The 144,179-nt window shown below is 40.6% G+C and overlaps 4 protein-coding genes across 6 annotated transcripts; 1 reads left to right on the top strand and 3 right to left on the bottom strand.

The window, feature by feature from the left end:
* The first annotated feature begins 33,900 nt into the window (after positions 1–33,900).
* On the top strand, positions 33,901–92,356 carry LOC128368061 (trinucleotide repeat-containing gene 6C protein-like). Of its 2 annotated transcripts, XM_053328794.1 has the most exons (22): positions 33,901–34,648; positions 48,285–48,385; positions 48,727–48,748; positions 58,909–59,316; positions 68,021–70,522; positions 71,690–71,893; positions 72,623–72,789; positions 72,917–72,994; positions 73,198–73,255; positions 73,515–73,657; positions 73,899–74,045; positions 75,112–75,258; positions 75,980–76,099; positions 76,933–77,016; positions 79,481–79,760; positions 80,338–80,502; positions 82,231–82,422; positions 82,930–83,079; positions 83,983–84,198; positions 84,991–85,064; positions 85,371–85,510; positions 86,139–92,356. In XM_053328794.1, exons 2-22 carry the CDS (start codon positions 48,323–48,325, stop codon positions 86,479–86,481), a joined length of 5,703 nt encoding a protein of 1,900 aa, XP_053184769.1. In that variant the 5' UTR covers positions 33,901–34,648; positions 48,285–48,322; the 3' UTR covers positions 86,482–92,356. The 2 variants fall into 2 exon arrangements, with proteins under 2 accessions (XP_053184769.1, XP_053184777.1); XM_053328802.1 differs by lacking the exon at positions 58,909–59,316.
* Positions 92,357–93,888: 1,532 nt separating this feature from the next.
* On the bottom strand, positions 93,889–98,545 carry cd7al (cd7 antigen-like). The gene is made up of 5 exons (XM_053328814.1): positions 98,458–98,545; positions 97,764–98,117; positions 95,714–96,085; positions 94,788–94,888; positions 93,889–94,358 (listed from the first exon to the last, which is right to left on the bottom strand). Exons 1-5 carry the CDS (start codon positions 98,516–98,518, stop codon positions 94,140–94,142), a joined length of 1,107 nt encoding a protein of 368 aa, XP_053184789.1. The 5' UTR covers positions 98,519–98,545; the 3' UTR covers positions 93,889–94,139.
* Positions 98,546–104,255: 5,710 nt separating this feature from the next.
* znf207b (zinc finger protein 207, b) lies at positions 104,256–113,911 on the bottom strand. 2 transcript variants are annotated; one of them, XM_053334660.1, is made up of 11 exons: positions 113,768–113,911; positions 113,073–113,199; positions 112,842–112,980; positions 109,850–110,035; positions 109,246–109,321; positions 109,072–109,133; positions 108,048–108,187; positions 107,638–107,736; positions 105,761–106,009; positions 105,190–105,346; positions 104,256–105,040 (listed from the first exon to the last, which is right to left on the bottom strand). In XM_053334660.1, the coding sequence occupies exons 1-11, from the start codon at positions 113,806–113,808 to the stop codon at positions 104,889–104,891; spliced, it is 1,428 nt and encodes a 475-aa protein (XP_053190635.1). In that variant the 5' UTR covers positions 113,809–113,911; the 3' UTR covers positions 104,256–104,888. The 2 variants fall into 2 exon arrangements, with proteins under 2 accessions (XP_053190635.1, XP_053190636.1); XM_053334661.1 differs by lacking the exon at positions 107,638–107,736.
* Positions 113,912–119,143: 5,232 nt separating this feature from the next.
* rhbdl3 (rhomboid, veinlet-like 3 (Drosophila)) lies at positions 119,144–138,899 on the bottom strand. The gene is made up of 7 exons (XM_053332428.1): positions 138,815–138,899; positions 132,226–132,450; positions 131,509–131,657; positions 126,063–126,175; positions 121,644–121,744; positions 120,878–120,938; positions 119,144–119,955 (listed from the first exon to the last, which is right to left on the bottom strand). The coding sequence occupies exons 2-7, from the start codon at positions 132,448–132,450 to the stop codon at positions 119,684–119,686; spliced, it is 921 nt and encodes a 306-aa protein (XP_053188403.1). The 5' UTR covers positions 138,815–138,899; the 3' UTR covers positions 119,144–119,683.
* Positions 138,900–144,179: the final 5,280 nt, after the last annotated feature.

The raw sequence follows: 144,179 nt of genomic DNA, 5'->3' as shown, positions 1-144,179 counted from the left end.
ACAAAAAATGCAAAAATATGAAGTAACTTTCAGGATCCACTAAAACAAGTAAAGCCTGGGCTCATTACCTTCTATATACTACAGATACCTGGAAAAATATATTGACTATGTGCAACAGCCAAAACTAAGGGATACAATTAACAAGAAGACAGTTTTTCATCTTCCAGGAGATGAAGCCCCACCTCAGCTTGGTCTCCTGGAGGATGAAAATCCAGATCACAGACATCAAATTACAACACAACGACACAAAATTAAATGAGGATGGTAATTTTTGTTATTTGTATATAGGCCTACATATGTACTGTAGAAATGGTCTACTTCTCTTTATTGTGTGTATCCGTGTGACTTCTTCTTCTGTACTCTGTCTCTAAAAATGTCTGATTCTGTCTGAGTAACTGAATTCTCAGGCTCCTGGTATTGTTCCATTTCAGACTTGTCAATTCCAATATTCCTCCATGGGGCACTGATTACAGCATACCAGAAACAGCTGCATATTACTCTACAAGCTCCAAAATATGTCTTGCCACAAGGACAACATGATTGCTAATGGAAAGACTTCATGGCATTTCAGCAGAAGCATAAAATGGCTTTTAAAATACCACACCTCCACTTTATCCATTAGAGAAAGCTCTCCTTCTCTAGTTGTCCTATTTCACATGGTATTTCGAGATTCACCTCTAAAGAAAATGCCAAGAAGACAAAAAACTCAAAGCACGAATATTGTATGCTTAAGCAGCTGGCGATAATGATGTGGCATTGAGTCACTAATGGATTTTTGAAAAAAGCTCTTCTCTGCCAAGAAACAGCTTGACCCCTCTTGGTTGTGCTTTTTATCATTAGAGGAAGGAAACAGCCAAAGTGCGTGGTGCATTCTTTCACATTTCCTCAGTATGACTACAATGTCTGTGTTATTAGTTGGATTAGACCAAGAATTCTGAGAAAAAACAGTTTCTAGGTAACATCGAGAATTATTAAAATATAAAAATACAGTGTCTAGTGGTTGTTACACATTGTGATGACGTGAGGTCTTTCTAAATCACAAGAAGAGTTTCTTGTGTTTTAGATTTTTCTAAATGTACTTCATATATTTTCAGTGGCATTAATGGGTTAGGCCACAAATGCCTTGAGAAAGAAATTGCTTGGCACTCTCCTCACAGCCTTTCTTCTAGGAAGACAAAACTTCATAACTCAGTCGAATCGGAACACACACACACACACACACACACACACACACTCCTGGAATCAGCATGACTTACACATCACAGTGGATAGTGTATTTCTGATGTCTTTTTCTGTTAAATGTCCATGAATATATTTTGTAATACTAAATAAACATCTTTTTATGATATAACTTCTAAAAGTTTTTGCCTCATAATCTATAGGGGGACACTGAGTAAGAGTTTGCCATGGGCACCAAGACATCAAGGATAGTTACAGATTATTTTATTGTCATTTGCTTTTTCAATTGATGGAAAATTCTGAAAATGGCAGTCTCATCATCTTTTTAAGATGGTCATTGTGAGGAATTTTTAATTAAAAATAGATGCAGTTTCAAAAGTGCAAGTTGCACTGAAAAATACAGACACAAGCCTAGACATGCACACAGTCTCTTTTCCTCTCCTTCTGTCTTTCTCTCTTTTTTCCCGCACACACACACGCACGCACACACACGCACACACACATAAAGGGTACATCCTGTCCTGAGGTTTGTGAAGGAACCAGGACAATAGCACTGATTAATAAAATTGGATGCTGACTGTGACGAGCTCACAAGAATCCTTGACTAAATGCATTCTCTTCTTCTATCACTGCCTTGTCACGTTTTTATTAGCCTCACTTTTTACACTGAAGTTGGAAGCTAAGACTAGTAATGACAAAAAGTGGATAGTTGGCAAGTGAGTGTTAATGGCAGTTTGCAGACAGACATTTCAGTGTTGTTTTCAGAAAAATATACTATAAGAAAAAAAAGGAGGAAAATTACTGCAAATCTGCTCCCAGTAAAGCAGAAACTTTCAATATGTTTCTGTATTTCTGTCTAAAATAAGACTTTAGTTTCAAACTTTATTTTGTCATGGTGCCATCATATCGTAATTGCTGAGATGAGAGACTTAGACTTGTGGTATTTAATGTCAGGCAGCCTGTTGTTTATGTCCCCTGTGGATGATTCCTACCTGTTTTAATTAAAGCCTCTCTTATAATTGGTGTCACAAATGCGGCAAACACACTATTTATGTGAGCAATCAGCAAAAGGAGTTTAATACAACAACCACTTGATTTAGTGAAAAGATCATAATGCACACGGGAGCCATTTTTTGTTTTCATTATGAAGATAATACCATTTTAGAAGTGATGATCATGTATATTAGTCATCTTAGAAATCTGGGCTGCTGTATTACAGCCTTTTGTATGTTTTGAGGGTATAATGCTACATGCTTAGGAATAATCATTTTCCTTTATTGTCAAAGAATTTAACAGTGCTTACATTGAATATACAAAAACTATTTTAAAAATTGTATAAAAGGGTGCGCAGGTGGTCGAGTGGTTAGCGCGCATACCATATACACAGCTGACCCCGGTTCGAATCCCGATCGGAGGTCCTTCGCTGCATGTCACACCCCCCTCTCTCTCCCATGTTTCCTGTCTATCTACTGATAAATAAAGGTGTCTATGCCAACAAAATCTTTAAAAAATTAATAATGTAAAATTGCAGAAGACAATTAAGAAAAAAACCCCATTTCATTTGGCACAGTCAGCAGACAATTTGTGTTTTCGCATAAATTTTCTATTCATTTTATATTCCCATAAGTGTTTTCTGAACTCACTCTGAGAAATTTTAGATGTGTGGTAACATAAAAGCTTTTGCTCCTTATATACTTACATCCTTAAATACAGGGTATTTTTCTGAGGAAAATATGTTAAATACTGGAACAGAGGATTTGTATGCATGTGACACCAGTAGCTATAGACCTATTAACAGTTGTTTGTTTTTTTTTGGTTTTTTTGGAGAGACAGAGTGAAATAATACTCTTGTTACAACACATAACTTTGCAGAGTTTATAAAATCAGTTACTGTCACTGTGTTGAATGGAAGCAGCTTGGTTCCTTTATCCTACAATATGATGCTGACTGAAAAACAGCTTCACGTCCCATTATCAGTTCCCTGATTCGTACTGTTATGACAAAAACCACACAAAGAGGATCAAAAGTGTGTGTGTGTCCGTCTGTCTCTCTGTGTTTGTGTTTGTGTTTGTGTTTGTGTTTGTGTTTGTATTGGGTGTGAGGGTGTGTGGGCACCAAAGCCCTCTCAGGTCTATGGTCTGTGAAATTGGGTTGCCCCATAAGGACCTAATCATCACACCACCTCAGTTGTGTAAACAATCACACACATGCTCACTCATAGGCACTCTCACACACACACATAAATACAGATGTGCATACTCATACAAATGAATGCTCAACATACACAAATACCCAAAGAAGGAAGCATGATATTTCCACTATCCCTCCTTATTACACACTTATTTTCAGTTCATCATGGCAGTGATAAAAAGACACTGGGCGCGGGAAGGAGTCTCCCTAATGCGCTTTCGCCTCAGCGGGGTGCCCTGTGTTCCTGCCGGCATCCCCTACCTGCTCCCCATCCCTCTGCTCCTCTTCCCCTTAGGCCCGGTTAGATACATCCACACTAATTGGATTAGCTGTGACAGTAATGCACTACTGGGTGTCGGTAGCACAAACACACACTAATAAATTGCGCAAGAGAGAATTAGCACTTTCACTATCATTTACGAGATTAAAGGAGATTATGAGTGGCAGAATTAAGTAAGTGTGAGAGCCCCTTGACGAGAGGAGGAGAAGGTTTCTGACCTTGGAGCTGTGGACTGCCACCATGCCTGGACAGTCAGACACAGTAATTAGCCTGCAGACTTAGTAGCACACCAGCAGACAGGCTAATAATAGTGTCATTGCTATTAATAATGAGAGTGATAACGGTGCTCGTAATTATGACAGTCATAATCATAATGATGTAAATCATGTTCCGAGTTAGCACTTTAATCGTTGTGTGTGTGTGTGTGTGTGTGTGTGTGTGTGTGTGTGTGTGTGTGTGTGTGTGTGTTTGTGTGTGAGTAACATCAAGGTGATAGATTATTTTGAGGGTGTGTTTATGATTTAATGTCTGTGTGTATCCATTGGATTATCATTTATGTAACACTATTTTGTTAGAAGAGTTATTGTTATCTGTCTTGGCTTTGTTTGGCGATCTATTGCTCACTGTTACTCATGTTTATTTATATGAAAATTTGTCCTTTTCTCTTGCTCTCATTCTTTTTTAAACTCTTTTTTCCGCACACACACTCACACACAGAAAGCTCAATGTGGTTCTCACAAGGGAACAAAAAGAAAAGGGAAAAAAAGAAACAAGCAGGTGCACTTACATGGAAACTGCATGATGGCTTCACACATGATGGGTTCACACTGGCTTCACACCTCACACTCATTGCAGTCCCTCATCAAGCCCTCATCAACTCGCTCATTCTTTTCATCAGGCATCAGTAGCACTTTGTTCCTAGTCCTTCCACAGAGGTTAGAGAACATGCTGTTCCTGACTCCACTACATTATTTTGCTCACATCCAGTTAATTTTTACTGGTGCCAGCCGACCTTTTCCTTATGCCTCTCCTCCTTGCTTCCCCTTGACCTTTTGCTGGTCGCTCTGTCTGCTTTGTCCTTTTGTTTTGCCCCAAGGTAATATCTCACATTCGAGCTTGGTGATTTATTTACTGCCTTCCTTAGCACTGACCACAAGCACATGCACACACACACATAAACACACAAAAGTGCATTTTGTTTCTTTCTGTCAGTCTATGTTCCTTCCATTGCCTTTGTCTCAAAGGGACATACACAGAAACAGACATATATATGTCTATGTGTGTTGGACAGAATAACTGTTGTGTGATTAGAAGAACAAAAATAAACTCAGAGAAAACCTTGGGTTCATCACTGCAGACAGCAAGATTAGTTTGTAAGATTAATTCCCTTACATTCACATAACCACAAAATTAATACAACTTCTTCCATAGAGGAGTAGATAGGAGTACATAATCCTGCAGAACAGACTTGAGGTAAAGGGAATTTTATAAATGTTAGGATTTAATGTGGAACAGCATTCTAAATAAGTGACTCCTCCTATTTCACCTTGTTCAACTCTATTTCCCCTTTTAATCTGGTGACTCACACCTCTGTTTTGACTGACTGACAGTCAGCCTTAGGAGCATATAATTGAGGTTTATTGCAGCACATTTGGGGACCTCTGTTCATTTGCCGGAGGCTCTTTCTCTCTGCTGCTCTGTGTTGAGCTGAATTCATTACCAGGCACAGGCTTGGTAAATTTGCTGTAGGTGGCAGCATCTCTCATACTGTAGTTATTGCTCTGCCAAAGTAGAAGTTTGCCTCAGGGGCAAAGTTAAATTTAAGACTTGATTTACTTTGATTTCTGAGAGCAGATTTGCTCTGCTGTTGACCCAGGCCCACTGCGCTATCATATCTCACATTAAATATCAATCCTCCGTTGAGGGACTGTACGAAGGCTACAGTGTAGCATGGTACAAAACTTTACTTTGATAAATACCTAGCTGCCAAAACCAATCCTTAAATCTCCTGCTTATATTATGCAACAAGTCTAAATTTACCAAATAAATTCGGGAGCTGGAGTAAAGCATCATGAACACACTGAAAATCATCTTCTTTGGCTAAAATCTACATGGATTAAATCCATTTTATTTATTATTTACAGTTTTTGTATTACCTTATAATTCCTGCTCAACTACTCCAAAATACATGAGTTGAACGATTTAAACATGGAGACAATCAAGAAACTCCTTCAGGCATCTTGGTCAGCAAAGATCATGAGGATCAAGCATGAAAACATTTTTGTATTGTTTCTTTAATTCACCATCTCTTATACAGTGACAATAGAATCAAATAGAAATTAAATATTATTTTGGGGGCAAATCATCTGAAGAACTCACAAAAAAGGCACTGATACATTTGTTCGAGCATTCAGATAATCGTCTCAATCAGGCTGTGTGACCAAGCAGAATGTCTGCATTATCAGTACTACAATACCCATAAGCCCTAGGGTTTACACTGTCAGCCAACCAATTAACTCCAAATGCTCCTGTCAACCAATTATGCTGAAATAATGATACTTTGGAATCCCCCAACCACCAGCACACACACACACATCCAGACACATAAACACACACATTCACACAGATGCCACCTTACTTCATCAGCTTGCCAGCTACTTTGTATGTGTGTGTATGTGTGTGTACTGGTGATGATGATGAAATAGCCATCTGCCACGGGCAGGCGTGTGTGAATCCCAAATGAAGACGAGTGGCTGGCTTCAAACAGCAGCAGCCTGTAAATTGTAAATGAACGGGGAGCATTTCTGCCTCTGGGCAACCCAACTTATACCTACCTACCTAACCTCACACATTCCCTCAGATAAAGAAACGCTGGTCAATTACTCCCTTTTCTTCAATTTAATCCCTTCTCTCCCCTTTTTCTACCTCCTTTCCATTTCTCATTTTTTTCTCTCTCTCCCTTTGAAGATGATACCATCGGAAGTGGGTCAGCAGAGAGCAATGTCAGCTGTTTGCTGATATTTGTAGAGTGCGATGTGCAGTGTGTGTACATTTAATGTGTGTGTGTGTGGGTTGGAGAAAGAGAGAGGGACATTGATTTACATTGTGTTTGATGTGAGGAAGCCTAGCGCTGTGTTCATTAAGGTGCTCTCTTAGGGTCGTGCACACTCATGATCAAATGATGTGTTGATAACAGCCCAGCCCTCACAGTTGATAGCAATTTAAGCTCTTACTGACAATTTGTGTCTATTAGAGGTACTCCATAAAACTGAAGATCTACAACTGAAGTCAAATTGAACATTTTTTCCCATTACAAATGAAACCTTTGATTTCAATGAAATTGTTCCCTTAAAGATAGTTGAATAGATTTTTTTTCCCTCCACTGGCAGAAAATGATACAGTTGAAGCACCGTGCTAAAGTTCCACCTCTTACTATGAATTACATTTTGGCATGAAAAGCAATCTCACAATGAAATATAATTGTAATTGCTTGTATTTTAAATCCATTTATGAAACCCTAATGTCGCTGATGTAATCACCTATATTTAGTCATACTGAACAATGAACATCACGTAGCGTTCTTGTCCCTCTCTTGTGAAGCTGGATTTCAAGTGGCAAAGTGAGTAACCATGCCAACAATCCATATGGATCCAATAAACTTTACCTTGGTTTTAAATCCACTGCTTAGATCTGAGAATGTGTCAAGCAAAGTCGAGCAAATGCATTTGAGACCACAAATGTTTGTGTGAGACTGCACAGCTACAGCGTGACAGCAAAGGTGGGATCTCTCCCTTCAGAGCTTATCAGTGTCAATCACAGTCAGGCTGCTGTGTAGGTCCCATTATGGCTGTCATATCTATGTGTGCACTTCTGCATTCATATGTGTGTACATACAGTATGTGAGGTAACATTGTTATAGGAGTGTATATATGTGTGTTTAGTATATGCAGTTTGTTTTCACATCAGGCTGTATATGCATCCTGTTTTGCTTGTCAGTACAGTTATGTGTGTGTGTGTGTGTGTGTGTGTGTGTGTGTGTGTGTGTGTGTGTGTGTGTGTGTGTGTGTGTGTGTGTGTGTGTGTGTGTGTGCACATGCATGGGTGTAGACAAGCCCCACATGAGACCTCTCAGACACAAAGGGGGTAATATATGTATAGAAGGGCCTCTGTGTCCCAGTCTTATGGAAATACAGTCTAGCTCACTGTCTCCATGTTCCCTGGTAATGCCTGCTGCTAAACCCCAAATGGACCGTTATGTGTCTGCAGAGTGGGAGGGTCAAGAGACCTCCAGTGGAAATTGGTATGGGGGTAGGGACACATTAATTCAACTTAGGTCCAGTGATACACACTCAAATAGGATATGCTCATTCCATGGAGCGCACACAAATACACACACACACCTAGGAGATGCATATATCTACCACAAAAGGCTAAAATGCTCACGTTCAAATAGTGTGGACACATGCGCCATATGCATGCATGATTAACTGCACTGGATTTAAATGTATACACACAGGCACACACACATATACACACACTCCAAAGCCCGTGATGATGGACCTAACTCAGTCCCATAATCTACACTGGCCACATGCTTAGGAGATCAATGCAGTGATTACACCAGAATGGCTATAGCTCTGTCTAGAACCCCCCCGCCCAGACCCCCCCACACCCCCTTCGCTCTGCACTCCTCTCCTGTGCGACCTTATCTCCCAGGCTTAATCAAATTGCCAGTTAGAGTTAGAGGCTGCTGCTGAAGGTTGTGGATGGAAGATAGCCTGGGAGTGAGAGAGAGAGACACAGAGAGATAGAGATAGACAGAGAGAGAGAGAGAGAGAGAGAGAGAGAGAGAGAGAGAGAGAGAGAGAGAGAGAGAGAGAGAGAGAGAGAGAGAGAGAGAGAGAGAGAGAGAGAGAGAGGAATAATGAACACAACCGTGCAGCTCTGCTCCGCCTCAGAAAGGGAAAGGTGTTATAATAGATGTGGACAGACGTTCTCTGTCAGCAGCCTGCGCTCAATTCAGCCTTTCATCTCTTGCATTAACACCCTCTCTCCTTCCCTCCATCGCTCCCTCCCTCCCTTGCTCCCTCCTTTCCTCCCTCCTCCTCTGACAGTCCTCTGTAACCTCTTGCTATCTTTGGTCGTCAACCTCTCTCGCTCCCTCTTCCCATCTCTTTCTATCTTTGTCTTTTTTTCTGCTGCAGTCTGACACAACACCTCCTTTTTATTTGGTTTTCTTCCCACACGTTCTTCATCTCCTCTTCCTCTTTTTTCCTTTTTCCCCTCTTCCCCTCTACCACTTTATTTTCCTGCTCTTTCTCTCTCTGCAGCAGTCTCTCACTCAGATCTACATATCTTCAGCAGTAATTGACATTTTCCATTTGCCAGCCTCTTTTCCTATCGGCTGCCAGCCAGCGTCACCAAGGCAACTACGATAGGCTCCTGTGCATGGCGAGAGAGACAAGGAGAGGAAGGGGGGGCTTTGTCTGCCTTTGCACTGGCTTCTCCTTTCCTCTGACACACACACACACACACACACATATCCTTTGACCTGACAGGACCCTTGGCAGCCCACTTAGGAAATAGTTAATAAGCAAAAAATAATCATGAAGGTGGCGTGCAATAGGGGCATTTAAGCTAATTTAAGGAATTAATGGGCATTTTATGAAAGCCCCAGGGCAGAAAGGGTTGGCGAGAATGGTCGTGTGCTCTACACACACACTTATGGTCTTTCAATATGTTGTGTCCATATGGATTATGATACAGAGAGCTATTAAATATAATAAGCATTTCATGTCTGTGTTGGAAACATAAAAGTAATATAGCCAGTACATTCCCATGGACAGATGGTATATCAGACAATTTATCTTTGATCTGTCTGTGGCTCTGTCTTTTCTCAGTTCTCATGTGTGTGTATCTGTCTCTCTCGCTCTCTCTCTCTCTCTTTCGCTCACTCTCTCTCTCTCTTTTGCCTAAAATATGTAAAGCAACTAATGTTCTCAATCAGTTAATTTGTGATTTTAATTACCCCAGTGCATCTGAAAGGCAACTTTGTCAGTCAAATAGTCAGGCAGTGCTTTAGTCCGCCTCAGTTATTTCAGAGCAAAGACTATGATGCATGGGTATCATTTTGAAGTTGATGTAGATGAGGAACTTTCACTTACTATGATTTGTTTCTGTAGTTATTGTATTCAGGGGATTCTGCTGTTGTGTCTGCATTACACGTTTTCATATTGGCTGAGCTTTGGTAGGTCACCTTCAATCAAAATAGCCCTTGCTGTCTGTTGAAGGGGTGAATGTTGGCAAATGAGTTAAGATTTAAAAAGTTTGGGTGACAAAGGAATAAAAGTGGAATCAAAAGTTTGCCTTAATTGATGACAAAATTGTCCGTTACAACACTGCAAAAATAAAAATAAAAAATCTGCCCTTTCTGTCTCTTTTTCTAATGATCTGCCAGCCGTTAGTGCCATCTAGTTTTCGACTGGCACTGAATGTGAAGGCAGATAACCCAGAGTAAAGATGAAGATCAATATGAGCAGTGTGGTCTTGTACGTGGTTTTTTTGTGTGTGCGTGTGACTGTGTGTGCTGTCACCTCTCAGTGTGTCCTGGTCCCCAGTAATGAGAGAGCAGAGTGGGAGGGGATCTGTCACCATTGTCGTCGTTCAATAGTTTTTCATTTCTTTTACTCATTATTTTGAATTCCTTCTGTTTTGTGGGTGTGTGTATGTGTTGGCACTTTTTTAAAATATGTTCTATGAAGTAGTTTAATGAAAATGAGGTCATGTTAAAAAATGGATTTATTGTCTGATCTGATGTTGTAATATCTCATCCATTCATAAAAGTTGCATAGTTCATATGCTATTTTTTTCTCTTCCTAGTTTACTTCTTCAGTGTACAGCCCACTACACAAAGTTTAAAAATTCATAATACAAAGAGTAATAACTGGCATTGTGTGTTGTCTGAAGTGAGTCTGAAGTGACCTGTAGTTTAACCTATTGAGAAACTGCTTTTAGCAAGAAAGGGGATTTTGTAGTTGCTGTACCACAATTGGCAACTGGATCACATTTTTGCAGCAGGTCTGACTTGCTTTGTCGTCGTCCATTTTACAAGTACAAAGTCTCCACCACATTGCCAAACCGCACTTTTTGTAGCGATTAATTTTCAAACTCCACTTTTAACTCTGCAGTGGTATGTGCTGCTCCCAGTAAAGCATGCCTTCCAGTCTGAGTCAGACAGCCGGTCCTCCTGGTTAGTTGCCTTCCCCCACCTACTCATGATTTCCATATGTTACCAGGCTAACTGCATGCTGCTAGTGACCGCGATGGAACCATTACTCTTGTTTTTGTGTAAACAAACTCTGTCCATACTGTATAAATTACTGGGATGAAGTGTAGCTTACTTTTAGCTGTGTGTTTGATGGCACATTTTCCCCTCCTGCCTTATCATATTCATCAAACAACCAGGCAGAGACTGATCAGTAGTACTGGAAACTTGATGCTACTGGTGGCAGAGACAGTAGACACAGCTTATTCCAGGGCAGCCTATATAAACTCAGGTGTACTCTGCAAAGACCAACTGCTAATTTCATTAAATGACTGCTTCAATGTATGTTCATTTAGAGAGAAATTTCTTGCAGTGACAGATTGATTTTTCAAGTTTTGAAATCAGGTACATTTCAATTGTCTGCCAATTAACTAACTAATGGTATTGCTAACTAGTTAATCCAAGTTTATAGTATAGCAATGTATGAACATGTTTGTGGCTCCTATGCTATATAGAAAATTACTAGATGTCAAAAAGTTTCATGTTCAAATTCAGTAATGTGTTTCCTATACTGTACATGTAGACTCATTCATCATTAAATAGGATATATAATGTGCAGTGAAATTTCTAGAAACTAGGAACTACTGCCTGAATAATAATAGAGTCTCAACCATTATTGAGACTTGAATTGGATTATTACACAACACTTAACTTGGAATTTTGAACATCTGTGACACACACATCCAGGAATTTTCATCTCCATTACAGTGAGCAACTAGTTGGGGTTCTCTTGCCTTTAGTGGGCTGATATGGAGAAGCAAGACCTGGTGTGGGTGTCAGGATTGAACAAGCAGATAATCAGGGGGACCGGATACATTTCTTGTAGTGAGGGTTGCTGTATGGACTGGGTTTAATACCACAACCAGCTTGGATCCCAGTCCTGATTAGGCAGGGGATGTATGAGATATGTCTGGATTCTTCAATAAAACAACATGCAAATGAAATGACACATACATGCACACTCACACACACATCAAATCTATATCAGACACATCTCACACATATCCAGACTTTTTTGCTGTTGAAAATGCATCTATTTGGTCTTAATGTAAAGCAATGTCATAAATAGGTCGTTGGCATGGTGAAGGCAGAGCTAAGAATGACTTTTCCCTCTTCTATTCTGTGTAATAAGACGCTCAGTCAGCAGCCGTAGAAGCGTGCCAGTTTTTAGCATCTGCAGGGCACAGAGAAAAGACTCAAGTTGCTCCATTACTTTGTTTGTCTGCATGTCTGTTTTCACACACACACACACACACACACACACACACATACACACACTTTCTCATCTCTCTCCTATTTTCCCTCTTCAAGGCTGAGTCTTTCTCCCTTAATGAGCATTATTTCAATTAAAGTGTCACCTGTCAGTCAGACAGCTCCAGGTGATGTTTTGTAATGTTGAGCCATCATCAGAGATCCCCTAACCAAACTGCCAGCGGAATTCATTTCAATCAACTGTGTCGAGTGTGGTTGAACCCAGGGACTTAGACAATCCCCCAGCCTCCACAGATACGCACACCTCCTGTACTGGCTTACCTCCACCACTACCAACACCACCCCCTCCTCCCCTCTTCCCTCTCTAACCCACTCTCTCCACCCCTCCCACGTCTCCTCACTTTAATTAGCTCCGTATTAAATTAAAAGCTATATGTTGGCGTTAATTGATTTATCTTGAGACAGGGTCTATAATTACAGGTTCTCAATGGAGAGATCTACGCTGTGACGCTAGAGGCTTCCCTAACTTCATTGTCTGGCTGTGCATGTATGTGTGTGAGTGTGTGAGAGTATGTGCACGTGTGGGCACATTATGTGTTTGTGTGTGATCACCACCATAAGCATAATAAGCATTGTTTGAGCCAGTCAGAGGTTAGCGAGCAGACACCACTCAATGAGCAAGGGAATAAAAGATGATGCAAATAGATGTCGTCTCGCAATAATGAAACACAATTACAGCTTTATTAGAAGATGTAATTGCTTTGTTAGAGCATCCCAATTTGTCCTTGTTGTGCGCCGTTTACTCTTGCCATTATACAATGCACATGCTCATCCATACTTGACCTGCTATGTAATATGTGACACCCCCCCCCCCCCCCCTTCAGTTATTATTCTGCAAGTATTGAGAGTTGTCTTTATTGTCTTCATGTAGAGAAGTGGGCTTTCGGTGGTGATGGGTGGTTTGCTGTGAAGTACAATAAGGGAGCTCTAGGGTTTGGCTATAACACTAGCAATTGGTATTCTGTGGAGTAACACACGCACACACAGCCGTAAGTGTAGAGAGAGACAGACAGACAGATACATGCACACGCTTACTTTTTTCTCTATCTCTCTACCCAAACTCCTCTCGCCTGGCTCATCCAAATGGGGGAGAAAATTAACCTGCTGCACTTCAGTGTTCCTCTCCCCTCCTATTCTTCCCTCCAGTCACTGTATGCATCCAAATCAGGGCCAGCAGAGTGCAGAGTGCTTTCTGTCTGTCAGATGTAACATCACAGCCTGGCCGACTGGCTGGCATCAGGCCTGGAGGTGTGAAATGAGCCCACTGGGGGCTATAGTCTGGCTTGAGCACTAGTCAAACAGCTCCGGACATCATGAGAGAGGGAGAGAGAGAAGCTGGGTGGGGGCAGAGTGAGAGCAGTGAGGTAGAGGAGAATGGGGGAAAAAAAGATTGTGAGTGAGAGAGAACAAAGGAGAAAGAAAAAGATGGAGATCAACTCATCTGGAGAATGAGAGAGAGAGGAAAAGAAGGAAGGAAGATGGATAGAGAGAGGATGAGAGATGTAGAGAGACATGGCTCATCTGCTTCTGCTCTCTGGCTGCTGCAAGATTGCAGGATTTCCTAGATCAGCCAACTGTGGAAGTGAATTTTTCCCCTGCTTGTCTCCTCTCTCTCCCTCTCTTCCGCCACCTCTCACTCGCACTTTCTCCCTCATCTTCTCTGTCCCTCCCGTCTCTTCCCTGTCACTAAGCAATAGATTAAATTCCTATTTCCTTTCCAGTGCTTTTGTGATATAAGATTATACTCCCTTATTCTCTGTCTGTGGTACCTGTCTGTCTTCTAATACCTACATGCCTTTCCATCGTCACAATGTCCCAGGTTTTAATAGTTAAAGCCTTTTGGAAATCAAAAAGATAAGGTAGATGCATGGCAGGCTGGAGTTATATCCAGTTGTGTTGTACAATACAAAGGTGGGTAATCTATTACCTCTAGTCTGTCATCAGCAAAATGAGATGGGTCCTAAGGATGGCAATGGGTTGGTTAGGCAATCAGCTCACTGTCCATGAGACACTTTAGGACAGAGCTTTCTTGACAAGAACTGGCCAGATTGATGTGAAGTTTGGTTATGATGGGTAAAGCATAGAGTTTATCTCCATATTTTCACAAGCTGATTATTTTGGCAAATACAGTTACACATTTATGACTTTTTAAACATGCATTTTTCCTACTTTGACAATCTAAAGTGTCAGTTACAATAAAGATGGCAAAATTGGTTTTCTGATACAGATAAAACATGTTTCAGCAAATGTTAGCCTTGAAGAGGTAAAGAGAGTCTGACATACATTCACTCATCCATCCATCCAACTGAGGCTGATATGGCAATACTGTTAACTGACAAAGCTATTCGTTCCACAGATGTATTTGGAGGCTGTTCTTATTCACAGGATGTCAAAGACCAAGTGTTGACAAAGCATCAGTATTTGATGACCTGGGATGAGAACGTATTGGTATTTGAGATATGGATTTTCCATGTGTCTGGGACAAAGGTTTCTCAGCAGTAGGTAGTTACATGTTTTTACATCCTTTCTGAACTCAGTACCATTTCTGCGTGAAATCCATCAGCTAAGCCCCATTAGGAGGTGCAGCCAAGGTAATAAAAGTCTCTCCAAAACTCTCTCTAGCTTTTTCCACTGAGAGTGTGTGCTTCAGACAAGAATGACAATAACCAGATTTTTCTCACTGAATGTTGAAGTGGCCTGGACAAAGAGAAAAAAATACTGCAAGTTTTGTCCATGGAAGGGCAGTTTTCTGCTTCCTAACAAGTTAGAATCAGTAAGTCACAGCTCAGCACCCAGGACCACGTACTCCAGGTCTACGGTCATTGGGCATCATGCAAGAATATTTTGATCATAAAATCTTTAATTTATTCATTTAATTCATGAGGTTTACTTGTATACGAGTGGTCCAAGGCAGATTAAACAAACTCTGTTAAAGACCGTGTAAAGTTAATTCAGACATTTTCTTCTAAACACATTAAATAGGTCATAAATGTACTTCTAAAAAAGGTGTAAAATCATTTCAACCATTTAGAATTTGAATTGTGGAGCTAGACTTCACAAACTGTGTTTCAAGATTTCTGTGTTCAGGATTTAGTTGGCATGTCATACTCAGAACACATATTTATTCTTACTTTACACAGACTTTAACTGTCCGAACTTTTGTGATGTTGAGTAGAAGAGGCAGCTTTTAAAGTGAGATACTTTCAAAGCAACTACTGTAATGGATAACTTCTGTCTATCTAAAAACCTGTTCAGTAAACTGGCAAGCAATTATGATGATTATAATATGGTGGAAAGAATATCAATTTTGTTTGTTTTAGTTATACATTTTAGCTGATTTTTGTATTATATCTAAACTTGTAAGTACAAGAAAGAAGACGAATGCCTCTGATTTTCTTAAATCATGCTTCTTAAGAATAAATCTGCTCGTATGAGTGGTTCTTGCACAAGGCCCTTTGCCTTATACTTTTAAGGGCAACAGCAGGAGCATTTCAAACTGCCAACATACCTGGAAACCAGAGGAAACTCTCTTGGACATGGTGAGAACCTTCAAACATTTGATTAGAACCCAGGATCTTCTTGTCGTAAGGTTACGGGAGGTGACTATTGACATTGCCTGTCATCACCATGCCCCCTGGTAGCCCAGCAGAACTGTATACATCAGTAATAACATAAAAAACACTATTGCTTTCAATTTCATGAAAAATGATTGTCTGTACTGTAATGGCAAGTACCCCAAGGGCCTGCTGAGTAAAGCTGTAAGCTAGTGACAAGTGGTTAGCCTCAGCCATTCCATATCTGGCTAGCTGTCAAAAACCAATGCCCAGCTCCCCATCTAGATTACAGTTTGCCAGCCTGCCTCCATCCATCTCTCTCTTCCTGTGGACAGATGGACAGCAGATTAGGCCTGCTTTCACACCAGTATGCTATACCCCATCCTGCGCTAAGTGACCTATGATTAATTGCACATTATTAACTTAACCGAGATTGTTCTCCAGATACGTAGGCGTCGATAATGTCTGATTCCTCTTTAATAGGCCACTTCTGACAGTATTCATAATGTGCCATTTGCTCTGATCCCTCCCTAATGTATTCCCACTTTGTGAAAATTCCACTAATTTAGGGGTGAGGGAAATAGACCAAAGGGAACAACGAATCAGGAATGGGATGATTCTCCGATTGGTTAGTTTGCCTACAGGCACAGGCTGATGCCTTTGGGGATGGAGGAAAAAAGCAAAGTTTGTTCATGTATGAAAACCACATTTTTTCTAGGAAAAAAGATAGACAGAGATCAGTTATCATTTAGTTTTACAGGATACAGTCTTACCAGATATTACATAATGTATCTATAGATTCCTGCTCTAAATCGTAGTTTGTTTTTCTGAATAAGGATTTTTAATGACATAGGATAATATTCACACATCCAGTGATGCAGAACAGGTGAAAACAGGAGCTATGATTTAAATAGGACATGTCCAGCATGTTACAGTACTTCTAATTAAAGCATTGATTGTACTTATTAAATCCTTTCCCTAATTGTAGCATGCATACTAATCATAGCAGCTGTATCAACCTACAGTACCCTACTTGTATAAAAATGTATGAAATTGACAAGTTTTCTGCTGTTAGCTTCTCACCTTCTCTGTGACCAACCTCCCTCTTCCTATTCATCAACCCAACCACTTCCACTATCTCCCAATTGATGTGCATGCTACTGTCAAACACACTGCAGTGAAACACTCCAGCCAACCATCTTCTTCTCTATTTTTGCTAATCTTCCTTTTCTCCTATCTGTTGTGGTCATGAACCCATACACTCTATATCTCCAGATGAGGTGCCCACAGAAGGCAGAGTTCATTTAATATCTGGTAGAACACCCAAGCCCCCACATACAACAGACACACATACACAAATACACACATACACGCACACACAAGACTCACATACTGTATTTGCTTCCATGTCTGTCCACTGGTACCTTGCTATTCCTCTTCTTTCTCTGTCAGGTGTGTTTGAGTTTGTGTGTATGATTTTGTGTGCACATGTGCATGTATGTGTGTTGTGAAAAGCATCAGGGTTTATCTACTGTGTCTGTGTGATGTGGCACAAACAAAGGCAGCATTCACCGGGCCCAGCCTGTGCTGCAGCAGGACTGTAAACACTGTGCCACTACAAAGGGAAAACCTTCACCGACTGCCTGCCTGTGTAAATCCCAATGCTTTCACCAATTAATACTAGGGAAAAAACTCACCACTTGTGTGCCGTCTGCTGGTGTTTATCAGTAGAAAGAGACTGTCAGAGAGAGAGAGAGAGAGAGAGAGAGAGAGAGAGAGAGAGAGAGAGAGAGAGAGAGAGAGAGAGAGAGAGAGAAAACATATTGCTTAGTCATATAGCAACTGTGGTACAATATGCTGAAGCTGATGTTTATGACTGTTTAGATAGCCATAACCACAGCAGGCGGTGATGGTAATAATGCTGTGTTGACATTAGCCCAGGTGGGAATATGTCAGCGTTGCATCGCCACTGCATAATTGCCACTTCTATTGTTGTGTAATTAATGCTTAATCAGGAAGCTTGCTTCAATCAGTGGTGGGGTCGTTAAAAGAGGTGTTGCACACACTATAAACAAATGTTACCTTTACGAATGCAAATTGAGCTGTTTTTTTTTTCTTCTTGTGTCCTCTTTTTGTCCTTGTGCCACCAAGCATAAGGAGTGAGCGTACTGAGGCATCCATCTTGAGCTGGATGTGGGTGCTGAAGGATTGAACACGGACAAGGTTTCTCTAACGCTACTTTGCACTGCTGCTGAGTTGCTATTTTGTCTCTTTGTTATACCTTTTTTCCTTTCAAGGCACCTCCAATGTGGTTAATAATGTGCTCTGGGTTGTTATTTGAAGATGGATCCCCCATACCACCATGCTGTCACACGCCAACCTATGGTGGGAGGGCGATAGAAGCAAGGAGGGACAGATTGGGTGGAGTGGGTGGAGGTGGGGGTGGGAGGGTGCAGTCATTGGAGAAAGAATTGTGTGTGTGCGTGTGTGCGTGTGTGTGTGCTTTTGTGTGTGCACGCGTGTGTGTTTGTGTGTGTGTGTGTGTGTGTGTGTGTGTGTAGGGGGTAGAGCATAGTTGGGGGAGGAGAGGCAGAGAGAAGAGGAGAGCATGCAGCGTGCAGCTGGAAGAGGCAAAGATGAGCGGAGGCGTGAAATTGGCACTGCACCGTCCACCACGCACAGCCCCCTCTCAGTCTTAACCTACCGTCCGTTTGCCCCCTCCACTTCTCTCCACCAAGGAAACGACTATGTCTGCACCAACTTCAGTACTGTGTATGTACATTCTTGTGTGTCTGTATCCAGCACCACTATACACACACACACACACACACACACACACACACACACACACACACACACACACACACATATATATGTATATATATATATATATATATATATATATATATATATATAAAAAGTGGGACTCATTTCAGCCCTGGAGTTTCATGCCTCAGACCGGCCCACTTTATATGGATGTGGATTATGTATGTATATCCTGTGACTGAGGGCGAGCAAAGTAGTCAGAACTATCAACAGACTCATCTTCATCTGTCTCATTCCTAACTTGTGGTTCAGGGTTCTGCTGCTGAGCTGCCGCCTCTGTAATCAGTCCCTGAATAGACTCTGCTCTCCCTTTCACACTTCCTCCAGTTTCCCTAGACTCACCTGCACCTGTATCACAATAAAAAACAATAATCTGTAAGTCTATTTGACATGGTAAACACATTTTGACTGAACCAATTAAGATTTTTTCAATGGCAAAATATGCAGTCAATTCCATATTACTTCCATCCTATTCACTTTCAATTGTGTGCTTTGTTTACTATCTTACTTTTAATGATACAAAGTATATCGGGCCACTACTATCATTTGGGCATAGAAAGTGGTTATATTGGAACTGATGCTTGCTTGTTCACACACTAGCTCACCTGTTCCTTCCATGACAGCAGCTATCCCCTCCTCACCACTGGCTCCTGGCTCTGCCTCTGACACTAAATCACATTTTATACTTTGTTATATTAATTCTAATAAGATTCACTCAATGAGCAATCCTACCTGCCCACTCTGGACCTCATGCAATGTACGCGGGTGACACTGACGCCACAAGATACTGAGAAAACTACATAATACATATGTCAACTTTTTGTAATCCATGATGTATTTATGTCACTTTCTTGCTGTGCATTTCTCAGTTATGGTCACTCTTGTGGTCTAGTTCTTTCTTATCACTTCCAATTTTGCAACTTAAATCAACTCCTATTGCAGTATTCTACAATACTTAGTGCCTTCGCACTAAACAGTGCGAAGGCCCTTTATATCTGTAGAGATTATTATTATTATTTGTCTCGCATTTTTGACAGCCTAAACGTGCCCCAAAACTCACCAAAATTTGCAATCATGCCCGACCCGGCGAAAAATATTATATTTTAAGGATCACCAAAATGAACATCGTAAAATGGCTCAATAGCGCCCCCTAGAAAATTTTTAAAAAATTGAGCCCCTCGACAGACGAAATTCGGTACACATTCCTGGAGTGGCCCAGCCAGTCTCTGGACCTTAATCTGTGGAGGGAGCTGAAACTTTGAGTTGCTAAGCAACAGCCTCAAAACCTTCAGGATTTGGAGAGTATCTGTAAAGAGGAGTGGACCAAAATCCCTCCTGAGATGTGCTACAAGAAAAGTCTGACCTGTTTATATACATATACATATATACATATTACATAGTGTATATGTCTTTGTAAGGGGATAAACTTACAAAATCAAGGGATCAAATAATTATTTCCTCCACCGTATATATATGCATATATATATGTATATATATGCATATATATATATAGCATATCTATAGCATACACACCAGTCCACACGAACTTCACCCCACCTTCCCTGCCCCTCCTATGGAGTGGTCGTAACTCACCTTAATTGTATTTGGTAGGTGGTGCTCAGACGTAGAGTGCACGGTGAAATGTGGTTGAGACCGTGAGAGAGCAGTAATGGGAGTGAGGGCAAGGTACTGGAAGGAGGGAAACGATAGACCTATCAGCCCCTGAAAACAGACATTATGCATTTAGGATGGCCACACACACACAGACTCACCCTTGACAAGCATGAAAAAACACCTATGAATATACGCAAATGCAGACATATGAGCGTTAAAAATCTACTGTATGTACTCTCTCAAAGTCATGCGCATGAGCTGTCCCAGTCTGGACTACACGGAATTCTGGATGCATAATGAAAGTGCTAATAACACATTAACATTTACACTCTTTACATGTACGACTTCAGACATATGCACAGACACAGTCACACTTGGAAACGTGTGTGTACATGCGCACACACTTACACCTTTTCCCCTCCCAGACAGCGTTGTTAATCAGTGTCATAGTAAATCAGAGACCTAGGGTGTGATGGTGGCAGGGGGCATAATAAGCTCATCTGGCCGTTGAGAAGGTTTTCTAAGCTGCTGTGTTGACTGGTCTCAGGTAATTAAAGCAGCAGCCACAACTGTGCTGTCCAGTCAGTCCCCTATTAGTCCTCCATTGTCACTCCATTAGCAACTAACCTGGACAATCTGTATTTGAGTTGACACATACCAAAGAAAGCCAGTATGAAGCTAATCAACTGCACTGGGAGTCTATTTGAAGAACCATTATGTGGTATTTATCTGAGCATGTCCAAGGGAGGAAGATAAAAAAAAGGATGACATGCAACTAGTTAAAAGATATAAATCCATCTTGATAATCCTGAGAGAAAATGCAAAGGAAACAATGCTTTAACTGCCCATCATCCACCCTTTGTTGAAGTGAACAAATTGTACATTTTAGGAACACTATTGTTAACATAATAAAGACATGTAAATCATGAAGGAGGAAATCAGGGGATTTATTTTTTAATATTAAAGGTTGAATATGTAGAATATTTATTAAAAGCTATATTTTTTTTTTAAAAATAATACAGCCACGGGGCGTTTTGAGGGGTACAGAATGAAAGTATTGCTTTTCCATAAAAAAAAATATTTAGTCTGAATGAATATTTTTAAAATTTTTTGACGGGTTCGACAATGACGCTCTGACACGTTCTGTGTACATTGTACCAGCCAATTGCGGGTTGCCAGGGTTGTCTGTTGTTCCGGTGCAGCTACTGTAGGCTGGCACTGGGTGAAATGGAGATGTAAGCAAACACGGCCGTGTTGGACTTACTAAAACCAGCGTTTTTTGCTCTCAAGTACAACTTTTCATCACAAAACTTCGAAGGTAAGACAGAATATCTGTTAGTCGCTGTAAATAAGCGGTTGTTTACCTTTGTATGCTGCTGGTTCACTGAGTTTTTAGCGCAATAATAGTGGTACTGTTGAACTCGCCAGGGTCTTAGCTTTCATATGAAATGCTATTTGTTTGTGTACCATGAAGTATCAAAACGGTAGCAATGGAAATGTGGAGAGTGGGTTGACTTTCTGACGCTATTCGGATTTTGATATTTGATCATTAACCTCTTAACGCACGCTGTTCCGTTCACGGGACGGGACGGATGTTAGGAGATAGCCACACGTTCTTCTGAATGTTTTAAACACCAACCCTTAAACATATATATTCATGCCGTACATTATTGGAAAGCTTAGATTGTTCTGATTCATTCAAGACCACTCACGACTTATATGGTTGCTCACAGCCGTAATAGTATTAGTGATTAGCTTGGCTAGCCACTCAGCTAAGTGAGAAAAGCTATAATGCCTACATACCTTCAAAGTCTTCCCTTTATCCACAACGATCATCTTATGACACAGGACTTTCTGTACAGCTCGCCAAGTATCCATTCTTGTGAAATATGAAATCCGTTTCCATAAAACCGAAATACTTTCCTCAATATGTCCATGTATTTAGTCCAACACGTAATGTAATAACACAAATAACAAACCATATACGGTCCGTTTACGTCATTTCCTGACCTGCGCGTCCATCTCAGACTACACGTGACTAGATGTTTACGAGCGTGAGCCTCTTCTGCTTCTGACGACACCACACACAAGCCAATCGGTGTTTAGAATTAGGCAGTACATGCAGAGACATTGCTGCTACTCCCACTGGCGTTACAATGTAATGTACCTCGGTGGTTTCAAGCAGAGACACAGCGAGGGTATGTTCGCTTCCTGTTTTCAAAATAAAAGCACCAACTCTATCGTTATGGTTTTCTTAATAATAAAAGGCAACGGGTGTTTTATTTTGTGAAAATGACCGGAAGTGCGTTACTCTAACTTGAGTGGCTCCGAATTCGCAGGAACAAAACTTTAAGCAGATGTTATTTGGACAAATTAGCGTCACATTGTGGATCTAAAGGGCTACTTTCTCGCCTAAAAAGGTTAGACATGTGGATAAAGTGAGAGTTAAAATAAAATCCGGCACCGGACCTGGCAACCCGACTGCTGGAATTACTTTTTGGTTGTTGCGACTACGATCTCACATTAGATGGCGTTGTTCTGCTCATTCTACATATTCTACCTTTAAAGCTACATAAATATTTTTTTTTTCTTTTTTTCATTTTGATTTGATGCCCTGCACATTTACGGTATAATTCTGTTTCTCATAAACCTGGTTTGATTATTTAGAACAGAGCTATAAGCACATTAAAATTACTTTGATTACTTTAATTTGCTTTAAATGACCAGAAATCTGTCTCTTCCAGTATGATTCTGTATACAAAGGACATTGTTAACATGATCCAGCTATAATAACTGACATGCTATAATTACCTGTCAATGTTAAGTAACAGTTGATTTTGCATCTCATATATGGTATCCATGTGTTTTTCTCCTCCCTCTCTCTTGCCAGAATTTTTTTTAGCTGTACTTACTGCAAAAGGAAATAGTTGTCTGTAACTTGCAGTAGTCAGCCAACAAGAAACACAACAGCTAAATCCAGTTTAAAGTCTGCTTTAATGATCAAATAAAGGTCCTTTTTCCTTTTTTTAAATACGGTGAAAAATGGGTAAAACCAAATAGGATGGGACTTTATAATAGAACAACTTGTGAAGACAATATTACTCATGGCAATTTTCATTGGCACTTTCACGGATTTACAGTACTAAGCCCAGTATTCAAATAAAACTAACCTCAACCAGAATTTCTTTTAGCTCCTATTCATTAACATACTGCCAATGGACCAACTTTAGAAAGTGTTTGATAACATTGTCATTTCAAGTCTTTAGTTATGTTAGATTGAACCTTGTAGAAAGTTTAAGCAAATTTGGAATTTAGCTCATTGAAAAATTTGTCTTGGTCAGTCTTTCTCATATTTTCTCTTTATTGGTTCACCAGCTTCCCCTGAGCCAAAGTTTTACTTATTTTTTAAATTAAAGATTTAAGATGGGTGCGTTATATGTGCAGATATTCATATTGTCATCTAAAAACAGTGGAATAGTACAATTCTCTCAAATACACTTCTTAAAAGTTTGGAAACCTGTATATATTTGTTATAAATGTTATATATTTATGGGTCTGACCATGAATGTGTGTATAAATACTGTGTATTCATGTGTAATGAAATGAGTTTAACCATCACTTAGTGGGATGTTGGGGGGGGGGGGGGGGGGACAAAGTGTTTAGTGGTGCTTTGATCAGACAAGGACTAGTATTGAGAAGCCAATTGATTTTCACTGCAGCCTTCAGCAGCCATAAAGAAAAAGAACAAACAACCTCTACATTATTATTTCTTCCTCCTCCTCTTCCATCCTTCCCTCAATGGTCAAGAGAAGGAAGGTAATTCCAGCCAGGTCCTACTTCACACTTTCAATTTGTCTTTTGCTGCTTCTACCCCTGCCCTCCCTCATTCTCTCCATTTCTTTCTCCACTGCCCCCCTCCCCCCCTCAATGTCTCCTTCTCTCCATCTATCTTTTTGTCTCTTCCTGTCACTTGCCTGCTCTCTCTCCTTTCTCCCTGTCTCTCCCTCTCCTTCTCTCATTCCCTCTCTCCTGGTGCAAGGTGATGGAGGCTGGTGTGTGTGGGTCTCAGAGAGCACGCCTCAGGGATTATACAGCCCACTCGCATGAAAGATTCATGATGCTTGGGAGTGTGTGTGCATGTGTGTCCCTCACGCTCAGGCACTGACTGGAAAAAGGGAACAGGGAGAGACAGAGAAAAAAGGAAAGAAGGTGGGGGGATGGAGGGTACAGAGTGTGAGACAAATTGACGGTGCACAGCAGGGCTAACTCTCCAGGCTGCGATTAGACTACTGGCTTCTTTGCACACGCTTGCAGACACCATCTTAGTTAGGCCCGCCTTAAAGAAATTACCAATGACAAAAGTTTTGAACATATATGTGCATATCATCTGTGTACAGTGACATTTTTCAGATAAACTGAAGCTAATCTGACATCCATTGACAAAGCATGTATTTTGTCATAGATAGTAGAGTTCCTCATGGATCCAAATATTCCACACTATCCAGAAAAGACCTGTGGAAAATGTGTCTGAATCTGATATATATACATTAATTTTCAGGAGAGAGCTGATCCAAAATGGACCTGGCACAGTAAGACCTGAACGAATAGGCCAGAATAAAATTAGATCCGATTCACAATTTCATATAATAATATTTGTGAGTATTTGTGAATTCAGAAATTGTCATTTAATAGCATAAATCTTAAAAGTGGCCGATTTTCTCATATATTTTGTCCTGCAATGACTGTGATGTACCACATAAGTCACACAGTACTGAGTACACTCAAATTCATTCAGGTCCCTTTGAGTATTCAACATATTAACCAAAAGACAACTGTGTCACTAAAACACAAACCTACCCAACCCAATTAGACAGAGTACAATTTGGACCTGGTTCAACTTGGATCCCAGTGCTTTATGACTTAAGGACTCCTGACAACGTCTGGTTTTTACAGGACAGCAATAATATGCATCTGCCACGCAGTGCAAACATACATGAACATTTAGCAGCCATTCAGACAAAAAATAGCACCGTGATAAAAACAATTGCAATGGGCTACATTTTTGTGGGCATGTTTCTGCAGGTAATGGTGAGATTTAATCCAGAAGTTCAGTTTGAGTGATACATTCATGAATTTGGAATTACACCATTCAATTTACAAAGTAATCTACCAGAAATTTGTGATTGCGTTCACTGACATGAATGGGAAACCTTTGTTTTTGATGCAGTGATGTTGTTGGTCTGAACGCAGCCTACCACACACTGCTTAGTGTCTCTTAGCAGTACATGGCTTCTTCTGCCATCAATTACTGTTCCCCAGATTTGTTCATCCTTGCTGCAGACGAATTGTTGGCGATGTACAAGAGGTGACCATGTCTAATGACGAGGTAGTTATCTTATCTTGTATGATAATACAACATAGAAAACTGAACTTTTGAAAAAGGTTTGTTGCAAATAAAAGAAGCAGAACCCTAAAAGTTGTCAGTTAACCAGATTGGCACACTCAAAACTATCACTTTTCCCCCTGTCCTCTCTCTCCTTGTGTAACTCCCCTCTTGCCAGGTTCATGCCAAGAAAGACCGGCTGGCACAATGAGTAGCTTTTGCTGTGGGCTTCTCAGCCAGAGGAAGTGTGTCATTGCCAAGTGTCTATTGGTGTAGGACAACTCTATTCATGTGCCTTCACCTTGGCTGTCGGTCTGTGAAAAGAGGGAGGGGAGGAAGAGTGGTGGTGGTTGTGGTTGTGTTTGTGTGTAATGCGTAAGTGTTTATCTAAACCTCACTGAGTGCTCTAATAGCCCCTTGCAGGCCCGTTCCCCCTGCCTCTCTCCAGCATCTTCAAACATATTGCATTATGGTCGCTTTTGATTGCATTTCAGATTAGAGAGCGGCAGTGGAGAGGGAGCAAAAGAGTCAGATAGACAGGGATAGTGAGAAAGAGAAATGGTGGCAGAGAGAAAGAGATGGATGAGGATGAGAGATGTAAAACGCAGGAAGAGAGAGAGAGGAAGGGCAGATGAAGGAGAGAGACAGACTGCTAGGGAGAATGAGAGAAAGAGTTTAAATCAGAGACAGAAAGAGAGAGAAAAGGGGAAACAGGAAAAAACATAGGGAAAGAGCCTCTGGGGGAGCGTATTATATGGCCGTTACCCCCCTCTGGTGCTGCAGCGAATGGGAGAGGCTGAGTACCCACTATTCCAATGACCTTGGAGGTCAGTTGGAGGAAAGCAGCATTAATCAAACTGACGCCCAGGCTGAGGCGGATGATAGCAGGCAGCAATGTTCACAACAACAACCCCCCCTGTACACACGAACACACACATACACACAAAAACACACACACACACACACCACACACACACCACCACCACCCCTCCATCCCTCATATACACATCTCCCTCCCGCTACATTTATTTGTATTCCTTGGTTTTATATATGTATATGCTGTCTTTCTCTTTCTGCTGTCTATCTTTTTATACCATCCTCTTTTCTATTTTCTCTTTCTTTCTGTCCTTCTCTCGCCTTCCTCCTCTCTGTATGCCCTAAACCCTTTCTGGATCCCCTGCTACAAACAGTGAATTAACCCATCTCCCCCTGTGTTAATGGACTTCTAAATATCAGTCCTTGCCTGTGGATATGCCACCAACATTTACATTGGATATGGGATTGAGTTAGCTGCCTTCTGGCCAGTTGCAGACGCCTAGATATTGATTTGCTTGTTTTGCTCTCTGCGTTGGCGCATATTTTGTGGGAATGGCTGGCTTTGTTTCAAATTACTATGTGTGTATATAATGAATGTGGAGAGGTATGTGAAAAATGACATGCAGTGCCATACCTCAGATATTGGCCTATTCATGTGGCCTTTACCATGGCCTTTTATCTAATGTCAAACATACATGTAAATACAGAAGCAATCATTATTTTTGCAACATTACACAGCGGTGTCCTACTACGGCCACTGTGGGGAAAAAAGTCATAATTCTGAGATTACAAAGTTCTCTTCTATAACCTACAGTCAGATGTAAGTGTAAAAGTAGAAAGTAGTCTAGTCGTTTTGAAACTTTTTACATTAAAGGGGATGTATCAAGCTTTTTGTGATATTCTGTTATTTGTATGCTGTATTAATGTCTAATATCTATGTTCAACATGGTCAAAGTTTAAAAATTTGAGGTTAACATATTTAGAAAGGGTTCTTTCAACTTAAAAGCCCAGGCTTCAGTCTGCGCTGAATGTTTGGTATGTCTTGTTTTTGTTGTCCACTCTCAGAGTTTGGCTCAAATATGTATGGATGTATTTGAGAAGTTTGTATTTCGAGTAAAGAACGTGAAAAAGTATTGAATCCTGTTACTACTGTTTGGTGGTATGATGACATACCCTCACATGTGGACAAATTCAGTGTGAGCTTCTGGAAGCTAACCAATCAGAATGGAGAGGGCTAATTGAGAGGGGGGCCTTAAAGAGACACACGCTAAAACAACCTATTTCAGACAGAAGCTGAACTGCGAGGTTGCATAAAGAAGCAATATCAGTTAAATAAAGAGTTTTTTAAACTGTAAATCATGCAAAGATATTCCAATAGAGCCACAAGATAAAAATGTAGACCTGGAAATGTATATAGTATGTGCCCTTTAAGAGCAGAGTTTTTGATCATATGTGGGTTTTGGGCTGCCACAGTCACTGCATCCACCTCCCTTACAGTTTTTACAGTTGGAGATACACAGTAGGACTTCACGTCCCTACCTACTGACAGTAGGCTATGTAATGCCAGCCAGCCAGTGAAAAATAAAGTCAACAAGCAAGTGTGTACATGTGGTGTTTCTGTGTGTCAGTCAATACAAACCAATCAATACACCCAGGCCCTCACTTGATATGGTGTGTGTCTTGGAGTTAGTGTGAACGTGTGTATGTGCGTGTGTGTGTGAGAGAGAGAGAGTGAGAGTGTGTTTGAACTGGGGGTGGTTATGGGGGGCTGAGTTAATCTGTGACCGCTCGTCTGCGCTGATGATAGTATTGATCTGGTGAAGATCATCTGAAGGTCAGGATTTGTTGTCTCTGTTTGGACCGCCTTGATCTTAATATACTGTCTGTCCTTTCACTGCTGGTAAAGAACATGTTAGACTATTTACTTTCTAATAGAAACATCAAATATCACAGTGATGGACCTATAAAGATCAACGCAGCAGACGGAAAAATAAATCTCTGGGTTTAGGTTTTACAAATATGAGTTAAAAGAGATGGAGGACAATGTGTGTGTATCAGTGTTTTGAGTGATCAGCAGATGAAACAATTCATATGTTATAATAATCAGTTCTGAATAAGCCACAAAAGCGGATCCTGTGATGTTAGCATTTTTTGATTGACAGTTCTGCTACCTTCCGTCTCTGTGGGTCATTATCATCATTCTGAAATGATGAAACAGAAACTAGGCTTGTTAGCACTTAATTATTCATTTGAATCCATAAAGGCAATCAATTAAGCTTAAGTGTGCAATAAATCTGATTAACCAGTCAGTTCCCAAAACACCATAAAATCCACGCAGGTCTTATACCCTGGTAATGAGTTTGCAAGTAGGGAGGGGGAAGGGGCTAATAAGTGAGGGTGCTCACCCACAAACACACACACACACACACACACACACACACACACACACACACACACACACACACACACACACACACACACACACACACACAAACCCTGGTATACAAACCGCTACTGTGGTTGCTGCTTTTTTTTCTGGGTGATAATTTGACGTATTAGCTATTGGGGATGAAAGATAAGCAGGGCTTAATGTATGCTAATATTATGGTCTGCCGCTTGTAACAAAATAAAGCAAGGTCATCAGGAAAAGGCACACTTGTAATTAATAGATGAATTCATTACAAAAACAATGACTCAGTTCAGAAACACCCATTAACGAGATAAGGCATTTGAAACGAAAATAGAAACGTTAACGTTAATGTGTTGACAATGAGTGTGACTATATTCAACCTTGCATTGCTGTTAATGCAGCGTGTGTGCATTTGATTTGGCGAATCCAATGGCCTCTTTTCTGCCACCGCTGTATCATTCCTCATTATTCTCTGACACACTGGCTTGCTGCCTTTCCCCTTTCCTCCTTCTATTCTAGCATTCCTCTCTTCCTCCCTCCCTTCCCTCCCTCCCTCCCTCCCTCCCTCCCTTCTTTCCCTCCCTCTCTCCTAGCCTTCCTCTATTCCTCTCTCTCTCTCTCACTCGCTGGCCTTTACCTGCTTGCTTGTCTCAGGGGAAATTACCACAGCTCAGAAACGCTGTCCTACTGCACTGCAACGCTCTGCTCTGGTCTGCCTCCCTCCACCCATACAGCACACACACATAAACACACACACATATTGTAGAGATGCACCCACACACACTCATGCACACTGCCCCACCACATATGCACATACACACACACAAACACACACAGCAGCTGCATAACCCTTCCTCACCCTAGCATTGCCCCTTTACCACTCTTTTTCTATTTGCTTTTGTACCTCCCCCATAGCATATTATGTACAACAGAGAGGCACAGCAGTATAGGGAGGATTAGAGACATTTTGTTGCCAAGGTCTGCACTGCATTTCTGTGCAGGAAATGGTCTAATAGTAATCTTTGTATCTGTTTGCCTTTATGAACAACGTTTGTAACAGCCACTGCATCCATCTGTCTATGTGCATGCATGTCTGTTTTTGTGTATGGAAATGTGTATAGTATAACATATTATGTGTTGGACCATCTCTGTTCAGAGTAGTTCACCCTATAGTCTTAAAGAAAGTTAACAAAAAGGATCCCTCCTCTCATGGACCACCATGCCTTTAGCTACTTGCAGTCTCTCTTATCTCTCATTGCAATGCTGCAGACCTTAGAGATGAGCAATGAGCAACTCAGCAGGGTTTTACCACTCTACACACTATTATTCAATGGATAGGCACTTCAATCACATTGCTAATCAGAGTGAGAAAAACTCATAATGAATGTTTCAGCTCAACCACACAGCTTCTACTTGCAAATTTTCCTTGAAGTAGTAGGACTGTGAGAGCTGCGGCGCAACATTCGTCTTTTATGGGCAGTTAGGAGAAGGTTTCATTTGGCTCCTTCCTCTGTCAAAATTATCATCATGACGGTCCTTTTGCATATGTCAAGTCATGCCTTTGGAAATGTCACTTTGAGCGAAGCAGCAGTAGCTCGCTGTCTGCATTTTGATTACTCACATGCATAAAGTCCAGACTGTGGAGGAGCATTGTGTATTCATAATCAATACAAAAATACTGACACCACCGACTCATCAGTCGCTCTGCATCACACAGCAAACTATAAATGTCTTCTTCTTGAATGTAGTGTCCGGGGAATAAGCTTTAACATCAAGATCTGCTTTTGAGCTCAGTGCTGTTATGAAATGTTTGGTTACCCCTCAGATCATGTTTGTTTGTTTATTTCCGCAGGATTAAATGTTAACATGATGCATGTGGAATGGGGCTTTGTATTTTAGACTAAGGCACAAAATAGCTTTTAGTGCTAAAAATGTTTTTGATGATCATATAAATTTAGCTAGTCTGCCACAAACTGTGGAATATATTTTGACTTCTGAGGCAAAAGATATTGGCTGCTAAGATTCTTTTTATGTCATTTGTCTGCTGATGTGTCTGGCTTTTATGAATGTGTGATTATTAATGTTTCTGGATGAAGATACTATCTCTCATGGGAAACATGTTTAAATGATGAAACATAGCCACAGAGCACTTGGATACATATGCAGATGTAGCCACAGAACACATAGCCTAAGTGTGCATATGTGTATTTTTGATGTGAGTGTAAAGTGAGTGTGTGTGTGTGTATGGTATGCATAAGAGTCTTTGCTTTAGTGTATGCACATGCATTCTTGTGTGAATTTGTGCCTGCATGCGTGTGTGTCTGGCAGACTCCGGTGGCGGGCTTGAAATTAAAACCTTATGCAGAACGCGGCTCATGATTGGGCTGGAATTAAAACAAAAGGCAGAAGAGCACATTGAAAAATTGGAGAGAGGAGAGGAGAAAGAGAATGGCGAAAGCAGCCGAAGGAGGAGAAATGTATTGTCTGAGAGGGGAAGGAGTGAGCGATTGCCTCCACAGCAGTCCTACAGCTTGTGTCTGGACTGTTTTATTATCAGAATGTCAGGCGGACCTTTCCCATTGGCTCACTTCTGTCAGCAGTCTGCTTAAATGTGAAAGCAATTAGGGAAATTGGTCGAGTCAAAGAAACATCTCAGAGACACCTAAAAGAATAGCTGTGATGAGATGGATAGTGGATGAGCACGAAGAAGCATGTGCACACACTCGTACATGTAAATACATGTGCGTGTCTGCATACACACACACACCCTCCTTGTCTTTTTTCTTCTCAACTACATTAGTGCGCACATACCTAAGTAGTTCTCTACTTTGATGGCTAAGATCATGTCAAAGCACTATCGTTAATTCAAGTCTCAGTTGTCCTTTGTGGTGCATAGATTTCCATCTCACTATAACTCATCTGAGTTTACAGGAAGGTGATTTAAGCTACAAGTAATGTAGATACTTTAGTTTACATGAGAATGTAATCAATCTCAAAGGTGATGTCTGGAGTAGGCACATTCAATTAACTCCGAGACTAAATGTTTACCAGGAACACAATTTATTTAGGTGGCATGAATGAACTGCAAATTCCTGCATACAGTTTAATAGTCTGTGAACTACACAGTGAACTACATATCCCTTAAGGCATTTTTCTGAAGGCATTCCCCCTCTGCTCTCACCTCTCTTAACCCTGAGTATGGAACATCTGCTTTCTCCATTCAGTTGGCGCTTGCTGTTTTAATAGCTTTGGGCATCTTGCCTTGAAAAGGGGAAAAAAAAACTTTTGGCCGGGGCCCCTGGCTTTCTCATTAGCAGTCTCTACCAGTGATGTATAGGAGCCCAGAGCTTTGCTGAGAGAGTTCTCACTGGTCAGCCTTTCCTTTTGTGGACCACAGCCTTGACCTGTTCCCACCACACAGTGTGTGTGTCTGTGTGTGTTTGTCTACGCATGGAGCGGTCATTTCCATGAGAAAGGAGTGCAGAGAATGGACAGGGGCCGCATTTTCTTTCTCTGAGGCGGCTGCAGACACGGTTCAGGGGCAGAAGGGCGACCTCATCCATCATGTTGTGAATAGCCTGGAATTATCAGCCCATGTTTCTGGACATCATGTGATCAAGAGATTCTTGAAAAAGGTCATCTTGGGTAGAGGAACTTGGCGTTGGCCCTTTAAGAAGCATTACAATCTGCTAAATAAAGTTCATGATGTAATTTCAAAACTGCTTTAATTACTCATATCTATTTCTGCACTCTTTCATTCAGTTTAGTCATGCGTCACATGACGGCATGGGCATCATATTTCCATATTAGAAAATATTAATATGTGACCAAATTACAAGGAGCCGGTGAGGACAGTAATTAAGTAGATTCACATAAGCACTGTACTTTTTTTGAGGTACCTCTTTATTTAAGTATTTCAGAGTTTTTTGTATTTGAAATGTTAAAATTTGCTTCACTTAACACAGCTAGAACACTGCAAAACTTTTTGGTTTACTTGGCTACTTGAAGGCAACACAACAAAAGCTGTGAACAAAACACTGACATATTGTCATCTTATAAAGCTGAAAGGGCAATTGTGCAACATTGGCATTCATTTAGAGTTGTGTTTTGCCACCTGACCAATGTTAGTCGCAAATTCACTCACTTTATAACTTTTTTGTTGTTGTCTGTTTAGCTTCTAAAGATTCCCTGGTTTGTTTCTAACATCTGTTGTTTTTAAAACTGTTCAATAGCTACAGGAAATAAGAATGATGACACCAAACAGAAAAAAATAAAATTGTGAGCTGTAAAACCACAACAATGCATTAAGAGATGCTAAAAAAGGGAACTGCAAAGATGTGTGATTATTCGCTGTGCATTCATCATTTTGAGTGTCATCTTTTGTATTGCAAGTGGTTTGATTAATGCCTGTCAGGAGGAAAAGTGTGTCTGCAACATTAAAATGACTGTATATTTACTTGGTATTTATGTCTGAGGATTCTCAGCCATCTAGGTTACAGCTATGAAAGGAGGGGTTGAATGAGTGCAGCTGGACTTGGCTAAGCATACTTGAAGATATTTCACCTCTTATCCAAGAGGCTTCTTTAGCTCTAACAGACTGTTGGGGAGTCCCTGGTATTTAACCTGTGAGGGGTCATTATCAAGGTCATTGATACCACTTGGTTCATTAGTGCCCCGGATTATTGTAACAACGGTCATTAAGAGTCTGTGTAATTAACTATGCTATATCTATTGCTTTTATCTACAATAGCCTACAGCAAGTGCATTTCGTACATGCTTTAGACGTTGTTCTCCTACCAATATCTTCCCCTAAAAATCTGTAACGGCGTCACAGACTGCATGCTTCGGCAACTGCCTTGGAAATACGCGCTGCCAGCCTGTCCGTCCTCTGTGGCAGGTTTGGGGTGTTCGGTGAACGGGGGAGGGCTGTGCGGAGGGAGGCGGGCGGAGTTAGAGTCCGGTGTTTTGGTTGGTCGGGAGTGACGTGTCTGGAGCCACTTCCTGGTCTGTCTGCTCTCTGGAGGAGGAGAGGGAGACTGCAGTGTTGTTAGTTTGAACAAAATGGCTGCGAGACCACTGTCAACGAGAGCTCACTGAACGCCTACCATGACTGTCCGCTCCGTTGTCTGGATCCACACAGAATGTAATCTCCCGGAGTCGTTTCTCACTTTGCATTCGCGGTAGCCAGCCCGTCGCTAGTCGTCCAGCTGGTGACCTAAACAACAACAACAACAAAAAAAAAAAAAAAATTCTTTTGCACTTTAAAACAAGTTGGCCGGCGATTTTTGACGAAAACTGCCTGATTTCTCCGGTTTGCTAAACCTCGCAACGGTCGACGACTTACAGTGTCAACCAGCTCAACGTTAGCTAACACAATTTAGCTGCTTTTTACAAGTCATTTTTTTTATTCCTATTCGTGTTTTGTTTTTGTTGTTAGCTGTGCTTCATCCCCCATCCCCGCCCCTCGCTATATCGTGACGTTTTAACAGACTATTTTTTGGCGAGTGTAATTTCACGGCATCTCTCTCTTTTTTTAAAAAAATGTTTTTGCTCAATGCATAAATTACCGTACTTGCTGTGTGTGTATCTGGCTGAGTAGCCGTTGTTTACCTCGGTATTTTGTCACCAAACTGCTTCAGCAGCAGTCGGCTTATCTGCCAAGTCTCACTTTGATTGCGACTGAATCTCTGCTCCATCTCTTAACGGGTAACTTTAGAAAAGACATCGGAGAATGATTTTTTTCCCCCCTACCATGCACCGACTCTTCATTGAAAGCCGCCAAAGCTGTGGTTAACGCAAGGTAAGTTTAAAAAAATGAACATATTTTCTTGTGATAAATTGATGGCTGTAAATGCTAAATAGTCTTAACAAATCAAAATTGCACTGGGAGGAGAGGAGAGTGGACATACGATAGTTTTTAATGTCAATGAAATGCGTAGAATAACAAACTATATAGCGACATCATTTTTCAGAGCTTTGGTAAATCTCAACCAGCTCAGTTACTTAACTACAACGTTAATACCCCAGCAAGCAATGTCAAGTTAGGGTACCACAACATTAAAACACCCATTAGTAGTCACCATCTGTGCTTATTTAATTTGCTACAATTTATGGATTTAAAATACGCATGTTTTTATTTCCACAAATATAAACCTGTTTTTTTTATATTGATGTGAGAGGGATCCGCCTCCCCCCTTCAAGTAAGGACCCGAATACCCAAAGGGTTTTCTTCAACGGGGATCCCCAGCAAAAAATAGGGACGATAATATGATGCAGGATCGACAAGACAATCCTACAGGAATGACTGAGCAGAGGTTTCACTCTTCTCAGTGTAATCTTAATATCTAAATTATGGGGAGCAACACAGATCTGTTTTCCATCAGATTCAGTAAAAATGTATTTTCTGATAGGCTGCTTTTCCGACATGAATAATGGGAGTTGATGAATATATTTGATATGTGTTTATTTGAAGGGGCTCGCCATGAAAATGTTGGGAACTTTTGTGTTATATCACAGCTCTTTTATGATTGGCTGAGTCGGACTGGAACACACTCTGCACATGTGAGTGTGTAATGTAATGATTTCTTTGACTGACTGAGAAAATTGCCTTGCCTTTCGAAATCTTTGTTATCAGACGGTAATAGGCTTGTTTGGATCACACAGTGCTATCTATAGGTTGTTCGTGGGCTGCTATTATATGACAGCAGGACTTGATACATTATGTTAAATATTTTGATTTGTGCTGGCACATTGCAGCTGCAGAGTTTTCTCATTGTGATGGAGGCGTCACATGGCGGACCCATTTTAACTCCCCTTTAGTGTTTGCAGCGTTCTGTAGCTGTATCACATAATGTATCTTGCACACTATTGTACATTCCACTACACTAATTCCAAGTACATTATTAAACATAGCTGTCCTGTCTCTCTTCCTTCTTTCCTCCTCCACCCCCCGGCTAAGCGAGAAAGCCGGGGATCCTGATTGAACTGTCGCCTTCCATTGCACCCCCCCCTTCCTGCATCCTGTCCCCAGGCGCTGGAGTATAGCTTTTAATGTCCTTGTGTCTTAATTGAAGTACATAATTTCCCGTTCAATTTCAAACCCCCTTTTCCTACACCCCCCCCGCCTCTGACATCTCTGTCACCACCGTCTTATCTCTATCGTCACACACCAGTGAGATGATGAAATGAAAAAATGCGTGCGAGAAGCAGTGGCACACGCACACGTGTACACTTGCAGTCGGAGCGGGGGGACTGTTTTGAGCGTTCAATTGTGTGTTTATGCCTGTTATGTGTATGCCATGTATTGGAATGTATGCGTGTTGCTGCAAATGTTGTGTGTTTGTGTCTGGTTCGGCCAGCGAATACACATGTGGAATACCATGGGAGTGTGTGGACATTAAACTCAGGGCCCTGGCAGTTGGTTAATGCACTGCAGTTGTTAATCAGGTCATAAGGTGCCTCCTGCAAGCCCTAGACACCCAGCTGATGAACAGACACACACACACACACACACACACACAGCCCTGTTCCTACTCAGGGTAAAGGATCCCTACCTTCTATATAAATGCCCAGTTTTCAAAAGGCTGATGAGTACACAGTAAGGGGGTCGCTGTGAAAAGATGTTGCAGGAACCCTCTGGTGTGTATGTAAAACTCGTGAATAGGAGAGAAGAAAGACCTAAAGGAGGAGGGGGTCTGGTAGTTTTTTAAGTCCCTCAGAGTCAGACATGCCCTTCCCAGACACAACAGATTTACTATAGATTCCCACACAGCCTCAGCAGGTGTCTCATCTAGAGGGCACTAGGGCAAATTCATGGTGTGTGTGGGTGTTAGGTCACCTGTACTGAGTTACCCCGAAGGCAGTTCATGTTATGTTAATCTAGACAATATCTAGTCTCATATCACAATATTGATGTATCAATATGTCTACGGAGTAGTAGAAAAGACTTTATTATTTTGGGCACAGGCATATGTAAATTATCCACAGGAATAACATGGATAACTTTCATGGTCTTTGGTGAACATGGATAGTCAATCAATTTGCATCCACATCTACGAATCTATAAATTAGCTCTATCCCGTGTCGTATAATTTGTTCTTTCCCAGTGCAAAAGCACCCAAAATGAGAAATTCAGTCTTTCACTGGGCCCCAGACTCAATGAATTATATTACTCCTTTTGCTATTTTGGCAGCACACTAGGAGGAAACCCATAACCCATGTTGGCTCTGGATCTAACCAGGCTGTAGGCTGTTGGATTCTGGACATTGTTTTGATTAGTGTATTGTAACAAAGCCATGAGGACAAACGCTGGCAGTAACTCCATCTGCAGTCCCTTATCACTGAAGGGGCAGGATCATTTGTTTAAAAGGAAACCAAAGGCTTGCTTTCCCTTGTCTGACCCTTTATAGACAAAACATGAGCATCAGTCGGTTCCTCAGGTTGCTGTCATCTGCCTGGTTTCCTCTACGGTAACAAGTGTAGTTACATTTGAAATGGGCTTGCTTACCCTTTGTCACTGCATCCTCCGTGTGGTTTGGGCACTTTCATTTCCATATAGAGGTTAGACATTTTTCCCTAGAATATAGAAATTCAAGTAAACAAAAAGTTTTTTCAGACTCATATCAGACATTTTGTGTTGGACCTGGTAAATCCCACTTAGTCTTTCCTTGGAAAAGTGGCTTGTGTTGCCTATCCCTTTTCCCCGTCATTGACCTTAGCCCAGGCCTGACCGTGGTAGTCACTGAGCCTGTGATTATGAGGCTTTTCAAACAACTGGCACAGTCCTGATAGATAACACGCTTAACACCACCACAGGGTGTTGCTCCAGTCGGGGGTCCCTGACTGTAGAATCAGCTGGATTCAATAGGAGGCTGCCAAAAGTCATTAACCTCCTTCCTTCCTTTATGGTTGGCTATTTTCAAGTTGAGGGGGGCAGGATAAAGTCTTGTCAGTCAGTTGAGTTTGTGGGGCCATTGTACTAAAAGAGGAGTGTCTGTGTATGTGTGTGTGTGTGAGAGCCAGTGAAGAGAGGGGGGTATATTTTGATCGTGTTGTTAACAGGAGATAGGCAAGAAGCCAAAGATAGTTACTGTATCCTTAGTTGAACAGGCATCATCCTAAAAACAAACATGATCAATCTGTCGTTCACAGAGTGCTGACTGAGACTTTTTAGTGAGTGATTTAAGATGTTTTTTGCTTTTCTGTGTTTTTTCTTGTCTGCTATGTTCTTTCTTGTGAAAAAATGCACCAGGAAAAACCTGTGATTGCTACTGATGTCAGTAAGTATGTTTACATGCAGCAATCGTGTATCAGACATAGTTTGGACTTTTAAAATGCTTGTAAACACCATAGTCCGATCTACATCAGACCTACATCAGACCTACTTCGGACCATAACGGACATCTCAAACTCAGATAAGAACACCTAGATAATTCGTTCATAGTCAGCATTTTAACGCCATGTATACTCAGCAATCGTATCTAAATTGGATTTTGCATTCTGCGCATGCTCGAGAATTTCCACTGGGGCTTTCACCTGGAAGTGAAAGATCCGTTGTTCTTTTTATATGCATTATTAGAAGGAAAATAATGCACGAAATGTACGCTACTGTAGCATCGTCCATCTCCTCGTACGCCATCCTTGTTTGAATGCTGTCAGATAGTTTGTTGTTGCTGTTAGGTAGAGGTCAACCGGAAGTGACTCTTTCTTGAGAGGGCTACAGCGCCACATAGCGTAACGGAGTCAGCCATGCTCCGGCCATTTATCCGATTCTCAGATAAGTGATCCGGTCTTATGCATGTCTTTATTTGATATGATCAGAAATTCGAATTTTTTTGCTGCATGTAAATGTACTGAATGACTCTTCATGGTTTACCCAACTATACCTCTGTCTTGACCACAAATCTCAGACTGTTTATCTGTGGTATGAGATAATGATTTAATGTTAAGATAATCATAATCTTATATTCTGGACTCTCAGCCCTAAATTTCACACTTCCTGATAGCAGAGACACTTGAATGAGAGTGTACGTTATAACATTAACTTTTCATAAGATGAAATAATAAATAGTTAATCAAAATTGGGTTCAGGCCTGTGCGATGGGAAACTACCAGGTATTGGTTTGTGACCAGGAGCGTTGCATTCAAAGACAAAACTTAGTATTAGAATTATGTCATACTTGGGGCTTTAGCATTATAGGAGGGTTAAAACAGATGAGCCCTGTGGGTGTTTGGAGGCGGGATTTGGGGGTCTGTTTAACCCCCTCCTGTCCTGCTTGTCCAGCGTGTGTGCCAGTGGAGAGGGCAGGGGCTTAGGGGGCCCACCAGGGGTAAGCCAGGTCAGAATTGAAGCAGGGGAATGGGGGGAAGGGAGGCTGAAACCTGGCGAGCTGCTGCCTGTGAGTCTTGGCAGGGGTCCAGGGGAATGTTCAATGTGCCGAGGTTTGGTGGGGGCCTCCTTTCCTCCCTCTGCTCTGTGTTGGCTAATTGGAGAGACATGGAGAGAAGGAGAGGGACATCACATGGAAGCTGACAGAGAATATGCAGGACGTCAAATCTACAATGTTCCCTTTTTCCAGCTCCAAACTAACATTAGACAGCCTTACTCATTATGTAACAGGACTAAGGCCCCACAGCACTTCCAAAGCCCTTGGTTAAAGCTATGTAAATAGCACTAGCATGCGTGGGCGCTACGGCTAGTAAGCTCAAGTCATTTGTTTGCTGTCTGGACTGTTATATCGCCACAATATCAACTTGAATACAGTCAATGAAGCTCAAGTGTCTGTGGTGTATTTTGATTGTTAGCATACATTTTCAAATATATTTGACTAAACAAAACAGCAGGAAATGACGAATAATTATTTTATCAGTGTTTGAGTTGAAACTTAGATAAGTTAAAAAAATATGATTTATTTTGGGAAGATAAAGTTTTAACAACAGAGTTAGGCAAAGCTTTATTCACATTTATTAAGGCACTGTGTTTGAGGATTCTAAAGATTTGTGTCAAGTAAGTTGACGTTAAGCCCAACATGTGAAACTGTACCTCCCTTAAATTTTTGATACCAAACTTTCTACATTATTTTGTAGTGTTCTCCATATTTTAAGAACACCGTCATGAGTTAAATCCATTTCGGGAGTAATTGTGAGCTTTGATCTCACAATGACAGGTATTCATGCTCGCTAAAGCTGTTGGTATTTCTAAATTTCCTCCATCATCCCTGCAGTATTATAAGAAGGGGCGTCACATTCTTTCTTTCTTTTTTTACATTTTCTCCTCTTCCTTTCTGGCTTGCACCAGAACAAGCTTTGTTTAAGCACAGCACTTATTTTCGGTTTGTCTCTCTCTCTCAGGGTCTACAATATTGCTTTCACTGTTGACAGCCAGTGAATAGTTGACTGACATTTGTTGTGTCAAAGTAACCTTGAGGGGAGTGCAGCCCAGCCGATTATCTCATTTGTCTTTGCCTGCATCATGTGTGTTTTGGTTTGTGTCCTTTGATTTAGTTTGCCACTGCACATTTTGACAGTTTGATGGTGGAAGCGAAGGTGCAGTGCCTTTGAAACAGCAGTAAATGACCATGTTCAGAGCCTGCTTGTGTCTAAAACCTCCTAGCCACCCAAATATAAATGAACAGATGCACAAATGGCATCAGTTGAACTCTGTCTGTTTCCTGAACTCAGGAAAGGGGTCATTACACCCCATCACTGTAGTAACCAAACCAACCAAATAATTATAAAGAACAGGCCTGCTGTATCACAGGGCAGCTGGGTGCAGTGTCAGTGCTGGGAGTTGGGGCAAGATAGATGCTGCAAACCAAAATGTCTTGAAACTGCATTTCAAATGGACGACCTCGGCAACATGTCCCGGGAAAAGAGATCTGACAAGTAAGAGGGAAAAAGGGCAAAACAGGATCCCTGAGCTATCAGATAGCCACCTCGCCTCTAAAACTGCTAACAGCTGCTTTCCGTAAATTTATTTCCAGCATTAGGAGACCCTAAAGAAGAGAGTGAGTGGAAGAGAGAGAGTCTGTGTTGTGCTGACTTTTGTCTCATTTGTGGTCCAACTGTAAATGAAGAGTAAATTCATCAAATTCAGTGCCCCTTTTATCGCTATTTTCCAAGATACACATGATACAGCCTCTACGGGTGTCTCAAACGGTTTACTCATCGTCCTTAACGTTTCCCAATACCCAACACCAGACGCCCACTGAACACACAGTGAAGGAGCAGACGCACAGACTCGCCGAAGATGTATCTGGATGCTTTGGACCACTCAACACTCTGGTGGATGGGTGATGTCCAGCGAGTTGGACATCACTTAGTGTTTATGCCATTATTTTGAACATGGCAGACACGTTCTCATTATACATTTAAACGGTTCACTGTGATGTGTTTCTGAACAGGCAGCGCAATAACAGGGTCGTGATTCAGTAATGATTAGCATTGCCTAGTTTGATCTGAGTTTCATGAACTGGCCACGTTGTGCTGGATGGACCTCATAAAGTTGATGTTGAATCGTGATAGTTCAAATCAGATGTGGCAATTCGTACGCACCTCATCATGCTGTATCTATCATGAACCGCACAGCTGGATCTCCTGCTCCTCATAGAAAATGAATAGGGTCCATCAGCTTGACGTGTCAATGGAAATAGCAGGCTAGCAGTGTGACCATGGGCGCCAATCATAATGCTTGAACGCTACGCGGGGAGTGTCTTGCCAAGAACAGCAGTGGGATCTTCAGTAAAACAGGCCTACTTGGTACTGTGCATTGTGCTGTTTTCCTATTTAATGAGCTGCCACTGTGTTAAAGTTTCATATCGACTTGGCAGAGGAAGCAGCCGGAGACACTGAGAGCTAAAAATCTGGAGGCAAACCTCAAAGCTGTTATTTATAGCGCAGCTCTGACTCTCTCACTTTCTGATTCTTTTTACTTTCTTTCTCCATTTCGCTTCCCCCGTCACCGCTGCTCTCCAGCCACCCGTTTGCCCTCAGCCAGTCTCTCGTCGACCGATCCCACCAACCAAGAATATTACTGCCACAGTTCATTGAGCAAGTCTAGTCTAGTAGCAATAAAATGTTGTTGTATATTTTCACAAGCTGCCCTCTCCACCTGCTGAAAGCAACGGTGGTATGCACAGAATGCTTACAAACCAAGCGGCCATTGAGACTGTTAGTGTGACCGAAGGACAGAAACACGCCAACAACATCGTTATTACTGCTTATCAACTGTGGAATTTACAGGCTTGTTTTCCTCCAGACATTCAGGTTGAGTAAACACAGATGAACACCCACACACATCGGTGTAGAGCGTTGAGGTCTGTAGCATTAACAGGTATTGAGGAACCATTCCCTCGGTAAAGGCTTTCCATGATAATGTCCCATGTAATGAGGCTCTGGAGAGCTCTGTGGCTTTTTTTAATGCCACAGGAATGGGCGGCTTGCTGAATGGTAATGGTGGTGGAGAGTGGATTTACCACATTCTGCAGCCACGACCTGACCATATTATTACTTTTCAGCTGAGAAAGTCTCCTCTCCATATTCTTCCTCTCCTCTGCGATCGGTGTTGTGTCTGTGGTTGGTCTGACAGCCGTTCACAACACGTGAAGCTGCAAGTTTTCCTTGTGGCTCTCTTTCTCTTTTTTAAGTTCTTTGTCTTCACACTGGTGCAGCTCTTTTTTTTTTTATCCCCCTTTTATTCTCTTTTTCACCCCCCACCCCACTTACTGCCATGTTTTTTCTCCCTGCATCTCAAGCTACTAGCGGTCAAGGTGCATAGATATTTCTTCCACCCCCGTTTTCCCCCCCTCCTTCTTGTCTGCCAGCCTCAATAGTGCTTAGTTCAGTTTTTTTTTTCTTTAACTCGTCCATTTCTCCAGTGAGGATTCTTTCTGTCTTCCTCGTCTTACAGCATAGTCTCTCTTCTCTCTCTCCGTGCCCTGTCTGCTTCTCCGGCGGCTGTCGTTCTTAATTGGTGTTGTTCTGTGTCTGCTTTCATCCTCCGCCTGTTTTTTCCCCTCCTCTCACCCCCCCACCCCCCACCCACCCGTCTCCCTTCTCTCCTTTGCCGCCCACCTCCCTTTCCTCTGCATCCCTGACGGAAAAAGACAGGCATCAGACAGACTTCCTCCCGCCTATGTACATCAAGCTTCCCTGTGTGTGTGTGTCTTGTGTGTTTTTATGTGGCTAGGTTTGTGTGTGTTGTGAGTCTCTAGCCCCTTCGTTCCTGTACAGTGCGTTCCCCTCGTCATACCTCCTTCACTATAGCTTAGCCCTATAGACCCATGATATGCAACAATGTCCTGCTTCACAGGAGGAGAGGAGGTTTGCCTGGCTGCACAATTTCTTCAGTTTTCCAAAAAGACCCAGTTTGCTGAATATGGGGATGTTTTCCTACTCATGTCTGTATTCAGAAGAAGTCAATGTAGGATCACTTGTTAGGACAGGCTTTTAAGGTGCAGGAAGGATAGGGTCTAGGCTCTCATGTCGTATTTTCTTTAGACTTGCTTTGAAAACGTGAGGAGATGGGGATCATTTTGGTTCTGAAGACCCTGCTTTGGCTGTGGGCCTATGCTAATATTCATTCCATTAGAGATGAAAAAAAAGTAGCAGGCAGGTTAACCGGTGCATCTGAGCTACATTATTAAACAACAGACTGCAAAAATCTGCCTCACATGTGTTTTTCTTTAATAGCGGCTTGAATTTTTTTTATCATATTTTTTTATTTTGTTCTTAACTTTATTTATTCTGTTATTGCTGAGCAGTGGGGGCAATGCTCAGTTGTGAAGGTGGCTGAGGGCAAGAGTTAAGTAATTACTGGTTTAGTTAGTGGTGATGTTCTGTTGGCTGAGGTGATCTCAGCCCCTTTAATGTGGGAGGAAATTGAATGACAGGCAGTGGCCTTGTGGGTCACTCACCTCAAAACAGGACATATTTTGCCTAATTGCAGTGTCATTCTGCCAGCGATGGTGAACCTGATGCTGGAAGGTAGACACTGCAGGGTGACTGCTGAGGAGATGCTGGTGTCAGCAGTACTGAGAGAGAGAGAGGGAGAGAGAGTGAGAGAGAGGCAGGTAAGGATATATGTGGGAGCAACAGAGGTCAGGAGGGAAGCTAACTTTGGCGTTGGCTACGTCAGCTTAAAAGACAACTGTGCCCTCTATGACATTGTACAGGATGACAACTGTTTTTCTACCACACAGCTTCCAACATTTAATAACAAAGATAAATCCTCAGACGTGTATTGACAAATAGGAAATAAGATATGGATAACTTTAGGTCAGCAACAATTAGTCAGTTAATCCATAAAATTAGCTATTTACACATGATTTTTCTTTTTTCGAGCAATAATTACAAATACTTTAGTAGCCGGCCTTTGTCTGCTGACAATTTGCAGCTCTTCTATGTCTAATGTGATATTTCATTAATTACATTTTAAAGAAGCTTTATAGTATGTTATAGGCATTTTTCATATTTTGTTAACATTTAATTAACTAAAAAAATCAAAAGCTAACTAGCTAATTTATCCCTATAGAAAATAACTGTAATAGTATTTGTTCTTCCGTGACCTGATTTCCCAGCCTTTGTTCGTTGTCATCTTCTGTAGCTTAGTAACTAGATAGGGTGGATCCTCTCTTATCTGAGGGTGGTGCTAAAAGGTGAGACTACCAGAATGACAGCTGATGAGGAAAGAAAAATCTAGCACACAGAGTTAATAACTAAAGCCAGTTTCTAACCACTCATATGTGGGTGGCTGTGGCTCAGAAAATAAAGCCGGTTGTCCACAAATTGCACAGTTGGTGCTTCAGTCCCTAGCTCTTACTGCGCAGTAACTTCCAATGGCAAATATATCCAGTTTCAGGGGCAGCATGAGTGTGCGCTACATGACACACCCACTCTACTACATGACACACCCACTTGGTTAGATTTAGGAAGAGGATGATTTGGGTTAGGGTTGTCGAGTGTAGTTGTGACCACGGTCTTGGAATCTATGAGACATACTGGTTTTGAGCTGCCCGTGGGAAGAATGAACATGTAAGAGTCTGTCTATTCTTGATTTGAAGCTCTGATTTTGCTGTCTACTTTCCTCTTTAGAGCACGCCAAATTACTTTTCTCTGACTCACTTTCTTCTCCGACTGTTTTCTCTCATCTTGTCTCATCTGTCCCCTGTGTGTGTGTGTGTGTGCATGTGTATCTCTGTTTGCCTCAAGTTGCAATGCTTATTGGAATGGAGAGATTTGATTGGATGAGTAGCATCATGTGAGATCATTTACATTACATGCAGTTGGTCTGTGAGTTTCCTGGACTGCTAAACCAGTGCTGTAAAGGCTAGGAAAGCTGTGCCAGCTAAAATATAAATTGTCCATCAAAATTGAATAATTCTCAATAATTTGTCGGCTATAGTCAAGATAGGAGTCTGGACCCGGACTGCAGTCTGCCTATCAGTGACCTTGGCACTACTCGAAACAATGCCCCAATAATGTAGGGTCTCATCATGCTCGTACAGCGTAGGAGTGAAAATCATCAGTAGCCCATTGATATTAATGATTGTGTGAAATTTTAGCAGTGGTGCTCATACTACACATACTGCATACAATTATCTGTGATCTCACAAACACACACACACATACACACCCACGTCCTCACGTAATTGGTGCTCCTATTTATTACCTGAGGGCTGCCTTCCCCCAGCTGCTGAGACAGCACAATAATACACACAGACTTGTGTGTCTATGAAAAATACTGTGTAAGTGTGTGTATGTGTATGTGAGAGAGACATTGTTAGCAGGCGTTGAGACTGAAAACAGCCCTGCATTATAACAATGCATTGGGTGTATTGCATTAGGTGAGACATATAACACTATCCAGGAAATCCAGTTTGAGTCACAGATCTATGAGTTTAAAGACTGATCAGACACCAAAACACTGCACAGAGGTTTATAATACCCAGAGACAGGATTATACAACTTTGGAAATGTTTAACAGCAATAATTTAGTTTCTTTTTGTTTTGATCATCATGAGGTAAACAGTAGAAATACAGCTTTCTCGTTACAAAGTGATCTACCAGGAAGGTGTGCTTGAATTTGAATGACCAAAGCTGATGTCATGTTGCGTTGGCACCCCTACTGTTTCACTGGACTGCCCCCCATTCAAAAGAGTGAGGGGGCTGTGTCTTTTTCATTTGGTGCTAAAGCCAATCTGAATGCAGCCTTGGGGAGCAATCAATGGAGGAACAGAAAAATGAGGAAGAGAAAATCCAGATGGAGTAGAAAGTAGTAATGTAGGGATATCTTCTTTCTTTCATTTTAGCCCTGCTGCCATGGCCACTAGTCTGGCAGTCTCCCCAGGGTTTGGCTATGGACTTACTGTTGACAACAGCGTTCAGTGTCTCTCTGCCCATCTGTATATCTGTCTTACCCTTGTCTACTTTCTCCCTTTTCCCTCTCTCCCTTACTGCCACGCAGACTTTACTCTAGCGTCTGACTCTCTGTGAGGCCTCTGCTGTCTCTTTGATTGACAGCTCTGTCTCTCTGCCAGTGGGCAGTACAGTAGGAGGGAAGCCTTTCATTAATCTCCCGTTACAAGCTTTATGATTCATTCATACATTTAGATTTTTATTCATATCCAGGCCCTGTGTAGGCACATTTAGCGTTTAGTTTGTCAGGGACAGTACGCATTCATCAATGTCAGGACTTAAACTAATGACTATTTTTATTATCAGTTCATCTGCCAATTTATTTTGAATTAATTGAATAAAGGTTTGGTCTTTAAAATGTCAGAAATCAGTCAAACCCACTACCCACCACCTACTACAATTATCTCTTTGCTTTATTTGTTTGATCCATGGTCCAGAATCCAAATACATTACATACACATTTAATTACGATAATATGGAACAGAAAAAAGCAGGGTGTTTTCACTTTTGAGAGGCTTAAACCAGAAAACGTTTGGCATCTTTTTAATTAAGCTTCTTCAGTAATCAGAATTGTCGGACCTCATATATATATATATATATATATATATATATATATATATACATATCAGCACTTAGCTACTTCTCTCATAGTCCATTATTATTAGCCAACATGATCAACTAACAGTGGTTTAAAAAAAGACTCCCTGAAGCAAATAACATGGTTAGGAGTCTTGCACACAATGTGAAGCTAGAAACAATGCAGACCACAGAATTTGTCCAAGTAATAACAGACTCCAACACATAATATTTGCAGTGATAGAGTTCCCTTCTTGTTTGGCCTCAGTAGAAAGGCTAGTTGACCTAATGCAGTCTTTTTTGCAGCGTTATATTAGTGATTACTTTTGATAAAGTTTGTGTTATCGAATTTGTGCAAATTTAACATATCATTTGAGCAGTGGTTCAATCTGTGAGAGAAAGTTATGTCCTTCCATTGAGGACAAAGCACAATGACTTATTGTACAACTCTGTGTGTGTGCGTACGTGTGTGTGTGTATGTGTGCAGTTTTCACAGGATGAGCAGCAAGGAAAAATAGGTCATTATTTTACACTGATATGGAGATGATTGATTTTACTTGCTACAATTTAGAGAGCAATATAATTGATTTGATACGACATAGTGCTGTATTATAGATTAGTGTCCATCGCACTTAGCAAAGACTAAACACACACACTTTTAGTCCTTACGGTCCAGCTCATGCCTCTAATAGTTTCCAGGAGCAGTCACTAAAGCTGAGCCAAAGGAAATACAGGCTGAAATGAAGCACTTAGTTTCTCTGGCCCTGGGGCTAGTTATGCAGCTAGTTTGACTCACGCCCACTGGAAACAGATCTCAGTAAAAAGGGCCTTGTGTCTTATTCTCTCAGTCTGTTGCATTTACGTTGTCTTCCTTTTTAGTCCTTTTAATTCATTGGCTTTTTATTTTCTTGCTGGTTCTTGCTGTCTTTAAACCACCCTTTTACACGGGGCTTCACTCTTATTGTTCACTCTCTGTGTCTTTATCTTGCTCTCTAACTCGCACATCTTTTTTTTGGTCAGATTAATTCAAGTCAATTGGTTTCATTGGCATGAAGGTTTTGAGAACAGTGTTTTCATTTTCCGTTTTTTCCTTTTTTTGTCCACTCGAGTCCCCCCTTTACATCTTCCTCTTTTCAGTTTTTGTCCATGAAGGAAAGTGTTGTGATTTATGTATGAATTGATGATTGTTGGTAGAAAAGTTTTTCTAGACACTTGGCTCTGACTTACACATGGATCAAAAGGAAGGGGCTGAAAGTTTATATGCTCCGTATATGTGTTATGTTAATTGCGATCGTGCCATACATGCGCAAAGTGTTTGAAGTACATGGATGTGCATACTCATAATATTAATGAAAAAGTAAAGGACACTGAGCATTTGAGCTGAAACTCAGCCTCTCGACTTCATGTTTTCACTAATTGCTCTTTTCTTTTCTTTTCTTGTTGGACAGCTGAGAGAAGCTAGCAACAGAAGAAAGAGAACCATTTGATGGAAGAAAAGAAAAAGAAAAAACTAGACGAAAAGACCAAGAAGGACGTCGCTCAGAAAAAGGTAAAGATGAAAACTATTGCACATGCTCACACGCTCATTAATGAAGCTGTTTAATCCCTCCTACTGAACAGCTTTCAACAGTTCATCAGTAGATTTGAAATCAGTAGATTTGGCTGATTGTGTAGGCAGCAAACCTTCAGTCAGTAAACAAGAATATTCTGTTCAATGCCGGCAGAAGAAAAATGAATAGACTGGATCCACTTTACCCAGTAATAATAGTCCTTTTCCTCGTATGTAAAGCTCCTCTAGGTTTAGTCATTACATTTTTTTATTATTGCACTAAAAGTCATCCTTGCTGTATTTAGTTCAAGCAAGTCCATTTCTCTCTGTCCCACTTGCAGGCTGCTGATCAGAAACCCAAAGGTGAGTGTCCTGATCAACCCAACTACAGTCTCTCATCTACCTCATTTTCAGAAACTACATGCCATCCACTCATATACATTAATCAGCTCTGATTAACGCACACTGACCCGTAAAGGCATACACGTACGTTATTCACCCATTATACACACATAACATTTAGCGTTTTTGTACACAGATGGACACACACAGTTTGCACATGCATGCACAATTGTGCCGTTTGACTTGCTGTGTCTCAAACACACGCACACGCACACACACACACACACACACACACACACACACACACAGAGCAGAGCAAATACAGTGAAGTCAAATGCAGAGTGACGCCCAGTACGCCTGCAGCACCAGGCAGTGAAGCGTGAGGGTGCCCAGACAGCACACTGTGTTGTGTGGGTAGAGGATGGGGGGATGGGGTGAAGGGGGAAGGGAGAGGAGCAGTGGAATAAAAGAATGGCATGAGTGCAGCTGAATTGCTGTGAGAGTGGAGCTGGAAGAAGATTGTCCTCACGTGCCCTTGTTGTTTTCTTGAGATGCTAAAATGTACTGTTTCTGTGTATTGCTGTTACATTAGTTATAGTTTCAAATGTTTAGAGTGTTGCCTCTGCTGCTATTAGTTGTCCCAGTGAAAAAGCTGTGATTTGCAGGTACATATATCTGCACTTTCTCATTTAAGAGAATGGAGGCAGGAGTCACCACTCTGGAGTGACTCCTGCCTTTAGAGTTAGTAATGATGCAATTAATGCAAAATTCTTGAAATAGCTTAAGTAGGGTAAAGACAGTATGTTGATCTGAGCAAGGTTGCTGCCTTTAAATCCTCAATATGTCTCTAGCCAACATGCCCCCCCCCCTCCAGTTTGAACATAAGCGTGGCCATCTGGGTATAACTGTTGGGCTTTAACAAAGGTCATCACAGCCTGTCCTAATGCTGACCTGCCTATTTAATTGCCCTCACTGTGTTTCACTGCCCTATATGGGAGCTTGACCTTTTACCTATAAGTAAGTTCCATAGATCCTACACAAAGCTAGCTTATCCTTAATATGAATTAGCATTTAACGCTACTCTTTTGCTCTTGAGTGATTTCATGGAAATGCAATTTTTGAGAGGAAGAATTTCTGATTCCCCAAGGCTGAATAAGAATTCAGTCTCAAAAGTGTTTGATGTCTCTTTGTAGTACTCAGATAGAGCGTGCTTGTCATAACTATTATTTAGAAAGGAACAAAGAACATATGCACATATTAGAAGAGAACAAGCATTTTGTGATGCACAGCTTAAGTCTTTTTTAAAAAACATTATTTACACATGGCAGATTCACTGTTTCCATGAGCACCCTGTTTCACACTCAAAGTTTACATTCATACCTGTGACCTTTTACCTTTTATAACCAGTCTTATCTGTTGGCCAGTGAACAGCTTTACTGGACTCTTTGGTGGTTAAATGACCTGCTTTAGGGCACCTCAGTGATGGTAACCTGGAAAGGGTCAACTCTGCTTTTTAGTTGTCCAGCTAGTCTGTTGTCTGACAAGTGGCTAGTGAGTGTCTTTGCTACATATGTGAGAAATGCATGTTGGACTAGACTAGGAGTTAGTCACACACTTAAATTGAGGCTTTTTATAGTGTCAGTAGATGAACAGTGTGGGGAGTGGAGCCCCTTTAAAGCATGAGTCCTCTAATTTTATTAAACTGAAAGCTTAATTGGACAAATTATATACTGAACATCAGCAGACACTTGGTATCTTGATGCTCTGACAGGCCTGTGCTACAGCCATCTTGAGCATATTGCTTGTTTTAAGAGGCCTGTATTTGGATTTGAGGTCAGGTGACTGACTTGGCCTGTCAAGCACATTCCTCGTTGCTGTTTTTGTGCGTTTGTTTGTGCATTGCTCTAAAATTTGGCCACAATATAAACCTCACATTCACATATTCATTTAATTTCAAATTCAATGTGCCGGATTATAGCCAAATCAATGAAAAGTGTATCACAGCCCTAATACTTTCTGACCGCACTGTACTGGCGTGTGTGACAGAGGAAATGTTGAAGGGCAGGGAGGGAATTTTGATAACTGCCTGCGAGAGAGGCCCACAGGCAGGGGCTCAACTATAGAGAAGGAGGTAGGAGGAAGAGGAAGGAAAGGGAGCAAAACTGAAGGAAGGAAAGAAAAGAAAGTAATGAAGCAGGGAGCACTTTAGACGAGTGCCAAAAATGACCATCGGGAGTCAATGATGGTGCTAATACAGAACGGGACTAATGACATGGGCATTAATTTTATGGTATGTTTAATGAGAGATAGAGAGAGAAACGGACATAGAATGAGAAACTGATTGTGTAAATGTAGTGAGTCCTCATGCAGACAAAGATAAAGAAAGTAGTGAGAAAGAGGTCTGTTTGGAGACTAATCGTTCAGTGAGCCATCAGGACCTCTGTGAGTTTACTTATAACCTCCCATCTGCAATATCTCTTAGAGGGAAGGTGGTATCAACTGGAATGAGCTGAGTTTTCATGCGTGACACTAAATAATAGAGGTGTGTGTGTGTATGTGTATGTGTGTGCAGGAAAGTAGGAAATCAGTATGCGGCAGTGATTTGTGTCTTTCCATCCATATCAGTGAATTCTGCCTTCCTTATACACTCTCAGAAATTCATAGACACATACACATGCACACCACCTCCCCCATCCTCACCGTCTTTTTCTGCTTTCCTCTCTGCAGGCCTCCTCGGTCCCAGGCATTTCAATTTGTTTGCGGTAATCGATCTAGGCCTGGCGCGTTCATATGTATGAAAATGAGATAAAGCTTCAGCGCAGTGGAATTAACTTCTCTGCCCCCCATTAGGCATGGAGCTTCATGAACGCAGGGTTCCAGGAGGCACTGTCCCACTGCCCCAGCCCACCTCCCTCCATACACACAGGCTGGACCTCTGATGCAGCCCCCCCCCCCCCCCCCCCCCAACCCCCACCAGCCCACCCTCATTCTCTCCTAGTCCCCATTACCTCAGAGGGATGCTGATTGTTCACCCCAGCACACGCACAGCTTCATCACTATATCAGCCACCACTACAATCACACTCAGTCAGCTTGACTGCTACACATACCTACCAACACACATACACACACACACACACACACACACACACACAGGAGTGAAACACAGAGTGTACATATATGTCAGGCTAAAGATAATGTATCTGTAGCCACAGTCGCATTAAAGGATGTGCACACTTCCCTCCCTACAGGGACTTGGATCCTTTCAATCTGTTCTCAGTGGCTGAAGCAAATGTGTATACTGTGCAATTACAGAAGAGCAAAAGCAATATTATGCGAGCCATGGTGGTTCATGGTGGCATGCAGGTACTCGCATAGAAAGATACACATAGAAAGTAGGAAGTTCCACAAATGCAATTCATGATAAAGGTGGCTACACACAGGCACAAAAAGCCACAGTAATACCTCAGTGCGTCTGTTGCATTCCCAAACGCCGATAATCAGAAAATCTGAAATCTCCATTTTTGCTGCTCATGCACTTTTCACTGCTGAAAGGTTAGAGAACAAATGTAATGCCTGTCACCATCTCGTCCCTAACTCTCCTCCTTTCCTACACTGTTTCCTGCGCCTGTTTCATTTCAACCGTCGCTACGGTCGGCCCCAGCAACTGCATCTGGGGAGAAACGTATTTACACGGTGTCACCACAGTGATAACAGCATTAAGTTTTCAAAGTGGCGAGAGATGCACATAAACACAAGTGTGTTGTATAATTCTGCATTGGATTAATTTGCAATTTCACATGCTATTAATTGCGTCAACACTTTGAAAGGGAATTTCATGAATTGCAATCTAATTAGAGGCTAATTTACTTTAACATTCAGGCTGCTTTTCTCTTCTGTTAACCACATTTATAAACAGTCAATGAATTAATAGTGAATAGCTTGTGAATTACGTCCTGTGGATTTATGACTGCAGAGCATAATTGTTTTTCCTCTACCCCCTGTGTACTAGCCCTGCATGCATGTCAAGTGCCGGAGGAGTGAAAGATGGAGGGAGAGAGCAGGGTCAGAGAGAAAGGAAACAAAGAGGGGCGCGCAAACTTAAACAACGCTTTCCTCTCAATGTATTCATGTTGTATGATCACTCACAAGCTGCCGACAAGAAAAGCCCATTCGATGCCTTTTTCCCTCTCCCGCATAATCTTCTCTTCCTCAAACATTGAACCGCTTCATGTCAAATATCGGGCAGATAAATATGATGTAGCTCAGCTGTTATGAATGACAGTTCAGTTTGTGCTTTGAGGCCAGGTTCTTTACGTCCATGTGTATATGATTCAGAGACTGCCTGTGTGTCTGCATAAGGGGCCCCTCTCACTCTTCCCTCAGGCCATTGTCAAACTGCAGATAGACTACAGAGAAGAGAACAGAAATGTCCAGAAACCATATTATTTTAGCAGTGTAGCTTGATTTGATCAGATTGCCTTTATTAATTGTATTCAGTATAATATTATAATGCCTTTTCATTGAAGTCATATAGTATAGACTCACGTTTGGGAATAGCTTCTTAAATTGCACATTTTAACCCCAAATGGGTCGTTCTCCAATTGCGATTATTCCCTATGCTCTAAAAACCCTGCGGCTCAGGCTGCGGAAGACCATGTTTCTTAAAGTTTAAGATACCTTGCATCATGCTACATATCTATGCAATTCAAAAGGCATTTAACCTCAGGCAGTTGTTGCCCTCAGGCACTGACCTCAGATGGAGGTGTAGTATGATCCTGTTAAAGCTACCCAGAGAGTGTGTTAGCTACTGTTAGGGCTAAAAAAAGTGCTCTTGTCATAATCCCAACATGCAGGAGAGACACAGCTGAGATGAACAACCACGACATGAGAGAGATAGAGAGAAAAAGGATAACTTGGCATGGAGAGGGGGTGGGGGCATTAATTAGATGAGAGGGTGGAGGAGGCGTGGCATGGGAAGAGGTCACAAGAGACAAAATGGAGGTACATTGGGCAGCTGACAGTCTCTATGGCAATGGGACATTATATAGGAAGGGTGAGGGGTGAGAAATTTTGCCTTTATTTTGTGTGTGAGTGAGTGAGGGAGTTTCTCTTTTTCTTTACTGATGCTGACAGATGGGACCTCATAGAGACACTCCCACTTGACCCTTGTGTGTATAAACACACACATAAACTTGACCCCTGTGACGAAAGTGTCCTCATGGTTACTATGTCAAAACAACCTCATCTTACTTCTGTGTGCCCCTGTTTACCAGAATGTTGGCACAAAAAGGATTGGCATTGCCGTCTTCCATCAAAATAATAATTTTTGGAGAATATAGTCACCAATTATGAGGATCACAGACTAAATGTACTGAGCTTTCAAATTTCTTGGCCAGAATGTTCAATAAAAAAAACTGGATTACTCTAGCTTGTTTAAAAAACCTTGTTTACACACTCTAAAAGAAAACACTGACAGACACAATCATGCATGCATGTAAACCCACATGACAAGCAGCAAAATGTTATACCCATGTAAACCCACTTTAAAATATGCTGTATTTTCCATACCTTCCCTACCTCTTACTGGCTTAGGGAAAGGCACCATTGTGTAGGGCATATAGGCCTGTGTGTTGTGTCCATCCCTCCCCCCTACTATAAACATGACTGCATAATAAAGTGGCTCTGCAGACAATAGACAGAAGAGATGTGGGAACCTGCACTGCCTGGCACTGTGCTAAGAAAACCCAATCACAATCTTACAATAATGGATAGATTCCCCTCTGCCTTGTATGTTTTTTTTTCTTTCTTCGTCTGTGCTCAGTTGCTCTCTTATTCTTAAAGCTATTGCTCTTTCTCTCACCCTCTCTCATTGTGTGTAATTAACCATTTAGTGTGAAGATGGGCTGTAATTAAAAGTTTGGTGCAAGGTTGCAGAGAGTGCCTCAGCTGGAGGGTTTAATGGAATTTACAGTGCACTTGTTACAAATGCTTATTTAATTGGCTCTCTTTTTCAGCTTCAATTAGAGGTACTGAGGCCACCACCACATAAATCTAAATTTGGTTTCTGCAACACTTGCACTGCTGTCTGTGTTTACCTCTTCCCACAGAAGGATTATTTTCAGCCCTATGTTTGCATTTTCCATGTTTTTATCTATGTGCCTTATACTTGTTTCTTATCAAGATTATATCCAAAAGTTAGCTATTTCTAAGGTTGACAGATAGGGTGTTCATGGTCAAAGAATCAGTTTTTATTTTTTTGTTTTTTGCTTTGTTTTGTTTTTGTACATTTTTTTTGATCTGCCAGTGTAAAAAAAAAAAAGACAAAGAAGATGATTCTTAATTATTTGATTTGTCACTAATATTTCCTTCACTGCCGTCATGAAGTCAAAACTTTCAGTAAAATGGTAAGTTTGTAGATTTCTTAAAAAAAAAAAAAAAAAGAAGCTAACTGTGACTAGGCAACAGCAAGTCACTTGGATACAATATTATCAAGGCAATGACCCAGTTCAGCTGAGGCGTACAGCACACCTCTAACCTTAACTATGTCAATTAGTCATAAAAAAGAAACAACATCCGCGGCCGTTTCTGTGAAGCTGCTATTCATCCAGCTGAGTTCAGATGCAATAAGCTTGCAACCTCACTCATTTACTATGTGCATTTCATTCCCTTTCACTGGCAGTCAGTGTAACCAGCACAGTGTTCCCTGTCCTCATTTAATCTTTTATAGACACACTCTCAGCTGAGGGATTTCCCCACTTTTCTCCATTTTCCTTTTCCCCTTTTTATGTAAACCCCACCCCTTGAAAAGCACTTTCAGATCCGTCATGGATTAAGAAAAGATCTCTCTTCCTCAAAATGAAAGACATGTCTCTGTACACGCATTTATATTTGTTCAGGGCAGAGGGGAGCTGTGTCTCTCACAGGCGATGTTTTTCTAACCTCTTACACATTCTAAATGCCATTTTTGCTGTCTAATTTCCAGACGTGTGCATACACTCCCTCCCGCTTAGGAGACCATTCATTCTCACTGTTATACTTGTTAAATACAGATTACAGCAAAGATGGTGAGACCATTACCCTGCTGGAGAGTGTTATAGCAAAAATTTCCTTATAAAATGAGAAAATGAGAGATCAATTTAGATTTTTTGAAAGCATAGAATAATGTAATTGAACAGGTTCATGACGTTGTGGTTTTAAACACATCACAATATACGTAGAGAATGAATCATTGTACAACATGAGCCAGTTGTCGCATGGATACACCCTTGTTACTACAACAACACACAAACAGAAGAACATTAAGTGTGTGTGAGTGAGAGAGAGAGAGTGAGGCGTACTTGAGCTTGGAAAGTTGTCTGTCTGTATCTCTCTTTTGAGTTCATGTGCTTCCTGTACATGCCTGGCAACTATGATAAACAGTGAGCTGGCTGAGTAACACCCTTATGGGTCTTTTTGACCAAATTGTCCAGGGAACTGAACTCAGGCATTTCCTTTAGCATGCATGTGTGTTTATGTAAGAACTGCAAAGATTTGGCAAACGTAATTTTTCTACCCAGTGAGATAAGAGGCTTTTTTTAGGACCGTGATGTTTGTTTGAATCAATGTCAGAAAGGAGACGTGCAGGGGTGGAGTGGGTTAATGAAAACAAGACGCTAACTCCAAAGCAGCAATCGTCTGCGACAGATTTGCGGTTAATTTTTCGCCTTCAGTACTTAACTGCACTGAAGATGTTAGTTTCAGTTTTGTTTCCATCACCGTGTTGCTTACAGACTAGTTGGAAAGTTGGCTACACAACTGTCATGTAAATTTCAAAAATATTTAATGTAGGCGATGTATTGATACTTGGAACCAACCATTGTGTGATATTCGTGTTAATGAATTTGGCACACAAATACGAACAGTCGCCAGGCTTGTGTTTCAACAGTCAGCGACATGAAGACATGAAGCGCTACAAACTGCAAACTCCAAAAAATGTTTCACAAGGTAGAAAAATTGGGTTGGGGTTGGGAAGAGAGATAAAGTTGATGGCGTTAAGGGGAGAAATTTGGAGTGGAGAGATGGAAGATTGGAAATGGGAGGCAAAATCAGAGACGAGGAGAATAGAGACAAAAACGAGATGAGGGATCAACATGGATATAACGGCCCAGAGGAAGAATAACAGAGCAAGCATAGAACAGCAGGTTGAGAGACAGGTAGGCAGGGGGAAAAAAAGGGCAGGGAGAAAGAGAGCAGTTGGGTTATGGAGCAACCCGCTGATGGAAAGGCAGAGGAGGGGGGGGGGGGGGCATCGCTGAGAGTCGGGAGGATGGAGAGGAAAGGGGGCAGGGAAGCATGTATTCATTGTCCTGCTGTCTGATTGGTCGAGGGAGAGTCAGGCGGGCTGAGCTGAATTTAATCAGAGATGTGCGTCACCAGCTGCAGTTCCAAGCCAACAGCCAGCCAGATACTGGGGGCGGGGACGGGGGGGGGGGGGTTGTGGAAGGGGCTGCAAACAACTGTAAAAGTGTCTTTTTTGTGTGTATATGGAGTGTGGAAAGTGTGTTTTTTTTTTATTGTCTAGAAAGATACAAAACTGTGTGTGTGTGTGTGTGTGTGCGCAAGTGGAGGTGTGTGTCTGTGAAGGACACCAACAGAAGAAAAGAAGGACTATTATGTTTTGCTTCCCTATATATATGTAGCTCTCTCCGTCTAGAGGAAACAGAGACACATTTTGAATTTGTCTCCCGTTTCCTCCTCATTGCTACTCTGTGTGTCAGGAGGTAGGGAGTCATCTGGATTAGTGGTGCGCTCACTGAGAGGGCCTCTGTTTTTAGCCATGCTTTTTGACAAGCTCTTGGCAGGCGCAGTGAATACCTCTGCGCTCTCAATTTACTTTAACCTCCACTGTGGCAGCATTGGCCTGTGTGTGCGTGTCACTGTGGTTAATTGCCAACACTGCAGTATAACACCGCTATGAGAGGAGTTCAGACTCACACACTCGGCAGACCGAAACTTTAATTAACAAATTATTTCTATCAAATTCACTCCCCATCTCTTGGTTTAAAAAACAAAAACATTGTCTTTCTCTGCCTCCCTCTCTGCTCCCTTGAGGGGAAGCAGTCTCAGCTGTCGTGTAGAACCTGTCTGTCAAGGGACTATAGAAAACAACATCATCAAGTATTCATCATGCATTTTACTCATGGACCAAGAAACTGTAATTCACAGCAGCACTTAGGTCACTAGCTATTGGCAGTCGGTATGAAAGCAGCTATTTCTGTGCAGCAGGTAGAAAACTCACACCAACATCCTCCTTAGTTTTCTCAATAAGAATTATTCAGTGTATAGGTCAGGACTGTTTTTCTCTTCAGTCTTGCAGCACCCTGGAGAGGAGACTTCAGCCAAGCCAATCTGTTTGGTTTCTAGCTATCCAGGTCCTGCTAATAATAACACCTTTCAGGGCAATGCTCAATTAGACGGCTGGCTGGTCACTGGAACCACAGGGAAAGGGTCAGGCTGGGGCCAGACCAGCAGGGAAAGGTGTATGTGTGTATTTGTGTGTGTGTGTGTGTTTGTGTGAAGAAAGCAGGAGAAGAGAGCGTAATGAAGAGGAAACGAGGTGTCTCCATGTGTTTGTGTGCGTCTGTGCTCAGTCAGCAGAAAGAAATATGACCTTTTCAGAAAGTGTGTCTGGGCCCGTAGCATATGTTCCCACTACAGGCAGCATGAGACGGTTAACTTAAAGGGGTAGTCGGTGCCAAGATACAGTGTGGAGACAAATAGATGCAGCTAAATGTCTTGATGTGCACCTGCTGAGCGCTGGTACAATAGACCAAATTGAATTTACAGAGATTGCATCAACACTTGTTGAATTTTAAACATGTCTGATCTGCTGTGACTTTGTATTCGATTGTTTGACATTATGGTTTTTTTGGGCAAATATTGCTTTTTACAAAGGATCGGACCACCATTCAGGGAAACATCACTGTTCGCTGACACACACTTTAATTTCGGGGGCTTCCATGTAAAGGATCATTTTATCTCCATCTCATTGTCTGTTGGCAGAACAACCCAGACAAATATGTCTGTTACATAAAGAACTAATACTGAGTTAACCCCGACATTAATACCTTGCTACCTGCATCTGTCTTTCTGTGTGCGTGTGTGTGTATGCCTGTGTGCCTGTGTATTGTATCCATCCAGTGCCAGAGCCTGCTCCCACTAAGCCCAGTCCCGGCCCACCCTACCACCTCCACCCTGCCAGCCCCACGCTGCCCCTCTCCTCCTCCTCTTCTTCTGGCAATGGCAAGCGTGCCTCCTCCAGTAGCCAGCTCCCGACTCAGACTCCCCCTCAGCAGCAGTGCCAGTCGTCCTCTGCCAGTGCTCGCTACCCGCCCAGAGAGGTGCCCCCGCGCTTCCGCCAGCAGGAGCACAAGCAGCTACTGAAGAGAGGCCAGCCACTGCCTGCAGGAGCTCTCAGCGCTCTCACCCTCTCCTCTTCCTCTTCCTCCTCCTGTTCGCCCTCATCGTCTTACTCTTCTTCTTCTTCTACGAGTACCAGCAGCACTACCCCAAACTCTGCTGTGTCCGCTGCAGGCAAACACTACCCAGGTTTGTGTGTAAAAACAAACAAAAAATGCCCTCAAATAGACGTCTGATATATAATTTATTTTATTTTGATGTTTTGGTGGTGGCAGTGTGTGAATTATTTCATCTTAAAACTTCTGTTTGATTTAGTTTTTTTGGTATTTGTGCATGTTTGCTATATTTGGAATTTCATTTTAACAAGCTTAGTGAATTGTCTTTTAAAATCTAATATTCTTATTCAACATCAACACAACTTGCTATTATTCAAATATTGATTATCCATTATCATGGCATTTTGATTAATTTAAGATATAAGGAATTAGAAAGGCTCCATCATTCAGCTTAGTTTGTATTCTGTTTGCCTTGGCACAGACATGTGGTATGCAAAGCAGTATTGGTTAATTTACTGCACTCTAGCTATAATTAATTATGATGATTATGGTCAGTGTCATTTAACAGCCCACTTTTACTTCCTGTCAGCATAAGACAAGATACAACTCCCAAATGATAGGTAATGATGGGTAGGCTGACTAACATAAAACCAAAGACTCGAGTATTTATTTTTTTAGGCCACTTGTGCTTTTCAAAGTTTCCTTTCTTTTGCCATCTGAAAGGATTTCTAATAGCTATATGCTGGTTCCCAAGGTAGGTCTGTACTGTTAGAGTGTGCAAGTCTGGATTGTGTTGCTCACAAAACTGACAATAATAACTCCAAATTATTTCAAAGTGAGAAGAACATGGTTGCATTTTTTTTTAGCATCTAAGTGCTCTTTTTTTTTCGCTCACAGGACCGCACACACACACACACACACACGCACACGCACACGCACACACACACACACATTCAAACTTCCATAGCCAGTGGTAGCCTTTTAATGAACTCACCGGTGGCCACCTAAAATATCTAATATTGAACCTGCCTTGAGGTGCTCATTGTGCACTGGATTGTGTGTGAATGCAAGTGTGTTGGTAATTTTATCTCACTGTTAGAGCTGTGTTTGGACAGCACCTTATTTTGTTATTTCCACATTCAAGATTTCCCGATTTTTATTATTATTTCTGCATTTTTATGTTTCATACATAAAAATGCGTTTTTTCTATCTGAATAGCAATCATAATATTCTGTTTGATAATGTACCCAAACAAAATGGCATCACTTCACATCCTCTTAACATAACACTAACATTGACGACAGATGAGAATAACTGTATTACACCACACAATGTTTTTATGTTTAAGTCTTTGAGGGAGAGCTAGCATGTGTGTCTGCTTGCATCTTTGAGCTTCTCTTCTCCGTGTCTCCTTTTTTCTTCTTCTTCCTTTTCATCAATGCTCCTTTGCTGTTCTGTGCTGCCTTTCATTACTGACTCAACATTTGCTTGGAGAACACCAGGCACTCGGTAAACAAATCTGCAGCAGCTGTGGTGCATGGCTGGCTAGTCTGCAAATTACAGTCCCCTGCATCACAGAGCCAGTGGGTCCTTGTATGCTCTCTCTAGTCTATATTGCTCTTGTACTTGGACCTATACCACCTATAACAGAAGCAGTGGGTATTTTTTGCAAGTTGTGCCTCATACTAGTACATATGCATACTGTTTCATGGGGGTATTTTAAATGTATTCCAACATAAACTTCAACAATTAAGATCTAATCTGTTAATCCTGCATTGATTCTACATTATCCTTTTACTGCTTATTAGCTCAGAAGCTAAGTTTTCCTTTTTCTATTATATTTCCTCTCTGAGTTCAGCTGTTAAGCGCAGGCTTTCCTCAGCTGTGGGCCAGGTTCTAAATTTGGCTACAGGCATAAGTCACTCAGAAGAAGTGATACCTCAAAGCCTTTAGGAGACTAAATTTAAAATAATTTAATTTCTCTGTGCCAAACCAGTTAAGATCCCTTGGTTCAATCCAATCCAATCCACTTTATTTATATAGCATGATTTTAACAAATACAAGGTTTCCAAAGTGCTGCACAACAAGACAAAACACAAATAATAGATAACATAATAGAAGCACAATAAAAAGATGAAGTACACAACAGAAAGATAAAAGCAGTAAAATAAAATAAATAAAATGCACAAGATAAAAATATGCATGTATACACATAATATCAACACTCTACATGGTGTGAAAAGTTGAGTGTATTAACCTATAATGTCCTAATTATTGTTCTAGTCCTGGTCTAGCAGTTGTTGTCCTGTTTGGCCTTTACTTCACCCTGATTTTCCCAGGGGCCCCTCAGTACAACACAGCCTGTGGCAGAGTAGCCATTGGCTAGGTTTCCTCCTCCTTCCTCTCTTGTTCTTGCCCCAAAGGCCTCTCATCTACAGCCTGTTCTCTCCGGTCTGCTCAGCTAATAGCCTGAAGCTAGTGGCCCTGAAGTTGCAATGATTCTGGTATACATAATTTAAAGAGTGGACATTGTAGATAAAGTTGAAGAAATAATCTTTAACTTCTACTGCATTTATCCCAGGACATAAGTGCTTTTATTATAGAATAAGCTTGACATATAACATATTGTAAAATTAACATAAATATATGTCATTGGTAAAATACCTGTAAACTTTTAACTGTTTTATCATTTACTGTGTTTTGGACTTACTCAACCATGTAAATTAATACATCAAATTAACTTAATCTTCAGGAACTATGTACACCACCTTCATCGTAGATATGAAAATGATATATAGATTTTCTAAATCTAATTTTGTCCAAATTCTATTATAATCATCATGGTGCTACAGACACAAAATTTCCTTTCTCAGAACTAGTAAGGGATGAACTCTGTTTTGAGGACACTTTTCTGAGGTCTCTGTAGGGCTACTGTGGCCCCAAGGGTTGTGAGAATGTGATGGCTCCATCACACAGATACTCAAACATTTTTGTAGCTATACACATGCAAACACAAATACATGAACCTAGATGTAGCGACTGTGTAGCAGTAAGAGCACACTACTCTGACCTAGTTGTGTCCTTTCAGATCTGTGTCTGCCTTGCATGCCAGCTGGCTCAGAGTTTAAAGGCGAATTTATGCATACATACACATATACATGCATACACATGTACAGTATATACTAAATATAATTAATATATATCAATTTTAATGGTATGTTAATATAATTTTGTTTCACTGACTCTTGATGCTTTGGCAATATTGCTGTTGGATATTCATGCGAAATAAAGAACATTTGAATTTATCAGACCAGGTCACTATATGTTTGCACAAAGTGTGTGTGATGTATAAAATTCCTACAGACCATCCACATACACCACTTCATCCTCAAATTCTGAAAGGCAAATCCTTCTAGATCCAAGGGCATTCATACCACTCCCATGTAACCTCCACTATCCAAACCCTATTTAATTGTCCCAAACACCAGACAGAAGACCCCCTGTCCCCTCTCCCTCCAACCCCCTCCGTAGCACCCACCACCATTCCCGTCTCCCCAGCTGACTGGGGACCATTAAGTAGTCTGGAGCAGCCAGCAGCTATCCAGACGGGCTCCCCAGTAGCAGGTGCTGGAGTGGGGGTCTCTTTAAGACTGTGGGAACTGCAGCCCAACAGCTGTTTGCTGGTCATCCAGACAGAGCGTGACGCCAGGGTGCTGTTAACACATTTGGCTCTTTCATTTAGACCCTTTTGATTTGCAGGTGAAGTGTTTGTGTTTTGAGCATATCTCTTTTTGACCAAATGCATGGTGTGAAAGTGGAACAGATTATTTTTAGTAAAAAATTGGTCTGCTAAATGAGGTAAAAATATAAGTGTACATTCAGGTGTATTTCTTAAAATACTATACTATTAAGATGTAAATGTAACTACCATTTAAATATATTGGTGTGTTTTTAAAATCATTGAATAATCACAAGACTACCTGGTCCTAATGAAGTCAGGGAGCTATAGATTGCCCCATGTGCTCAGGCTGTGACTCACACATACATACGCACACAAGTGAGACAACCCCCCAGTGGCTTCATTAATCCAGCTTCTGTCAGGGAAACCAAAGAAGTCACTATCGCTCTCCTATTTTCTCTACTCTCTCAGCAGAGGTAAACAGACATGAAGGATGAGCTTTTAAACCCTCCTGTGACCATTCCCTCAGTCTTTCTTTTTCTCCCTGCTTCCGGAAAAACAAGTGTATGCCGTCTTTGATCCAAGTGGGTGTAAAGCTCCCCCTCAAAGAGAAACAGAGAAGGTCTATTTGGGGACAAAATACTACTAAACATCCCCTCCTGCTCTGGCTTTGGTTTGTGTGAGCCCACAGTTTGCTCTGAGAAAACCATCTTAGTCTGAGCCTCACAGACGAACTCACACAAACTAAGGAATCCATTTATTGCCACACCATCTCTTCTATTCTGCTCATGCTTTCTCTCCCACCGTCTCCTGTTCTTTTCCCTTGCCACTGCGAGTGCCAACCCCTCCCCCCAGACTTTCCTCCATCTCTCCCTTCCACCCTCTCTCCCTATTTCTGTCACCCTGCCTTTCATTTGATTCAAAGGGGAGGGGAGGCATTTAATTCTTGGCTACCTGCCTGTTTCTGTGATGGCAGCTAGTCTCATTATCTGGAGCTCATCTCTTGCTTATTTCTGCTTCAACTCTGTCAAGCTAGAATCACACGACTTCACTATGTTGTTGCGTTATTTCTTGTTTTTTTTAGCGTTTTAGCACTGCTGGTGCACTCATCATTGGGACATGTTTGCTATTATTTTGTGTTAGTCCAGGTTTTATACAGAGTGCTGGCCCATGTAGGCACACGGACTTGCACATGCATGCACACAAACAGTCAGTCTTGTTTCCCTGTTAGAAGCATGGGGAGCCATAGAGGGCTTCTTTTGTTTTTGTTTTTGACCCTCTTCATTCACAAAGAGTAATCAGAGACTGTCCTCCTAATTGCAACCAGAATGAAAGCAGCACCGCATTACTGTCACATGATTGCAAATGGAGGATGGAAATAATTGTCCCCTTTTCTTTGTTTTTCATGTTCAGCCTGCGTTAGTATTCCCCCCTGCCAAATTACTGCTTTGCCAAGAATCAGCAAGACCTTTGGGTTGGAATGTCTGGGGAGGGAGTTAAGAGGAACAATTGAGGCACACTGAGGTGAAAGGAAACAGAGGCTGTTTAGCATTAGTCCACACATGCACACGTATGTATCTACATGGATAGATACAATAACATGAAAACCTATTCAGTATAATCTTATACAATAGTCTAACATTAAATTCTCCTTTTGTCAAACTGCATACAACATTCACTATACTGCACACCCTTACCGCACGTGATGTAGATCTGGGATACAGCTCAGGCACCCAGTAACAGCAGTGTCTTTGCATTGGAGTAGATTTTGTGGTTTGACTGGGTAGTTTGCTGCAGACATACTAAGAGGAGATCTACTGCTTCCCACTGATGTGGATTTGTTTTAGCACTCTGAGAGGCGCTGTTGCACCTTTTTTCCACTTATGGCAACAGACATTCCACTCTCTTTCATTTTTGTTTTATGTGGGAGTTTATTTTGTTTGAGATTTGGTTTGTTCGTAGTATATTTGACTGAAGTGATTAAAAAAAATGGCTGCTTTCTAGATTTTGATTATCTTACCGTGTAACCCATTTATGCTCTTCAAGAAACAAAATGTGCAAATGAGACTGTGAGACAAAAAGAGAGATGGGGAAAGGAAGATAGGCTGGGTGGGTGAGGGGTCGACTGAACAAAATTTTCCTGAGGCTGCAGCCTTCAAGCTTAATTTACTATAATTCAGATGCTGAAAGAGTGGGGACTAAGCAAAAAGGGATAAGCATCAGTTAGGGCTGGATGATTATGGCAAAAATCATAATCACGATTATTTTGATCAATATTGAAATCGCGACCGATTATTCATAGATTTGTAAACATAAGCATTTATTGAACCACCAGAACTCAATTTGAGAAAAAAAAATCCCCTGGCTGCTGAGCTTTTTTTGTTGTTGGTTTTTTTAATTTAAAAAAATTACAAAAAATTATTCTAACTTTCCTCAAAAACGAAATGGCAGTTTTACATCAGTAGTAAGGGATCACTTTTGCTGTGATGTTGTAGTATTTGTGTGTGTGTGTGCGTGTGCGTGTGCGTTTGCGTGCATGTGCGTGTACCGTCAGTCTGACGACCCTGTGTGATAAGGCTGCCTGGGGAGTGGAGATAAATAGGTTGAGGCGAAAATTGCATTCACATCCACTCTGTGGTGTCACAAACTGGCTCAACATATGTGACATGGAGGGGAGACAAGTCAGGTGCCAAAAGAAAATGTTTTATTGTAACTCAAACAACATATATACAAAAAGCATGAGGTGTGGAGTGTAGTGGTGTCAGTGGTGAATGTAGTGTGTGGATGAGTGAGATATTTGTGTGTGGCTGTTGAGTGTAAAAGGAAAACCGCCAAACGAACCCAGAACCTGTAGCAGCGTGGAGCCTAGGAGAGAGAGAGAGAGAGAGAGAATGAGACCAGGCTGGCATTTATCTCCTTTCTAGAGGCCTAGCCAGGTGTCAGCACCTTGCCTTAACGACCCTCCCTGACTACCAACTCCTGCAGGAAGTAATCAACTGCATGATAGAGAGCAGAAAGGGAGGGGTCGTAACAGTGGTGTGTTGCGCTGTATCTTAAAGCCACATATCTGGCAGTATTGAGTATGTTTCTTTGACCACACTCCTCAAACAAATGGACTTTTCCCTCATCTGACTGGATGGTTTTGACTGGGTTTTTATCTCATGATGGATAACTTGTAGCTATTATGGAAATCACTGTAATAATATGATAAACGCTAATGGCAGAGTAATAGAAGGTAAGGCAGCTTAATTACCAAACAAGGCAAATATTTTACAAACACAGCTTGGGTCTTTATAATTAAAGGTTAGTAAGCCAACGTTTCTGCACCCACTCAATTGGGTAACTGAAGTGAATTATTGTCTGTTAGCTTACGGCTGTTGGTTGAGAAGGACTGTTTGTGATGTACATGGTCTAACATTACACTTTGTCTATATTTAATGTGTAACAGCCTCCTTGTAAGCTTAGTGAACATGTGTATTTTCGTGAGGAATGTGGTGATTGCACAGTACTTTCCAACTTTTGCAGTGAAATATTTCATGTTTTACTACTAAACACTTTTGTTCTCTGTTGGAAAACTAGACTTTATCTATATATTTTTTTGTATTTCACATTAATTTTCAAGATGAGTTTCTCTCTTCCTATGGTTGGTCGGCCTGTGTGCTATTGAGATTCATAGCAGTAGTTCTCATTGGTTTTTTTAGACCATAACATGAGGATGGCCTAGTGGTTAGGATGTTTGCATGCTGGATCGATAGCTTCCTTGCTCTCACCCACTAGCATTAATAAGATCATTGATTAGCTGTCTCCAACTGATTTATTGCCCCTTTACAGCATCGAATCAGACTATTATTAGTTCTCCCTCTGAGGGGACGCTTTTGTGCCTAATGAAATTGCTTGTGTGTGATGTTGATTAGAGAATTGTTGAAGCTCATCTTTGGTTGTGTGTTGTGCTACTGAATTTGTAGATCAAGCTTAAAGTTTTGTAAGTAGTAGGATAAAACAACCAAATGTACATTAACACATACAATATTGTGTATATGCAAGTAATTCAAAAGCCAGCAGACACATACACATATTCACACAAGGTTAGAGGAAGTGTTTTGTGGTTTCGTTGTACGGTGCAGTTAGAGGAGGAGTAGGTCTGTTGGAGCATAGGGAGTGATGGATGAGAAGCCGTCTTGGTTTCATTCCAATAAATGAGCGGCGTTCCACTTGGGCTTCCCTTCACAGCCCCAGCGAGCAAAGCCACGATGGAGACAGATGGCCCTCTCACTGCTGGGTGTTAGAGGAGAGCAGAGGGGAGAGAGGGAGAAATTAAAGGGTGAGGAAAGAGGTGGGCCCAGAAAGGGAGAGAGAAAACATGGACAGAGAGAGAGAGATGATAATAATAGATAAGGGCAGCTAGAAAGTGAGGACGAAGTAAGGGGCAAAACAAGACCGCGAGAGAAGGGGAAAAGAGATGGAAGGAGAAGTGAAATAGGAAAAGTGAGGAGAAAGAGAGAAAAGAAGAATGGTTAAAGGAAGGAAAGCAAAGGCTCCATCTCCTTGTTTCTGTTTGGCTGACCAGGGCAAGGATATATGGATATGCCATAGCTGATATGACATGTAGCACGCTTGGCTGTGCATTCTGATTATGTGTTGGATTGTGGAACGTGCAAGTGTGACCATCTCATCCTGCCAAGTCTGATAGCTAGCATTAACCAACCAAGAAGATAAAATTGGTCCAGAGAACTAATGGGGGTTGTATTACATGATGTTCCTTAGTCTAACCTAATCTATTTTTTCTTCCCCCACCTCTCCCCGCTTTTCTTCCTTTTTATGTTGTCTCTTTTTCATCCTTTTTCTCTTCTGCGGTTGTTATTCCATCACTTCTTAATTTCAAGCCTTTCTCCATCTTCAGCCACTGATATCCTCTTGTTTATTTCTGACTGAGTCATCTTCACCCAGCTCCCTGTGTTTGGTTTGGTTTGATTTGATCAGTTTATTTAACATTGACCATACAGATAAACATTGTTGTACACAAATGTATATAAGACGTCAAGAGGAAGCTAATTTGCAGCCCCCCTCCCTGGTTATGATTTTAAATCTAGGTTCAAACTATTGTATTCCTCTGTTCACTGTTTGTCTCAACCTCTCTTCCCTCTCTTTTTCTCTATAGACATATCCCTCCAGAGTGGCCCTGGTGCCCAGTATGAGACCTGTCATTGGGGCACCTCTTTACCAGTTGACAGCCCCTCCAGTGCCAACAGCTGGGACAAAGTGATTATTGACGGAAGTGACACAGAAGCTTGGCCCTCCATCAGCCGCAGTAGTGACCCCAGCCACCCTGCAGCAACAGAATGCCCCTTGGGCTCAGCTAGTTCCGACCCAGACACCAGTGCTGTCACTACCACCAGTAGTAGTAGTTTTATGAGTATGGCCACAGGTGCCACAGGCCAGCAGGCCCACTACCCCTCTCTCAAATCTAACAATAACATGATGACGGGACCTGGGTCAGCCAACACATTAGCTGGTAACAGAGGCTGGGTCTCAGATGCGAAACAAGATGGTATGAATGGTGGCCGAGTAGGAGCACCCACTAACTGGGGCTCTCCCAACTTTAACTTGAACCTCAATCCTAATGCCAACCCATCAGCCTGGCCTGTTCTGGGCCATGAGGTTGGTGGAGGTGGTGGCATTGGCCCTAATGGGGTGTCCAACTCGTCATCCCTTCCACCAGGTGTTAATGGCAATGGAAACATGGGAAATGGGACCCTGGGAGGTGCAGATATGAGTGGAGGAGGTTGGGGTGGAATGATAAGTGCTAATGAAAATGATAAGCAGCACCCTTCAACCAACAAAAGCTTGTCCTTCAACATTGAACCTGCTAACCTTAATACTGACGGACCAAACCACACTAAGCAACAGCAGCAAGCTCAGGAGCCTATGAGCCCTAGACATGGGTTAACTGGCTGGGGAGGCCAGTCACCCACTGAATCATCCCAGCTCAATGGGGACACAACAGGCAGCTCTGTATGGGGTAGTGGAGAAAGTAAGGCAGCTGACTCCCCCAAGGACTCAGGCTGGGACTCAGCTCCCTCTGGAGGCCTCTCTGCTTGGGGCCGCCAAGGCAGTGGTGGTGGCGGTAGTAGTGGAAGTGGTGGCTGGGGTGACTGGGGAAAATGCTCTGGTGGTGGAGATGCATCTAAAGGCTGGGACTCAGTTGATGCTGGTAGTTCTGGTTCAGGCCAAGAGCAGCAACTTAGTTCATGGGGCCAGCAGTCTGGAACAGCCCCAGCAAGTGAGGGTAGTGGGGACAGCAACGAAGGTCAATCCCACCACAGAGACAGGTCTTCGAGCATGGATTATACCCCTGTGTTACCGCGACAGGACCTGGACCCAAGGGTGCTGAGTAACACAGGTTGGGGACAGACCCCCATCCGACAGCACACTGTATGGGAGATGGAAGAAGCCAACTCTGACGTGAAGAGCAAAAGCAGCTCAGACACCTTAGGAAGCTCCAGCTCTAATGGTGGACCATCATCAACAAATGGAGGTACCATAAATCCTAACATCGGCCCCAGTCAGAGGCCTGGGTCTGGAGGAAAAAGTGATAGTGAAGGATCATCATCCTCTGGCTGGGGAGCCCCTCCACCTCAGCCAATCCAGACTGGATCAGGATGGGGTGACCCCCCACAGTCACACAACAAAGCTCCAAATGGCACTACTAGTGGCTGGGGAGACCCTATGCCTACCAATGGTCCTAAAAGTGCAGGCACACCATCCTGGGGATCTGAGGATAAGTCACCCAACTGGGATGATGGCCTGACAAAAAGCCAGCCTACTAACTGGGGAGAGGGTCCCAAAAGCTCCCATGGTTGGGGCAACGGTAATGGGGGCTCCAACAGCTCCAGCACAAGGGACTGGGGAGAAGCAGATGTCAAGAACAATGGGTCCTCCAGCAGCATGTGGGAAGGAGAAGGGGGAAATGGAGGAAGTGGTGGTTGGAAGGAAAGCCCGAGAGGAGGTAATAGAGGAGGAAGCTGGGGCAAGCCTGCTTCTGCTGTCAGTAACAGTAGCTGGGGGGAGACCCCACGTGCCAATGGCCCAGTGCAGGGAGGCTGGGGCTCCTCCAAACCCCAGGAAAGCAGCAGCAGTAGCACAGGCAGTGGAGGAGGTGGCAGCATTGGTTCTTGGGGTGGTCCTGGTTCTGTGAAGCAGAATTCCTCTAGCTGGAGCAGTGCACACAAACAGGACCAGGGTAAGGAGTCCACTGGCTGGGAAGAGCCCTCCCCTCCCTCCATCCGCAGGAAGATGGAGATTGACGATGGAACGTCCACCTGGGGCGATCCGAATGCCTACAATAAGACTGTCAACATGTGGGATCGCAACAATCCCTCTGGTAACCCAAGCAACAGCGGCCCACCTCCCAGTAAGAATGGTGGAATGATTATGCCCAACAATAACAACAACAATCACTCTGTCGGTCCTGGCAGCAACAATCACTCTGTCGGCAACAACAATCACCATCACACTCACCACATGCACCACCATCCCCATCATGGCCATCATGGCCCCCCAGCTCACCTGCAGCATCATGGAAACAACAATGGGTCACCCAACAATGGAGCTTCACATCCTAGTGCGGGCCCCCAGGGTAGACCCCCCCTCACCAACTCAGGTAATACGAATGGCTGTGCTGTTTTGCTCAAAATGTTTATATGATATGGAATTTATATTTTAGAGTGAAAAAGCTATCATCTCTATAAAACAAAGCAAAACACACTGGAAAATGTAAAACTGTAGAATGTATCAATCAGATTAAATATTTTTTTATAAAACCTGATATTCTTTTTTAGATTGAGAGTTTTATCTGAAAGCATAATGCAGCTTTAGAGATGATCTTAATGAACTGAATGAAGTATGAAGATAGACAAAGCTTAAGTGGAGAGTTGATTTTACTCATCAACACATAAAGTGACTAAATTACCAATAAAAGCATTGTTGGCATGAATTGTTATTCCATTCAAGGATTATTTCTTGAAATCATTTTCTCACAGTGATTATTAAGTAGATTGTCTCAGAGGTACTGAGGGCCTCTCAGTGGTCATGCATACATAATTAAGACTGTACAGCAAGTTTAAGTTAGTACTGCAGTCAGTTCAAACAGGTCTTTGTGAAGACAAAGGCCATGCATATAGATATGGCAGTGCTTTAATGTCCAGCACTCTCCTCTCCTTTTGAATATGAATGAGACCATTGCCCCCTTCTGTCTGTAATTTGCAATACACTTAACATGGAGCAGTTGCTCTGAACACTATTACAACTGTGAATTAGTTATCTCTTCTGAAACCAGTATAAATGAAGAGAGGAGTAAACTAAGTTAGAGAAAGTACTGCGAAGAGAGAAGAGATGGGGTGGAAGAACTCGTACCGGTTGGCCAAAGCTGCCAACCTCCATCTCTGCCTTCCCCCTACATACTCAAATGTAGGGGGGGGGGGGGGTAAATCTGAGCAGAATTTTGCTTCAAATTCAACTTTGGTCAGTTTTGATTCATGAATTGGCACCTTTGACCAATATCAAGACATTTTACCAATGCTGACTGTTCAGGTGGCTGAGCTGGATAGTCAGTTAAAGGTAAGCTTGACAGCCAAAGCAGTTCACCAACTAGTCCTACAAGTAGTCACTACATCACCAAGCTACAACCACACCCATTGTGGATGGGAAAATGTTACTTTGTGGTGTGTTCGCCACCTTAAAAGGAGTGATTTATAATTTCAAGAATAAACATTGTTAGTGGTGAAGATTTTACTGCACTATGATTTATTTATATTCATCTGTCTTCCAGGTTGGGGAGAGCATTCCACTGTTCAGTCCAAATCGGAGCCTGCTTGGGGAGAGCCAGCAGCTCCACCATCAACTGTGGACAATGGCACTTCTGCCTGGGGCAAGCCCCAAGGGAGTGTAGGAGGATGGGGAGATGGTGGCCACGAGTCCTCTGGACCTTATGGCAGGGCCAATGGACCCTCAGGTCCTGCACCCTGCAAGCCAGGTAACACTCTTTGATGAATAATATATTTATACATGATGTCAACCATAGGAAATTAGCATAACCTGGCATTGAAATTGTCCCCCTTCTGCTTTATTTACTACCCTAGCAAAGTTCTACACAGATCTTACTTAAACTTATTAACTTTAATTAGTTTAAGATGTACCCGTCTATAAAATAATTTCACACAATCTAGTAATTGCCACTCATCGTAAACCCGACCGTTGTGTCAGTTTTTTGGTACACGTATATTGTGTGGCATTTGGCAGATTAGTGAAATGAAGAATTCAGCTTCAGCCTTTCAGAATGATTGTCCCCCTAGGTGTTAAAGGTTTGGGTTTTATGTGTGCACAAATGCACTTCAGTTGAGGAACAAAAGCAGCAAGTTTCTTCTGACTTGTACCATTTTGGCCAATTCTAAAGATTTTTGTCAGTGCTTTTGGAGCGTTGGTGGGATTAAGGCAATTGTACACCTCATTAAAGTTCAGTTCAGTGGTTCAGTACTCAGTAGAGTAGAGTTTAGTCATTTCTTAAAATGCTGGAAAAATGATAGAGGGAGTTGTAGGGGGTAATGTAGCATGTCAATGGCAACAGTGACACCAAGTGGTCAGGTTGGAAATGATCTGCTACTTACATATAACTGGCTTGTGTATACTGTAGAGATTATAAAACACTGTAGATAACCAACCAGATTTTTATTTGTTGATCTTAATTGTCTTACTTCATTCTCAGGCCCCAAACCTATGCAAGATGGCTGGGGAAATGGAGGAGAGGAGATGGGCATGTCTAACAACCAATGGGACACTGAGGATGGGGATATGTGGAACAGCCCTACCTCCCAGGAGAGCAGCTCTTCTTGCAATTCCTGGGGCAATGGACCCAAGAAGGGCCCAACCAAGGTCAGAATGCCCTTGATTTATGTTATAATCATGCTGGCAGATATTAACAGAGGAAATTATTGTCTTTTAACGACAAATGTAATTGTTGACAGATTACATTATAAATATCTTGCTTGTGTGTTGTCAGGTGAAGATGGTTAACAAGCCAGATGAGGCCTGGATCATGAGCCGTCTCATCAAACAGCTCACTGACATGGGCTTTCCGGTATGGAGCAATATTTTTAGAAAGAAAGTTCTAACACACATATATGGAACTGCTAAGCTTTCCTTTAAGGCAGATCTTCCTTACATGGACACACATAAATGCAGCCATCTAAACTTGAGAAACTATTACATTTTTGAATTTGGAAGACCATCTCCAACAATTAAACCATGGTTATTAAGAGATCTGTTATCTATGTATTATAGAGAGACCCTGCTGAGGAGGCTTTGAAGAGCAACAACATGAACCTTGACCAGGCCATGAGTAAGTTCAATAAACATATGTGTGGCATGTGTGTATAAAGATTGTTTGTAATAAATATTATTGCACAAATCTGCACTTTTTTTTTTTAATTTCAAGTAAATAAGTTTTTATTAACAATTGAACATTAATGCTATAACATTCTTCAGTGAATGCAAGCCATATATCAATTTGTTGAAGATATATTTAAAATGGATCAAACACTAAATTAAATATATTGAAACTATATAATATATAATAATTTATACCTTTCTTCTCCTAGGCGCCCTTTTGGAGAAGAAGACAGACCTGGACAAGCGTTGCATGGGCATGTCTGACTACAGCAATGGCCTGAACAAGCCCATGGTGTGTCGGCCCTCTGCGCTCTCCAAAGACCCCACCGACCGCAACACCTACCTTGATAAGGTAAGACATGACTGATTTTATGGTTCCCAATTTTTCTGGGCATTTGCCTTTTTTATATTTTTTACATTTGTTGTTAGTAGTACACATATTTTCATTAAACATATTTTCACACACACTGAATTGTTATTGTTTGTTATTTATAAAATCATGAATTATTTTCTGTCATCACCCTTAATCCTCCCCACCCTTCCTCTTTTCATTTTCTGCCCATTTTTTTCTCCATCACCAATTGATACTCCAGGATGGTGTTCTGTCAGATGACGCCCCCTCATCACCGTTTCTGCCTTCCCCCGGCCTGAAGCTCCCCCTCGCCAACAGTAGCCTTCCTGGGCAGGGTCTGGGACAGGGCAACCCGGGGCTGGCCATGCAAAACTTGAACAACAGACAGGTAATACATTTCTTACTCACAGTTCCACTCTGCACTGTTAATGAACTTAATTAGACATTTAAAAAATGAAAATGCTAGTGATGTATTGTTTTGTCCAACAGTTATTTTTTTCCTCACCTTTTTTTTCTAATGCAGCATGATGTGAGCGTTTGAGGACTGACACTCTCTCAGTTGCTTTATTAACAATTGAATATACTGACAGATTATACAGAAACACAGAAATCACAAATATTATGATGAATTAGTTAATCATTTTGTATCATGCAAGATCTAAATGTGTATGAAGCAGTGAATGCAACAAGAATAATCTGTATTCATTGTACACACACCTCATGTTCTACCAGATCTCCACTTTTCTAATGCTCACTTCTGTGTGTATGACCTTGCCTGAAGTGCCCATTGAAACCAGATAGTTATGTTCTATCAAATACCACCACTAGGGGCTGCCGTGGCCCAGAAAAACAACAGTATGTCCTTGAATCCCAAACAAAGGCACTGTAAGTGAGCCTTTTTTTTGCACTGAATAGAAAGACTTCTCCAACAACTTGCAATTCAGAAATGTGGATGAAGCTCCCTCTTAAGGCTAATTGTTTGGAACCCTTTGAAAATCCAAAATAGTCACAGTTTGATGATCTAACATCTAGCTGCTCTCATTCAATGTTCAGTATATGCTTTGTTGCATACAGGTGTAGTGTGAAGACCTTGAGGGTAAATGCTTTGAAAAATGTTTTTCGACATTGCTATGTGGGCTGGGAATATCATGGACACAGGCTAGGCTTTTGAGTGCACTTAAAGTTTTCTTTTTCATCCAATTCAAGTGCATTCATTCGTGTAGTGAATGAACCCTCTTTTTTCCACAAAGACTTGACAGGTGGATGCTCAACTCTTGACCTTTCTCTTAAGGTTTTCTGTAGCTGTTTGCTGGAATGGTTAAGGCTACACAATGGTCTTCCCATTTCAGTTGTTCAGCCTTTTGCTACACATTGATGTGTGAAATGGCTTCAGTAATTTGAATAAACAGGTTTTGTGAGAAGTTAAATTGTCCCTTTACGACTCCTGCTTACAGATACCCAGTGGAATGTTTGGCAGTAGTGGAGCAGCACAAACCCGGCCCATGCAGCAGCAGCAGCCTCCTCCTCAGCCACCAGTGCCACCTCTTAGCTCCTCCCAGCCTAGTCAACGTGCTCAAGTGCCTCAGTTTCTCTCCCCTCAGGTAGATAACTACACATATAACACACAATAATGTACATATCATATTTACAACATGCAGCTAAATTGTTTTACAACAAACAGGACCAGTTAATGCTAAGTGGGAATTTATTGGCAATTTGTGTTGGTTGTAATTTGGTGAATGTGGCTGTAATTTATACTTAAATCTGGAGATGCTGAAATATATTTAAAAAGAATATGATGACTCAGAATTGTGCCATTGACTTTAATTGCTTATAATAATTATTCTCACCCTTTTTTTACTCTTACCAACAATTCATAATCTGAATGATATGCTTGTCAAGAAGCCATAACCAGTATTTTTGTCTAAGTGTATCACACTCTTTATAGTATTCAGTAGAATATGTAATGGGTCAAAAGAAACTGAAGTATTTAACAATTACTGAATCAAGTGGCTCAGTTCTGTTAAACCTATTAATTATTTACTTAAGACCTTACCTTATACCTGAATCCTAATATTAAGTATTTTCTCTTGTGTGACTGGCAAACTTATCATCACAAGTTATTATTTGTAAACCCTGTGCTAGCTTCACTTTGAAAGACACAGCCCTACTCACAAACCCTTTCTCTCGTGTCTTTTCCTCCTTATATGCACATGGCAGTGACTCGTTTTGCCAGAAGTTGCTCTTTTTCACTTGTTTTGATTTGCAATGACTAATTTGTCATCTTTCCTTTCTGCTTCCCCATTCTCCCCTTCCCTCCAGGTCCAAGCACAGCTTTTGCAGTTTGCAGCAAAAAACATTGGTCTGAACCCTGCACTTTTAACCTCACCAATAAACCCTCAACAAATGACCCTGTTGTACCAACTTCAGCAACTGCAAATGGTGAGTCAGAGTCCTGCTCTCCCTCTGTATTTAAAGGGCAACTTGTACTTATAGACCTGAGGCAGGGATACTGTGTTGTGGAATTTTTGTAATGTCTTAATGTTAGTTTTTGATTTAGTTTCTGACATTGACTGACACAAATCCAATGAAGAAAGTGTCTATTTGACAACACAAGTGAAAGTTGAGCTGAAGCAGATTAGTTTTCTCTGAATGCTTAAACACTAACAGTGATTGTTGAAGCACTCAGTTTGTAATATTATAACACTCTTTTTGCAACGCTTTAAACACAACTTACTGCGTTACTCAGTTTGCAATTTAACAGCACACTTCTAGCAAAACTGTACATTGGTCTTTACATGCTACACTATTTTGCCAATTGCCACACTTTTTGAAAATCACTTAACTTACAAATCAGGCCTTGAGCACTATGCTGTGATTTGGATGAAATATAAATACATATAAATACTTAACACATTTGGATGTGTGTGTGTATGTGTGTTTACTACATGTATTATAAAACTTTATTGCAAACTGCTGCTCTGCACACAGAAAAAGCAAAGAGTTTTGCAAGAATAGTTTGCTTTTGCAAGAGATCTATGACGTTTTGCTGGTTTGGTGTAAGGTTTTATGGTTAGTGTGTAGAGTTTTGCAATGTAGCCTATAGTTTCCCAAGCAAAGCAAAGATAGTGCCCAAGCAATCAGAAATAACTGCAATGAAAGATTGCCATTCCAAAGATCTCTCAAGGTTGACCAGATGGAAACAGGTGTAATGTTCTCCTTCAGTAATGTATTTTTGTAATCATTGTATTGTACTTTTTGTTCCCTTCACTTAGGCGTACCAGCGTTTACAAATCCAGCAGCAGATGATGCAGGCGCAACGCAATGTTTCCGGCCCCATTAGACAACAAGAGCAGCAAGTGAGTCAACAAGATGCATCATTACACTCACAAAAAGTATGATAATGAAGGTTATGTATTTCATGAGACCACCCGTATGAGCACTCAATCACAACATTGTGATACAATTGAATCTCTCTCTCTCTGTCTGTAGAGTGTAGAGTGTGTGTATGTATATGTCTGTGTGTGTGTGTGTGTATATATATATATATGTGTGTGTGTGTGTGTGTGTATATATATGTGTGTGTACAGGTGAAATTTCAGGATAGTCTCAGTCCGTCCCTCTATGCGTGTCCAGGGGGAAAATTATATACATTTTAAAGTCAACATTCTGGTGCACAGCAAAATTAAGAGGTTATATCTTTATATTTTTTTGTGCTTTAGTAATTTAACTGCTGGTTGAACTACTGGTTGAACCTGTCATGACACACCCACAAAGCACAAGAAAGAAATTTTACCAATTAATTTAATGTTCCAATCAAACACTCACTCACTTACAGTATCTTTTTCTACATTGTGTTTTTTCAAATAACTAAATTAACTGTCTGCTAATCAATAAAAGACTCAACTTCTAGATGACTTAGAAGTGGATCAGGATCAGAGTTGATTTATTGTACAGGTAGAAATAAAGAAGATCTCTCATTAAGACTTTTTTAATCTGAATCAATCAAACGCGTTTTAAACAGCATGCAGGTGTTTCAGATTCAGAGGCTTGAGGCTGAGCTGCAGGGTTGAGTGGAGGTGTGTGGGGGAGTTTATTTGTGTGGCTGTGGCGGCACAAATTAGAATATGGCGGGCCGCCACAGTCTATATAATTAATGGGAAACACTCTAGGGGAGTACGGGAAGTATCGGTACCGATTTTTATAACCGATGTTTGTTTCTTTAGGCTTCAGTATTTCCGAGCCTGCATGAATGCAGCATGGAACGTTTACCAGGGCGCGCTTGATGACATATAACAACAACAAAAACACGCTAGACTCGTGGATAGCTAACCGTGGCTAAAAAGTTTATAGCGTCCACCGCCATGTACACGACCACACAAACCCCAGAAACAAGGTTTACCTCCTCGTTGTCATTTTCTCTGTTATGTTTTCGACGAGTCGCCTTTGTGACGTCACCCTCAGAGTCCGGTGGGTCCTATTCGGGTCCTACTCTGCTATGGAGACACAACAGCGGAGAGGACCGAGTGAGAGGACGTTCCTGTAAAGGTCCCGCCTCCTAAATTTTACAAGGAACTTCCTGAAGTTCCTGCAGTGGAAACGGGGCTTTTGTCTGTGGTTTGGAACAATTTCCAAGTGTGTCCTATGGACAGTAAATTTGCAATTTGCAATGACTGCAAAGCAGTATAATAAATATGGCAGTGCCATATTGGCACTTTTTTTCCATAACTTAAGTTGAAGTTGTTCTCTTATTTTGCACAGACACTGTTTACATTTGGAAAGCCATGTTGCATTTATGTATGCATCCAGTGGGGCATCACAAAATTAGACATTATAGGAGATATGTTATGTTGTTACCTTACATTTTTGGTGTAAAAAGCCTGCATATATCTGTATCTGGTGATATCGGTATCGTACATTAAGAGTTGGACAATATCGGATATTGGCAGAAAAGCCAATATCAAGCATCCCTACTGCACACATGTAGATTGTCCTTGATACAATTTCAAAAACAATGACAAAAGGTCATTGTTACATCAGGGGTTGCTCAAACTTTTATCTGCATGAGAATAGGTTACTTCTCGTTTAAGATGAGTCAACAACTCGAGTTTGTTCTACTTTCTGGACATTTCGATTGTTTTGTTGGCTAGTCATCAGTGGCTTGCTGCAAGATAAAGGCTGTTGAAAGAGGATATGTGCATATGAACATGTGGTTGGTGTTTCCACCATTTCTCTGAACCTCTCAGAATACCACATCATTTAAATAATAAGTTCTTCTTTCTTTTTTTTAAAAAAAATTGGAGAGGACAGGTAAACACACCAGCATAGCAACATTAGTAAAAATAACAAATGTCCTTCCAGTTTTGTTTGATTTGAGTCCAGAAAAAGCGCATCACCAGCCATCCAGGCATATGAGTCATGAATCGTGGATCAGATTTCGTTCGTCCTTTGTTGTGTCTACTCTCCTCTAATAACTTAAATTTCACAGCAATTGTGTGAGTAACATCAGTGGACACACGTTATCCTCTTAAGGACTGTACTTTCAATTTGCCCGGGATAAACAGAGCCAGATAGGGCACATGTGTTCACTTAGAGAGAACTCTGATAAATCTTAATTAAAGCTAGAGTAGTTTACATGAAACTATGTACAGAAACCAGGGTGGTCGCCTGTTGCTGCTGTCATAGAAATAATCATCAAAAAACAGTCAAAAATTAAATATGTAAATTACAAAACAGTGTTATCGAGTTCTTCTTTCTTAAGTAACTTACTTCTTAATTTTGATTTAATGTTTCTCTCATGACAATGCTTCTCTTCTCTCCCAGGTTGCACGTATAATGACCAACATGCAGCAGCAGATCCAGCAGCACCAGCGTCAGCTGTACCAGGCGCTGCTGATGAAGCAGCAGCAACTTCCCTCTCATTCCTCCTCCTCTTCCTCCTCCACTGGTCTGCATCCCACTGGTGGCCCAGCCGGAGGCCATGGCTCCGGCAAATCAACCCTGGACCCCTTCACAGGCCCACACCAGGCTCCGGGCCTTGCCGACACACTGCACACCAAAGAGCCGCCGTCTTCGCCCAACGCCTACAGCACCTACCCTCTCTGTGAGTCTGAGATGGGGAATACACTAAATACACACACACAGGAAGGAGTTGTTCAACCTGTTGTCTACAACTCTTCAAACAGCTCACTGTGGATGCTTTGTCTGGCTTCATTGCTACCTTACAATAAAAAGAAGAGTTAATGTAGAAAAAATGACTTGCATTGTTGGGGAAAGGGCCTCACAGCAGGTGTTTTGCCGCTGAGCAAACCTTGTGAAGCGGCAGTATTAAGATGTTTCATTTGTATTAGGCCTAACTTAATACAGCTCTGATACATTGTAAAGAGAGCCAATAGTAATAATTGCACTGGATTATTCTTCCTGTGGATCCCTCATGCCAAGGTAGATCATCTGAATCTAGTGCTAGAATGGTAGATGTGTTCTACTTAGGGCCCTCCGTCTTCTGACAGCATATCAATACCTGTTTTGTTTCCTAAACAAAGATCAATGAACAACTCATTTGTGCAGTTCAAGTGTGTCTTTTTCTTTTGAGATGGATTTTTGGTAGTGGATGGAAACACAAAAATCTTCCACCAGTGACTTGCATATAATAAATAAAGATTCTTGTGTTTTGTGTGCAGCTGGACTGAATCCAAACATGAATGTAAACTGCATGGAGGTTGGGGGTCTGTCCCTGAAAGAGCCCCCTCAGCCCCAGTCCCGCCTGTCCCAGTGGACACACTCCAACTCCATGGACAGCCTCTCTGGCAACTCCTCAAACATGGAGAACAACCTCAATAAGCACGGTATGTAACACACACACTAATGCATATACATATAGTATGCAAATAGCATTTTAAATAAAATGCAATGCCATCTTAAATAAATGTACACCTGACTCACACATTGGGAAATCCCCTTGCCATTTGTTGTATAGTACCAATTGGCAGCTAAAACTATTAAACAGGGATTTAAATTGTGAGAACAATTCTTTCAGTGGATGCAGGACTTCTTTTTGAGATAGTGAAAATGTGCAAGATGTGCAAGTATTTATCTTTTAATACAACTTGAAGTGGGTAAGTGTTGAAGTGGGTAATTTTTTCTCCCTTTAAAGCTGCAGTCTGTAGTTTTGAGAAAATAGTGGACTTAGCCAGAAGATTTGAATGAGTTTACAGGTCCCTCCTCCTTCCTCTCTGCTGCACTGCAGCTCTGCTTTCAAAGCCCCTCCCCACAGATGAACCTGCTGTGCACGCTACACATACGTGAAGGCTTGTCCCCACAGTAACCCGGGATTTCCACCGGGTCCATCAGAGGTGCGAAACGGCTGCGCCACGTATATGCTCCGTCCTCTGCCCAGCGTCAACGTTACACCGGGCGTGTTACGGCAGCGGAGCGGAGCATACTCTGGGAGAGATATCTGCCTTTTAAACAACTAAACGGCCCGATTTTGTTAACTTTCTCAAATTTAGTTGATTTGGTAGTTTTCTTTGATTTTTGTGCTTATACCATGTGTCAGTAGGCTACGTAGCTAGATGATGTCTTTGTCTGTTTTATTCGTGTTGCTGAAATACGATTGGGAGGCTGCACGGGTTGTTTTATTTTGAAAAACGGAAGTTTTGTTTATGCCGATTCTGTGTCTGACTTCCTGTCTGGTGCGATCTGCTCTGTTGAGCCTTGTCGCGATTTAGAAATGTCAAAAATAGAAAAATAAAACTTCTGGGGGAAGCCTGTTTGACCAGTAAGAGCACGCTCTGCATGGGGTAGGGGGACTGCCAGCAGAGTGTGTATAGCGTCATTGACCCTTCTCCGGGCTCTGATTGGTTGTTTTATTCGGGAGCGAATGGATTCTTGCAAATCATTTTACGACCACTGGGTGGACCCAGAGATAGTGAATTATGTCACAGCTTATCGGTATCTTATTCTACTGTCAGATCATAATGACACTTTTAGCAAATATAACACAAAAATAGTTACAGACCGCAGCTTTAAGGTTGTGAAACATGATTAAAATCCAGCCTGACTTGTTTGCAGACATGCATCTTTCATTGCAACGTTAGAGGTGTCATCATCTTTTTCTCTGTGCATTTGTCTGTTGTCACACATTCTGAGTGCAAGCACAGTCTCAGCTAAGCAGCCTCACATGTGTTAGTCACACCACATTTGTAGGCTCCTACACACCTCAAACTTCACTCAAAACACTATTTTATTTACCCTGCTTTATTCACTGTTTAAACAACAAACACTTGTCTTAAAGTGTCATCTAACTTCCTCTCCATGTGTGATTAAAAGATGTATTTATGTCATTAGAAGTCACGCAAAGCATCAGAAGATAAATTCTGTTGTACTTTAGACATCACAATGACACAAATCAATATTCATAGAGTTTGTTTCTCCTTTTACAATGGTTTAAGGGAGCTATACAAAAGGAGAAACTGTACATTGTTTTTTTTAACTTGAGTAGTTTGCACATATTATGCTCCTTATTATACTTTAAATTCAGACTGTTAAATCTGTTATTTTTCTTAATCCATTAGGTGCCATATCTGCTGCCTCTAGCCTGGGTCCCCCTGGGAAGCCGCCCCAGTTGGAGGACTCATACAGCCCATACAATCTAATGTCCAGCTCTGAGTCCCCCACCAGCCCCCTGGTGCCCCCAGACAGCTGGGGCCAGGGCAAGAGCCCCAATGAGAAGATCTCCAATGGGACCAACATTAACTGGCCCCCAGGTGAGAACGAGATACAAATACCTAACTGTTAATGCTATAGATTTTTAGTAGTGGATGTTTTTCTGTCTTTTGATTTTAGTACAAGCGATACTTTCCCCAAAAGGTGCCACTACAATGTAAAAAATAGGGCTGATTATTGAGTGATTAATTGACCTCACATGCAGTAGTTGCATCAGTTTAAGAATAACTACAAAGGATTCAGTGGTTTAGAGGCTTAAATTATTAAAACAGGGGTGAAGTTATGGGATGGCAGGTTATTTTGAGAAGGGGGGCATTTTATGCCTTTATTATAGGGACAGTGTAGATGACAGGAAATTAAGGGAGAGCGAGATAGAGGGTGACAAAGGCCCACTGCTGCAGTTGGATTCAAACTGTGGATGTTGCAGTTATGTGGCATGTGTCTTAACAACTAGACTACCAGAGTGCACCGAGATGGTAATCATGTTATTCTCACAATCTGATCTTGTTTAAATAACCCTCATCACTGCTTAATTTCTGCTCCCTCAGAATTCTGCCCAGGTGTACCATGGAAGGGCCTTCAAAACATCGACCCTGAGAATGATCCCAACATGACCCCTGGCAGCGTCCCCAGTGGTCCCACCATCAACACCAACATCCATGACGTCAACCGATACCTGCTGAGGGACAGGAATGGAGGTATGAACAGAAGCAAGGCTACAAATGTATATTAAAGACATTCAGTAACAAAAACATGCTGCATGAAGTGGATCATATGTTAATGAATCATTTCTTCACTTACACAAGCTGGCCCACGTTTTCCACTATACCACAGGCCCGAATCTTTTTCTTGTACTGATACTGACATGAAGTGACTTGTCTGTTTTTTCTCTTTGTCCATGGTAACAACACTGTTACCTCTACGCCCACATAGCCTCTTCCCCAGCTCCTTCTCTTCAGAATGGCTCTCTGCCTTCAACCAGCAGTGACTGGCTTGTCAGTGGCTACTCTAACTCTTTCAGTCTGTCATCCTCTGATGGAGACAGCTCAGGTACACAAACCAGAGTATTTCCTCTCCATGTGTGGACCTGATAAACCTCTCCTCATCAAAAAGCAAGCCACTGACAACATGTTGTCAGGCTTTTTTCTGAACCTTACCCAAACCCTGACCTGTTTTTGTGACCCTTCTTGCTTTAAGTCATACCTACACTTGTTCCCTCCATGGCTTTAAACAACACCCATACTATGACAGTAACCTCACCTAAGTGTGACCTTCTGCTACCTATCTGTGCTTTGAAACCAGATACGAATAAACAAGCCCCACCCCTGCTGGTCGTGACATCAGTACACACCCTGTTTCAGTGTGCTTACAACAAGAATACGCAAAGAATTCAGACTTTATGAATCTCATTTGTGATGTGATTTGTAATATACACAGGAATGTAGACACTGTTTATTGCTTCTTTTTTAAATTTACAAAAAAAGAACGCATTCAAAAGATCACTTAACTTTAGTCTCCCAACACAAAGCCTTAGTTGTAACATTACATCTTCATTTGTAACTTGACATTCTCTCAACTGCCCATCTTCTCTCTGTGTGAAGGTAAACTGTCTGACATGAAGTCCACCTGGTCCCCAGGGCCCATCTCCCAGAGCCAAGCCTCTCTTTCCCACGAGCTATGGAAGGTCCCACAGGGGCCTCGCAGCTCCACAGCCCCATCCCGACCCCCGCCAGGCCTCACCAACACCAAACCCTCTTCCACCTGGGGTGGCAACTCGCTGGGCTTGGCCCAAGGCTGGAGTGGCTCTTACTCCTCTGGTGAGCCACAATGTTTTCTTTTCATTTTTATCAGAAGCACCGAACAGTACTCCGTTAAAACAATCTCAGTTACAAACACCAGATTTATAAAACCAAACAAGTTTTACATCATTTTGTGTCACCATAAATGGAAACATTGCTAAATGACTTTCTGTTATTTACAAATAAATCAAGAAACATTGTTTTGAATCAAACTGAACTTTGATCAAAGTGTTGAATTGAAAGCAAATCTTTATAATGTATTTCACACCCTAGCATCTAACACAAAAACACGCATAGGTGTAGGAAAACAGCTGCTAACTGTGTCCCCGCTTTATAAAGGCAAGATAAGCACAAGCTGCTAAACTGACATTTTGAGGTTTACCGGCTGTGTGGTGAACTTCTATAAACATTGACATGTGACCTTATTTTGACATGACACATCAAGTCAAGCAGGGAGGAAAGTTTTGTGTTCGTGTCAGTCAAGAAAGGCGTGTTTGTGGAAATAGATAACAGTCAGTAAATTTTTTATTTAAAAAAAGACACTGAGCACAGAGCTGCAGAGCCCTCTTTGAAAAACCAACACAATGGTTAAAACAATTTTTTAAAACTGTATTAAAAAGGTTATTACTTTTTACTTATTGGACCAACTTGCTATTTGTACTATCTACTTGTAAAAGGAATTGCTTTTATTAAAAAAATTAAACACACTGACAGAATTGTATCATTAATATGATAATATAATATTAATATTATATTGTTAGTATATACAGTATGTGTATAATTTATATTGTGTCTACATTTCTGCTACAGAAGGAACCACCTGGAGTACTGACAACTCCAACAGGACCAGCAGCTGGCTGGTTCTGAGGAATCTCACGCCACAGGTACTTACATGTGTTGCTAATTCCTGCTATATTGTATCCACAGTGTAGAATTAATAGAGTCAGCAATCCAATCCTATTTATCCTATTTATTTTGAAGAGTGGAGAAAATAAAAGTAAACTGGTAAAGAGTAAAATGTAAAAAAAAAAAAAAGAGGATTCTTACAATACTATAAAAAAGGACAACAATGAAGTGAATATGGGAAATAAACATGACTACATTTACAGTGTAAAGTAGATGAATCAACTCAGATATCAGTTGTAATTGCAATTTTGTTTTCTTTGCACTTCTGTGTTTTTTTGCTGCAGATTGATGGTTCGACTCTGCGGACCCTGTGCATGCAGCACGGCCCCCTGATCACATTCCACCTCAACCTGACCCAGGGTAATGCCGTGGTGCGCTACAGCTCCAAGGATGAGGCCGCCAAAGCCCAGAAGTCCCTGCACATGTAAGACTCAGCACACATTTTTACATCGACCAAAATGTGCTTAGCAAACTAAACTTTTTTTTTTTCAACTTAAGCTTCTGCTTCACTTCATTCATTAAAAGGAAGTAGCTATTACAAAGAAAGGGAGAATCTAATGTTCCTTGTCGCTTGATGTTTTCTCACTCTGAGAGCAATCAGCTGAGTATAAAATTATTTTAGTGTCTGACCAGTCACATGGAAGAGGAAATAGGATGTCATGCTGTAGTCAGCTGTGTTGTAATATTACAGTGATTGTTGTAATAATGGGGGAAATACCTCTACAAAGCTTTTCTGAAGGCACATTTGCTGGGTTTAAGAGTTGTCCCTATTTTGTCTTGCTAATTGTGGCAGCCACTGCAGCTGGTTGTCATGGTAACAAAATACATGATGTGTGACCCATTTTTCGTGATTGGCAGCAAGAAATGTGGTTACAGCAGCGCAAGGAAAAACAGCCTGAAAAAGCCCCCAAAAAAGTACCATTTGGATGAAAGTGATCAGCTATATTTTGTATTTATTTATATTATTTTTAACAACATTGTACAACCTTTAAATGAAAAACAATCAGAGCAAAAAAGTTTCCTGACTAATGTTCATGTCCTGTCTTCATAAGGTGTGTGCTTGGAAACACCACCATCCTGGCGGAGTTTGCCGGTGAGGAGGAGGTGAACCGCTTCTTTGCACAAGGCCAGTCACTAGGGGCAAACACCACTAGTTGGCAGGCCAACCCGGGAACCAATCAAAACCGGATGGGCGGGGCAGCGCAGTCCCACTCAATTGGCCAGTGGAGCAACAGTGGAGGAAAGGCCAGTGGAGGCGACCTGCTGTGGGGAGGGATGCCACAATACTCCAGTCTGTGGGGTCCACCGAGCGGAGATGATGCCCGTGTGATCGGGAGCCCCACCCCCATTAACACCCTGCTGCCTGGAGATCTGCTGAGTGGGGAGTCCATGTAGGATGATGCCACAATACACTAACCAACCAACCTACCACCACCATGTCATGTAAGCCATCGGTGGAGGGTGGGATGGAGAAAAAAACAAAAACAAAAAAAAAAATTCATTATGAACACGAGCAAAACCCAAGCAAATCATGTGGCGATAATCAGTATCAATTTGAACTGTTTTGAACTGTGAATTGTGAATCAGAAGGCTGGGGTCCCCACCATACAGACTGCAGACTCCAGTCCTTCTGTTTTACCTTTTTTTGTTAGGTTTACCTTTTTTGGAGAAAAAAAAAGCAAGTTTTTATTCCTTTTGGTATTTTTGAAATGCATCACATAAAACAAACTAAAATGAGACACAACACAAAGAAACCTTTCAAGTGTTTTTAGTTTTTCCATAAGTATACATGACATTTTGTGTGAAGTGTTTTTAAGAGAAGCAATCAAAGCTGCCATCTGAGACTTTCCTTTTCCCTCCAAGAAAAAAAAAAAGAATCATCCCAAAATAAGACTTAAAACGACCATTCCCAGCATGTCCATGGCCAATGATGTGGTTCAAAGACCTTTACTAGTTGTGTTAATGTTTGTTTCTCAGCACTAATATTAGCCTTAAGTGCTCTCTGGCCCAGGTCCTTCCCAAGCCGCCTTTTTTAGTTTGTTTTGTAACTGAAGAAATAGCTGAAATCTTGCACAGTTAAACCTCTGAGCCAGCAAGTGGTACAGGATACGACTGGTGACCAACTCTGTCACTGGGCAGTAAGAAGGCCTGGCCATGTGACTGGCCCTACCAATCATCAGCTTAATTATTTTAATATGTCTTCTCAAAGGGATTGACACAGCTGTTAAATGTTCTTTTTTTTGTAGGTCTAGATCCAAGCGCATTTTTTGATATCTATCACAACATAAGCTGAGAGAAGATTACTTGTCAACCTGGCTGCGTGTCTCTGTTTCGTACACCAGTATGTGTGTGCAGTGGCACCTAATTATTGACGTCTGCAAGGCCAGATCCTTCTGGTCACTTTCAACTTGGAACCCAGTCGTTAACTGGTGCTTTGTTGAATTTTCTATTGTCCAATTTGTTACGAAGCCCAGCGGTCTGTATGGTCAGCCAGTTTTCGGAGGAAAAAAGAAAAAGAACACAATTTCACCTTCATGTGACAGTTACATTGTGCAATATACACCATAGATCTTTCTTCCGTCCATACTCGATGTCCACCAGAGCTGGATTCTCTTTTGGGTTTTTTTCTCTGTTTTTTGATTGTTGCTGATCGCAGCAAAAGACTTTGGAACTTCAAAAAAAAAAAAACCTTACTTTCCTTTTCAAAACTTGGATTCCCTCCAGGCCACCTATCTCCTTGAAACTGTTGGGAAAACTGCAAAGAGGAAGAAGCGGCTTGTTGAACTGTGCATGCAGCAATCTGTACTAAAGAGTGACACTAGGTACACAACAATGCACACTTCCTCTCTGCGTGCCACAGCCACACCCAACAGAGACTGAATCCACAGTGGGATCGGGTGGTTTTGGGTATCTGGCACAATACCAAATAAGAGGGGTTTTTCCTAATGCAGTAGACCTACGAGTGTTCCTTGCGCTTGGTACTGTACAAACAGAAGAGACTAAGACTTATAAAAATTCAAAGGGTTTTATCATAGCACTTATGAAGAGCAAATTGCTTCAACTGCAATCCAATAAATCAAAAAAGGAGCAGCAAAAACATTGAAAAAAAAAAAAAGTTCTGCTCTTTTATGTACTGTATCTATTCCTTGGAAATGTGTCTGGAGTTGTTCCTCTGGTAGCAGGATGAAGGGAAACAAAACTGAAATGTACCGTGGGCCTTTCGGGGAAACTGCAGTCCATGATTTTTTTTCCTTCTTTGAACAATATCAAAGTGAATATCACTGTTACTCCCAATGTTTAGCCTTGTTCTGTTTGGAGGCACTAGACTTGCAATGTCAGCTGTCTCTGACACCCGCTGGCCAGCCAGCCAGAAAGCCAGCCAGCCAGCCAGCCAGTCAGTCGGTCGGTGAGTGAGTCGGAGTGGAGAGGGGTTGGGGGAGTGTCCACTGAGTGCCTCTCTGCTGTGGTCCTCTGGGTGTCAGGTGGCAGCCCCACAGCGCAGCACTTCCTCCTGGGCTCCACTTGACCCTCCCTCAGTCTGGCAAGAAAGCAGCTCCTCCCAAGACTGGCCAATCATGGTTCTCCGCCACACACGGCATCTCCAACGGGGGGGGGGGGCGCCACCACTCGACCCCGCCGTCGTCCTGCCCTCTCCCCCATCTCTCAGTTCTTTGACACAAAGATCACTTTAGCTGGAAGATGTAATAGTCATATTTCTGGAATTTTTGCCAGTTGTACTATTTTTTTTTTTTTTTTTTTTTTTTGAAAGATCATTTGACTTGATTTTTTTCAATGTGTTATATTGTTATTTTTGTCTACATGCAGTGGTCTACAAATTACTGGCTGCTGAACTAGCCCTTCACTGTTCATATGCAGAAACACTTTGGTCAGAGGTGCCTCTGTATGTTCATCCTGTGTATTGAATGCAAAACAAGGATCAATACTACAGACCGTTATTGATTGTCTATTTGTTTTTAACTGATCATGCTTTTGTGTTTGACAGTATTCTGTAGTACTTCCAGGTAGTATCTTGAGATGTGTAAAAATAGGGTGTCTCAGACGGGGGGTGTGAGTGTTTGTCGCTCCAAGCTGCTCCGCCTGCCCGCAGGCTGTCCCCCCTTGCCCTTTGCCTAGCTGCTATGCTATAACCTCCTCCTCTCCTCCACCTCAACCAGACCCAGTAGCCCTCCCCTGACCAGGCACCAACAGGCCCTTGTATCTGTTTCTATGCAAAAGACTAGAGGCTGGGGCCCTTTACAGCACGCCAAACCTGACTTGGGAATGAGCACTCCTCCCAGAGCTTGGCAAACCCTAACACTTGTCTCCTGTGCACTCTCGTTGGCACTTCAGAATGGCCGCCATTTCTATAAAGTCAGGCGAAGCCACCAGAACACTGTCACATACTCGAGTCCAAACACTTTATTAAAGGTCGGCCTTTCTCTCTGCGCTGATGACACTTTTGTCCAGCTTGATCTCAGGGTAGGGGAGTTGATGATACCAAGTATGAGATGCAGCTCTCCGTATCTGTCCTTTCTACTGTGAGAGCGTAGTCTTAAATTTTCAAGGCCATCTGCGCAACAATATGTACAGACCTCATGCCTCGAAACTTAATCCTAATTGGAAGGGAAAAGGTTGGTATTAAGTCCTTTTCTTCAAAGGTGGCCTATCGTTACTGTTTGGGGGCCCATTATTGCATTTAAAAGATGCCAATGTAATGTGCCAATATAAATTTGCTGTTTCATACTGTATCTTTATTGAGAGCACTTCTGTTCCCTGTCTGGAGGAGCTTTGATAACCTTTGCGGAGGGTGTAGCGGGGGACAGGAGGGATCAAACAAATGGGCGGCAGCATCACACCCTTAAATGACTGAGATTCTTTTTCTTTCTTTTTTTTTAATGCTTTTTGTGGGGAATGCCCCACAATAAGGAGAAAATCTTTACTCAGTTGGGGGTTCCAGTTTGCTACAGTGCACAGTTGATGATGGGTTATCCCGGGTACATATTTTTTTAAAACCAAAAATGAAATCGCATTTTAACGTCATTTTTATGAAGTTTGACATAAAAATCTTAAAAATGCTAAAAAATCTAAATAAAAAAAAAAAAGAAGATCTATAATATGTTAAAGCTCTGCACTTCTAGCTGAAACGTCTCCGGTCATCAGCCTCTACTACCACCATCTAAAGGAGTAGTCTGGTGTCTGGGGTGCCTTTTTGTGGATGCTGTATTTATCTTGTTTTTATGTTTGTGTCCTGCTCAAAGCGGGCCCACTGAACTGTACATTTCCACAGACCCAGATGGCTTGGGCCCACTGTATCAGCCTCACTCTCCTCACTCTGCATCAGCAGGAGGGGAGGGGCACATTTCAAGAGGTACAAAGTCTTAAAAACAAACAAAAAAAAAAGTTTAAAAAATGTAAAAAAATAAATAAAAATAAACAAGAAAACGGGAAAAGGCTACCTTTCAGGACTTGCAGTCCTGCAGCACACAAGCAAAAATCACTATTGCCTGTTTCTGTAACTGCCTTGATCCAAGCTCAGACAGACCCAATAGCCGAGGACCTCCCAGCATCCTGTACTAACTGGAGAACCCTGACAGTGAAGGGGGTTTCCCATGCTGCACCAGCATCGAGAGGCTCTCCTCTCTACAGCTCTGTTCTAGATAACAGTATATATGTATTCACTACATATAGATATATACTGTAAGGAACGGTGTGTGGTTTCACCTCTTCAGACTTCTTGGATCGTAACCTCTGAAACTTTTCATTTGTGTTTGAAAGGTCTTGGTTTCATACACCTGAAAATGAGCAATATGTATTTTCCCCGCAAATAAGTGATACGAAGGAAAGAATTTGGGTCGGATGTAAACTGATACTTGATTGATTGAAAGTTATGTCTTTCTTATACAGAGTTGGATATGCACGTTCTGGTTTCGACGACATATTACAGTACTTTGAAGTGCTTGTACTGTACACATGTGTATTTGTTTGTTAATTAGCCTGTCTAAAAGCCCAACCTGAATCACCTGGTTTGATGCATATTTACCCAGTTGATAAAAAAAAAAGAATCACAAACATATCAAAACAAAACAAAAAATATTGAACATAAATACTTGAATCATGGAGCGCCAATAACGAAATGTGAAGTCAGTAATTTTTTTGTTCTCTCTATCTGACAGGTACACTTAGGGGCTTTTAGAGAATATCAAAAATGTATTGCATTAAGTTACAAATACAAAAATCTTTGGAAAAAAAATGCAAAAGTCATCTTAGATGTGTGCTTGAAAGTCAGATGTATGTATGAATGTGTGCGCAAGAAACTGTGTGTGTACAGGGCACATGGCCTGCTGTTATGTTCCACTCAGTATGTTATATTTTGTGTCTGTTTTTATCTTCTTTTTTTTGTCGTTCTGTCAAAAACTATTCTGATGAACATTATTATCTTCTAACGTTGCACTGAGTGTCTTCTACCCCTCACTCAGCTAATCGTAGATAAACAAGTCTAAGTACGGAGGGGAAATGGTGACAATTCATGTGTACATGTTTACTCAAGGACTTAATGGATTTTTTTTTTTTTCATTCTATCTGTAAAAAGTTTATCTACCTTATAGTGGCTTTTATTGTGGATTAATCCAAGACAAGGATTATCATTGAGTATTGCACCATTTTGTTCCAATTATACAAAAAAAAGAAGAAAAAAAATCAAGAAATATAAAAACTACAAAAAAAAAATCTAAAAAACAAAAAAAAGGGGGGAAAAAAAACAAAGAACTGTGGCCATAGATAGCTGTAGAAGGACTAGTAATCCCTATGTTAACTTCATGGAGAAATGGAAAGGGATAAAGTGTGGGAGGTGAGTTTGTTACAAGACTCATTTCAGAGGTGCCTATCTTTTCTGTTCTTGTTTTGCAAAAGCCACCTGTCGTTTACAAGCATTTCATTTGTTCGAAGTTCAAGGAAATAGGAATTTATAACAGGAATGTTGTTAAAAGAAACAAAAAAATCATCTTCCATCAAATATGGACATGAAAATCTTGCAAAATGAAGATTTATGCTACTTTCAGAACTCTGGGATTGATCAGTGTTGTGTCATATTTCAATTTTTGATTTCTCTTTCCGTGTTGACAGACTATCTCTGTATGTTATTGATTTGTGATATTTTTTTTTTTTTTTTTGTGTGTGTGTGTGTTTTCTGCAAGCTACGCAGTTTGCTCACTTATCTTGCACACTCATAAAAAGATGTGGATTTTGTCTCAGGAAGGCCAGGGTTCCAGATACCAACTCCATCATTTCTAGGTTTAAATGTTTGTGGGAGGGAGGGAGGGAGGGAGGGGGGAGGGGCAAGCACTGAAGGTTATGAGTTTAACAGAATATAGAGTGCCATTGTTTTAAGACAAAAGAAAAATGTTTGTAGCAAGTTACATATTTACCAAATAAGACTGAGAATCAACTTTGAAAAAAGTGGAGTGCTTTACATGTGAAATCTAAGTAGAAATTGCTTTACATTTACACAATGATCAATGGTTTGACTGTCAAAAAGAAAGACAGTGACAGAAAAATGCATTTGTATGTTTTGACTCTTTTTAAGTTTCCATCCTGTAGTTCAGGAGCATCGTGCAAGATGTATGTGTGTGTTTTGTTTTCAAATCATCTCTCCTGTCTGTTCACATGTCGTTTCCTGTGACAGGTATTCAATAGCTGAGAGATTTCTTGACATGTTTTTATCGAAAAGGTTTTCAGAGGCAGGTTGAAGTGGAGGAATAAAGCTGGTTTTTAAAGGATCATGATCTATGCACAAGTGGGAGGGAAGAGTCCAGGCACCGCGCTTGTCGACTCAAGACTCTGGGGTTCAGGGTTTGATGTAGGGTTGTTCTTGTTTTGTCTCTTGCTCAAATTTCCTCCACTCTACTTTCTTCCTACCCCTCCTCCTCCTCCTCCTCCTTATCATTGTCATCTTAACGTTTTAGCAAAATTTGACATTGCGTCGCCATGCTGTGTAATCCTTAACCAATGAGCGCTTATCCTTCTGCTAAAGCACTGTGGGTAGTACTTAAAAAAAAATGAAAGCCCATGACTTTTAAGGCTGGCTGTTTTTTAAAGGGGAGGAGGGTGGGTGGGGGAATGGGGGTACTTTGCCTTTGCCTTTCTCTTTACTTTAAAAAAAAAAAACATTAAGGAAAAATGTCTGTAACTGAAATACAAAGTTGTGGCTTTTAATGTCGTTCTTTTTTCTCCTCATAGAATGTGATTGTTAAGGACATGCACCGGAAAAAAATGTTTCCATGAATTATGGAGCTTCTTTCGGACTATATTAATAAATTGCAAATTTTCTTGGCTGTTACTCAGTGTCTTGTCCTTTTTTCTTTAATAGTCTCCGCATAAGCTTCATCTCTGATTTAGAATAATTTTAAAGTAATTGTATGTTTGAATGCAAAGTTAAAAGTTAATATTTAACATACATTATATATTAAGGGTGGGCTATCTCCACTAATTAATGATGCACATCAGTGAGCAGGACTAGCATGGAAATATAAACATGATTTTTTACATGACAACATTTTTTAAGGTACTTTTTTTGACCACTGGGAACACACTGGAGGAATTTTTTAAAACGTTTTGTTGGTGGCATCACTACTGCTTTTTAGTGGTAGAAATGTCACGAAATGTGCAAAAAACCCCAAATATCTGAAACAGTAGAGACAACAACCAGCTAGCAAACATGGATGTAAAAAAAAAACCCATTTCAAATTCTTACAATAAGCAGTGTTGCAAATATTTAATGAGGAAGGAAATTCTTTAACCCTTGAGGACTGAAGCATTTGTGAGTGTACAGTGAATGTAAACATTATTTACAAGAAAACTCCACATTTAATTCAACAACATGTACTATCTTATAGCTCAGTAAAAAAATCCAAGATCATAAAATTACAAAAAATCCTGTGTAGAGAAAAATCGTAGCTGTTAAAGAAACTTGTCAGAGAACAAATTGTAGTCAGAGTTCAGTGAGTTTCAGGTAGCTGAGGTGATAAGTTGCTCATGTTCATAATGCTAGTGATATTTTATGTCTGGGTTTCGTTTCTGGGGCAGAGGGCCCCTGTGGGGCTTTCATAGTGGTTCTCAAGACAGGATTTCTTCACAGAGGTGTTATTGTATACAGACACTGTATCCTCCAGATGGTTAGGGGCCAGTTTTTGACCGTTTTTGAGAGCCTTGAAACCAGTCATCTCCTCGTAGATGGGAGCCTGACGGGTTGGCTTGACACTTGGGCGTACTTTGTACTGAAAGCAAGAAAGGAGAAAAACAAATCAGTGACGAGAACAAAGAGTATTTCCGGTGTTAAAATCAAAATCAGTGAGTGATGTTCTTGTAAAGCTGCAGTCTTAATAGGAAGTCCTAACCAAGGCTAATCCTCACTGTGATGTGTTTGTAATTGGGGGGCGGACTGAGTCGACTTATTAAACTAAACTAAACTAAACTATAAAATTGAACATGGGTTACCATACCTTCCTCATTCAGTTTTAAGAAAAACATGCTGAAACCTGGCAACAACAAAGTTGTGAAACCAGTGTGTGTGGTTTGTGGTCAGCTGCACAGGAACTCTGGCTCACGACAAGCAAGCGTTTGTGCCCCCCCCCTGCATGACTCATATTTCTCTTTTCCTGTATATTTTGTAATAAGGGCACAATGCAAGGTATGATTTCACTTACCAGAGAAATCCCTAAAAACACAATGGCGAGGAGGAGGACCACCACAGCTGAGGACAGAGCATACAGCAGTGTGGAGGAGCTGGAACAGCTGCACTCGTCCCCTGTGTGAACAAGCACAGAAAGACAAAAATGTTAAAGACAGAGAGACATCTTCACCGAACATTATTCAACTTCCCTGCTGCTGAGCTTTCCTATTATGACACTTAAATGTGCACACACACTGCATCAGTAAAGGCTTGAAAACAAAAGTAGCAAGATGACAGTTAGTGGTTAAAAGGCAGCTCCAGTGGCCTACAACACATTGTGCTATTGCAAAAACAAAAAAACCAAGCCAAGCTTCCCTCCTTGTTCAAGGCTGCAGTTTGAATACATCATTATTTTGATATGACTTCAAGGATTATGACCTCAATTCTGCATTAGGTGAAGATTAATTGCGTAACACTGCAAAATTTACATGAACACTACAATAAATGCCTGTTATCATCAAAGACTTGCTGATGACTGATTGGTCTGATTTTATCGAGGAGCGATAGCTGTCTGGTTTGCTTGATGGAAGTGGAGTGCCAGACGTGACCGACATAAAAGCAAAAACATAAGGGAACTTTTTTATCTTGAAATTGAATCCCTGTTGCATGTGCTCAAGTGCCCCACAAAACTTGAATGCACTAAATACAAATCACTTGAAAAAAATCACACAAAGCAACAATAATAAAGTGGATTTATTTTGCCATTATTATAAATGATTAAACAATTGTAAGTAGCAGTTTTGTTAGTGGCTCATCTCCTGACAAAGGGAAAGCATACAGGTGCAACGACAGAACAAAAATAGTATGAAAATTTTCGCTTTCAAGACCCTGGGGGAACAAAAAAAGGAAGTAAGTCTGAGTGACCTGGTGGTGATCAAGTCCTGCTGTGATGTGACCCACCTTTCACAGAAACAAAGAGCGCTTGCCTCCCTAGACTGACGTGGCTGTCAGGCCTATCTTGCTGGAGCAGCTGGCAGCTGTACAGGGCACTGTCCTCTGGCTGCAGCTGCTGCAGGGTGAGGTTGTAGGTGATGCCACCGGGGCCGAGCGCCGAGGTCAGCCGGAATCTCTCAGCGGGGAACTGGGAGTAGGATGGGGGCTCATTGCCATGGTGTTTTCTTGAGTCGTACAGCACCTCCACAGGTGCCTGGCCCTTCTGCCGTTTCAGACTCACCCCCTTCACTGCCAAGCCCTCTTCTGCAGGCAGGCAGGGGAGCACCACGGACCCTCCAGCGCATGTCTCTATCCTCCCACTGTCTGCTGATGTTTGGGCTGATGTGATGGACAAGTTTATACAGTGAGATCATCACTGGATGTTTCCTGAGTTCTTTCTAAAATGTAACTTGTGACTGTTCTTTGATTCAAGAGAACAAAATAAAACATTTAAATCAGTCACCATTTTATTACTTAAATATCCTTAACAGTCTACAGATTTTTATTTATGGGACTTCTTAACAGAGGTATCAAGTTTTATTGACTTTTTTTGATTTGGTGATTATTAATAATAGTTGATAAATTAGCTGAGGCACTAATGAGCACATGTAATTTGCCAGATATAACTAAACTAAACCTTTTTAATAAATAAACTAAAAAAAGTGGAATTTCAGTGTGTCTTAGGGCCTGATTTACAAAAGCTCTGCATGTGTAAAAACATGTTATAATTTTGAAGTGGAATATTTTTGGTGTTACTAACAGCATTGACTTTGTCACAAATACTCTCAAATATGTGGGTTTATCTGGTAATATTTGTTTTTGTTATAACTCAATATATTTATTAACCTCTTCCACTAAAACCTGATCACATTTTTTGCGCTTGCAGCTTTCTGCTCATCCAAACTCTCCATTCAGACACACAAAACCCTCATTTAAATACTGCTGTCTCCACCCTGTTGCACCTGTTTTCAATTACACAGTTATTCTTAGTAGATCACCTGCAAAACACACGCAAACGAAACACACAATCTATTGCACTGTGCACGCAATTTAGTACCCACTATGGGTACTAAATGGTGTTAGTAAATCAGGCCCTTCGAGTATTAATTCATATGACATGAAAAAAGGTAATACTCTTGAAGGCATATTCATTGCAAGAATCCATATGTGGTGTCCATTATATTAAAATTCGGGGTTGTGTCTATTTTTGCATGCATGAAAAGAACAGTTTCCTCTTCTCTGGACTAACTGGAACTGATGTGAGCAGCCATGACTGAAGTTTGAATTGTAATAAAAGTCATCATGATTTGTATGATTACTTGTTTTTTTGGTGGTAGTGAGCAGGCATTTTCAGATATGGCCATAGGCACAATAAAATGAACTTATGACCAAACTACTCTGACAACTGACAATGCTTACACAAAGAATAGCTGACTGGAGTGGATGAGTCATAGGCAGATGTATCAAATGCAACTTAAATTTCAAGATGAGATGATCAGTGCTACTTTCGGTTGATCTGTTGAAGATGCTCCAGTAGCTTATGAGTGACCAGTTAAGCAGTTTCTTTTTTTTAAAAACAAAAACAAAAAACAGACACACCCCAAAGAAAAAAAAGACATATCACACCATTTCTTAATAAGGCATAGTTTATATAGAAGAAGTAAGCATTTATTAATTATTCATGTTAATGAATCACTTATAAACTATATGTCAGTAAAATGTTATTAATAAAGGGAACTTTTTAGGTTGCCAGGTTATGAAAAATCCTTCTCCAGCATGATAAACTTTTTTTTCTCTTTTAGTTCAGTTGGATTCACCAATGGCCAATAATAATTTATTAACAACATTTAACACAGCATATAAATAATACCATAAAATATGCCTTATTAGTGGTGCTTAGGGCAGCTAGTGCACTAGTGCTGAGAAAGCAAAAGCACCAAACACTCAAAATATCAACCACCCACAGCTGAAAAACAAGTGAAAAGTGGGGGGACAATAAATAAACAAAAACCCTTACCAGCAGTAACGAGGAGGAAGAATTCAGTCTTTCCAGGTATGTATTCATCCACCGTAGAAAGGTTTTCCACAATAAACTCACAGTAGTAGCGGTCTGTGTCTTTGGTTGTCAGCTCAGAGATGGTCACAATCAGCGAGTGGTTTTTTGGGTCTCCGCTCACACTGGTGCGGCTTTTGTCATGATCATTCTTCATTCTGAAGTCTTCCTCGGTGTGCATGAACAGTATTTCATTAGGAACCAACCACGTGCGTTTCAGGTAGACTCCAAAGGGTGCTGGGTTTCTCTGCTCAATCGCACAAGGAAAGACCACAGAATCCCCCTCCTGCTTCTCGATGAACTGAATGTCACTGCGTACTTGACAAGAAACAAAAGGAGAAAAGTGTCACAAACTGCACTGATAGATGAGGTTATGCTAGAGTCTGGTGAATAAAGTGATTATACATACAAACTAGCACAAAGGTTTGAAATCCTTCATTTCTATTCTAATTTTCTTTTTCTTTTTGTTTTTGCAGCTTGCAACAAATACATTAGAAATCCAGTATGTAAATTATAATATTGTGTCTAACTTCAAGTATGCATTCAATTATACAATCTATAATTGTAAATGAACAGAAGACTAAATTCTAAAAAAATACTCTGAGACTAGACAGCAAATGCTCAAACCACCAGCTTTTTAAAAAAAAAAACATCTTACCAAATCTGCTCTGGGTGATGAGCAGAATACACAGACAGACCAGATACTGGATACCACTCATCCTTATTGATCTCAACACAAGACACTTATTAAGATCCTAAGAGAGGTCAATGATGCTAAAGCAGCACCAAAAAACTGATGTCAAAGTTTCAGTAATGCACCCAAGAGGAACTCCTTGTAAGCTCCACCTTCAAACTTGAAGGCGAGGAGGAAGCATACTTCATGAAGGATCAGACATCAGACCCTTCTAAGTCAATTACTACAAGTGAAAAATATGATCACAGTAAGCTCAAAAGATCAAATTAGAAGCATCTATCAAGTACTGTCTGCACAACTGCTTAATCAGTATAATGTCAATCTTTTTTATTGATATCTGTATTTTGCATGTTTGAACAAAGAAACTTTTTACAGACAACAGTTTTGCATATCCCAGAGGGCATGATGATGCCTATTTGTGTCTGAACAGGATGTTACTGTCCTCTGATGATTATTTGCAACAGTGGACGTAGCGGAAAAGACCATAAGAGGCCTGCTGAATGAAGGCTCTCAAGCTAAGATACTACGCACTTCAAGCTGACTATATATTATAATTTACAAAAAAACTGAACTTGAAGCTTGACGACTCCAAGACTTGAGACTTGCAAGCAAAAAAAAAAACAAATGAAAAAAAAGCTTTACAATTTCAATATTTCATTAGTAGGCCTGTGTATTGAAAAGGACCTGGTCTCGGCTATGAAACAAAATATTAAAGGCTATTATGATATTTAGACAACATAGACAGGAGTGGGGGAAAAAAATCAACATATCCTTTAATACAGTTTGAAAGGGAACTGTTCAAATGTGTTTAATTTGAGACATAAAAAAAAAATCTTCATTTGAACTTTAGATTTGACGCATAATCTCTGACAGACTGGCGACTGCTGAGAATCCTGTTTACTTCTGCACAATTTGAAGTCAGAATAAGACATGTCGAGAAAATGACTTCAGTTTAGAAGCTCAAATGCAGTTGGTTGCAAACTTAGAGAAGTGCAGACCTATGCCTTGATAAATACTGCATTACACAACCAACAGGAAACCCATATTGTTTCGGTAGGGGAAGAACCGGGACAAAGGTAACACAAAGATCATATTGCAGACGGAAACTGATTTATGCTGTGATCAACAATTTACCTGTTACCTGTTTTCTATTAAATCCAGGTGCTATTTTGCCTAAATGTGAAACAACTTTATGGTATAATTTGACTTTGACAGCCCTACAAGTCAGGACTGAAGTTACACTCTGGTGGGTCAAAAGTAATGTTGTTTTTTAATATTGAAAATGTGATCTCATTAGAACGTAGGGCCTAACAATCAATGATACACATTTGGCTTCTTTTTCTGACCTTGGTAGATCAGCCCAAAAACACAATGCATTTCATTCAATTCCTGCTTCAAAACATACCGAGTGATTTACAGTAACATGTCAGATATACAGGCTGCACATCTGACACTGAAGTTTCTGAGAAGTAGAAAAACGCCCTTTCATAGAAGAGTCAACCAAACCTCGTCTATCTGTTCTCACCCTGACTCTTAACTGATTTGTGTTGTTGTGATAAATGACACAGTGGCCACATTGTGGAAGGAAGGAAGAAATGTTCATCGTTACTGCAAAAGGACAAAAGAAACCGCTGGTACAATTAGGCTAAATTGTTGCTGTTATTCTGTAAAACTCTGACATGTTAAACTTCAGGATGTACTTTAGTACCAAATAATCTGTCAGATGATTGTGACTGCCACACAAGGCTCGGCTCCAGAGCGCAAATGATAGGCGGACAATCAGGGGGGCACCTCACTGCACATAGCTTTTATTAAGTTTTAAAAATCGTCATATTCAGACAACATCCTTTAAACCTTTTGGATACACAACTGCTCATGCAAAAAGTCGCCGGCTGTAAGTACAATATCTCCTCATCATAATGTTCTTCTATTGAAGCTTGTCTCATTGCCAGGGTCAGCTGCACCAGTACCCCAAGTTAGACTAATATTATCCAACTCATTAGCTCGATTGTGACTTTTTGCTTACTCAGGTCCTGCACACCACTTTGTCCATTGAGAAAGTTAGTTGCCTTTGTCTTCTGCCAAGGAATAGTGCCATCCACTGAAGTTCAATGTTTTAAATATAGACTATTGATTGGCTGTTTGCTGCAATGCCATGTATACATTGTTTTTAATTGGCTAGACAAGATGTAATTTATATTTTAAATGATATAGCTTGAAAGTTGGACATATCACTCCTGCATGGGGTCTGGCAAAATCCCCATGGTACTTTCGACCAGTTCTCCCCTAATTGTGTAGCAGCGTGCTACTGTTTAACCCTTACATACTGTTCATATTGTGACTCATAATTAGTCTCTACACAAAAAGACATTCATGGTCACTAATCGGTCCTGGATGACACAATATCAAGATTCTAACAACACGTTTAATAGATTTTTTTTTTTTAATTTTGAACATTCGAATATAGAAAAATGTGTATCAGCTGAACAAAAATAGAAGTAAAAATATGCATTGTAAACTCGGGGTCACGTTAGGAAAAGTTGAGCTAAAGAAATAAAGTAATGTGTCTATGTTGTTTTTACAGACCCTGTACAGTCTGAAAGGGTCGAGGATCATCTCTTAAATATGCACCGAATCACTTCTAATCAGCCAGTAGCTGCTGATTAATGCATTAATGCTTTTGATCGGTGGACTTCAATTACGGACGTATAGCTTTAAAGCTCTGATGCTCAATATTATTAATGAAGTCTGAAACTACCGGTGCGTTAGTTCAACACGTCCGCCTTCACTGAGGCGTCTCACCGCAAGGTCAGCACGCATGACTAATTCCAGGAAATGTATGTAAACCTACTTTCATAAAGCAGGAACAAACAACCAATCTACGCAAACGCTTTTCTATTTAATGCCTTTTTGGAAAGCTCATCTGATCTAATGCAAGAAGATCGTTCAATACAAACAGACAATATTAACATTATGAATGAATCGCATTCGTAATTAGGCTACAGAAATACACAATGTTAATGTTAATAACTCATATTTTAGTTGACCATTTTATGGTGTTTCCTTTTCATTTTAAACTGCCCACCCTTGAGTAATTGTTTAATTGACGACACTATATATTTTCATCTTAAACAAATTAAGTCCCACAAAAATGATCAATGATTTAAACGTTCGATTAATTTCACTCCCTTAAAGTTATAATTCATTTATCATTGCTTTAATCACGCTTGATACTTCTTAGCACACTCTCATAATTAAATAAATACTGCTAACAAAGACAAATTCCTCACACAGTCATCGGACACCAGAATTTTAGTCGGGTTTTTACATGTATTTATTTAATTATGAATCTGCATTATCTACCACACGCCACTAGATGGCGCATTGGCTCTTGAATGTTCACACAACTAAACGTGTTTAAGCTTCAGGATGTGATTTCGTATCAAATTTAAAGAACAAGTCGCAGCAAACTTATGCAATGAGGCTACTTTATTTCAATTAAAATAAAACAAAAAAACAAACATTCATTTGACATCGAGAGGTTACATTTTCATTTCAGTACATTTCAAGCTACTTTCTGGACAGTTCAACTTTATGACAGCTTGTGTTGATTTACAGATGTTCAATATATACGTTTATATACATCTGGTCCAGAAAAATTGAAAAGTGTTAGCAACAGAGACTTTCAGTGATTGACAGTTCATGGCAACAGAGACTTTCAGTGATTGATAGTTCATGGCAACAGAGACTTTCAGTGATTGATAGTTCATGGCAACAGAGACTTTCAGTGATTGATAGTTCATGGCAATTTGACCAAGTTTCTAATCTGTTAAATATTTAAAAAGGTGGGGATTAAAACAACAAAAGATTTGAGTGCATGAACAATTATCCATTAGCATGTACCGAATAAAATATTAAGTCGTATTAAAACTGTTCTGAGCCCCATATGAGGCACAGTCCTGTTTGAAGGTCACCACAAACGTTTATCTTAAACAAACAAAACTAAAAATAACCCTACCGTACGTGGTTAACAGCTTTAACTTTTCAGATGTCAGTACACGTAGGTGCGAACTCATGAGGTTTAATTTCAGAGTAAATTCAGAGACTTTTATAAAAAGTCTCAGCTGTGGCTTTGACTGTATTTGTCAAGTCTGACGCATGTGTCTGCAACAAAACACAAATATATACTAGTTCTGGTGCTTCATGCACTGATAAAATACGATTAAATTAATTAAAATAATAATTTACTTACTAGAGTGAATTGACTTTCACTGTGTGATCTAATAATTACACTCCTGACAGTTGCTGGGAAATGTTGCAGTTTGAATAAAAAATAAATTGAAAAATTCCTTCTGTGAGCCCAAGAAATTAAAGCCCATGTAACTCAGTTTTATTTATAAAACCATAACCGTGGCAAAATTATCTGCATGGATAGATACCTCTAGAGATAAAGACAGAGGTCTCCCTTTTGGGTGCCATGACCTTTTGACATGAAGAACCACCATACAAGACCATGGCTGACTACTTACCATATTCCATTTCATACCAGACATAATAAACCCATCAAAATCCAACATTTACATTTCAATGCCTGACTCTTTGTACCCTAAAAGTAAAACTGAATAAGCATGCCACTATTTGCTTACTCACTTATCTGTTTAACACATCACCTATGCAAGTCTTTAATTGTGCTCTGAATTTAAAAACACTTTAATACATCATGTAATACAAGACCTATCCAGTTGTACAGGACAGACCCACACTATAATAAACATCAGGTACTTACTGAGTTTAACTGACCTGTCATGCCAGCTGAGTGGGTTTAAAGGCTGAAAAGCTGATGGATGGGCTACAGACAACAAAAAACAAATACAAAGCAGTAAGTGATATAAGCAGAGGGGGGAAAAAACTTGTGCACACTAAAATACTGCTTGAGTTTACCCACCACCACCAAATTTTTATTTTTAAGTGTGCAGTACAAGCCTAACAACAAACTCTTGTTTTGTTTGTTACCGCTGTCTACATTCTTGTACAGGATGCTTGCAGATGACAGTGAATAGAAATAATATACAAACTCAAAACCACCCAGCAATACAACTTAGTGCTGCAGCAAAAACAAATGTCAACACTTCATTTCTCTTTAGAACATCAGTGGTATAGCAAGTTATATTTTTAATGCTGTGGTTTTAAGTGCTCTCCTATGCAACACTTCAGAATCAGAGACCTTAACAAATACAGAGTTGAATCAACACTCAACAGAGCTGTGAAAAAACAAACTTATTTCCTGCAGTGCTTCTGTATTGTTGGGTGTTATTTTGCTTACCCCATGTAGTGTGTTAGGGGGGCATGACATTAACATATGAGCAGTATGAACATTACAGTACTCATGCATAGTTGAGTATGTATGGGTGGGATGGAGGTCAATAAGTGAGGAGTCAATTTGGTCACTCATTTTAAGTGTAAGTATCATAATTTTAATAGGCATCTTTCATGAGTCATGTCATGCAAGTATTTGGAACCAGAAGTTGGCCATCTCAGTTTTAGATGAGATTTTAAACAAGCTTTAAGCACACTTAATCTTTATTTTGTAACATAACTAATATGCTTAATTATTCAGTCTTGTAAAGTGGTAAAAATATGGCAAACTTGGTGTTAAAATACCTGATAAAATCTTGTAGTGAAAGAGCTTGAAGATGTCTAGGAATACAACACCAGTACAAACCTTCATGACTCACCTCCACTTACGTCAGGAAAAACCAGCATTGGATTTCAAGATGGATTTTATTACAACAGATTCATAAAACATTACAAAGGATGCATACAGGTACCCCTTTGACCAGGATATATTAAAACAAACCTGAAATAAGGATAAAGCTAGAGACATGGATGAGTCATGGATTTTTTAACACTACTCAGTTGGAATCATCTTTGTCACTGAGACCCTCACCAACCAAGGTTGGGGACGCAAGTCCAACAGCACCTATGCGTGCTGTGAGGGCCTCAATCGAGAAGAAATAAACAAAATAAAATGAATCAAATGTTTACAGGATAAACTTGCCTTGGATAGGGGTTGGTACGTTCATGTAACTCCAGCAGCTTCAAAAGAAATATGAATCATTTTAACACACTTCACTTCTATAAACCTGAGTGAAACCTATGGGAAAAAAAATATATCCTCACATGTAATCAAATAACAAGATAGCTGTCAGGAACTTGTGTGGTGTTGTGCTGTTTTCCAATAAAGATGTTACATTTAATGTCCATGTGTTCTAATGAATTATTTGTCTTCACCACCACTGGTTTTACTGCTCTTTGCTGGCAGCTAGGTTTGAAAAAGCACAAGGATGAGAGAAAGGTGTTAACCTCAAACCTAATGTGGTGGCTGCTTTGCTGCTTCAGTAGCGTCCAGCTGGAGACATGACAGGTGGCCTCATACCCATGGGAGGGCCTCCCTGGTAGGGGGGCACCATTGGAGGACCCTGCCCGTATGGAGGCATCCCTCCAGGCATGTAGCTTGGCATGCCCTGAGGAGGGGCACCATACTGACCTACAGAAAGCACAGGGTGGACAGAATGCATCAGTGTTACTTGCTCTTACGGATTCAATCATTTGTCACTTAAACTGCAGTTTATATTAATTATTCTGATGCATGACCTAATTTACTACATCACACAGATCTAAAAATCTGCTTCTTACCATGCATGGGATGCCTCATGCCAGGCTGCTGCGGTGGCAGGCCTTGCTGTGGGGGCATCAAGCCACCCACAGCTGCCACTGGGGGAGCAGCCGCATGGGCCTGGCCCGGCCTGGGTATAAGACGCTGGTAACGGGGTAACTGGGACTTCATTTCCTCCTGTTGGCAGGGAGAACACACGAAACAAACATTCAGACTAAAGAAACACTGATATGGCCCTTACAGCACAGAGATAAATGCTCAGAAAAATGCTGAGAAACTGGGTACCAATGCTGGCGTGCCCTGATTTCAGACAGAGGATACTCAAGTTCAGATTCATCCTTCAACATGACCACAAAGGAGAAACTACCAAGTCAGAGTAAGAATATGCAAACTAAAACTCATTGACTTTTGGCAGATATGCTTCCATGAATATTTAGCGTCATGCTTAATGATTAATGATTAATATTTTGAACAGATCTGGTGGTGAAAATACTGCAATAACCTATTAGTTTCTATTTGTAATTGTACTATTATATGTATCAGTCATTACTTACTGTGAAAAGGGCAAAATAGAAAGCTCAAGCGACTTACCAGTGAGATATCCTCATCAGGGTGGATCAACTTACTAGTTGCACTCGTGGTGGTGAGGGTGGCAGGCTTACTGGTCACTGTGGCTGGGGGTTTGGCCACAGTGCTGCTAGAAGGGTTAGAAGAAGAAGTGGAAGAGGAAGAGGAGACAGAGGGCTGGGTGTACGCAGGGAATGTTGCTTTGGGCGGGTCGGAGGCGGCGACTGTGCTGTGGGAGTTTGAGACTGCAGCTCCTGAAGCGCTCTGCTGGGCCTGTACAAAGACATGATACAGGTAACTGATGGGTGAACAAAGATCACAAGTAACCCCAAACTGGTGCTTTCATATCTTTCAGAGAGTCAAAGGATTTGAGACATTTGACTTAATCATTATGTAAGATGTTATTTTGAAAAGTATAAAAGCACCAAGATTCAATTTAAGAATGTTTTAATGCTTTTTGATATGCTTTTATTTATGGTTTGGTCACTCTGGGATTCCACTTCAAATTTGATTCATGGTGAGCGACAACACTATTGCACTTAAGACCATTTAATCTCAACTGGAAGGCAAATTTTGTATAAATGAATTTCAATCCTTTTTAATCAGAAGAGTAAATTAATTATTAAATGAAAGAAATCCTGACATACAAGTATAACCAATCAACTGTCAATTCAAACATTTAGGTTTCACACTGGGGGGGAGGGGATGACAGCAAGTTATGTACTGCTGCACGGTACAATGTTGTTTCAAAGCATGAAGGGTAGTTATTGCAGAATTCATGCTTCAGAGGTTAGGAGGGGCAGATGATGCAAACTAAAACTAAAATCCCCTGTTAAACAAAGCTCATGCACAGTAATAAAGCTCACAGACAAACAGTGTGCCAGTTCTTGTCAGGGATAATTATCAATGTGGCCAACGTGCTTGTTTTGATGCCCAAGCAGGCTAACAACGCAAATCCTGTTAGTAGGGGTGTGACGAGATCTCACGAGACGAATATGCGGCGATATTTCTCGTTTAAGTGAATTTTGTCTTGCGAAGCTATAATTAAGGGCCGCACCAAAAAAAAAAAAGAAAAGACGATCGGTTTTCTATCGCTCATTTGCACGTCATGTCTTCTTTTTATAATGTCACGTGTGGATCATTAACCTGGTTACAACTTCTACCTGCTGAGAAGATCTCAGTCAGAAGTAGGAGATGAGGAGAGGAGTTGACCAAAGGTCTCTATACTGAGCCTGAGGAGGGAGGAGCAGGAAATGTAGCGCACCTATGGAAGCCTAATGATGCCAAAAGTAAAATGAGTCACACCAACAAATTATAAAACACAATTTATAATTTGTTCTACTAGTGTATTTATCTGATACAGGATCTGTACAATTTACTGTTATTTCTGCGTTTTTTTATTAGCAATATATTATAGTTTTTGATAATTGGATACTTTATTTTATTATTATATATTTATATATTAGAATTGTTTCTACTCTTTAATTTACTTTTTGGTATTTGTGATTGTATCTAACTTTTGTATTTATGGTTGTTATTTCCATAAATACCAAAATGATCCATCTATAAAATATCTACATGGGGAAACCTTTTACAGTGCTGCATACTGCATGATAATTATATATTTAGAAAGTAGAACTAAAGTGATTCATTACAAGATGATTAGTTAAAACATTTCAATTCAATTTCCATTTTGTGAATTTCAAATAAAAGAACAGTCATGTATTTCCTCATTGAAGTTTTCTTAAAAATATAATTAAAATCTCGTCTCGTCTCGTGAGCGGAGTGTATCGTCACACCCCTACCTGTTAGTGTACAACTTCATAATCTACAGGCAGAATGATTAAATAAGCAACATGCAGCTGTCACAGTCCAAGTCAAAGTCCTGTCTGTGAGCATACTTGTGGAGTGTTAGGAAAGGGAGGCTTTGAGGAGGCAGACTGAAGGTCTGCAGGTGGAGAGGAAACGGCTGCTGTGCTGCTGTGAACACCAGAGCCCATCTGCAGCATGATGGAAAGGAGATCACAGCATTGGCATCTCACATGTCCACATAGTCTATCCAAGTTCAAATATGAGAACAAAATTTACTATGTGATAGTGACATTGATTGTAAAAAATGAAATGGGAGCAGAAAAAGACAGAAAAATAGGAACAGGTGACAACAGAAAACATGAAATGAGAGTCATCAGCAATATTGAGAACTAAAATATTGACAACATACCTGAATGCTGTGTGTGTGTGTGTGTGTGTGTGTGTGTGTGTGTGTGTGTGTGTGTGTGTGTACACTGTGGGGGGAATACATGGTACCCACCTGTGCTGCGCTGGGGAACAGAGGTTTGGTGATGGTGGGCTGGGCTGCTGGTACTGCTGGTCGGCTGGGTATCACTCCTGCTGCGGGGGCTGGAGCCATGTGGGGCATTCCTGGCCTTGGAGCCATGTGAGGTGGCATTCCTGAGTAATCAACCAAACAGTCAATTTACTAAATTAGTTGGTTTCCACCACATGAACTTCCCCAGGAAATAACTTTAAGGATTCAGAAACTAAAGTTGCATTTTGAACAAAGGAACAAGCGACTACATTTAGAACAACAATAGGTGGTGTAAAAATGTTCTTTTCCAGAGGTAGTACTTTCCAAAGGTTCTGAATCTTCAGAGCAGCCGCTGACTGATCACTGATCAGTCTAACATAGACACTGTGACAGACACACACTCTGATTTTGACATGAGGATGACAGTGGACATTTGTCATAGTTTGTTGGTTTTAAAAATGTTAAACATTAAAAGGTTAGCAATTTGTTGTTAACTTTACAACTTACTCTAAAAAAGAAAGTGCGAACGAGCTGCAGTAAAGCTCAATTTTCATCTACTTCAAACATCAGTCAGTACAGTAACTGAATCAAAAAGAAATTTCACTATGTTGGGTCCTTGTGAGTAAAAACTGTTTTAAACTGCTGTCGTTTTAAAATATGTCATGGGTCTAATTTGCCTAAACTTCATTGATCTTCAGATGTGGTAGAACTGCAAGCCAAAACATAAAATGGATTTTAAGCCCCTAGTTTCTGGAACTTTTAGGTCAACAAGAACTGTAAAGAGAGAAACAAGCAAAAATTTTAAAGAGCTATATTGGGAAATATCTACACGACATAGCAGTATGTTCAACTACAACTGCTGTGCCCAACAGCATCCAAGTTATAGTCTGTGTGCAACGATACAAGTGAATAATCCTAAATAAACTGGCTTTTGGAAATAAATGACAACTTAAACCACCAACAATGACTGGGTCAATTTATATATGTGGAGAGGATTTGAAATCCCTCATCAAAATACGCAACTCACCTGGAGGTATACCGGGCATCCCTGGCATCATCGGAGGCATCATCCCTCCCATTGGCATCATGCTACAAGAGGCATCCAGACCAAAGAAGTTGTTGTATGAGCACATGATCAATAGTCTATACAAAACTGTGAACTCAAATCAGTGCAAAGCAGAGTTAATGAGTGAGCTCCTACCCTGGTGGCATTCCATGCATACCAGGAGGCATGCCGTGCATCATGGGAGGAACACCTGGCATCATAGGAGGCATTCCTGTAACAACGAATCAGATGACATGCACTGTTTATTAACAACTCAACACTGCATCACAGCACACAGGTAGCTACACACCTTGATCTCACACACACACACACACACACACACACACACCAAAAGAAGGCAGTTATTCTCCACCCTCCACGATTTTTCCAAGCTGGATATAGACAGTTTTACACATTCCATTTTCCTTAATTTGTATTAGACTACAGTTCTGAACTTGCAGGCGCTGTGGATGCTTCAGTGTTAAACAATCCTTATTCAAGTAAAAAAAAAAAAGTTACATAAGTGAAAAACACACAAATGAGAGCTGAAACCATCAACCCCTAAACACATTATTAAATCCAGAGATAGGATCAGGACAACACATATAATGAACAAAATAGTAGGATTTAGGGGATTTAAACTAGTCTTGGTCACAAATATAAATTCCACCTCCATGAAAGACAAACGTAACGAGTGTGCCCAAAATCTCAACCACCTAATTAGTCATACTTAAATCTTGAGCACAAAAGAGGTCCTTGCCTTGATATCCACCAGGAGGCATCCCAGGTGCACCAGCCACAGGAGGCATGCCAGGCTGAGCCATTGGAGCCACGTAACCTGGCTGCGGCTGGATACCAGCAACCTGCTGAGCTGACGGTCCGGCTTCATCGTCGTCGTCATCCTCATCAGAGTCATCCTGATTGTTTGACTTTTTCTTTTGACTCTCTGAAAACAGAAAGGTATTGCTCATACTTAAAGATAAAAATGATGCATCAGTAGTGCTGGGCGGTATACCGGTTCACACCGAATACTGGTGTAAATATATTTTCGTTATATTAATTTTTAATGTACCGCCATACCAGTGTATTTAATTACACAACGTTCGGAACGCTGTGCTGTGCGACACTGTTTCAGACGGGACACTTTTCAGTGTTGTGCTTCCTGCCGCTCAACAAACAGCAGAAGATGTGTGCCTGCCAAGCGGGTTAAGATGATGATAGTTCACGCAGCACATCCTGGTTTTTAATAATTAGTCAGTAAACTCAGCATTGTCTGACGCAGGCTGGAAACTCTGCACTTTTATTTACAGTTAAAAACATTTTGCGTGTGATTCAGCTTCTGTCAAACTAACGGAGCTGCGGTGGCTTCCGTTCTAAGCTTTCAAAGTGTTAATTGTAAACATAGAAATTAAAGCAAACCTGAGGTATACTTAAGATCTGTAACACTGAAAATTAGGCCTGCACGATATCAGCAAAATGTGCGATGTGCGATCACACTGTTCAATATTGCGATGACGATATGACTTGCGATAAATAAGAAAATATTTAAAGTTTGCATACAGTTCCTGTCTCTTTCAGATTTTCAGCTTTAAAAGATTCCCTGCTTTTAGGTACTCTAAAACACTGAATAGCTGATTGTAATTACCGCAAATTCCGGACTACAGAGCGCACCTGATTAAAAGCCGCATGCTCTAATTTTAGAAAGAAAATCAATTTTGTACTTGTACAAGCCGCGCCGGATTTTAAGCCTCAGGTGTCCCACGTTGTAATATGAGATATTAGCTATGGTTGGTCTGGCGATGCCTGACAGCCATCACGCATTTATTGTGTATTATTTTATCATTATTAAGGCAAAAGAACTCAATTTATGTCCATGGACATTGTAATGAATAGGATATATGCTTAATATTAGTTTGCATACAGCGTGCTGCATGGACTTCAATACATCTGCTGCACCGCTGCTACCACAATTATCAAATGCTAAGTTTCTACAGTCTGTGACTGTGACCCTCATAAAAGTAATATTTTACAAATCTGCATTATATAAACTAACGAAATTCGTTAAAGTAAGTAATTTGGCGACTTCTAAGTCATTAAACTAAGTCTTACTTTTACTGGAGTAATCTACCTCGTTGGCACCTGTCATTGTACGTCTTGCTTTGAATTAAAACTTACCTACTGAGCGAACTCTCCCGTTCTCTCCTATGAACGAGTCGGACGACAACGTGTATCAACCATGAAGCAAAGTGAAAAAATAATAAAGTACGTAACAGCCGCATCATATGATTTTCTTCGAGTATTTTCCATGTTGATGAGAGTCAGTACAAATGACTGATTTACAATAATAAAGCGCGCTTGATTTATCACACAATTTCATTGGACCTCTGTGAACTACTCATCAATTTTATTGGTCTACTGTTACAAGGCAAAATGTTTTGGACGCCACGAAAAAAAAAAAAAGTGTGCGTGGCCAATTTATCGCATTACAGACCAGCTTTTGCGATGGGTTCATCGCGAACGTTCACATCGCAATGACGATGAAAATTCGATTAATCGTGCAGGCCTACTGAAAATCAAAACAAAACCTTTGTTATTGTGCTATTCTTATTATCATTAACAAACAAAGTTGGGGCTGTGAGAGCCGTGGGAGATGAGTCTAAAATACGGGAGAAACCCGGGAAAAACGGGAATGTTGGCACCCATGTTATTACTACTAGTGTGGAATTCTACAATATTCACTTATGACAGTAAAATAGTCCATCCTAAGTCAATCTACTGCAGTAGATTAGTAGTTCCTCTCTCAACCAGTAGAAGATGTTGTGAACACCTGATTATGCATGAAAAAAAAAGTACATATACTGTGAAACCGTTTTTGAAAAATACCGTGATATATTTGGGTTTTGTTTTTGATTGTAGGCTATGTGTGATGTAGGGGTGCAAATAGTCCCTGTCCATGGTTCTAATCATGATTGTGCATCCTCTTTCTTCTGTGCTCGGTTTTTGATTGTATGTCTTATGTGATGTAGGGATGTAGGGCCCAGCACAAGACTTGCACCGGGGCCCAGCGCAACTACGCTACGCTACTGCCTATCAGTATACCAGTGGGGCTGCTGGTGTTTTAAACAGGTGAAGCTCACTTTACATCTTCATCATAAAACTTGTCATACCGAATGTCATATGTTGTATGCTTCATCTATGCCATAGAACCACAGCAACACATACCTGAAAAAGCTTTTCAAAAGCCACTAGCCTGCCCAATGAATGAATGAACAAACTAACGAAACTTGAACAGGTTACAAAATCGAAAAATCTATGATTGTGTTTTTTATTTACAGTGCGATAAGTACAAATGAGAAGGTGAACGTATATGTGAAAATCCCCTGGGAAAAAAACACTTTGGCATATGACTACTCTCAACATCTCTGCCACTACACTGACTGTTTAGTTGGCTGGATTACGTATGTTGTCCAACATGAGCCTATTTTAAAAAAAAATGTTTTTTCAAAGTTACATTAGGCAGTATTTTCTATATTTGTTTGATGTCTTACTTCAAGTTTAACTATATCTATCTATCTATCTATCTATCTTTTTGTTTCATTTGTTTTTATATATAATTATTAAATCCCCAGTGCTTTCTGATTAAGTGTGTATCAAATCGTAAAATAACATTCGATTCAGTCTAGGGTCTACAAAGATTAAATCATTGAGATTTTTCTCAAACTGGCAAAACAAGTCAATGCAGTTGTACAAACCTTGTGATTTCTGTTCTAATGTTCGTCTTCTTTCCTGCATGTCTTTCTCTGGGATCCCCTCCATGCCATAGATCTCCAGCTCGATGTCTGTTCTTCCAGGAATTGCATTTGGTACGCTGTCAATTGTCTCTTTGTGTACCTGAAACACATACAAAGTGAGCCACTGCACACTGGAAAAACAACAAATTCCCATATGAGGAAACTCAGTTTCAAGAAAGAGGAGACACTCACCTGCATACAATGGATAGCCAAACCCGGTCCAGTGTACAACTTTTTGTGGCATATGTGACACTTAAAATGCTTCGCCTTCTGATGCTGAATGAGGATCTTTTCATCATCAAAGTCTCGATTACAGTACCTTGGGGAATGAGTTATGGATTGTATTCCAATACGAGAAACATGTGCAGCAAAACACTGTAAACAACACAACGCAACACCCAAATTCAACAAAGCAGAGGTACACGTACCACCCTGCCCAAATAATCCGCCTGCTTTGACGTAACGTTAATCCCTATTTACAATCAATGGTGAGCAGCACACACTATGAAATTACACAACAAAACGTAGGCGAAACTGCAGGCTACTCAACCTCTATACTCGAGGCGTGAATAAAAACCTGGACCACCAATGTATGGCTAACTAGTTAGCGAGTTTCCTAGTAGCATTACCGTGAATTCAGCGTTTTCTACCACCGTGTAAATTAAATATACTCCAGACCAAATGTTTTCCACTTACTACGTACAGGCTGGTTAAAATAAACCATTAAATGTATTTTCAAGCCTCCAATGACCACAGAGCTAGGCTAACATTTTGTTCCAAGCTATTGAATCCTCGGAGAAGGCTAGCTTAGGCCTTCCTTTTGTCAAGCTAACTTCAAACCGCTTCGCCTCCTATGTTGGTATTTCTTCATCCATTCAAAAGGATACCAGCACCATGGCTTCATTTGCTTCTTCTTTTTTCTTCCCATCGTTCAAGGAATACTGAAAAAGAGGTCGTACAACGCAAAAATAGCAGTCTTATTATCTGTTTAACAACAGCATGCTGTTGGTCCCGTGACAACGCCGAAAATGGCGCTTAGCTCGAAGGAAGTTGTAGTGACGATGTCGCGTAGCCAGTAAATAGACGCAGCCGGTGTCAGATTATAGACACGCCCCGGGGTTTGAGCGCTCATTACAAACCTCAGTCAATTAAGTGGGCGCTATGTCTTCAAGATGTTTGTGACTAAAGTAGTTTAATTATTAACTGTTTGTTCTGCTTCTATGTATTGGTAGGTCTGTTCCCATATTTTCATTAAAGGTTGAATATGTAGAATATTTAGTAATTCCCAGGAACATGTGCCTCAAGAATGTCTGCATATTGCACATTTATACATCGCAGATCTATTTTACATAGATATTGTTTACTGTATATAGTCTTTTATTTATTTTTATTACTTTCACCCTTATGCTGCTACTTTATTTCCACTATAACACACTTGTGTCAACTTGAATTTCTCCAATAAATATAGCCTACATCTTATCTTATTTTATCTTATCTTATCATTTTATAAAGACTGGTGTCGATTGTGAACTCATAGACAAATGAACAACAGATACAGAGCAATAGTTGGTTCTCCTTTTCACTTTTACAACTCCCAGACTCTTTATGCAACTAATTAATTTTAGATACCGCCAAACTCCCTCATGTCTGCGAAACAAAAATGATCTTTAAGCTCTTGAAAGGATTGAAAAATGTTTGCTCTGTACAAATCACAAACTGTTCTAATATCCACCGATGATTCCAACAGAATATTTTTTCTTATTAATATGAATGGAGTTGTAGGCTATAGTCAAGTTGTCTCATGGCACACAGGTCTGGTCTCCTTATACAAGAAACATTCATAACAGATATCATTACATTTATTTATCTATTTATTTATTTATATTATATATATATATTATATTTTATTTATTTTAACAGATCAGACTTATCTTACACGTGTTTAGGTCTGTTTTTGTAAATGAAAAGAAAATCTATCTGACTTTAATTAATGTTAAGCCAGTCAGCAGAATGAAGTAAATGCTGTTGAGTATGTCATTAAAAACTACACATCAGCACCAAAGTAGCCTACTGCTGTACAAGCCTCATATAATAGGCTAGGTACATTTAAAGTTGACATTTTCTCATGATTCCTCATCTGCAACAAAGAGTAAGAAGTTTGTCCACTTTAGGGATATGATTTATTTTCACTGCTCGTGAGGTCAGTCTGTTATGTTTATGGATGGTGAATTGAAAATTCAGATCATGCTATCAATTCATCAATTTTTTGATTTTTTTCAACATTTTTGAGTCAAACTTCAGACAGTTTTTTAAGCCTACTATTTTATTGTTATTTATTCATTTATTGTATCTATTTTATTTACCTAATCACGCGAGACAATCTCACATACACACTTGTTATTTCGTCATCGTCCACTTGATGGCGACAACGCAGCAGGAACAGAAAACACGAGCGTCTATTCTGGCATCGTGTGTGTTTGGCATCCAGTCTGAGTTAGGAGATGTTGATTTGGTACAGAAGAACACATTTATTAAAGTTGTGTGTTTTTTAATAAGTAACTATTTTTATTTTTATTTTAAATGTTTGCTTTCTGTTAGATTTACTTTCAGTTACAGTTTCTAGAGTAGGTTTGCTAGTTTCAGTTTAGTTTATATTGTATCATTTTTAGTTTTAGTTCAGGTTTTTATATTATATCACATTATTATAATACGGGGGTATTTGTCAGAGGTAAGTTCAGAGCAGGTTTCTGGCCTGCAATACAAACAAAACACTTTGAGAAGGCAACAGACTCACAGTCATAGACCTCCCAGTCTCAATAAATACGCTCTAATGCTTCCTCATGCTTGTTGAGTTTACAGATTTGATCAAATTGACAATAATTAAAACTAAAAGACATTTTCTGTATATATGTTTTATTTTAAATTAGTTAGTTTTGTAAGAGCACGATATTGTTTCAGTCAGTTTTTTGTCAGTAAACTAAAACCTTTTTTTCACACTTTATTTAGTTATAATTTTTAGTTTAGTTTGAATTAAACATAATAACCTTGGTAGATTGTGTGGCCATCCCTGCCCACTTTTGTTCCAGGCCTTTTCTTCATGGTTTGGCCTTGGCCCCTCAGTGCACACTGAGGGACACCTTCATGCTACAGCATTCAGTTAAGTTTCAGACAACAGTGGCAGTACTTTCAGCTTTGTGGCAGCTTTTTGGGAAAAGTCCTTATGTGTTTCCACAGGACAACGCCCCTACGCATAAACCAAAGTCAATAAAGAAATTGTTTCTTAAGTTTGGTGAGGAACACATTATATCTACACACCTGTGAAACCATCATATTGATCAATGGCACATAACACTGACACTGTTACTGTTTTTTTATACTGTGAACTTTTACTTATTCCCCATCAATATCTTGTACCATTCCATAGCTCCTTTGACTTGAAATAAAGTTTTAATATACTTTATGATATTTCACATTGTAACTGTACATTTTTATACATAGTTATATATCAAAATGATTTATATAATAGTTCATTTTTATATATAGTTATATTACCTATCTTTCGTGGTAGTGGCATGTTTCTTTTTACCTACTATTTTTTGACTGGTATGTACCAAAACACCCTGGCTAATTCCTTTTATGTGTAAACATACTTGGCAATAAACCTGTTTCTAAGGAACTTCACTGGCCTGCACAAAGCCACAAAAAGTTGGCCTTGCAGTGTAATAATTGCTGGTGTCATATTAATACTAGAGATCATTGAATTAGCCACTGCACAGCATTGATGTACACTGACCAATGTCACTATGATGTCAAGAATAGTAAAAGTACAAAATAGGTTATCTAATTGAGTACAATAACACATTCACATACACAGACACATATGTATTGTATAGACAACATTCACACACACTTACAAGATAAAATGAAAACATAAATAACTGCTACACCACTTATGACACTTTAACATCATCATCATTATCATCATTCATTTAAATCTACATAAGCTTAAAAGGCAGTATGTTTTAGTTAGAAACAGTGGTAATAATCATTCAAGACTACATTGTCAACCTTGCTTCATCTATTTGCATGTTGCTAAACAAGTGTGCACTGCATATTAAAACAGAGCCAAATTGTTATAAGTACTGCTCTCTGCAGGCCATATAAATGCAGAGTTACTACAAATGCATTCAGACAGATTTTCAATCCCTACAGTTTCCCTTGTCTTCTCTTTTTCTCCAAGGTGAATGATTACCTGTGAAATTTGAGATTTATGAAGGGGGAACGCTACTGAGGCGACGTTCCTTGGCCACCTAATGAATTTTTCATTGTACGCCTTCAAAACCGCTGCTCTCCATATGGTTGTACTGGCTAGACAGAGAAGACGTTCAGTGACAGCTTAAAGGGTCCCTTCTCTGAATGAATTATGGCTGACTCTTGTATGCTCCCAAATTTCATTGATCACTTTGACGCATGCTTTTTCACAGAGGCTCTTACCCTGGCTCTTCAGTCTGGGGCCCTGAGCTCTTTTTAAACGCTGGGTTTGAAGCTAATCTGGTTTTAAGGCTGCAGACCTGCTTGGATTGAGGCACTTTTCTTTGCACAATGAGGGGTAATTCCTGTCCCTAGATACTGAATAAAACGGCTGTGTGTGTATGAGCATGTGTGACCTGAGGTAATGTCACATTGAGATTTTTGAGCAGTACAACTGGGTTCAAACCTTCACAAACATACTGAGACATGCATGTGTGTCCATACTCACTCACAAGAAAGATAACAAAGCACATTTCCTTTCTATTTTGTATTTGCTAAACAGCTAAATAATGGTGAAATGAATGAAACAACAACAATTCTGAGATGCAGATATAGGGGAGGAAATAAATCCAAAGAAATTTTGTTTCTGTATAAAACTGTTTAATGTACTCCAGTATGTACATATCAAATCTACAAAATATGCACAATGTTAAAATATTATCAGTTATTTACCCCTCACTCAGTTTTGCATCATAGCCCTTATTATATACAATCCCAGACCATCTGTAACCAATTTTTAAATAGGGTACATACAGGATATAGCGAACATATCACAATGCAGATGGACCAAACAATTTACACAACATACCAATATCACCAAGTTAAAAAAAATAAACAGCAAATGCATGTTAAAATATTAATCTGTATTTAATCACATTATAATAATGTTTGTGCGAAGCAGTTACCAGTGTAACATGAGGTTAAAGTACAGTACAGTTTTAGACCTACAGTCTAGGGCTGGGGTCATGCACCCTCTATTCCAGTTCAATCAATTAACAACAAAAAGTTGTGACAGGACCATTGACAGGACCATTGACCACTGATTGACTTCTTTCCCCCACTGTGACCTGAACTGAGAGTGAAATGACCCCAGCCCGGATGTAGTCGAGGTCAGGCATGTGTGCTCTTCTACGTTTGGTTATGAGAAAAAGACTAGATTTATTCAGGCTGGCCAAACTGTCCATGTTGGAGAATGTTTTCATTAATCCAATCTTCCTTAATTCACCACCTCCCCATCAATAAATAAATGTTTATCATTTATTTGCAGTTTTCTACTGGTGCAAAAATCACTGCAACTCCCCAAAGGGGACAACAAAATGATGAGAATTTGACTGCACCTCTAGGCTGTCCCAAGGGTGTCAGTGAGAGACATTTTCTGTTACATTCGACTGACTCTTAACAGACAAAATTAGATTCATTTCGCTTTAACACAAGAGCAATACTTGTCAAGGGATGTGCTTTTTCCCTTGTGCTTATAGCAATGTTTTGGCATCATTTCTGAAAGCTTAAAAGTCTGAATGGCACTTCTGCTTCTTTTTATCTGTATACACAATGTTACAATTGTTGCTCCTTGCGCACACAAAAAAGTCAAAGACACAACTTTGACGTTCAAACAGTGCTGAACACAAACTACTTCTTTTGTGAAGAAGTGCCAAATCCTGAAGGCAACACTGATTACATAACCCTCATCCCTCTTCATTGGTAAATTCATAATGACTTTTGAAGGTTGTTGTAGCCTATATACTGCAAACCCACTCACTGCAGTGAAACCTGGAGGTAATGCAGCAGAGGTTTAGAAACCCTGCCGTCTGTTTAGTCTGAACCTCTCATGCTCATGATGATGACAAAACACCAATTAAGCCTAAATTGATCTTATTGTTCATTTACTGATGTTGAGGGCACAGACAGATTACAGGATTTTAGGGATTTTCTTTCCTTTTCGTATGAAATCTGTTTATACTGCAGGGTTTTGCTGCTGTCACCCTACACAAGAGGCAACTGTGCAGATATACTTTCATCAGGCTGATGTCTCCATGAGTAGGCACCGTTGGGTCGAGGATGAAGAGGCAGAGAAGGTTAAGCCATGTGGACAAGACTGTTCCTGCTTGTTCCTGTTGTATTAGATCCAAGGCTTCTTGTTTGTCAACTCAGTGTTGTCAACAAAAGCCCCACTGGCTGACACTCTTGAGCCAGACGTCCAACAGAGACAAAGACAAAGAGCAGATGGGGTTAGTTTGTATGGTAAGCAGGAACGATGGTAAAGCTTATCCCAAAAAGGCAGCAAGTGTATGGACACCAACAGAGGAGGCTGTTGCATGTCAGGTACCCATCCCTGCATCAGAAAGGATAAAGTGACTGTCAGATGATTCTCCTCACCCCACAATAGGGCTCTGAATATAAAGGGTGAGGGGACTCATCCAGCCAGGTGGTCAAGCATTTACCAATGGAGGAAAAAAGGAAATACAATGTTGTGTCTGCCTCTAATAACCACGTCATGGTGGCGGGGGCAGTCTCACGTCGAGCAAGTTGTAAGCGAAGATGTTCCAGAAGACAGCGCAGAGCACAAACAAGGTGTAGACACAGAAAAAGATCCAAAACAGGGACTGCTCCTGGAGTCGCTGCTCGTAGTTCTGTAGGATCACCACACCGAGCGTCAGACCCACCACGACCCCTCCCAGGTGTGCTACAAAGCTGGGGTTGGGGCACGGAGGGAAGGCTGGAGGGTAGAACCGTAGCCACACTGCCCGACCAAACTCTACACTCACTACAAGCAGAAAGAAAGAGAGAGAAATATATGATGTGAGTAAGCACGTTGTCCATGGTTATCAAAAACTATTACTGGGTCACTGAGCTACAGTTTTGTTCAAGACAGTCTACGCTGATCTTTTATGATAAACTGCATTGGTAAAAGCTTCCTGTGTAAAATCCTACTATTTATATTCCTCACCTCTCTACTTTTACAAATTTCCTGGCTCAATGCCATGCAGCTACTGAACAATATAGGTCAAGAGCAAGCATGCCCTTTAGTTGAAATACACAAGAAGGCTGACCTAGTTTTATCCTAAATGATCTAAATAAAACAAAAAACTAAGGAGGTACCTTCCAGACTACGGCCCTTTTCCTATTAGACATTCACATTGGACACATTAGACATTCACCATGGGCAGATGTTACACCACCAGAAAGTTTAAAATTATTATATACCTCTGTGGGAAAATGCTATACCTCTGCTATCAGACCACATTCTAGTGGTGGTATTAAAATTAAAAGTTCAACTCCTGTGGTGAATAAATAAGTATTTAAGTCTATTCTATAATTTTCTTATTGTCAACAAATCCAATGAAAAGACCAGAACCAACAACAAATTGATCCTCCTAACAAGTACAGTCTGTGTAGCCAAAGCCTGATATAGCTTATGCCATCACTGTTGCCCAAAAACTAAAAACACATCAAAATAAAATAAAACAAAATAAACAGAAAGCATTATCCTCAACAGGAATAAATGGGCTTGGAAAGTGCCACAGACAGGGTAGAGAAGTTGTAAAAAAACAGAAAAACAGATTTAATGCATTGCTAGTTTTTCCACAGGATTTGTTGACAATAACAAATAGAGAATATAGAATGTTGCTAATATGATCCTTTAAGCTGAGTTGAAAGTCAAGTGCGGCCACTTTATTCAGACTTACTGCAAACCAGAGCCATGGCCATCCGGAATAACTTAAACTGACACTTCATTCCCGACCAATTCTACAGACAGAGAGAGAAAGAGAAGGATGGAGAATTCATGAGAAATTGTTCTAATTCTGGAGATAAAGACTGGAAAAACTGTGCATGAAGGTCAAGTCTCTCTCAGACACACATACATGCTGACATTACATGACATGAGATCACGCCCTCTGTCTCAATTCATGTCAATTTTGAAAGCCCCACAGACACTGACCCCCAATCTGTGGTTGCTGAGGGAGATAATATGATTTCAGTTGAGAGGAGGACGAAAATCTCCTCCATCTGGACCCCAAGAACGATGTGGTGGATATGGAAGGGTACATAATGAGCACCTTATTACATATAATAGAGGTTGACCTTGAGTGCCTGTTGCCAAATGTGTGTGTGATGTCAGACACAGAGGAAGGGTGGGAATGGGTTGGGTTTTAAGCCAAATAGAGCAAGCATAGATGAAAAAGGACAGCACAGAGCCAAGGGAATGGGGTGGGATGTCTTCACATGCTGTCACACAAACATGTGCGCTTGCTTACACACTTTTCAGATCTTTGAGGGGGGAAAAGGAAACACTGATGTTGTGGAATGTATGGCATCTGTAGATAGAGCAGCACCTGCTGGGCCCCTAAAACAGGCTGCTTTGATGATGTGGCAATGCTCTTTAGTGACAGGACAACTGAGTGAAATGATAATCATCTACACCCAGATGCACATACATATGAAATAACTTACCATCACTACGTTGGCCAAGTGTGCTGAGACCAGGGCATACACTCCCCCAGATGACCCAACCACAGGAGCCGTCATATCAGTGACAGACACTGCCAGAGACCCTGTAATGATGAGAAAAATCATAGGTCACTCATACCAAACAACAAATTATGAGAGAAGGTCGAAGGTAAGAAGGTTGTGGGGTCACCAAAATTAAAATACTGACGATATTACAATGTAAAGTTGTTTAGATTAAAAACAAAATCAGTAATGTTTCATTACATTAGAGGTGCAAATCTCCCCCTTGTGCTTCCCTGTTGAGCTGCAGTGGAAGCAACAGAAAAAGGGAAATTTGTAACATCAGGACATCAACTTGATTTGACTACTTTGGACAATTCAAGCCTCATAATTATCTCAGACAAACTTTCAAAAACATTTTTTCACAGGAGGACTGTGGATTTTGTGCTTCCATTTTTATTGAAAGCACATTAAGAAAGAATCTCGTCATGGTCAGTACAGACATGAAGAATGAATATAGCAAGGAAAATCTGTTACAGTTTTCATACAGGCACCTGACAATTGCTTGAAGACACAACTTTAAGAATTATGAACCCGTCTTTCACAGTGCTTAGAAATAGAAATTCGAACTACAATTTGCACAACAGGACAACTCATGATATAACTGAAAGCTCCGAAACAGCTAAACAACCTTGTTGTGAGATTGATCAATTTGGGGATGAATGGATAAAAACAGTATAGTGTGTGTACATTTTCTATAACAATATGCAAAGAAAGTGACACCATACCACTTCAAATATATATACCAACTTGAGTCTGAGCTTTCACTTTTCAGAGGGTCACACTGGCAGACGCTGTGACTAACTGACTAATTCAAACTGTTTTTTATACTAGCTGTGGTCATTTGTGCATTGAAAACATCTATTTTGTATGGCATAAAGGAAGCTTTGCTACTCACTATTGAATGTGGGTCTATTATAAATAGGCCCCCATGAATAAAGGTTGGTTCATACTGTACCAGCACACACTGGGTGCACATTTTATGTAAAACGAATTAATTCATACAAATTGGGCAGTTGCAAACAGAAAATTGCTCTCTATAGCACCTTGGTACCAATTCATCACAGGCACAAAAGATCCAATCAAGCATTCAAAACTTTAAATATGGGATATTCAGAAACTCTCCAAAGATTTGTTCTCACTGCAGTCTATGTGCAAAAGACAGAATAAAAGAAAAAAAGAAATAGAGAAATGCATAGTCGGACTATTAAACTACCCAAACACACCCCCCTCTCACTCTCTTTCTTTCCCTTACTTTCTATTCTTCATTTCTTAGTGTATCATTTCCTTCTCTTCTCGCCATGGCACTGACCTGTGTACATTATTGATGCTTAGTATATGAGAGACTACTCCCCATACTGCATAGGAGAGCACATGAAGCTGTTGATGAATGGTCTTCTACTTTCTCTATCCATCTTTGTCTTTCTTTCTTACTGTCTCATAAATATAAATGTATGACCAGTTGCCTTTGTTTTTAATGCAGAATGGGGAGACACAGTGGACGGTCCTGAGGGAATTCAGTGATGTGGAAAGAAAACTGCTCTTGGTGTGCACATACAGTACAGTCCTAATAATAGTTATGTTTTCAATCATTATAATACATGTTGTCATTTTCCTCATTGGCATCAAGACGGAAGAGAAACACACACTCACACACTTACATAAGCATATTACGGGAAATGGTTTCCTCTCACTTAACTAACGGCACACATGCAGATACACACAAGTTGTTGAGGGGATACTGGATTCAAGAATCAAGACTATTAACTTTGGAAAAGAAGAAGAAAACACTTTAAATCAAGAATCAACATTGGCTTTAATTGTGACCTCAACAATGGAACTGAAGGGAATACTGAAAAAAAGATTCCAATCCCCCCGTACAGACACTCAAACACCTCTGTCTTTAGCAACTGTGTCTAGGTGACCTCCATCCCATAATTCACTTGGTTTAATAACATTATTTTAGTACTGTAGTTGCCAGTGCACACAAACACACTCAGACATGGGCATGGTCTCTCACAGTACCTCTGCAGGCCCCAAGAGACCTGTAGTTTTACGAGTATGAAGTGGCATCTCATTTATTGTGGCTGTTCATCCACACTGGAGACAAAGGAAGCACGGATATGAGGTGAATTAATAATATACATCAGCACTCAGCACTCATAAAGGGAACAAATCAACAGTTTGGCTGCATGCTGAGCTGAATACACAAAGTCATCATAGTAGAATTTTGTATATTGATTGTGTGGGGCTGTGTGATTTCACTCTCTCCCACAGAGACTCTGTTCTTGCCTTTATTGTCTGAATGTCTGTTTTTCTGTCTGATCCTCTGCTGCTGTACCCTCGTTTTTGACTGTTGCTGCACCTGTCTGATGCTAACTGTGTGTGTAGACTTGTTTTATTTTGTCTGTGTACTTGTCTGCTGTCTATAGTCCATTGTTTCCATTAAAGTGTCAGAGTGTGTGCTGGGTGTCGAGGGTCATCAACCTCTCTCCGACTCATTACTTGACCTTTGAACTTTGCCCTAACCTCTGTGTATGCCAGCTGAGCCCCACTGTCGCTTGTTTTTGTTTTCTTCATACTATCTGGTATTTTTTGTGTGTATCAAATTCAAATTCAATGTTTGTGTAACTAACTGTGAAGCACTTGATAAAAATGATCAAGGATTGAAACTTGCAATAAAGGGGTGATATTTTACAGCTGCATCAGAAATCCCTGTTATATAAGATGATAATATGAATTTTTATATAATATAAAATGATAATACATTTTAAACAGTAAATTTCATTGGGACTATTTTCCATCCTTCTATATGGTTTACTATCCAATAGAAGTCAGTGTGTTGTAAAAATAGTCACACATAAAACTGGAGCCTGTAAAAATGGATGCCTATCTACTAAACGATAAGTCGCCTTATCACATTCACCACTTGTTGTTAAATGTTATATAATCTGAGGAGAGAAATGTGACTTTGGCTGGAGTGCTTCTGCAGCCAAATTGAAAGAAAAAAAAATCCAGCCAAACACAACGAACCAAAACATCACAGGAAAAACAACCAGAGCGTGCCTCCTCTCTTCCGCTGGTGGTCGATATCTAATTAAAACTGCAGACGGGTGTGCCTGTGTGTGTACATAAATGTGTGTGATTTATGGTGCGTCTCCTCATTTCACTGTGAGGTTAATGCTACAGGCCGCCACAGCTGGTATCCCCAGGGTATTTGTCACTGACCCCTGCATGGCACGCACACACACACACACACACACACACACAAACACAAACACACACACACACACACACACACACACAGATGGAGACTCATAGATCGAGAGAGTGAAAATGAGACATAATTTTCATGAATATTAAAAAAAATGTCTTTGCTTTTTCCAGTAACAAAATATTTCAGAGTTATTTCAGAGTTATGCAAAAGCTAAAAAAAAAAGTGTCACCCATGGTCACTAAAAATGTTTTTAAAAAATAGTAATATTTGGTTTAGTGGTGGAAACACCAGTGTGGATTAGTGTGTACTGATTCAGTAAAGTAAAGACATAACAGTGATCACACACACACGGAAATGCAGACTCATTGTGTCAGCAGAAGAGGGCTAAACACTGAAATTGCACCAGTGTCTGGGGTTGATAGGGAAGCAGGACATTTCGTTCAAAGCTGTGTGTCTGCTCTCTCTTTCTTATTTGTAGTTGCTTACTTGGTTTCTCCAAAATCTCACCCACATCCTCTTCTCTCCCATCTCCGTGTTTCTCATATCCTGATTTCCGCTCCTAAATCTCTTAGGCTTATTAACACTTATGAATTCATCTTCCATCCTCTGTCTCTTCTCTCTCTCTTCATCCCTACTTCACACACTGCCCCCTTTCTGTTTCAATATTATCGTGTGTGTGTGTGTGTGTGTGTGTGTGTGTGCATGTGTGTGCGTGTGTGTGCGTGTGTGTTTGTCTTGACTGAGCTCCATTTGAGATGGCTCTCTTTACTCTGCCCTATTATACATGACCATAGGGGGATGAGGGGGCTTTGATGGGGCACTGACGACCCCCTGTATCCCACCACGTCTGGTAGGAGGACTGAAACACAAAGCCAGTGCTGTGCCATCTGTCCTAAACACACCACACACACGCTCAATTTTTCTCATTGACCAGTATCAACCAACATCCTGGCTGGAACCTGATAGGCTGTTGAATACATAAAAAACACACAACAAGCAGATGGAACAACAGTGGAAGGGGAAAAAACATAAAGAGTGTGTTTTTGTCTCTGGGATGGAGTGTGTGCGAGTGTGTAGATAAGAGAGACGGAAATGTTTGTTGAGATTGTGAATATGTGCGAGTGTGTCAGTGTGTTTGTACCCACCTGCCAGCACACCACACACATAGACTAGTCCGATCCTCAGGGCTCCATGGACCATTTCGAGAGGGACTCCAACCAGAAGCTGCATGGCCATGTTCAGGCTCAAGTGTTCAATCCTGTAACACACACACACACACACACACACACACACAGTCTCATTGTTGGCATTGCTAGATACAAGTATGAACCAACATTGTGAGAGTCAAAAAACATATTTATACATTTGTAATGCGTAAAATATTTGCAGGTGCTCTTTTTAAGTTTTGAAACACAGGAAGAAAGACAGAGAGTGGACAGCTGAAGAGTGGGTGAGTCTGACTAGTGTTCACTAAGGTTTGTTTTCTTTAAATTTTAGTTTTAACAGCTGGGAATTATGTGTGTAGCAAAGTTGTAGACAAGATTACATGGGTTATGGATGTATGTGCGTGAATTTAGAACAAATAGAAAAAACACACATTTTTTGACCAATAATGAAAACAATAGTAGAGGAAATTCTTAAGCAAATAGTCAGTTGTATTTCACACACCAAAATGATTTTAAAATAATAAGATTCAGACCAGTTATAGAGTGTACGAGTGTGCAGTGTTAGGTTTCTAGTATATTCCATCATCACCATCCTGTTCCCTACAAGACTATTATTAGGCTTGCCCACGCACACACACACAGACACACACACATACACACACACACACACACACACACACACACACACACACACACACACACACACACACACACACACACACACACAGAACATCTGCTCCTTCATCAAATCACACTCACACTATTGTGGCTATCAACAGATAATCATCAACATACTCCAGTGCACTCAAACATTACATATAAACAGACACAGGGGCACCCGACACACACACAAAAATCACACTCATACACACAGAAATGCTCTTGCAGAATCACACACATGCACACACAGCACAATAGGAAGATAAAAGAGCTGTGGGGCTGCTGTAAATTCATCCAAAAGCCCCTCATGGCTTGTGTTTCAGTATGATGACTGTAAGCAAGGGATACGTTGTTCACACACACACACAGAGAGACATATTCCCTGTGCCCTTCATGGCTGGAGAGTCCTTCCAGCCAATCCTCAGTCAGCAGTGCAGACAAATTTGGGTGTCACAGCAGAATCCAAAAGGACAGCAGCTAGCATAATCCAGCTTTTCAGCCTCTCTCTCTTCCTCTTTCTATCTTCACTCTCTTCAGTAACATTTTCTCTCTTTTCTCTGTTTCTGTCTGAATGATACTGTCATCTCCGTTTCACATTTGCTGAAAGACAAATGAGAGAGGCAAAGATAACTTTCAGGAGTCTCCTTTTTTCCACTCGTTTGACAGTTTGACAGACTCAACTGGTGAATGCAGTGAGTCTTGACGGCTCGTTCTCAACAAAACAAACAACATCTGCATCATTATAGAAATGAAAACAAACATTCTCCTAACAAATGAGCACACACACACACACACATACACACACAATTTTCTCAATACAAGCAGGAAAAACACTAGACAGGGCCAATAATCTATTTAGTTTGAAATAAACCAGCCACCTAAACTACAATGTGCGGCACAGAGGATTGTTCCAGTGATCAGAGAGACAATGGGGGTTATTGATTAGCTGGGAGAGGCCTGTCCGAATGCACAAGGACAACTCCACTCCAGATAACAGCAGTTATCTATTTCTATATTGCTAATGAGGCTGTGAGGGATGGGCTGCACTGTCTGGCAGATTTGTGGATACCCATGAGAGGTCCTATTGTGTCCACATGACCATGGTCTGTCAGGGCGCTCAACGAAAGCACTGTTTAATCTTCTCCTTTTTTTATCACCCGCTCACCAAAGTACAGCTGAACTTTTTAAGTGCTAAACTTGGCACAACTAACTCCCACGTCTCAGCTGCGTCAAACTGATGAATACACTATAATGCACTTCTGAAAAAGAAAAGAGAAGTGACGCAAATTGGACTGCTTTCCAAACAAGGAGAATTATTTATGAGAAACAAAACAATGGATGCCGAACAAGTCAACATTCAAAAGTATTCCATCAATTTCGCATCACACTTGTAACAGTGTTGGACTCACAATGAACAATAAAAAAGGATCAAAATCAATACAGCAGAACCAGAAATATTGTCTTTTTGTATTCCACACATTCCTATTGCTTGTCAAAACCTGGCATCTGCATTACTCGCAATGTAACTCAACTTAATTCACGCAACTGTACAGATTCAGGTGTAGTAACTGCTAATGTAACTTCAAGCTACTAGCCTGAAGCTGAGGTGAGGAGCGGGCTAAGGAGGTCTGGTAACTTCACCTCCTTCTAACTCCACAGTGTAGACTGATGTAAAGATGTAGCAAGGTGTAACCATTGGTTTCCATTGGAGCTGGTTTGAAGCACAGAGTTGCTGCTTATGGTTATGTCATGGATGCTGTTGCACCTATTAAAACTAAGACAACCTTGAGCAGACAGAAAACACCATGGAGGAACACTATGATAAAGGCTTTAAAAACAGAATGCAGGAAAGCAGAGCGTAAGTGGAGAAAAACTAAACTTCAAATTCACCTTGACCTCTACAAACAAAGTCTTTGTAATTTTAACTATGAGTTACTCAAGGCTAGACAGCAACACTTTTCTGAAATTATTAAGAACATCAACAACACTCGTACTGTGTTTGCTACGGTTGATAAGCTTACAAAACCCCTTAAATAGATAGCTCCAGAACTCCTTTCCACAGAAAAATGCAATGCTTTTTCAGTGAAAAAATCCAGTCCATAAGGTTAAATATCAACACAAAACAATAAAATGGTGCAGGGGTCAGTTCTTGGACCCCTTCTGTTCAGTCTATATATGTTGCCTTTGGGTCAAATTCTGCAGAACTCTAATTTAAACTATCACAGTTATGCAGATGACACACAGATATACCTAGCACTGTCTCCAGATGACTACAGTCCAATACAGTCACTGTGTCACTGTTTAGAGCAAGTAACAAACTGGATGAACCAAAATGTCCTTCAATTAAATCAGGACAAAACTGAGGTCATTGTTTTTGGCAATAAAGAGAAGAGGATTGCTGTCAGTAAACATCTCGAGTCACTCTCTCTAAAAACTAGGGACCAAGTCTGAAACCTTGGCGTGCTGATAGACTCACACTTTCTGCTACTGGTCTACAAATCACTAAATGGTTTAGGTCCAGAATACATGAATGACATGTTAGTAGAATATAAACCCAGTAGAGCTCTGAGATCTACTGACTCAGGTCAGATAGTGGAGCCCAGAGTTCAAACTAAACATGGTGAAGCAGCTTTTAGCTGTTATGCTGTACACATGTATTTCTGAAATTGCATGTTTTTATGATTTTTATTTCCAATTCTTACTGTTAAATGCTTGTTTTATGTAAAGCACATTGAGTTGCCATTGTGTATTGAAATGCGCTATATAAATAAAGCTGCAGCAAATATCAAGGCCTATTGTAGGTCTTCAAGTCTTAAGAGCAATGATATCCAAAATGGCCACCCTCACACTTAATGTTAAAAACAAATATTGACTTTGTATTTCTAGAGAGAAGTCACTTAGTCAATTAGAGCAAGCATCTAGTGTCCATCAGCAGCATTGCACTTATGTCACCATGGTATTTGCCACTTGCTCCACATCCACAGATTTTTTACATTTTCAAACTTGTAGTCTTCAGCCCTATGTTTCCTTAAAGGACTTTATATAACTTTTCTCAAACATACAGACTTTGAAGGGTAAAATCTACAGAGTTCCCCCCACATTTATTACTTTAAGCCAAACTTGCTTTTATAACATTGAGAAATGGACAAAAGAAGGCCAAATGCAACTGGAAATTAATCTTTCACTGCAAAAAGCTGTCCCAGCTGCCATAGACACGTCGCTTTTGTGTGTGTGACACAGAGCGAGAGAGAAAAAGACGGTAGGGCATGGTGCTCTCATGAGGTTTGTTTTTGGGGGCTGATATTTACACTCTGTTTTAGAACTGAGATTCGGAAAGGATCAGTGCTGCTAAGCTGTTGACGGGATTACACGGTGTGTACATGTGTGCATGTGTGTGCATGCAAGTGAATCTCTGAAAAGACACTGTGCATGGCCATGAGCGGTGGGTGTTGAATAGTGATAGGAAGGTTATATTTGAAGTATAATCTTCAAGGTTCAAAGTGGACCAAAAATGGTTTAACAAAGCTGTGCAATAACTTATACTGATATTAAAGGTTGCTCAGTATTCATAAAATTTGAATCCGTTTGTTCGAAAAGATCAAACATATATCAGCATTTTGTAGACTTGGAATCATTTAGTGCAGCTCCACCACCCTGGCTGGACACATATTGCAGACATTGAGTTGGCGAGCATCCCATAGAAGCAGCAATCAACGTAAAACCACAGGGGATGAGATTTCACTTGTGACTGAACCTATTCTGGTTTAACAGGAGCCAGCTGTGAGATTCAGAGATGAAAAGAGGAATATCACACCATGATGGAAGAGCATCAGTGAGACGAGCTTAGCATATATAGATGATAATCAATATACCAATTTCACATAAAATGTGACACATTAGTGGAGCTCTTTGTCAAAATAATTTCTTCATAACATAAGTTGATATTGCATCACAGCAGAAGAGGATGAAGATATTCTTCCTGGAATTTGTACGTGAGGACTTTAAAATTTCACGATTTTCATGAGATAAGGTTGTGAGGCCTGGAATGTCAAGATTATTTCCTCACTTCAATATAATCAAAATAAGTCAGAAACACCACTTCCCCCTAACTTTCTCTCCCTTTCTAGCTTAGTATATGTTAAACAGTTTTTACTTTTTTTAAATAAATTGATCCATATAAGACTTCTTTTACAGTCAGTATGTCCCTTTGTAAGTAGTTCATAGTAACATTAAACATCCCACCTGCCTTATTCTATCCCTCAGTTCATCACTTGTAGTTTATGTATACACTGTACAGTCATGTCTGTCAGTGTGTCTGTCAGTGTGTCTGTCAGTGTGTCTGTCAGCGTCTCCCAGCTCTCCTAATTAAATGATCACTTTATTAGTTCTCACTATTGCCTGAGGCTACATTTACCTAGAAGGGCAATTATGATGGAGAAAATGAGAGGGAGGGATACTCTAGCCCACAAGATTATTTGTCCCTTGTTTGTTTGTTTTGTAACTTCACATACTCTGAATTGACTGAATATTATGAACTGCATCCAAAGACTTGTTGGCAACTTAGAATCCCTCTTTTGCCCAAAGGATAAGATAAGGAAGCTCCTCTTCTTTATCTGCATTTCTTTTTCATGACTAAATATTATCTAATTATTTTCAGTTTATGAATAACAACAGACGGATGACTTAATATTACATTGAGGCTTTTTCAGGATTCAAAATCTGGATGCTGGTCATATTAAATTCTAACAGACAAATGTGAACTCACCCAGTGTGCATGAAAATGTAGGTGAGGTACCTCCAGGCCTGGGCCCGGAGCTGTGGGTGGTAAGGCAGGGGACTCTTGAGGAATGATGGACTGGACACCTGCAGGACCAAGCGGTCCAGGTGGCAGCCATAGTACATGAAAACAGCAACCTGGAAGAGCACAGGCAAAAATTAATTAATAAATACATCACAATAAATACCATGAAATACTGCTTGGCATCAAAAATCAGTAAATGAATCACCCCAGTAATTAGATGAATGTTGAACACAGACTTTATTTATGCATCAAGAGTTATCAAATTAACTACATTAACTGGGGGAGGACGTGCAGTCGAATAAAAATCCCAAAGGATCAACAAGCTCAAGAGTTAATTGTTTTGAAGTACTTCGTATTATTTTACCACAGATAACAACATTGATTCTCTACTGGACTTTTTAATTGTATTACATAAATACACAATACAAAATACAATAATACACGATGACTTTTAGTAATCATTATTGCCACAACATTTGATATAATGCAAAACCTTTACACAGTTCTTTAAAGTTATCTGCATGTGCGTCAGGGTACAAACCAAATTGGGACCCACTCATCAAAACATTGCTTCTATTGCCCCTAGTGGTCAAAACATTTTACCTTTAATACCTTTAATTACCTTTAATTACCTTTAATTAACAGGAAGGTATATAGGTCTGTCTATTCTATGTAGCTTACCTCTGCAATGGTGATAGCCAGGATGAGCCAGGGTGGGGGGCAATAAGTGTAGCTGTCAAAGTACCACTTGCGGTCGACCTCGCGGGGCAGTGTCTCATAGGCGACATGTCGGACTAGTCGTTGGGACAGTCCCAAACCAACCTCATCTCTGAGACTGCAGCCTTTAAGCTGCCTGCTGCCCTGGAGAATGGCCCTCCGGAAACTGTTGGAGCGTTTGTTACTCATCTGTAGGAAGAGAGAATGGTAAAGGGGGGTGAAACGGAGGTAGAGTGAGGATGTGGAGGAAGAGATGGGAGAAGGAAGGGGAGTGAAAAGCAAGGCCAGGAAGGAAGAAAGAAGAGGGAGGGGAGGGCACCAGGGGAAGTTGAGAGGGGTGAAGTGACGGTTAGAGATTTCGACTGCTTTACTTTTGCTACTTGATATGATTTTATTTTAGTAACCAAATCCAGTATACCCACAAATTAATTGTTACTTTTAACATACAAAAAATTAAAGATATAGATTATTTTGTAACATTTAATGTACTACTGAAGCCTAAACACACACAGGCACTCTACTCTTGGTACAGACCACACAAATACAAACACACACACACACACACCAATCCTCCTCAGTCAAGCACACTGGCAGACCCCTCCTCACTGTGGCAACAAAATGCCAGCATCATCACCTAGCAACCACCAAACCCCTCTCTGTCTATGAAGACTTCATTTACAAACATATGCAGAATATGTTCATTTTTAAGAGGCAGGGACTTCACAAGCAGTTCATCATTCAGAAGCTTTCAGTTATAAAAGATCCTGTCAGTGAGGGTTTTTTTCCTTAATTTTTTACCTTATGAAATGACTCTCCTGCTTTCATTTCAAAAGCACTGTCTTCTATTTTGATTTGGTGCAATTATTTTCCAAGCTTAGCCGTGACATTTTTCAAATCGTGTGCATCTCATTTTGAAACGCTCCACACACTCTACAAATTACAGAAATATAATGGCATTTAAAACACACACACACACACACACACACACACACACACACACACACACACACACACACACACACACATTTTTGTTGAACATACATGCTCAACAAACAGCCAATAAAAAAACTGTCTACAGAGAGGATTAGAAATGTTTTTTGTAGCTAAATCTCATGTTAAAATTATTCATGGATCTCTCTTAGAAAAGAAACTTGTCTTTTTTGAATTTCAGATTCAGAAATGATAAGAGTCCTCACATTTATTTTCTTACTCTAAAACAACTGTTGAGAATGTACTCATCAGACAACGTTATTACAACTCGAGCCAATAAAGGATCACAAAGTTATCACATACAGTGGTAGACATTTTTAGTAAGTTTTTGAGGGGTCACAATTCAGTATCACTGCAACAAGCAGGTAAAAAATGTGAGAATAAAAAGTAATTGGATGCTTCAGCTGCTGGTTTGGGAAACATGTTATTTTTATCAACTGCTGACATAAAATAAAAAGGGGACACAATGAAATAGAAATAATATTACTAATCCTGGAAAGGGTGATATGCAATGTATGTCCAATGTAATTCCACTCAAAATAAAGAAATAATAATGATGAGGGATATTTGAAAAAAGCTCCATGAAGCTTTAGCAATTTCTCTGTCTTTCATTACACTTGCTGTGTGTTTTTAAAGATTCTCCAAGACGATGCAATGACTCCTGTCCCAATTCTCTACTACTGTCTCCTTCCCTCCCTCTCTCCCTCTCACTGTCTGTCTGCCTCTCTCTCCCTCACCTTCCCCAATCGCTTTCCTGCTCTGCTCTGTTTATGTCACACTCCATAACTCAAATCTACTATTGAATTTGAGTCTCCAGGATCTTAGGAAGTCCAAATGTGTCAGTTAGTGGATGTTATTTTAAGGCAATAAAGATAGTTGATACTGTTTTCAGCAAGGGTAGAATAGATCAATTTAATGTGGCTAGTCGCTATAAAGGCTTACTAAATAGTGTATAATGGATGATATAACTCCAAAAGTTACAACTTTTACTCGCCTTAAAATGTTAATGACATTGTGCAGTAACAGAGCAGTAAGGATCATTCTGGTTTAAAGATAATGGGCTTAACTGTGAAAAGCTTAAAAAAACAAATGTACAATATCACAATTTAGTTATTTCAATCTGATGGAGTTGAAAACATGAGTACAACAACAAAAAACAAAAAAAGAAGACAGTGATAAGACGACAGATGTAAAATCAATATATCAATAAAAATCACTGTATGGACAGTTTGCTGATGGTTCTTCTGACTCTGTTTAATGAGACTTTTAGTGTCTCTGCAGGAATCACTGCTTGGAGATAAATTTCAGAAAAAGCCAATTATTTCAGCCTTTCTGTCAGACAGAGAGAACTGTGGGAAAATGATTAGGGGTTACCATGGTCGCTTCCAGACCGCACACTATAGAGTGTGAACACACACACACACACACACACACACACACACACACACACACACACACAGTTTGCACCACTATCCTTGTTAGGACATTGCATTGACTTCTGTTCATTCACGACAGCCTAACCCAAACGCTAATCCTGACAAAAACCAATTAATGCCTAACCCTAACCTAACATCAATTCAAACCTTGCTCCTAACTTTATCCAGTATCTCAGAAATTACATTACATTAGGACTGGGCTTTGGTCCCCATGAGGACTACTAGTCCCAACAAGGTTGATGTTTATACTAGAAAAGGTCCCAATGAGGTAGCAAAAACACGCACGCACACACACACAGACCTCCCCTCAGGCAGCCATGCTCCATAAAGACAGTCAATTCTTCGTGTGAAGTGACTGCAATTCCTTTCCTCTTTGTACGACACAAAAGAAAGAGTGACGTCTGTTTACCTACTGACAAGAGGAGAGGGGGAGAGGGGAGTAAAGGAGTTGAAGGGGACAAATAGGTCGACCAGCTAGAGACAATTTCCCTGTTTGATTAATGGAAAACAGAATCAGAGGAGAGGGACAGAGCAGAGAGATGTAACCAAGAAACAAAGACAAAGACAGAGCGACAAATAAAAAGGAGATAGAAGTGGACAGATGGAAGAGGGAAGCATAGAAAGATGATGAAGACTGGAAGAGAGGGACTGTGGACACCTGAGCATTACACCCATATGTTCATTTTTAAAGATCAATCAATCAATCTTTATTTGTATAGCGCCAAATCACAACAAAGTCACCTCAAGGCACTTTACACATAGAACAGTTCTAAACCGTACTCTTCAGGTTTTAATTTTAAAGAGACCCAACATTCCCACATGAGCAGGCACTTGGCGTATCGGCTCGGCTCGCTTGGAACCTCAGCAGAGCAGGTACTGAAAAAGTACCAGGTACCAGGTACTATCCCTAATGGAAACGCAAAAAAAAAGAGTAGAGTCGAGTGGAGTCAAGTCGAGTAGTGCTAGAACTGTATAGTGGAAAAGAGCCATTAGTGGGCGTTCAGTCTGAAAACAGCCCTGTGTTAAAATATGCAAGGGGCTGCAGTGAAGGGGGCTGGCTTTTTTCAAGTTCCACTGAGACTGTGAAATATAGTCCAGAAAGTCCAGTTTGAGTGAAAGATTTATAAGTTTTATTACTTATAAGATGTGAAACTACTTAAAAGTCTAAAATCTTTAATCACTTTATCTTTCTTGCAATATTTGTGAGGGAAGCCATAGAAAAACAGCGTCCATGTTACAAAGTAATCTACCAGGAATGTGTGCTTGCACATATTTAATTTGCCAATACAGAGTTGAGCTGGGAAAATTTAGCCAAGTTCTGCTTTTTTGCCATGGCCCTCTGTACTACCACTCCCGCTGGGTCCACAGGGTGGCTGCAAAGCATGTATTGTATCTCAACCAAAAAACATCAGAATCACGCATACACCATCCAAAACAGGACATACAAGAGTGGATACACACAGGCACATCATGAGCATTCCATAATTTCACTCCACTGAGGAAAAACAGACTGGTTGAACCAGTTTGTAGATATTTTAGGAAGTATAAACCATTTATAAAAGCCCATTTCAACCCAGGTCGCAAAGAAGGCAGCGATTCAGTGTGATGTATGAGAGGGAGTTAGACAGAGAGAGACATACCGACAATAAAAGAGAAAAGACATAGATAAGGAAGCAACAGCGGGGAAAAAAAGCTGAGAGTCTATGCAAAAGAATAGCGTCAAAGGTAAAGGTAAAGAGTGAGAGAAGATGGATAGAGGGAAGATGGGGTAAAGGGAGTGAGGGAGTGAGCAGTGGTTTGAATGCTGCCTGTGTCAGAGAAGTGAGCAGGCAATTACTGACAATCACATTGATGGAGGAGCTGTGGTGCAAAGGAGAGATGGCTCGACAAATAAACCCCTCGCAGTTTGTCTCTGTCTATAATGGCCCACCTCCTCTCCTCTCTATTCTTCCTTCGTTCCTTCCTTCTGTGGGGGCAGAAATGTACCAGCAGAGACCAGACATTGCTGATTAACCTGTAGGAATATTTATAACTCTCACTCAAGTTCCCAAATTGACCATGATCCTTTGATCTTTATCTTGAAGACCATGAATGTCTGCCCTTAGAAAGTCCATTATCTTGTATTTACATTCCTTACATTCCTTTCGATATTCATATGATATTTATGAGCCAAGTCGTAACATTTCCAATGAACTATGGTTGCATGCATGTAATACTTCTTAAAGATAACACACATTTAGACTTCAATATTGGCTCAAAAAAGGTGATCACTACCAAACCTCTGCATAAACTAAGTTTATGTTATTAGTATTTGTAACTAGTTATTAGTTTCTGTGACTACTGATTATTTTCATTACTGGTTAATTTGATTATTATTTTTCAATAGTTTTAACTATGAAATGTCTACAAATAAAAATACTGAAAAACTATTGATAAATGTAAAGATTATTTTCTTGATAAATCAGCTAATCATTTGGTATATAATTTTTAGTCTAAAAATAGTGACAAAAGCATCAATTTTTTTGCATCCAAACTGACACAATACAAAACCCAAAAATAAATACAGTGAGACAGCATTAGAGAGCTGGATCCAGCAAATGTTTTTTTTTCAGCATGAATAAGTTAACTGTTCAAAACATTACCATAATCATGAATACAAGTCGCATCAGTCTTTCATTCTTTCTTGTTTTCTTTCCTGCATGTATTACTCTCTGTGTTCAGCTTCTGTTGTGGCAGCATCCATGAATACAAAACCATTGCGGGGGGGGGGGGGGGGGGGGGCGCACACACAAAAAATGTGAATGTACAAACAGATACTCACACCCCATTTCTCTCTATCTCACTCTCAGAAGCACATCATAACCCACAGTGTGTCACGTCACTTGAATGGACCAGTGAAAACCAACAGCAAAAGGCCTTTTTACATTTTTCCAAGCTTCCAACAAGCCCATTCCTCACCCACTGTATCACACAATAAACAACTCTGGAATGAACAAGAGAGAAAGCATGAGATGGACATACTCACACTCACAAACAACAATGAATTCCGTACAGTCTCCACAGACGCACCCTTCCATCCCACCCCTCAGCCACCCAATAGTTATTGTTTACCACACAGCTACACCCACACCAAGAGGACGTCACACTGTCTTAGGTCAGCAGTTCAGCCTCCCATGAGGAACAGCAACAACAAAGTGAAAAACAGAAAATTTTATGAGGCAGCAAGCACAGCTGGAGATGCTTGAGTGAGACATTGGACAATCAGCAGCAGGCAGCAGTTTGAAGGTGAAACTGAAAGTGGGGCAAGGAGAGCGTTAGAGGGGAATTTATCACCAGACAGAGAGTCACTTCCTATTAGAAAGACTCTCCACTTTGTAGCTGAGGGGGATCTTGGAATATTGCTTCTAGGACTGGAATTTAAAAATGGAAAAAAAGTTTGATGTGTGACCAAACAGCAAGGTGCAGATAATAAGACAGTGAGGTTTCTAGCCACGCTAGCAGCTCTAGATTAGTCAATCGGTCCACCACATTGGTCAAGACTGAAATAAGTGAACACCTATTAGTTGGATTGCCATAAAATTGTGTTGATATTCATGATCCCCAGAAAATTATGCTATTTCCACACTTTCCTGATCCCAAATTCTCCTCTGGCATCTTCATGAGGTTGACATTTTTGGTTCTGAGTAAAATATCTCCAAATTTGAATAAAACATTCACGCCCGCCCTCAGGATGAATTGGAATAAATTTGATGATCCCATGACTTTTCCTCTAGTACCAGCACAAAGTCAAAACTAGAATGTGTTGAGTACTTAGGTTCATGACTAAAATCCTGCAAAATATTCCCATTGGCATCAGCTGTACTTTGAGTTAAGTGCTGATTAGCACGTATTAACATGCTGTAAGCATTGAGCTCCAGGCACTACTGTGTCTAAGTACAATATGGCCTATGGTACGGCCTCACAGAGCTGCTAGCAGAGACTCTTGTTCTAACATGAATTATACTACAGAATGACCAGAGTTTGAGATGGAAATTTAAACATAGATGTGGGTAAAGAGGTCCTAATAAACTATTGATTTCTGCTTAATATTAACATCAGCGAGTCTATAAAAGGTTAAAGTATCTCACCAGGTTGACAAAGTCCTGGTAACAGATCTTTCCATCAGCGTTACCATCGGCGAGGGCCAATAGGACTTCTAGTTTGTGGGGGTCAAGCTCAGAGCTGTGGGTCGCCAGCAGGTCCCTGAACCGCTCGGTACTGATGAAGCCCGAATTCTCTGGGTCATACTGCAGTTGAACACATACATAAACATATCATGCAAAATGATTAAGACTTTATTTAATGTGTTTTACTGGATGTTTTAAATAGAATAGACAGGAACACATCACCACGTCAAGCACACTAAACTACATGGTGTACAGTATCTTACAAACACAACACACATGCAGGATATCAGATAAGCACAAGATCTAAAAAATACACAAGAAGTTCATGAGCTGTTAATATACCTCAGTACATAATTTTCTGTGCAGCCAAACATCAAAAGCCAAAAAAACAGTCATAGTCTGAGCATCTTATGCAAGAACCCTAATTGGCCCAAGAGGCAGCATAAACCGAAACTTTTAACCACTTTAGATTTCACTTTGAAACGACACTGAGTGCCACATTTAACCACAGGCTGTTTTTAAGCATATTCACAGCCAGAATAGAAAAGGGATTCAAATTTGCCAAAAAAAACACCAGAGATATTCTAACAAAACAGAAGCATGAATTCAAAAGACCTTCAGAGCAGTGTTTACTTAAGCACTGAATATGAAAAGGGTTCTGCAGTTTTCTAAAGCTTTCTTACCATTGTAATCATGGTGCAGTACACTATTCTCTTTTCTTTGCACTTCATAGCTGACGACTTCAAAACTGAAGCAGCAATTTACTGCCACATATGAAAAACTATAAATTTTGCTTTTGTTTGATGTTGTTAACAACTTCCAAAAGAGCTATAAAAGAGGTTTGAAAGGACACCCATTACTCTATTTCTAATGGAGTAGACTGCCAGTGAATAATTCTGCCTTAATTGATACAGATTAAGTTGCTTTTGATCTCCCTAAAACAATACTAAAACAGAACAGGCTACAGCTGTGTATCAGTTTGTCTGTTCAACTGAGGACAAACTGGAATAGAATATATGTCAATATACGGCTTAAATCTCTGATGTCAGGTTATTTGTGAGTGGTGGGCAGCAGACAGCTGCTATGTCTGTGTCTCTATGCGCCTTTGTGCGTGAGTGTACTGTATAGGTAACTGTGTGTGAGTGATTTTGTATCTTTATATTTGCAAGTGTATGTGTGTGAGAGTACCATGTCCTTCTGTGTAAATACAGTGAATCCATGCATAAAGATGTGACATTCAGACAAAATGAGCCGCCTGCCAGGTTCCAACACCTCTGAACCAGAAATAGAATAGTACCCATGTACACGCATGCATGAGTTTATGTGTGTGTGTGTGTGTGTGTGTGTGTGTGTGTGTGTGTGTGTGTGTGTTTGCCATATGCCGGTGTTGGCAGACGCTGAGTAAAGCCAGGCTGGCAGCAGGTGCTCTGTGCTCTACCAAATGACAACAGGGAGACAAGGTTTTGGCTCTTCCTAGTGTTGTTTTTCACAATATTACCTAACAGTGATAATGCAGTTTTTCTCCCGTTAAGGCGATAATTGTCAGTATACTTTCCCCTCAATGTCATCTTTGAGATCTTACTGTAGTAATCAAGTGTATAATCACATTTGGATGAAAATTGATTTCATGCACCTTCTGTGGACACAGTTAATTAAATGTATGTGCTGTGTTCTGGCAGGTTCAGCTTCCTTAATAAGTGATATGTGAGAGGATTATCTCCATAATCATTCGTGCCTTTGGCAGATAACACTGTCTGGCAAGCATGCTAATGCAGTATTAGGTACTGTATATTAAGATATGACATGGAAAGACTCTCCACGAGTGTGCAGATTGCTCTATTATATAAATGCAGAGTCTCTCAGGCCCTGTTCACACCTGTAATTAAAATGCGTGTTGGGTGATCCGATCATAAGTGGACAGCTCTAAGTACAGGTACAGACAATATTCAGATGTGGTCTGGGCCGCATATGGCCACATTCTTTTAGCAGTGTGTAGCAATGTGTCTTGTACATCCCTCCTCAAGTCCTTCCACCATCCTTTGCATATATTAGATTAATAAATAACTCTTATTGACTTTTTACCCTCAAAGCTTTTATTGCACTTATAGTAACGTCATGAGTGTAGATGTCGCTGTTTATCTGTGTGTGCATGTGTGTGTGTGTGTGTGTGTGTGTGGAGGGGTTAAGCCCACCCTCGGGAAAACATAGAGAGCAGAGGAGAGGAAAGAAGCCTAGCATGACCATGACAGCAAAACAGAGTAGAGACTATGTTTATTTATGTTATTTACCTAATTTATGTGCACACATTTTATTTCAGCTCAATGTGAGAGTCTCTACTGCATTGCAAATGGAAATGATTTACGTGTTAATTTGCATATAGAACAGGTGAGATCTGATCACAAGTGGTCACTCGAGACACATGTGGAGATGCATTCTAATGTCAGGCGTGAACAGAAGTACTTAGAGCTGTCCACTTGTGATTGGATCATCCAAGACGAATGTTAATACCAGGCGTGAATAGGGCCTCAGAAGAGGTGAATGTTAGTCTGCTCTGTTGCAGGGGGACACCTGCCTCCACCAACACCTTTATTTACTTGTGTTACTGGGGCAGACAGTGACTAAGGATATAGGAGGCAGAGGAAGAAGAACCAGAGAGGGAATATTTTGGCGCAAGTGCAAAGCCAAAAAGTAAAGTTGAAGGCCTAGCTGAAATTACTCACTATTTACTGCACATGTATTCTGCACTACATTTAGACTACTGTCTGACATTGTAATTAGTGCTCTTGAAAAGAGTCCATAACATGTACACTACTTTCTGCTGGCAATCCCTTGATGCAATGTGCATTTTATTCATTAAAGATATTGTTGGCATAGACACCTTTATTAAGCAGTAGACAGACAGGAAACATGGGAAAAAGAGGGAGTGACATGCAGCAAAGGACCTCTGATCAGGATTTGAACCGGGGTCAGCATGCGCTCTAACCACTCGACCCCCTGTGCATCCCTGCAATGTGCATTTTATTAAGAAGAATTACAGAGGTGCCACTCTACAGCTGTCAGTGACGATGCAAAATGATGATGACTCATGAGTGTCCAAAATCTCAATTGACTGCCCAGTACAGAGAAAAGAGAAAACACAACAGAGAAAACTACAGAGTGTCTAATACATACGTAGTGAATGAGGGAGTGATTTCAAATTAAGCTTTTTATGACTTTCAAATCTTTGTATTTTTCTCCACATTATACAGACTTACAGTCTGACTGTTTAAACTAGATTCTGTCTGGATGCAACTATATGGACTATACTGAAGTGGTGTGGCTGGATAAGGAAAAGCAATCACCTTACCAGAAATGAGCTATTCAATTATGACAACTGGTCTAAATGTGTGCCATCTGCCACATGACATCCAACAGAAGAGGAGGAGGAGGAAAGAGGTGAATAAATCATTTCTACATTGCTCTTAATAAAGTACTAAATAATATAACATGGACAGTTCATTTTTCCAAAATATTATATACTAAGAAGAAAAACAAGTCAATTCCAGACTATGATAAAGATTTGCACTGCAAAGTCCAAAATTCACTCAACATTATCCCCCTGAATGTACACAACACACCAAAACATCTTTGTCCCTCTCACACACACACACTTGATGCACACATTTAAGCAAAGCTCTACTTAACAGGAAAATCTGACCTTGTCTTGTAGTAAATCATCCAGTTTCTGCCAGGACATTTTGTAATGATGAAGTAACGTCAGCCAAAGCCCCTCTCACCGCTCAATGAGTGAGCGAGACAATATGTGTGTGTGTGTGTGTGTGTGTGTCTGTCTGTCATAGTGTTTGTCCCAGACTGTGCAGGGTTATTCCCAACCAGGACTAAAGGATTACAGTCCAATCCAAGACCCTCGCCACACACCTCCCCCATCTCTCTCAAATACACAACACACACACACACGCAACGCACCCCTAAAACCCCAGTCAGCCCACCCCCACCCTCCTCTCTCTGCCCCACACAGAACACCCCCTCACCCTACATTCATGCCCGCACTCTCTCGACTATCACACTTTCTCCCATCACTTTCTCTCTTCAGCAAATATGCAAGCTCCCTCAGAAAAAAAATAAATAGCTCAATAAATGTGGCAGTTATCTCTTCCGAACTGTCACTCCCAGACGCAGGCAGCCATACATTATTTTCCTCACACACACATACACACACACAAATATTCCCTGGCTCCAGTTTGCGACACCACAGGCTTCATAGTTGAGTGAGCACTCTCTGAAGTCAACAGGCTGGCTGCTGGGGTGGAGCTGCAGAGGGACACACACACTCAACAATGGGCCTCTGATGGCAATTTCATGCAAGGTTTACCCAATCCCTTCTCTTCAATTAGTGATCATTTCCTACTGATGCACTGAGAGGTCCACGCAGAAAAGGACACTACATGATTACAAAAACTCTCCATTCAAGGGTTTTTTTAGGGTTTAAAATTTAAAAAAAAAAATCTTGTTATAGTTGCTGCAACGAACAATTATTTTCATTATCCATTAGTATTTTCTTCATTTGAAGCAGTGAAAAATCATAATTTCCATTTTTAAAATTGCTTGTTTGATATTTTGTTCATTGCTTGGTCTGATCTTTAGATAGGATATTGAATTAACTCTTAGAGGAGATGAAGAAAAACAGACAATATTTACAATTAGGAAGCTGGAGCCACTATATTTTTGACATAAACTGTCAAGAAATAGTACAAAAATGGTTGCAGGATAATATGACCACCTAATGGGTTAATCAACTAATTGTCTCAGCTCTACTCAATTGTTTTGACTGTGACTGTTCTAAATATCGTTGATTATGTGAGCTCCACATAATAATGTAGTAAAAAAGGTAAAGTTGGAGATGTTTATTTTCTGAGTCACAACATTACTGATACTACAGTGCACAGGATTTTAGGTAATGCAGTGCTTACATGCTGGTAAGTATTTAGCTTCTTCATGTAAGAATAGATTGTGAATTTAACTGAACTTTTATCCCCAGACAATTTTATTTAATAACTATGTCATTGTCTGTGCTCCCTGAGGCTTATTTTTGCAAACAGCAAAAAGAGTGTGATGCAAATCCCTTAGATTAAAATAAGCTCAAACGCGAAAACACACACACACATACACACACACACACACACACACACACACACACACACACACACACAAAAACATACAGATCCCGGTGCAGACATAATACCACAAAATATTCACAACCAATAAGCTTTCATACTGAGGGCTTCTCTGTAGCCTGTAGCCTAATGTCAGTGCAGAGGAGGAAAAC

The sequence above is a fragment of the Scomber japonicus genome, chromosome 2, assembly GCF_027409825.1.
Source record: "Scomber japonicus isolate fScoJap1 chromosome 2, fScoJap1.pri, whole genome shotgun sequence".
Taxonomy (NCBI): Eukaryota; Metazoa; Chordata; class Actinopteri; order Scombriformes; family Scombridae; genus Scomber; species Scomber japonicus.
This window is presented reverse-complemented; position numbering and strand designations above follow the sequence as displayed.

Bases quoted from the DNA above. Each gene is read 5' to 3' on its own strand.
- LOC128368061 (XM_053328794.1), top strand. From the start codon at position 48,323: ATGGAAGAAAAGAAAAAGAAAAAACTAGACGAAAAGACCAAGAAGGAC. The intron at 71,894-72,622 runs GTAACACTCTTT...CTTCATTCTCAG, and splicing joins TCCTGCACCCTGCAAGCCAG to GCCCCAAACCTATGCAAGAT. The intron at 73,658-73,898 runs GTAAGACATGAC...TTGATACTCCAG, and splicing joins GCAACACCTACCTTGATAAG to GATGGTGTTCTGTCAGATGA.
- cd7al (XM_053328814.1), bottom strand. From the start codon at position 98,518: ATGAGTGGTATCCAGTATCTGGTCTGTCTGTGTATTCTGCTCATCACC. The intron at 94,889-95,713 runs GTGGGTCACATC...TTGTTCACACAG, and splicing joins GCTCTTTGTTTCTGTGAAAG to GGGACGAGTGCAGCTGTTCC. The intron at 94,359-94,787 runs GTAAGTGAAATC...TCTTGCTTTCAG, and splicing joins TGTTTTTAGGGATTTCTCTG to TACAAAGTACGCCCAAGTGT.
- znf207b (XM_053334660.1), bottom strand. From the start codon at position 113,808: ATGGGAAGAAAAAAGAAGAAGCAAATGAAGCCATGGTGCTG. The intron at 113,200-113,767 runs GTATCCTTTTGA...TCATTCCCCAAG, and splicing joins CAAATGAAGCCATGGTGCTG to GTACTGTAATCGAGACTTTG. The intron at 108,188-109,071 runs GTGAGTTGCGTA...TTGATTACTCAG, and splicing joins GATGCCCGGTATACCTCCAG to GAATGCCACCTCACATGGCT.
- rhbdl3 (XM_053332428.1), bottom strand. From the start codon at position 132,450: ATGAGTAACAAACGCTCCAACAGTTTCCGGAGGGCCATTCTCCAGGGC. The intron at 131,658-132,225 runs GTAAGCTACATA...GTGCTCTTCCAG, and splicing joins TGGCTATCACCATTGCAGAG to GTTGCTGTTTTCATGTACTA. The intron at 119,956-120,877 runs GTAAGTCTGAAT...TTCTGCTTGTAG, and splicing joins GGCCATGGCTCTGGTTTGCA to TGAGTGTAGAGTTTGGTCGG.